Source organism: Dipteris shenzhenensis, chromosome 19 (genome assembly GCF_047967505.1).
Source record: "Dipteris shenzhenensis isolate YYH24624 ecotype China chromosome 19, Dip_SZ_1.0, whole genome shotgun sequence".
Lineage (NCBI taxonomy): Eukaryota > Viridiplantae > Streptophyta > Polypodiopsida > Gleicheniales > Dipteridaceae > Dipteris > Dipteris shenzhenensis.
Window position 1 is genome coordinate 34,354,907 of NC_141614.1, and position 144,179 is coordinate 34,499,085.

General features: G+C 42.1%; 1 protein-coding gene across 2 annotated transcripts; it reads right to left on the reverse strand.

The window, feature by feature from the left end:
* Nucleotides 1-43,486: 43,486 nt before the first annotated feature.
* LOC147890381 (transcription termination factor MTERF2, chloroplastic-like) lies at nt 43,487-96,139 on the reverse strand. Of its 2 annotated transcripts, XM_087390628.1 has the most exons (7): nt 95,427-96,139; nt 75,760-76,165; nt 45,419-45,461; nt 45,246-45,325; nt 45,035-45,142; nt 44,587-44,861; nt 43,487-44,283 (listed from the first exon to the last, which is right to left on the reverse strand). In XM_087390628.1, exons 1-7 carry the CDS (start codon nt 96,059-96,061, stop codon nt 44,082-44,084), a joined length of 1,749 nt encoding a protein of 582 aa, XP_087246754.1. In that variant the 5' UTR covers nt 96,062-96,139; the 3' UTR covers nt 43,487-44,081. The 2 variants fall into 2 exon arrangements, with proteins under 2 accessions (XP_087246754.1, XP_087246755.1); XM_087390629.1 differs by having other exon boundaries at nt 45,246-45,461.
* Between the last annotated feature and the right edge of the window lie 48,040 nt (nt 96,140-144,179).

Sequence of the window (144,179 nt, forward strand, 5' to 3'; positions counted from 1 at the left end):
TCTAGAGCTCGTTAACATGGACCTTTGTGGAAAGATGTGTTGAGATATCGAGCTCCACTCGCGATATGCCAGGGTGACCGTTGTGTATTTATGTCACCGACTTGTTAGCTGCAGATGCGGGGTTGGTACACCGCCCACGAATAATAGCTGGATGACAGCTATCCTTATCTACTCTAGTTTGTGGCTCAGTTAGTATGCCACCTTAGTTAGTTGAGTTTGGTTTGAGACCCACATATAAGGTTCTTCTATTTTCTTTGTACAAGAGTTCTTTTGGCTTTCACAACTAAGAAGAGGAAAACTGTTTTCAGCCTCCACCTTTGTGTGTATTCCCCCATTGTGATTGTGAGAAAGCCTCAAGTGAGACTCCTTCCCTCTCTCCGACTATCTTCACATGGTATCAGAGCCTTGTTCGTGGTAAGGAGCTCAAGAAAGCAAACCAAGTTCGCAGTGTCCTGGTAAGAGGACAAGTGTTGCTTTCCTTTTTCGAGTTTGGGAGCAAATCTCTGTAGGTAGCACAGCCGGAAGTGCAAGAGTGCACTGTCTCAGATTGAGACGCCCTTCACGGTGTGGTGAGAGGGCATTATATGCTGGGGGGAGGGGCGAAGCCCTCAGTGACTTTTTTTTTCTGATTCGAGGTCATTTCGGGGCCCGTTTTGGAGGCGGAAGTTCTCCGCAGGCACTCACAAAAAGGCCCTGTTTTTGCTGTGCGACCACTGTTCTGCAGGTCGGTGAAAAGTTACCGCAGAAATTGCATCGTATGCCTGTGCGCAGAGACATTGGGAGTTGCAGATTCATGCTTGTTGCCTGTTGATGCAAAATCATCACTAGGAAGTGACTGTGTGGTGAAATACCACTTTCGTCAGTTTTGCAGATCTGCCCGTGTGAGGCAAAAGCTGTGTTTTTTGCAGTGACAGAATATTTTGCAGTGTTCTGTAATGGCATCTGATTCTCTTTCACAGATTGTCACTGAAAAGCTTGACAAGAACAACTTCCAGGCATGGAAGTTTAGAATGACGAATTTCTTGATGGGAAAAGGCTATTGGGAGTTCATTACAGGAAATGAAGAAGAACCTGTTCTTCCTAATGTTCCCAATCAACAGGAAATGCAGGCATTCAAAGGATGACATGAGAGAGCCAGGAAAGTTATGTACTGGCTGTCTATCAAGATTTCAGACTCCATGATTGTGCATATTCAGGATGCAAGTACGCCAAAGGTGGCATGGGATACGTTGGCTAAAATGTACAGCACAAATACACAGGCCAGGAAAATGCAGCTCAAGCAGGAGCTGCACAATGTGCAGAGAGAAAATATGAGCATCAATGACTACCACATGAAGGTGAAGAAAATTGCAGATGCACTTGCTTCCATTGGGTCGCCAGTGGATGATGATGATTTAGTTTCTGTGACCTTGAATGGTCTAGGAAAGGATTATGCACAGTTCCGGACATCTATTGCCGTCTGTGAAAAATTTCCTGATTTTGAGGAGTTGATTGCTCTTCTAATTTCTGAAGAGCAGAGAAATGGTGGTGCATCTTCTTCAGCAGGAACTTCAAAAGAAACTGTCTTCTACTCAAATGCTGGCAGAGGTAGAGGCAGAGGTAGAGGAGGCCGAGCTACAGGCCGTGGTAAAAATCAGAATATGTAGCAAATGCAAGAAAACCAGTCCTATGCAGGAGGACGTGGTAACTCTAGAGGCAGGGGGAGCCAAAGAGGCCGTGGTGGATGGCAGAGAGGCCAAAATGCAAACAGCAATGTTGAATGCTACTACTGTGGTAAAATGGGGCATATGGCTAAAGACTGCTACAAAAAGCAGAATGACATTATGAATGGAAAATTGCAGCAAGGCAATTATGCATCCTCTAGTAGACAGGGTGATGACAGAAATGAGCATTTGTTTATGGTGCAGCATATGACAAATCTAGTGTCTACCCAAGAAACCACCCCCGAGTCGAGTACTACAATGGCTTTAGCTAAATCATCTACCCTTTGATTTTCTTTTCTGTTTATATGAACAAACTTGCAGAAATCAAATTGACTACATAGTGCCATAGCCTTTTGATTAAGCTCCTTCAAATGAGGACTTCTTGTCTTGTAATGCCCTTGCATTTGCTTTATAATAAGCTGAGAATCTCCTCTTACTTCCAATTCTTTAACTTGACTTTGAAGACAACCCTCCAGACCAAGAATCAAAGCATTATACTTAGCTGCATTGTTAGTTGTGATACCTAGAAGCTCTTGTCCTCTTGCCCATACTTCTTGACCTTTAGAATTCATCAAGACCGTCCCCCTGGCTCCTTGTTGGCGTGAAGGACTAAAAGCCCCATCAAAATACAAAACAAAAGCTATTGGTGGTATATCTATTTCATCTTTAACATTCTCATTACATTTCTTTTCTTCTCCTAGATCCTCCCATCCTGTGAGAAAATCTACCATAGTGGACCTAATGGTATTTTCAGTGACAAAAGAGAAAGAGAACTCTTGAAGCTTTGACAACCATTTTGCAAATCTCCCCCTAGGATTAGGCTTGTGAACTAGATATTGCTAATACAGACTGAGAGGTAAGGAAGAAAAATGGTCAAGGTAATAAATAGGGCAAAAATTCTTGACTGAAAACACCAAAGAGAGAGCTTGTTGCTCCATTTCTTCATACCTTGTTTCCACATCTGTAAGTTGTCAGCTGGCATAATAGATGGGTTGCATTCTACCTGCCTCTCCTTTTTGTAGCAAAACAGCACCAACTGAATGGAAAGATGCACTTGGATTTACATAAAAGTCTTGAGACCAATCAGGGGGCTTCAACATTGGGCCCTTACTCATGGCCTCCTTAAGTTGCTGGAAAGACTCTTGTTGCTCCACACCCCATTGAAAAGAAACTCCTTTTCTTATCAACAAGTTCATGGGATGCACCATCTCTGTGAAATCATCACAAAAGCGTTGATAATACTTGCTCTTTCCTAGAATTCTGCGAACACCAGTGACACTCTTAGGACTTGGCAATGCCATGATTGCTTGGACCTTGTCAGGATCCATTTGCAGGCCTTCTTCACACATAATATGCCCCAACAAGACTACTTTTGTTTGAGCCAAATGACACTTGCTAGGATTTAGACACCCTTTTGCTTCATCAATCCTAGCTAAGGCCATCTTTAACTTCTCCATGTGATCTATGCACCGAGAATAAATGCAAAAATCATCCAAAGACACCCTTATGAAATTTCCCAAGTAAGGCTCAAGGACTTGACTCATGAACCTTTGAAATGTAGCTGGTGCATTGGTCAACCCAAAAGGCATCACCCTATAAGCAAAAACTCCCCAAGGTGTGACAAATGATGTTTTCTTTTGATCTTCCTCCTGAATACGAATTTGAAAGTACCCAGAATACCCATCACATATAGAATACATCTCATGCCCTGCTACTTGGTCTAGTATTTCATCTTGAAATGGCAAAGGAAAATGATCCCTCTTAGTGCATGCATTCGAAGGACAAAAGTCTACACAAACTCGCCACTTATTTCCTTTCTTTGGTGTGACAACTATAGGAGATATCCATTCTGAATCATCAACAGGAATGATGAATCCTGCCTCAAGTAGTTGTGTTACCTCTTTCTTTAGTGCCTCAGCTTGGATCACCCCCAATCGCCTTAAGCGCTGCACAACTAGCTTGCTTTTTGGCTTCAACTCAATCTTGTGCTCCACAAGAGAGATTGGTTGAACCTGTGAATAGCTTGTTGAAAAGAGACATGGAAAATACTCTAACATATCCAAGTACTAGAGCTTCTCACTACCTGATAGAGAATCACCAAGAAGCTCTTCATTGCATTGGCGTCGTTTAGTGTGCTCCACATCCCCCACATGAAGTGTCTCTACAAGATCTTCTTGTACCACCACCTTGTTCCTTCCTGACTCATCCCGATCAGCACCAAGACAAAGACCAAAGGCCACTCCTTCCACCTCACCCTCTGGGTTGGACTCCTCGGAGCTACACCCTGTCTCTTCTTCTTCATTGGTTAAGTCAGAGCTCTAATTCTCTGATGTGAAGACTCCTCCTTGACGACTTCCTTTTTGCAGCTTTTGATGTTGTAGTGCACCTTCTTATCATTTCCCTGCAAAATCAATTCTCCAGTATCCCACTTTTGAACAGCCTTCACCTTGCATAGCCAAGGCCTTCCCAAAATGAATGGATAGGCACGTGCGTCTGGCTTGGTAGGGATCACCTGAAAAGTAGTCAGCACAGAAATTCCACATACATCCACTTCTAGATTCTTCACAACTCCCAAGGTCTTAACCCTAGTGTTGTCAGCCAATTTGATGCGATAAGGAGAGGTAGTACTAGAGTATTTAAATCAGCATCTATCATGGTCTTTTCACTCATGACATTAATCGATGCACCTCCATCAATGTAGACATTAGAAATCACTTGAATATCTATATCTACGTTTTGAACAATAGGAATGGCACTTTTCTTCTTTTTCTTCTTTGACATTCTTGTGCTTGCTAGCTTTTCCCATTCCTTCAGTAGTTTTGGAGACAAAGTAAGTAATTGACCAAAGGTGATATGAGCTTCCTTTTCTTTAAGGTCGGACAACAAGTCATAGCTTCCCATTCCTTGTCCTAAAGGAAAGTCTGACTAGCTAATTCTCCTTCTAAATGTCTTCTTTTTCTTACTACGGTGTTCCTCATCTACTTCTTCCTTGCTTTCTTCTTCTGCTTTTGCTTTACTACGCCCCTATTTAGCCATCATTACCTCTCTTTCCTTATCCCCTGAAGAAGCTTCTAACAAGGATACTTGTTTTTCTTCTTTCTTTCTCAATCTAGGACACTCGGGGTGATAGTGACCTTTTTCATTACATTCATAGCAAGTGACCCCACTCTTATCTCGAGGCCTATCTTCACTCTTTGGTGCTCTAGGTTGTCGTGCATTAACCAAGCAATTTCAAATCAGCAAACTCTGCCATCAATTGGGAGATATTATGATCTAACTCAGAGGACTTTGGTACCTGAGGAGTGCCCATTACCTCCACCTTAGAAGTTGAAGCTGTTGAAGACACAAAAGAGGATTCGATTTTTAGAGAAGCTTCTTTCTTGGTTGCAATGCGAAGTGCCTCCATGTATGTTGTTGGATCTTTACTCATTACTTTTGAGTGAAGACAAGGCTCCAAAGCCATAACAAATTTGCTCATCTTTAAGTGCTCCACCATTGCTGAGAGACTTTGAGGGGCTGATGATGCAGATGCCACAACTTGCAAAGCTGCCCTTTCATACTTTGTCCATAAAGTTTCATATCGGATTGCCAACGCAGAGACCATCTAACCCTCTCCTTGATAGAACCGGTCCAACTACAACATCAAAGCATTTGGCGACTCCACTGTCCCAAATTTATGCTTCATTTGAAGTAGTAGGAACCACCCAAAGCTTCTGTCTCCATCTTGTGAAGATAGTCGGAGAGAGGGAAGGAGTCTCACTTGAGGCTTTCTCACAATCACAAAGGGGGAATACACACAAAGGTGGAGGCTGAAAACAGTTTTCCTCTTCTTAGTTGTGAAAGCCAAAAGAACTCTTGTACAAAGAAAATAGAAGAACCCTATATGTGGGTCTCAAACCAAACTCAACTAACTAAGGTGGCATACTAACTGAGCCACAAACTAGAGTAGATAAGGATAGCTGTCATCCAGCTATTATTCGTGGGCGGTGTACCAACCACATCTCCAGCTAACAAGTCGGTGACATAAATACACAACGGTCACCCTGGCATATCGTGAGTGGAGCTCGATATCTCAACACTCCCCCTCGAGCTCAATCCCAATTCCTGCACCACCAAGCAGGTCTCTGAACTTGCGCAGCTTCTCTGCGCCCAATGCTTTCGTGAATATGTCAGCTACCTGATCCTCTGTGCTGACATAAACTAGATCAATAAGACCTAGTAAAACCTTCTCCTGCACATAGTGATAATGCACCTCAATGTGCTTTGTTCTAGCATGAAAGACTGGGTTCTTTGCCAAGTGTATGCTGCTCATGTTGTCACAATAAATGACAACTGTAGACTGATGCATATCATAGAGTAGCTTATGCAACCAAGCTACCTCACATGCAGCCATTGCTGCACCCCTGTACTCAGCCTCTGTGCTCGACAAGGCAACTGTAGGCTGTTTCTTGCTGCTCCAAGTGACTGCAGCACTCCCAAAAGAGAACACATATCCACTGGTAGATCGTCTATCAGAAATACTACCAACCCAATTAGCATCAGTGTATCCATGCAACTGTATCGGAACCCCAGCCTCATAAAATAGTCCATACTGCAATGTGGACTTCACATACCTGAGTATGCGTCTAGCCGCATCCAAATGCGGTTTCCTTGGAGCCTGCATAAACTGACTTACCAACCCAATAGCATAGCTCAAATCTGGCCTGGTAATAGTCATGTAAATCAAACTTCCTACTATGCGTCTGTACATAGTAGGGTCTTCCAGAAGCTCATCTGCATCTGCGCTCAGCTTCACATTCTGCTCCAAAGGAACTGAAATAGGCTTACAGCCTGTCATCCCATATTTGGACAGCATGTCCAATCCATACTGCCTCTGCAAGAGCTGTATCCCACTTGGTGATCTAATCACCTCAATGCCCAAGAAATAACGCAGCTCTCCCAAATCCTTCATCTCAAACTTCTGCTTCAATAGCATTTTCACATGAAGGATATCTTCATCACTATCACCTGTGATGATCAAATCATCAACATAAATGACAAGCAGCATAATCGCTTTCTCTGTTTTTCTCACATAGAGTGAGAAATCTTCCTTGGAAATCTGAAAGCCAATAGTGACAAGATACTGTCCAATCTTGTCAAACCATGCTCTAGGTGCTTGCTTCAAGCCATACAAGGCTTTCTTCAACCTACAAACAAACTCAGGATGAATAGCATGAACATAACCTGTTGGCTGCTCCATAAAGACCTCTTCTTGCAAATCACCATGCAAGAAGGCATTCTTTAGATCCATCTGATGTAAAGACCATCCCTTTCATGCAGCCATAGCAATGACTGCTCTTACGGTTGCCATCCTTGCAACCGGGCTGAAAGTTTCTTCATAATCAATGCCATATGTCTGTGCATACCCCTTGACAACTAATCTTGCCTTGTATCTATTCACAGAACCATCTGCATTGTGCTTGATCTTATAAACCCACTTACAGCCAATTGCATTCTTGCCTTTAGGCAAAGGCACCAATTCCCATGTAGCATTAGCATCCAAGGCATCCATTTCTTCATCCATGGCTTTCTCCCATTTTTCATTTGCCATGGCTTGCTCAAAAGAAGTGGGTTCTGGTTCCTGTATCACTTTGACCATATAGGCATAGTGAATGGCTGTAAATCCATCATATTTCAGCCTATCCACAGGATACCTAACCCTGGTAGACCTGCGCAAAATAGGCTCACTTCCAGGTGCTCTCAAAACATCCCTGGTCTTCCTTACTCCAGGTGTAATAACAGAAGGAATACCCAACTCATCATCAATGCTCTGCTCTGAGCCACTGGATTCACCATCCACATAAGAGTGACCTGCATTCACATCAAACATGGGCTGATCTACCTTCTCTTTTCCTTTTCGTGATACCTGCATACCACTCTCTGCATTGCTTTGAGGAGATTCTCCTGATCTCAATCTGCCTGTCCATGGTGAAGTATGTGAACCACTGCTAGAGGACACTCCAGGTCCACTGATGTTTTGTGATTGCTGCTGTGAATTCTATGCAGCATTACCATTTTGTGCATCTACATCAATCATCACATTGACTGGTTTATACCAGCTACTCATCTCATAAAAAACAACATCTCTGCTCACTGTGAACTTACGTGTAGAAGGGTTATAGCATCTATACCCTTTCTGCTGCAGAGAATAACCAATAAAGACGCACTTCTTAGCTTTTGGATCCAACTTGGACCTCAACTCATCTGGCACATGGACATAGGCAATGCAACCAAAAATTTTCAAATGAGAAATATCTGGTTTCCTACCAGTATACTTCTCCTCTGGCGTCATGCCATGTATTGCTGCAGTGGGAGTCCTGTTCATTATATAAACTGCTGTAGCAACTGCTTCAGCCCAATAATAATCTGGTAGATCTTTTTCATTTAGCATAGCCCGAGATACCTCTCCAATATGCCTGTTTTTCCTTTCTGCAATTCCATTTTGCTGTGGGGTATGACTGCATGAATATTGCTGCTTTATACCATGCTCCTGCAAGAACCTTGCAAACTCATTTGAGAGGTACTCTCCCCCTCCATTTGACCTTAGGCATTTTATTTGCAGGCCTGTTTCTTTTTCAACCATAGCTTTAAAAGCTTTGAAATGCCCAAACACTTCACTTTTCTTTTTCATAAAATACACCCAAAGTTTTCTGCTGAAGTCATCAATAAATGTGACAAAATAGTGACAGCCTCCAATAGATGCAGCTTTAGTAGTCCACACATCAGAGTGGATTAATTCCAATGGCTTTTTACTCTCTTGAACATACTTAGGAAATGGTTTCCTTGCCTGTTTCCCAAATTGACAGGCTTCACAAACCTTGTGCATTTCTACAACCTTGAATTTAGGCAATCCTGCAACAATATTTTGGGCTTGCATTGATTTAAGTCGCTGTATATTAACATGACCAATGCGTTTGTGCCAGATATCAATATCTGCAACTACACCGGTCCCATGTGCAAACATTGCTGCACTCAATTCAAGCATGTCCGCATCCAACGTAAACATCCTGCCCTTCTTCTTTCCTTTTGCTATCAAGCGTCCATTATTTTTCATATCCTCAACAAAGCATCCATGAGGATTAAATCTGACCTGCAAGCCCTGCTCAACCATCTGACCAACAGAAACTAGGTTCTTGGTGATGTTCGGGACATGAAATACATCAGACAAGTATTTCTTTTTCCCATCCTGCATAGACAAAGGAATTTTGCCAATCTACACAATAGGATGTGCAGTATCATCACCAGTCTCCACAAATCCTGGTTTTTCCATTTCCCTTGCATCCTGCATCCATTCAGCATGACCTGTCATGTGGTTTGACGCACCTGAGTCAACATACCACACATCATTGCTTTCTTCTGCACTTGTCACAGGAGCCTGAGGGGGAGTGTTGAGATATCGAGCTCCACTCGTGATATGCCAGGGTGACCATTGTGCATTTATGCCACCGACTTGTTAGCTGCAGATGCGGTTGGTACACCGCCCATGAATAATAGCTGGATGACAGGTATCCTTATGTACTCTAGTTTGTGGCTCAGTTAGTATGCCACCTTAGTTAGCTGAGTTTGGTTTGAGACCCACATATAGGGTTCTTCTATTTCTTTGTACTAGAGTTCTTTTGGCTTTCACAACTAAGAAGAGGAAAACTGTTTTCAGCCTCCACCTTTGTGTGTATTCCCCCATTGTGTATATGAGAAAGCCACAAGTGAGACTCCTTCCTTCTCTCCCACTATATTCACACCTCTCAATCCCATACAATATCTTAAAAAATAGAAATAAGTGAGAGCCGCTAGGCTATCACTTGATACTCAAACTCTTATCAAGCATAGAGAAAAACAATACCAATGCCAAAATAAAAATTATCAATTTTTGGCGTCACATCTTCCCCCCCTAGCAGATCCTCTCTAGTGATAGAGAGGGTCTGCTGGCCCTCAAGGTGGTCAAGCATAGAAGAATTTAAGGCGATACTCATTGGTGCGTCTGGGTACCACCATGCCATCAACATCCTCAAGGTGATAGATTCCATTGATGAACTTCTTCTTGACTCGATATGGTCCATCCCATTGGCCGATAAACTTTTTTTTTAGCCGCTTGTTGAGACGGCTATCAAATCTCATGACCAAATCTCCTTCTGCAATATCTTTCTTCTTGTGTAATTCGGTGTCAAAATGGGCCTTGTGCCTTTTTTAAGAAGCTTCCAAGTTTGGTAAGGCCTGTAATCTGCATTCATCCAAGGCTTCTAGTTGTGCCAAGCATTGAGCATAGGCATCCTCCTGTCCTTTTTTTCTTGCAACAGTAGTGCAAAGACTATGTATCTCCAATTCAATAGGCAAAATGCCTTCTATTCCATACACTAGTTGGAATGGTGTAAACCCAATAGCTAGCTTGTGTGTGGTTCTGTAAGCCCATAAAACTTATGCCAAGTGCCTATGCCAATGCCTTTTCTTGGTGTCTACAAGCTTTCCCATTGAATTGCACATCAATCCATTTGTTTTCTCAGCCAAGCCATTACATTGGGGATAGTATGGTGTGGACATGCTATGATTTATCTTTAGCTTATGCACCACATCTTCAATTAGTTCATTTCTAAAAGAGGTTTCTCCATCAGTGAGAATTTCCAAAGGACAACCAAAGCATGAACAAATTTGATCAAAGAGAAATTTTGCAACTGTGCTTGCCTTGCTATTGACTGTGGCCTTGGCCTCTGCCCACCGATTCGCATAATCTGTGGCCACCAATAAATAATGCTTGCCCTGAGATGAGCGAGGGAGTGGTCCCACAAAGTCCAACCCCCACCTCTCAAATGGTCCATATGTTGGAATAGGCTTCAAGGGCCCAGGAATCAATTGTCGCCTTCCAAACTTTTGGCATACTTTACAAGTTCGACACCATTCATATACATCCTTATGGAGGCGTGGCCAAAAGTAACTTGCATTAAGAATTCTCCTAGCTGTGCTTGCTGAAGCAAAACGACCAGAGCATTCATGACACATTTCTAGGATTCTCCTAGTCTCCATAGGATGGACCACCTGACAGAGCACCTTATCTTTTCCAAATTTATAAAGAATGTCATAAAAAATAGTATAGGGACAAGCCTTCCTTACCAATCTCTGCTTCTATTGTGGAGTTAACCCTCGAGGAAACATGCCTTCTTCCATATTGCTGAACATCTTGTAGTTCTGGCCATCCAGTGTCTACCAAAGAAACCACATCCCGGTCTTGTACTATAATGGCTTGAAAGCTAACTCATCTACCCTTTGATTTTCTTTTATATGAACAAACTTGCAAAAATCAAACTGACCACATAGTGCCATAGCCTTTTGATTAAGCTCCTTCAAATGAGGACTTCTTGTCTTGTAATGCCCTTGCATTTGCTTTATAATAAGCTAAGAATGTCCTCTTACTTCCAATTCTTTAACTTGACTTTGAAGACAACCCTCCCAACCAAGAATCAAAGCATTATACTCAGCTGCATTGTTAGTTGTGATACTTGGAAGCTCTTGTCCTCTTGCCCACACCTCTTGACCTTCAGAATTCATCAAGACTATCCCCCTGGCTCCTTGTTGGCATGACGGACTAAAAGCCCCATCAAAATACAAGACAAAAGATGTTGGTGGTGTCTCCCTTTCATCATTAATGTCCTCCTTATATTTCTTTTCTTCTCTTAGATCCTACCGTCCTGTGAGAAAATCTGCCATAGTAGACCTAGGGGTATTTTCAGTGACAAAAGAGAAAGAGAACTCTTGAAGCTCTGACAACCATTTTGCAAATCTCCCCCCAGGATGAGGCTTGTGAACTAGATATGCTAATATAGACTGAGAGGTAAGGAAGAAAAATGGCTGAGGTAATAAATAGGAGCAAAATTTTCTGACTAAAAGCACCAAAGAGAGGGCTTGCTGCTCCATTTCTTCATACCTTGTTTCCACCTCTGTAAGGTGTCAACTGGCATAATAGATGGGTTGCATTCTACCTCCCTCTCCTTTTTGTAGCAATACAGCACCAACTGAATGCAAAGATACACTTGGATTTACATAAAATCTTGAGACCAATCAGGGGGCTTCAATATTGGGCCCTTACTCATGGCCTCCTTAAGTTGCTGAAAAGACTCTTGTTGCTCCACACCCCATTGGAAAGAAACTCCTTTTCTTATCAACAAGTTCATGGGATGCACTATCTCTGTGAAATCATCACAAAAGCGTTGATAATACTTACTCTTTCCTAGAATTCTGCGAACACCAATGACGCTCTCAGGACTTGGCAATGCCATGATTGCTTGAACCTTGTCAGGATCCATTTGCAGGCCCTTCCTTAGACACGATATGCATCAACAAGGCTACTTTTGTTTGAGCCAAATGACACTTGCTAGGATTTAGACACCCTTTTGCTTCATCAATCCTGGCTAAGGCCATCTTTAACTTCTCCATGTGATCTATGCGCCGAGAATAAATGCAAAAATCATCCAAAAACACCCTTATGAACTTTCCCAAGTAAGGCTTTAGCACTTGACTCATGAACCTTTGAAATGTAGCTGGTGCATTGGTCAACCCAAAAGGCATCACTCTGTAAGCAAAAACTCCCCAAGGTATGACAAATGATGTTTCCTTTTGATCTTCCTCCCGAATACGAATTTGAAAGTACCCAAAATGTGAAGATAGTGGGAGAGAAGGAAGGAGTCTCACTTGCGGCTTTCTCACATACACAATGGGGGAATACACACAAAGGTGGAGGCTGAAAACAGTTTTCCTCTTCTTAGTTGTGAAAGCCAAAAGAACTCTAGTACAAAGAAATAGAAGAACCCTCTATGTGGGTCTCAAACCAAACTCAACTAACTAAGGGGGCATACTAACTGAGCGACAAACTAGAGTATATAAGGATAGCTATCATCCAGCTATTATTCATGGGCGGTGTACCAATCGCATCTGCAGCTAACAAGTCGGTGACATAAATGCACGACGGTCACCTTGGCATATCACGAGTGGAGCTCGATATCTCAACACTCCCCCTCGAGCTCAATCCCAATTCCTGCACAGCAGGTCTCTGCACTTGTGCAGCTTCTCTGCGCCCAATGCCTTCATGAATATGTTAGCTACCTGATCCTTTGTGCTGACATAAACTAGATCAATAAGACCTAGTAAAACCTTCTCCCACACATAGTGATAATGCACCTCAATGTGCTTTGTCCTAGCATGATAGACTGGGTTATTTGCCAAGTGTATACTGCTCATGTTGTCACAATAAATGACAACTGGCCCATTTGTAGACTGATACATATCATAAAGTAGCTTATGCAACCAAGCTACCTCACATGCAGCCATTGATGCACCCCTGTACTCAGCCTCTGTGCTTGACAAGGCAACTGTAGGCTGTTTCTTGCTGCTCCAAGTGACTGCAGCACTCCCAAAAGAGAAAACATATCCACTAGTAGATCGTCTATCAGAAATACTACCAGCCCAATCAGCATCAATGTATCCATGCAACTGTATCTGACCCCCAGTCTCATAAAATAGTCCATACTGCAATGTGGACTTCACATACCCGAGTATGGATTTAGCCGCATCCAAATGCGGTTTCCTTGGAGCTTGCATAAACTGACTTACCAATCCAACAGCATAGCTCAAATTTGGCCTGGTAATAGTCTTATAAATCAAACTTCCTACTATGTGTTTGTACATAGTAGGGTCTTCCAGAAGCTCACTTGCATCTACGCTCAACTTCACATTCTGCTCCAAAGGAACTGAAATAGGCTTACAGCTTGTCATCCCATATTTTGACAGCATGTCCAATCCATACTGCCTCTGCAAGAGCCGTATCCCAATTGGTGATCTAATCACCTCAATGCCCAAGAAATAACGCAACTCTCCCAAATCCTTCATCTCAAACTTCTACTTCAATAGCATTTTCACATGAAGGATATCTTCATCACTATCACCAGTGATGATCAAATCATCAACATAAATGACAAGTAGCATAATACCTTTCTTTGTTTTTCTCACATAAAGTGAGAAATCTGCCTTGGAAATCTGAAAGCCAATAGTGACAAGATACTGTCCTATCTTGTCAGACCATGCTCTAGGTGCTTGCTTCAAGCCATACAAGGCTTTCTTCAACCTGCAAACAACAACATGAACATAACCTGGTGGCTACTCCATAAAGACCTCTTCTTGCAAATCACCATGCAAGAAGGCATTCTTTACATCCATCTGTATAAAGACCATCCCTTTGATGCAGCCATAGCAATGACTGCTCTTACGGTTGCCATCCTTGCAACCGGACTGAATGTTTCTTCCTAATCAATGCCATATGTCTGTGCATACCCCTTTACAACTAATCTTGCCTTGTATCTGTTCACAGAACCATCTACATTGTGCTTCACCTTATAAACCCACTTACAGCCAATTGCATTCTTGCCTTTAGGCAAAGGCACCAATTCCCATGTAGCATTTGCTTCCAAGGCATCCATGGCTTTCTCCCATTTTTCTTTTCCCATGGCTTGCTCAAAAGAAGTGGGTTCTGGTTCCTGTATCACTTTGACCATATAGGCATAGTGAATGGCTATAAATCCATCATATTTTAGCCTATCCACAGGATACCTAGCTCTGGTAGACCTGCGCAAAATAGGCTCACTTCTAGGTGCTCTCAAAATAACCCTGGTCTTCCTTACTCCAGGTGTAACAAACAAAGGAATACCCAACTCATCATCAATGCTTTGTTCTGAGCCACTGGATTCACCATCCACATAAGAGTGACCTGCATTCACATGAAACATGGGCTGATCTACCTTCTCTTTTCCTTTTCGTGATACCTACATACTACTATCTGTATTGCTTTGAGGAGATTCTCTTGATCTCAATCTGCCTATCCATGGCGAAGTATGTGAACCACTGCTAGAGGACACTCCAGGTCCACTAATATTTTGTGATTGCTGCTGTGAATTCTGTGCAGCATTACCACTTTGTGCATCTACATCATTAATCACATTTATTGGTTTATACCAGCTGCTCATCTCATAAAAAACAACATCTCTGCTCACTGTAAACTTACGAGTAGAAGGGTTATAGCATCTATACTCTTTCTGCTGCAGAGAATAACCAATAAAGATGCACTTTTCAGCTTTTGGATCCAACTTGGAACTCAACTCATCTGGCTTTCTCACATACACAATGGGGGAATACACATAAAGGTGGAGGCTGAAAACAGTTTTCCTCTTCTTAGTTGTGAAAGCCAAAAGACCTCTAGTACAAAGAAATAGAAGAACCCTATATGTGGGTCTCAAACCAAACTCAGCTAACTAAGGTGGCATACTAACTGAGCCACAAACTAGAGTACATAAGGATAGCTGTCATCTAGCTATTATTCATGGGCGGTGTACCAACCGCATCTATAGCTAACAAGTCAGTGACATAAATGCACAACGGTCACCTTGGCATATCACGAGTGGAGCTCGATATCTCAACAAGAGGATGAGTGGAATGGATCATTGTAAATACCATAGGTATGAATTATAAATACCTTGGTATGGGGTGAGAGTTATTTGTGTATGGGATATTATGGGGTTTTTAGAAAATAGGAAGAGTGTCATATAAAGAGGTGGGCTCATGTCCATGTGTTCCAATAATATAAGAGAGGCCACATCCAAGCATGTGGAAGGCATGTGGAGGAGTGTGGAATCAAGAGAAATCCTTCTAGAATTCCTATGTGGAATAAGGAGGAATTGGACATATGGAAAAGAGAGGGTCCCTATGGGCTCCATGTAGGGAGACTCTTGACTTTCTCAATATTTTAAGAGTCTTGAGAATCTTTTGATGGGGCACATGGCAAGAGTAGCCAAAAAGGACATGGATGGTGACATACGAGCTTATGTGATTGATGGGGAAAGGAATCTACAAGTAGCAATTGTAAATGGGTGAAGGAGGGTGACAAAATCTCTATAAAAGGAGCCCTCCTCTCCCTTGTTCATCATCTCTTCCACCATTGGGCCTCATGTTACTTTAGCTATAGTCTCCTCAAGCCTCTTCCATGAGCCTTCTCTCCCTCTTGTAGATATTGTCTTATGTAGAGTCTTGAGTCCATCTCTCTCTAGTTTATTCTCTCCCTATGAGTAGTCTTGGAGCTTCCGCTCCCTCTTGTATGTATGAAACCTCTTCTTCTCCCTTGTGTTTGTAGTATTTTGAGTGTATTTGAGTAGAGTCTTACTCTCATGGCAATGAAAGTTGCTTCTTATCATTTTCCTTGAGTCTCCATTCCTATGTTCTTTTCTCTCTCTATTCAAGTCTCTAAAGTAGTTCTTGTTCTACCGCTCACTGTGCACACATGGTCCATCCGTTTCCCGAGCCACCATGCAAGCCATTCTTTTCCTGAGCCACCATGTAAGCTTCTTCCTCTCTTTTTGGTGAATTCTAGGGATATTGGATCTTTGATAATTATGGAGCCTTGAGGGAGGAATTTTCTTAGGCGAAATCTACATGGGCAGATGACAGTTAATATAGCAGTTAGACCCCCTGTCAGTATTTGGCCTATAACTTTCTCCTCGGTGGTCCGATTTGAATGAAACTTGTATCAGCTCGAAGCTCTCTTTAATTGTATCCCTCCCATGTAATTATTTTTTGCATTGGGTCTAGGACAAGAAGTTATGAGTCTCTGTGTATGACTATTTATTTCTATGGCAGTTTTTACCCCCTTTCATTAAACTGTCCATATCTCTTCAACCAGTTATTTGTTTTCAATGAAACTTATATCAGTATGAAGATCCTTCAAGGCACGTCCCTGTATGTACTTTAATCTCTAATATCAGTTTTTTGGTGGAAGTTATAGACCTCTGTGTTTTCTAGCAGTTTGTAGAATGATTTTGAGCCATTTCTAGAGGCTTCTATGAAGGAGGTGCCATGTTTCCCCGGAATTTACCCATCTAGCCAAATCAGCCCCTTCAAGTCCTAGATATATATCAGTTCATTTCATGTTGAGCCTAAAGATCTTCTTCCAACAACGCATCGCTCTTCTCTTTGGTGCCAACCAGCTTGGTGAGATAATGGCCTCTGTGAATCCTTTTCTTCTCTCGATGCTGGACTACAACGTCACTTGGGATGTTACCATATTCATTCTCCTCTAAGGGAAGCAAGGAGAAAGATATGTTGTGGTTTTCTTTGCATGAAAATATTTTCTTCATCTCTCTTTCCAAGTGATAAGGGTCTCTATTATTAAGATTGGGAAGAGTAGGAAGCTAAGAGGTGCGTGAAGTTTCATTACCCCCAACTTCATGTCACAATACTATCAATAGTTCAATCATGATTATCTACTCAAGATTAGAAACATTCAAGATGAACTAATGGAAATCGGTGATATAATCAAGGATGAAGAGATGGCACAGGTGATTCTCAAGGGAGTAAAGAAATACTACGAGCACTTTGTTACGTCTGTTACCTCTATTTTGAGGGAAATTTTTCCTTCACTTGAAGACCTGACATCCCTTCTACTTCAAGAAGAAGAAAGTTCATTGGAAGACACACCCAGCTCAAGCAAACAAGAATCAGCACTTATAGTCTATAGAGGAAGAGGAAGATCCAACTTTAGAGGCAAAAATGGAAAAGGAAGAGGATACTACCACAACAAAACAATCCAAGTAATCTACATGAAGAATCAAACTTATGGCAACCACAATATCAAAGAGGAAGAGGAAACCATAGAGGATTAAGAGGAAGAAGCTATGGACAAAGAAGACTAGGGTATGCAACTACTATGGCATTCCAAGCTTGTGGGAAAGACAATGCAAGAAGAAGCTAGCAACATTTTTTCTTTCATCTTACTTATGGCCCCCATTGAATCATTGATCTTTGGATTGTTGTTCCTAGCATTACTCAGCATCCCAAATCTAGTACACTTGTCTGAATTTGTTTGTTGGTGAACCTATGAGCATGCCAACTTACCATTGATGTGACTTTTTATGTTTCCCTTTTTTTCATAAACTTCTTGTTTTGATAAAATAATTTCCTTGTTTTGATCAACTACTCATGTCTCCACCATGATCAACTAGTTGTTTCCATTCACCTTCCCTTTGATGTATACATTTGGTATAGATTGTACTTCAACATTCCCTTTGTTGGTGCCAATTTTGAAGGAGAGCTTGCATTGTTTTTGCCTCATATTTTTCATTGGGATCATAATCTTTTGTTTGAAGGATGCTATTGGCACACACACTTTGTAACCATACATTGCCTCAAAAGTCAACATTCTAATGGTTGCATGATATGTGCTATTATATGCAGACTCCACCATGTGAAACCATTCATCCCACATATATTGAGTTTCAAAACAAAGTTTCTCAAGTATGTCTCAAGCCACTTGTTGACCATCTCTGTTTGCCCATCAGTTTTGGGATGATAGGCCATCCTAGGAAAATGTGGATTCATAATAGAAAATGGGATACTAAACATAAATCAATTACTTGTAACTAAAAATGTAGAAATTAGAAGTTGTTTCAATTAAAAGGATGTTGTGGTTACAAAATAGTTCTAAGTTATTTCATGACAAACTGAAAAAGTTAAAACTAGAATTTGTTTCATTACAAGGTTGTAGTGGCACCATCACCAACCATAAAATTGATGACAAATTGAAAAGTTGAAACTAGAAGGTTTTTCATTACAAGGTCGATACCATCACCAACCGTAAAATTGATGAGAACTGAAAAGTTGAAACTAGAAGTTGTTTTGTTACAAGGCCATAGAGGCACCATCACCAACTATAAAATTCTCTGGGTTAAGGGTAGTAGGATGTGGGACAGGTTGTCAAGGTACTTTGATGAGTCACTTGTACTCTACTTGCATTCCCAGAATTGTATATAAAGCTTCAGATAGCTCATAATGACACAACTTGCATTGATTATCTAGCATCATAGATTGTACTAGGCATGATAAATGCAACTAGTGTGTACATGGTAAAGTGTAGCACCCACTCCTTGAATCAAATGATTTGGTGCATATTGGATAAATATTCTTCTCATTATATTCACACAGCTTGATGTATTCACATGGCTTGATGTATGTAGGATGACAAATGAACTGACTAATATGACTCTCTCACTTGCTTTCAAGCTTCTCACTCATACTATTAATCTTCTCATGTAAGTGGCATATCTCCCTTATTTGTGTCTTCTTATTTATGAAGAGAGCTCTTCTTTGGTTTCATGAGCCTCTAGTCCTGCTCCTTGTACTACAAGCTTGAGGTCATCATGAGTGAATGTTACTATCTCTTGTCAGATATTTGTTAATAATTTTGTGGCTTATTTGGAGCTAAAGTCCATCATAGGACATTTTGCATGATGGAGAGGATGCCCATGTACTTCTAAATATATCTTCTCAGTATTAGATCTAATGGCCTCATTCATGTATTTAACTACCTTCCATCTACCCTTTTTCTTACCCCCCTCTATGATAGGCCATATTTCATGCACCATATGAGTAGATATCTGCTTATCTATTTATTTCCATTATATTGCTACTAGATTCTACCATTGAGAGGAGTGTGCATCTATTCTAGAGGCCTCCTTTTTCCCCATTCCAACAATAAGGGAATTCATACATTCATATACCTTTCACACTCTCTCCTTGTACTCATTTTTTGCCACTTAATCATCCTAATTTGAACCCCTTATTAATGCTTAGCACTATGGAGTTCTAGGGGATGGTTGTTGGGGTGCCTTGAAACCTTCTTGTTCAGCCATGGTCTTGGTAATCTAAAATGAAAACAAATGAGATATGGAAGCTCAACACTATATTAACAATTGAAAAAAAGACACTTTGCAAGTTCAAATATTTTGTAACTTCAAAACCATAATGGAATAAATACAAACCCACAATAGAATAAATATAGACCCACAATCGAAACACATGAGATATCGAAGATAAGCACTATATTAACAATTTAAAAAAAGACATTTTGCAAAATACAAATATTTTGTAAATACAAATGCACAATGGAGTAAATACAAACCCACAATGGAGACACATGAGATATGGAACCCCAACACTAGATTAACAATTGAAAATTTAACACTTTACAAAAGATATTAGATATCAACTATTATCTACATTGGTATCAAAAGAATTGTGGCATCATTTCAATAGTGCAGGCTACAAAACAACATGTGTTTGAGTGTTTAATTTTCTGAGCCGCCCATTCATATTAGCTAATCTGAATCTATTATTTTTCTTCACAAGCATATAGTTTTTCACAATCCATAAAAACTTTTGCACTTTCTCACTCCACATGGATTGCTCACTGTAGTCCTCTTGAAAGTAGTGTGTCTTTTACTCCTTGTAGAAAGTAATTATCTCTTTGATCAAATATGCCATGGCATGTACATCTAATTCTTTGTTGTAGGCATTAGGATTCTTGGGCTCTATAATTTCCTCAACATCTGGCTTCAACTTTCCTTATCCAAAATGTAGCATTGTCCATGTCTAAAGTATGCCTATTAATGAAATTAACAGACTCTTGGGTTTTACTTATGCAAAGCATCAAACCCCAATCAATGATTCCCACCCATGGATAGTGATTGTTATTGAAATTAAACATCAAGTTGTATGGATATAGATCTCAACGTATTATGTGTGCTTCATGTATAGTAGCTAATTTATCTACCAATGCATGTATGATGTTGAGAGTAGCTTCCACAAATTCCTTCAATCTTGTAAGCTCCATGTCACCAAGCATTGGATCTTGGCCCCTTTGGGTGACTTATCTGGGGCCGCTCTGGGTGCACTTAAGGGTCAGCGTAGCCCAATATCTAAAAAGAGCCCTTCATGTGTATGTGTGTGTGTGAGGGAGGCAGAGAGTGACAAAGAGAGGGGGGGGGGGAGAGAGAGAAAAGTAGGGCTAAGGCCTACCTTGGAAGCTACAGTATCACACCCTCCGTCTACCAGTCCCAACTCCTACAACTAGTAGTTCAGGCCCATTTGCCAAAAATGATGAATCGTATGAAATAGCTTTTGTCAATGTGTGTTTTCCACTCAATCATTATCTGTCTCAAGATTTAGAACGATTTTAACTTAATCAATCATCACATGAGAAACATGAACACTCTATGTGTGTGTGTGTGTGCGTGCGTGTGCGTGTGTGTGTGTGTGTGTGTATTTAGATTAAACAGTCCCATCAATAATTAAGGCATACAAATTAATTCCATCAATTGGATACAAAAATAAGGGGAACAACTAGAGTTTGCAAAAGTTGCCACCAAAATTAAGAAATTTTAATAATATTGAGTTTGACAAACACAATATTTAAAAAATATGTCTAATCCTCAAGCAATCTAGGTTTTGAGGTGAGGGTAAACTTACCTGCCACCATCCAAACAAACTGGTGTTAGAACAACATAGTTACATTTGGGTAGAAATGTAATGCATGCTTTCCCCAACTTGTTATCGCTTTATCTAGGAATATAGACAACCATATGGATTCTTAGATAATTAACAAAACTTTCAAGTCACAAGTGGAGTAAGGAGCGAATGAGAGCATGGGTTGAGAAGGGATTAGTGGAGGTATATGAGGATTAGTGTGCTTGGTGTGTGGGGTGGTTAAAAAAAAGTGTAAAGGGGGCATTTCACGTCGTGTACATGAAATAATAACTCATCATTGGGAAAGTATACATGTGTGTGTGTCCCACCCCCAACCTAGAGGGTAAGACCACATGGTGGGGGAAGTAAGCCCACCATGTGGAACTTACTCCCCACGTACTGATAATAAGTGAATAAAAGTGGGTCTATATGATAAGTTTGAAAATGAGAAAATGATGCCAATAGTAAATGGGTAAATCACTTCTACAAAATAGAGACAATTTTAAGTAAAAGATAAGGTAGATCACAAAATGACTAGGGATTCTCCATACTAAATAAATATCCATTGGATGTGAATCAATTGAATGGCACTAGACCACCAACCAAAGGCTAGTAGACAATCGTATGAATTCTTAGATAATTTAAAAAATGTTTAAGTCACAAGTGGAGTAAGGAGAGAATCAAAGCATGGTTTGAGAAGGGGTTAGTGGAGGTATGGGAGGATTAGTGTGCTTGGTGTGTGTGGTGGTTAAAAAAAGAGTGTAAAGGGTACATTTCACGGGGTGTACATAAAAGAATAAATCATCGTTGGGAAAGTATACATGTGTGTGGGGGGGGGGGGACCCCAACCAAGAGGGTAAGGCCACATGGTGGGGAGTAAGCCCACCCTATGGAACTTACTTCCCACCTATTGATGACAATAAGTGAATAAAAGTGGGTCTATATGATAAGTATCAAAATGAAAAAATGATGCCATAGTATATGCATAAATCACTTCTGCAAAATAGATACAAAAATTAGTAAAAAATAAGGTGGATCACAAAATTACTAGGGATTATCCATACTAAAGAATTATCCAATGGATGTGAATTAATTGTATGGCACTAGCCCGACCAAAGGCTAGTAGAGAAATCAAATTGTGTGTTTAGATTAAGAAGTCCCATCAATAATTGAGCCATACATATTAATTCCATCAATTGGATAAAAAGTAAAAAGAAGGGGAACAACTAGAGTTTGCAAAAGTTTCCACCAAAATGAAGAATTTTTAATAATATTGAATTTGACAAACAAAACATTTAAAAAATATGTCAAATTGTTAGGCAATCCAGGTTCCGAGGTCAGCAGGGACCACTTACCCTACCATGATCCAAACAAACTAGGTGTTAGACATTTGGGTAGACAGGTAATGCATGTTTTCCCGCTTGTTATCGCTTTACCTAGGAATATAGACAACCATATGGATTCTTAAATAATTTAAAAAATGTTTGAGTCAGAAGATGAGTATGGAGTGAATGAGAGCATGGGTTGAGAAGAGATTAGTGGAGGTATGGGAAGATTACTGTGCTTGGTGTGTGGAATGGTCACCTCCCCATCTGTAAGCCCTCATATGAGGAGAGGGGAGACCTAGGGCAGAAGATGCCCAGAGAAGAGAGAGGGAGGGCGTTGCCACATGGGCAGCACCTCACAGCCAATAGAGGAGGACCCCTGAAGGAACAGTACGGAATAGCAATGTCTCTAAGTACTAGTGATGATGCATGGTTGTACAAGACTGTGCAAATCCTTAGAGGCATGATGACATCAGCAGGGTGTGCCGACTGGTACGGCTATAGTATGGTTGCATTGGTGGGGGTCTATGGGCAAGTATGAAGCCTGTAAGAGTGTCTCTAGCAACAACAAAATGGCAGCCTAGTAGTAGCCCAAAAGGGCCTCGTTATGGCCCTTATATAGAATTTGAAGAAAAGCTCCAACCAAGTCAGTTTTACAGACTGGAGGGGCTAGACTAGTCGGCTCAAACAGACCATCCAGTCGGCCCATTTAAGGCTGGCTGGTCGGTTGGTTCAAGGGGGCCTTGAGCCCTATCAAAGGAGAGGCCCTAGGCCTCATTTCATATCCAGCAGAGAAGCTTTGGGAGGAGCAAAAAGGAGTAGCACATCCACCATCCTTGGGCCTCTACATTGGAAGGGAAGGAGAGAGGTGTTGCTGTAGACCTAGCTCCAGGAAGAGGCTGAACCTAGACTGTCTTCTAGGGCAAAAGGTTACTAAGATCAACATGACTTGGAGCAGCCCTCAGGACAGTAGAGAGGAGTAGCAAAGGGGGAGCCTTAGGCCTACATTCAACAGGACAAGGTGACCTAGGAGAAGCTACAGACTAAGCTAGAGTGGCAGCCCACCTAGGCTGGCTTCCGGACAGCAAGGTGGAAGGGATCTAGACAGAGAATCTACATATGCTTGAGGTGGAGCACACGGGCTCAGAGATCTAGAAGTGCCAGGCTTGTAGTAGAAGGACCTTTTGGTATTGTATCCTGTCCTAGTTTCTGGATGGATGGAAATATAAAGTGTTGCTTCTATATTTGTCTCTGAGCATTGTCTATTTACTGGCTTGCACATCTATGCACATAAGTTAAGAAGTTTGTGATTCCACACCCCACATCACATTGTGAGCTCCTGGGCAGTACTATCAGTCTTCCACTGTGCGTACCCTCTGTTGGGTCATTTCTAACATGGTATCAGAGCCCAAGTAGGAGGCTGATAGGAGTGGGAGCCTAAAGGCAGGGACCTTGTTGAAGGATGACCCTGATTCAGATGCTCTTGGGAATCTACTTCCACAAGTGGAGGATTGTGCCCTTGCGAGAAGAAGGGTGACTCAGGTTCAGTTAAGTGCATTTAAATTTTGTGGTCCAGGTTATCTGGAGATGTACTTTTGTTGAAGACCTTGCCAAAGGAAGGACGGGTTGAAATAGACCCTCAAAACATGGTGCCTGGAAGACTCCAGGTTGTTCACTCATTATGAGGGGGACAACTGGAAGATCGTAGAGGCTGGGTTACTCCAGTTCAAAGGCAGGAGTGTGATTGAAGGAGGTGGTGCCAGGAGGTGCTACCATAGATGGACCTGTGTACCAGGATGGTGTGTGGAAGCATAACTAGACCTGGTGGAGCAAGAGCCACTTGATGAAAAGCCATGAAAATATTTTGACATCAAAAAGTTCCAAAGGACTATGACCAAAGAGTTACTAGAGCATCTTCATCAACGTGTTGGCATTGGGCTTGGATGTGTCGGTGAGAGAGAGTGTTGGAATGGTCACCTCCCCATCTGTAAGCCCCCATATGAGGAGAGTGTGAGGGAGGGAGACCTACGGCAGTAGATGCCCAGAGAAGAGAGAGGAAGGGGGCTACCACATGGGTAGCACCTCATAGCCAATAGAGGAGGATCCTTGAAGGAACAGTACGGGACAGCAGTGTCTCTAAGTATGGGTGATGATGCATGGCTGTACAAGACTGTGCAAGGTGCGTCGGCTACAGTGGTAGGGGTCTATGGGTAAGTCAGAAGCCTATAAGAGCATCTCTAGCAGTAGTAACAAAAGGGCAGCCTAGCAGCAGTCCAAAAGGGCCTGCTGGCTAGGGCCCTTATATAGGGTCTAAAGAAAAGCCCCAACCAGGTCAATTTTACAGACTGGGGGGGCAAACTAGTCAACCCAAACAAACCAGCCAGTCGGTCCATTTAGGGCTGCTTGGTCGGTTGGTTCAAGGGGGCCTTGAGCCCTATAAAAGGAGAGGCCCTAGGCCTCATTTCATATTCAGTAGAGAAGCTTTGGGAGGAGCAAAAAGGAGCATCACATCCACCATCCTTGGGCCTCTACATAGGAATTGAAGGAGAGAGGTGTTGTTGTAGACTTAGCTCTAGAAAGAGGCTATCTTCTAGGGCAAAAGGTTGCTGAGATCAACATCACTTGGAGAAGCCCTCAAGACAGCAGATAGGAGCAACAAAGGGGGAGCCTTAGGCCTACATTCAAAAGGACAAGGTGACCTAGGAGAAGCTGCAAACTAAGCTAGAGTGGCAGCCCACCTAGGCTGGCCTCCGGACAGTAGGTGGAAGGGATCTAGACAGAGAGTCTACATATGCTCGAGGTGGAGCATGCGGGCTCAGAGATCTAGAAGTGCCAAGCTTGTAGTAGAAGGACCTTTTGGTATTGTATCCTGTCCTAGTTTCTCGACGAATGGAAGTATAAAGTGTTGCTTCTATATTTGTCTCTGAGCATTGTCTATTTACTAGCTTGCACATCTATGCACATAAGAAGTTTGTGATTCCACACCCCACATCACAGTGTGTGAGCTCCAGGGCAATACTATCAGTCTTCCGCTGTGCGTACCCTCTGTTGGGTCATTTCTAACAGTGGGGTGGTTAAAAAAAGAGTGTAAAGGGGACATTTCATGGGGTGTGCATAAAAGAATAATTCATCATTGGGAAAGTATACATGTGTGTGTTTGTGTGTGTGTGCGCACGCGCACATAAATAAATAACTGTGTGTGTGTGTGTGTGATACATTTACTAATGAAACTATTGTTTGTGTGTGTTTCGGGATGGGGGGGGACTTACCATTTTCCGAGCTAAAACCCCCGAACTTGTGAGCTTTTGGAAGTTTCAAAGCTAAATAAGTTGGCTTTATCATGGTTTTTACATAATAGTTTCACAATATACTTTTAAGAAATAGGTAGGAGTTTTAAAAAAATCAAAAGTGGAACCAACACAAAAGGCATTGTAACTTGCAAACCATACCTTGGAACGAGGAGATGTGAAAATAAAAAATGTGTATTTGTTCATGCTTATCCAAATGATGGATTCAAATTTGAAATTTGAGAAGCCCCAATACTATTTCTCTAGCGAAATAGGGATGGGAGCTAACACAAAAAGCAACATAACTTGCAAAGTGCATCTCAGAGTGAGAAGGTGTTTTTTTTTTTTAATACTAGAATTTTTATGCTCTATCTAATGACAAATTCAAATTTGAAATTTGAGAGGTTCCAATCATTATTTTTCTGGCGAAATAAAGGGGGGAGCTCACACTTAAGGTATCATAACTTGCAAACCGTACATCGAAATGAGGAGATGTAAAAATAAAAAATGCTCAAGTTTTCATGCTCTATCTAATGGTGATTAAAAATTGGAATTTAAAATTCCAAAAGCACTATTTACTGACAAAATATGGAGGAGAGATGAGAAAAAAGGGATTATAACTTGCAAACTAGTCTTATGTTGGGCTAATTGGAGCTACACATGTGCATTTGTACATTTTCATGGTTGTATGAGAATGAAAGTAAGTAAATCATTTTGTGAAATCTACAAAAATATGTGCACATCTATGTTTTCATTTTGTTCTCTTTTCCTTGTTTTTTAGGACCCTTCATTGACTCTTTAGAGTCCCATATTACACATATCTCCCTTATGAAAATAATCTCTAGGTTTCTCAAATTTGAGGAAGTGGAAGGCTCCTCAAATTTAAATACTACAATAGTGTAGGAGGATCTTAAATATATTTTAAAAAAATTATATTATCCATGTTTGGACGTGGCATTTCTTTGAGAAATACGTGCTTCAGTAGAGGTTCCTATAAATGGTAGCTCGAAGAATTTAGCTCGAGGGTTTTAGATCAGTAATCTTGCATGCCCATGTGTGTGTCTGTGTGTGTGTGTGAGAGCGGTGAGAGCTCGTTGCCCGTCAGCGTCCAGTGCCCTCCAGCCATCGTACGGCAGTTTCCGTACAGATCCCAGCGCCGCTTCAGCTGCTCCGTACAGGCGTGCCTTTGCTGCTGCTCTTCTGCACCTTTCGTACAGCCCCCTTGGTGTGTGTGTATAGTCCACGGTATCTTTATGCGATTTCAGCCAGGTGTACGTGTTTCGGTATTTCATCCTTGCCAAGTACCCTCCGCAGATTCGTCCGTACATTGTACGGTCGTCGTACGGTGTCCGTACGACCGTACGATTACGTACCTGCCCTATATTTCCGTACAGTTAGCCTCCCCCCCGTGCAGCCTGTGCATACTTCAACACAGCTCACCATAGTCCGTACAGCCCAGCACCTCTTGTCGTATAAGCTTTTGGGGTTTTTTTGCTTCGTTGTCTTCCCAAACAGCCCTGTTTTTTTTTCACCAAAATCTTACCTTTCCCTCTACTTTTCTCCTCACTAGCTATATTCTCCTCCCCCTCCCTTGTGGGCTTCCTGTGGATACTCCTGTGGCTTTCACTACCCCTTTACAGATATTTCATTCCCAAGCTCCCCCTCATACAAAGTTATGGCAGAATACTCATATGAAAAAACGTTTCAAAAGGAGCGCTCGGCTCCCTGCAAGAAGCAAAAGCAGGTTGAGGGTCAGCATGACCCGGTGCATGACACTCTTGAGGCTCAACTAGTATATGATGTCATGCATGAAGGATTTGCAGATACGAGAAAAGAATGGAAAGACTCGGTTCCCTCAGTTGGCATCATGGTTGAGGTTGATGAAATTGTGGATCGAGTCAGAGAATATGCTAAGAATGCAGTCATATTATTTTTTCCAGGCCGGATGCCACCTGTTGCACAGATAGGCAACTGGCTGACACGCACATTGGCTGGCTCTTTTGTTCGTAAAGTCCATTATGCAACCAGGGGCTTTTTTTAGGTTATCATGGTGGATGAGATCCACAGACAAATGCTTTTGGAACACTCGCCTCTCTTTTTTGGGCAGCAAATGGTGCATGTATTGCCATGGTCTCCCACACGGGACTTTCAGGCTTTAATCCGACACAGATGCCCGGTTTGGGTTGAAGTTGATGACTTCCCACAATGTATGGCCTCACTTTTGCCTAAAATTGCAGCATCTTTAGGTAAAGTGGTCTGCCCACCGCGGCCAAATGGCAACTCAAACAGATTTTGCATTCTTTGGGACACTGATAATCCCACACCGGACTCTTATTCAGTCACGGTGAATAATGTGAACATGGGCAGTGCTTTTTATAAACTCAAATGGGGTTTATTTGCAGGGGCCTGTTTTGAATGCAAAAAGTTTGGACACATGGCTTCGCAGTGTCCACTGAACCCACATAAAATGCCTCATGTCACTTTGCCAGTCCACAGGCCCACTAAAGATGCTCCTACTCCAGTTGCCAACAAAAACAAAAGCAATAGACAGCATTCTGGGAGTCAGGATAAAGGCAAAGATTCAGTAGCTACCAATGCAAATCTCACTTCACATTCACCTCCTGCTACTCAATCCTTGTCCAAAGGAAAGCAACCTTCAACTGATGGCTGGCAGAGCCCAAGAAAGGTTATTTCTGCTCGAAGAATTCCACCCCCTCGCACTTGGAATGGTGCCTCTTCTAGCGGAAACACCCCAGAGATCAATACAGGAATTGGGATTACATGGGCTGCAGTAATAGCCAGCAGAACACTCTTCCCTGAAGAAGAGGTTGCTGCTTTGCTGTCTACTTCTCAGGCGACTACTTCTTCTCAGGGGCGAGGCCTCAAACCTGAGATAGAAATGCAAGGCTGACCTCATGCATTTTGCTGCTGTACATAGTTGTTGCATTACTATAAATATCTATATATATGACTGCTCACATCACCTGTTTTACACTCAATGTCCAGGGCATGTGTGACAGTAGGAAATGGAAATCTGTGTGGTTGTACATCAACAGATTTCAACCTGGCATAGTGGCATTACAAGAGCACAACCAACATATTTATGCAGGCAAGACAGGACACTACTGTGGGTATGACATTTTCTATGCTGGGGAGCACTCTTTCTCAGGGGTTGTCTTTCTGATCAAACATGAGCTTCAACCAGTCATTGCATTAAATGACAACAAAGGCAGATGGCTTGTTCTCCAATGCATTATTAGAGGAGAGGTGTTTGAATTTGCTTCAATTTATGCACCTCAGTCATCTCGAGACAGAACTGTAATTTGGCATTCTATGCAACAATACCCATGGAGATCTCATGCCTACATATGTGGGGATTTCAATAATGCTCCACAACAGGGAGACAACACTTCCAGCCACGATCATATGTTCTCCTGAAAGGCACGCCTGGTCTCAACTACTCTTGCATTTGGATCTAGTTGACCTTTGGAAGGAATTGCAGCCTTTGTCACCGGGCTACACTTTTCAACATAATGCTCTTTCCGCTTATAAGGCACGACTGGATCGCTGGTATAGTGTTGCTCCCCAACAAAATGGGGATTTCGCATGCAAAATGTGGATTGACTATGCCTTTGTGCATTCAGACCATGCACCACTATGGCTGCGGTTATCTTTTCATAAGATGCCAGATGATAGATTGCCACAAAGGCGACATTTAATCATCAACAACAGTTATTTGCAACATGCTGAATTTAAGGCAATGGTCACTGAAGCAGCTCATTGTCTCTCATCAAGCAGCCATCTTCATGTTGATGATGCTTGGGCTTCTTTTATTTCTAAAATGCAAATGCTGGATTAGAGTTTATGACAAGTCTTACATGAAGACTCTGAGGGAAACCATTGCTCAGGCCAAGTCTACTTGTCAAGACCTCACTAAACTCAGTCATCATCGTTCGTTGTCCATGCATGAGCAAACCACATTATGTCAGGCAAGACTTTGTCTTAAACTAAATGATCACAGGAAACTGGCAAAATGGGAGACTAGAGCAAGACAAAGAGCCTTCACAGATAAAGGTTGCTCTTCCAAAGAATTTTTCAAGAGTTTGCATCAGAGGAGAATCAAAACAGAAATTTGCAGAGTGCTTATGCCTGATGGATCATGGACTACTTCACGGTCACAGCTTGCCTCTGTTTGTGTGCATCACTTCTCTCAGCAATTTGGCTCTGCAGCTCCTCCCTCGCAACAGGTTTTGCTTGCACGAAATTTACTGTTGAAAAATGTTTCTCCAATCATTTCCCATACTCAAGCTTTGGAATTGGAGGAACCCTTTACTGAGAGGGAACTGTCAGATGCCATCAAATCATGTGGCAGATGGAAATCCCCTGGATGGGATGGTTTGAAAGTCGAGTTTTTTCTAGCATACTAGCCTATTTTGAAGCATCCATTACTATCTATGGTGAATGCTGCATGGCAACATCAGAAAATACCAAACACATGGAAGAGAGGTCTTGTTAAACTCCTTCCTAAAAAACAAATTTGTGACTTTGGCAGACTGGAGACCTATCACTCTTATGCCTGTAATATACAAAGTCACTACCAAAATGATTGTTGCTCGGCTAAAGGGGTTTTTACATGATGGGTTGCATCCTGCGCAATATGGCTTTGTCCCGCGTAGGCATATCACCGATAACATTGCTAATGCCTACATTGGAATTGAATATGCCAAATACACACAGCAGGATGTTCTGTTATTGCAAGTTGATATTGCCAAAGATTTTGATACAGTTCATTGGGATTTCATTTCATCGACTATGCAGGCTTTGGGTTTTGGCACAAAAATGCAGCAACTTATCAATTGGCTATATCAAGATAGTGAAGCTGCCTGCATACTTTCAGGAGATATTTCTCCATCCTGGACTCTTGCTTGCTCTGTCAGACAAGGATGCCCACTGAGTGCTTTACTTTTTGCCATAGCCACTCATCCACTGCTTCAATATCTGGATCACCTCTTGGACACTGACCAGCTGCACGGTTTGGAGATCCATGGCAGTCGCAGCATGATTGCTCAAGCATATGCCGATGATTCTTTCTTTACTCCAAAAAATACTCGGGCTGATCTGTCCATGATTATGCATGCTCTTTCTACATATGGATTGGCTGCTGGCCTTCGAGTAAATTTTCAAAAATCAAAATTGTTGCCTTTACATCCACAGGACTGGCACAACCTTTTGTGGCCTGGGGAAATTGTCCCTGCTTCTCAATTCATTCAACATCTTGGTTATCCTTTAGGATGGGGACTCACCCGTTCACAACAAACTGATTGGGTGCTAGTAAAGTTGAGGGAAAAACTTGAATATTGGAAGCCTGCAACTTGGCCATTACATGTTCATCTGCGCATTACACAATCCATTTTGATAGCATACATACAATTTTATCTGCCTCTCACTATGTTTACTAAGGCAGATTTGGTTTCATTTATGTCAGCTATCATGGAAATTTTCTGGCGTTCAAAACATGGCAAGAAAAGTCTCAGATTACTCTCCATGCATCGTCTCTGTTCTCCAAAGATGCACGGGGGTCTGAACATTCTCAATATTCAAATGCATTTACTTGCTCACAGGGGGAAAATGATGATGCAATTTCTACAAGGAGATCAGCCTTGGGCTTTTATGATTCGCTCTCTCTTATTACATCTTCATACATCTGCTTTTGGGAATTGGCAGCCTACTCAGTGGGAATTTTTATTTGGCTCTATCCAAGGCAAGATCAGAGGATGCCCTTTTGTTTCTTCTCTGCTTCTTGATTGGAAACACATTTTATCCCACTTGGAATGGAAAGGCAGGGACTCTCTCTTGGGCAACTCTTTGAGGGTAGAGAATCGCTTCCACCCACGTTTAGCCATACAAGAACCTCGACGTTCTTATTTTCTCTCCTTCAAAGGCATTTCATCTGTGGCGGATGTACTTCACAATGATGGCACAATTCTATCTTTTTCTTTGGCTACTCGCAAATATGGCTTGGGAGCTCATTATCGTCCTTTATGGCATAAAATTTCAGCAATGCTCCAACCGTACTTGCCGGTACCTCATTTAGAAATACAGCATCGGCTTGAGGATTGGATTTTACGTTCTCCTTCCTCATATGTCCGTCCTTTGAAGCTTTCACATATCACAGTGTCATCATTGTATAGAGTGTTATTACCTCCACCTTGGATTTCCAACAGAGCAAATACTGTTTGGCATATGGATCGTCCAATGAAGTGGTGGAGAAAAAGGCTGCGTCTCCTTTGGCATTACAAAGTCCCTCTTCGACAACAGCTTTTTCTATGGCGAGTTCTCCTTGGCATTTTTCCATCTAGACAGTTACTCGCACACAAACATATTGCTTCAGCTATTTGCCACAGATGCTCGCACTCTACTGAATCAGTGCTCCACATCTTTAGGTCCTGTCCAAATACTTCTGATTTCATTGCTCTCATCAGACAGAGGCTTCGACAGCGATTTCCTACTGTTACTTTTGGCAGATTTTTCTGGTTGTTTGGATTTCATCCCCAGAGACAGGGTTTTGATTTATTTTTTATATGGGTGCGATATTGGACCCTATGGACTTTATGGATGGATAGAAATCATAGAGTCTTTGGTGATCCACTATTTTCATCCTTTCTTTTTTTCAAACGATCTCTGCAACAATCATTCTACGATTGTTTTCAGACTCGCTTGATTGATCAGGATGTGTATACAGCCTATACTGAGATCTTTTCTTGAGTAGTAGCTACTTCGTTTTTTGAAGCAGCTATGAATGTAATTATTATATAGAAATAAAAGCTTTCTTCTCACTAAAAAAAAAAAGTGTGTGTGTGTGAGTGAGTGAGAGAGAGAAAGAGGGAGAGAGAGAGAGAGAGAGAGGGAGAGAGAGAGAGAGAGAGAGAGAGAGAGAGAGAGATTAACGTCTATGGGAGGCCTCATGGACCTATGAGACAAAAGACAATCTAGAGATAAAATCATAAAAGCCGTTGTGGGCTGAAGCAAACTGCTCGCTAAGGCCCTTGTTGAGCACTAAAGTGCTAAAAATTAATAACAACAATTTATGGTATCAGGTGCTTAGAGCTAATGCTTTGAGTACATGTCGAGGCTCCATGTATCCAGGCTCCATGGTGGCTCTTTGGTGAGATGCAAATATCTCTCGAATATGTGGTCCTCGAGCTGTCCCATGCGGTGGGGGGAGGGAGGGGCATGGTCTCCTCAATCTCTGTATCTGGTGGGCTACATCAAGGGTAATGCCTCATCTATGATGATCTCCTCTAAGGACATCCAAGATGGGCTAGACCTTGATTGTGTGTGCCTTGGCAATCTTTGTGTCACCTGTGATCTATGTGTCCGTCCAATATTGGGTGGTGATGGCTCTCACTCCTACTGACCCATAGTGCCCTCACCACATCTAGGTCATCCTCCTCAACATCATCTAAAGGGTGGGTTCAAAATTTTTGGTTGCGTAAAGGTCTAAATGTTATTAGCATTCGTTTCCTCAGGAATGGATGTATTGTCTTCTTGTTTGAGAAGCTAGAGATGGCTTCAGAGGTAGTACAAAAGGGTACATGGATAATTAGAAGCCAACCCTTGTATGTTCAAATGTGGGATCCTCTTTTAATCCTCATTTTCCACTGCCCTCCAAAGCCCCAATTTAGGTAGAATTCCTTGATCTGCCTCTTTCCGTCTTCCCGCAAGTAGAGGCCCTCTATGCCCCACTAGGTCAGTTCTTGGGTCTGGAAATGGAAAAATTCATAAGCCTAAGAGGTAATCCTCAAGCCTATGTCTTGATGGATCTAGCGATAGAGCCACCTAACGTCATTCTCATGCTCAATGGCAATGGAGTAGAAATTATTCAAAAAGTCTTCTACAAGAATATTCCCAACTCCTGCTTTCTATGTGGCTTAGGCAGACACTTCATCAAAGATTGTTCGTCCAAGAACAACCGTAGAAAAGAAAGTACTATATTCGGGAATTTGGGAACTTTCAAATAGTTTGGGAGTTTCCTATATGGTTAATATTTGGCCACATGGTCAAATCTAAACCCATTACTTGACAGTGGAATCCATCCTAAACAACATATTAGGAAATCCTCCCAAGTCCAACTTTCAAATAAGGGTTCAAGTTTTGGCCACATGGTCAAATCTTAAATGGGGTTAGGACATGCCAGCAAAAGATTTCAATTACCAGTGCAGCTTTGTAGGCATTCCACGACCTACATCAGTTGGCCACTAGAGGTCCTGTCATGAAAATAGCATCTTGGGATGATCCACTATTTCTGGTCATCACTGATGTAAGCAATGTAGCCATCGGGGCAGTTTTATAGTAAAAAGAAAGATCCATGGCATACCACAGCAGAAAGCTAAACCATGCTGAAAAGAATTCTTGGTTTATGATAGAGAATTACTCAGCATAATCTAGGCATTGAAGTATTATGGATGGACCTTCACTGTCAAGACAGACCATCAAGCGTTAAGTGGCTTCAGACAATACCTAGCTCCTAGTGGAGCAATCGGAAATCCCGATGGAGTCAAATCTTTCAGTAATTTGGAGGCATGATTGAGTATTTCCCTGGAAAGATTAACCCATCGCTGATGCTCTAAGCAAGAAAGCCTCCATTCAGACTATAGGAAAGGCCACTGTACTAGAGATTTTAAGGGAAAGACCTTGACTCTATGAAACACAATACATCAACTCACTATAGTTTGGCACTTAATATCAGTTTGCCTTGACTCTTGCTCTCGGCCATTATTCAATCTAAGATGGATGGTTATATTGCAATCATGGACTTTGTGTGCTCAAAGAATAGTGGCAAGCTCTACTCCATGATGCCCTCACAGGTGGCCATAGAGTCATCAATAGTACATTGGAGAAAATAGACCCGTATTTTTACTAGCCCAAAATGTGAAAGGATGTATATAGCTAAGTGCAAAGATGCCAAAATTTGCCAGAACGTAAAAGTGTCCCATCAAAAGGCGGTACAATTGAGTCAACCCTTAATGATCCCAGAAGGTCTTTTATGGTCTCTATGGCAAAAGGGATGTCAAGTCAACCTTTGTCAATGGTGATTTAGATGAGGAGGTATATAAGGGTCAACCACTTGTCTTTGTTTAAAGGGGAAAGAACAAATGTGGCAAGCTCCACAAGCCACATTACGATTTAAGGAAGCACCTTGGTTGTGGTACATGAAGATAGATGCCTTCCTTCAAAGTTTTGATATGAAAAGGCCGGAGTCAAGCCCTAATCTCTTTATGCTACAAAACATATGATGCCCTTCACGCTTGTCATTCTCTATGTGGATCATCTTATTACAAAACATCGGATAACTTCATGCTTGTCATTCTTTATGCAGAGCATCTTATTACAAGCAATGATCAAAAACTCATAGAGCAACTCAAAATAGCGCTACACGAAGAGTTGAAATGACAAATTTGAGGCAACTAAATTACATTTTGGATGTAAAAGTAAAGCAATGGCATTTTTATAAGTCAAACAAAGTATGCTAAGCTTAGGCTTGCTGAAAAATCTTCACATGCAAGACACCAAACTAATTTCAATTCCCATTGAAATAGGATCAAAATTTGACACTAATGTGGATGAGCCAGATGAGGATGCCACATTGTATTATCATCAATAGGCCTACAACTCTTATGTTGATCAATAAATGACAGATTTAAAAGTCAACCATTGGCAAAAAACCAAAAGATCCTATTGTAACAATGATTAGGACAGAAAATAAAGTTCATTGCAAGCTACATGTTTTCCCTCACATTGGTGAGCAAGATGTAGAGTACAATTTCTCTTTCTTCAACTAAGGCCAGGTATATGCAACAATATATTAAGAGGCTTGGTTTCAAAGATTAGTTGTTGATCTTAAGATGATTCAATTCTTATTGGTTGTGACAACAAATCTTGCATTGCTTTGGCCAAGAAATATGTCACTATAAATCTCTCTCTCTCTCTCTCTCTCTCTCTCTCTCTCTCTCTCTCTCTCTCTCTCTCTGTATGTATGTGCGTGCGTGCGTGTGTGCGTGCGTGTGTGTGTGTGTGTGTATGTATATATATATATATATATATATATATATATATATGTATATGTATGTATATGTATATGTGTATGCATATATATATGTATATGTATATGTATATGTGTATGTATATGTATATGTATATGTATATGTATATGTGTATATATATATATATATATATATATATGTATGTATGTATATGTATATGTGTATATATATATATATATATATATATATATATATATATATATATGTATGTATGTATGTATGTATGTATGTATGTATGTATGTATGTATGTATGTATGTATATGTGTGTGTGTGTATATATATATATATATATATGAAATGTAAATATATTAAATTCTATTTATATTTATGTAAGTAGATTTATATAATATAAATAATTTAATCTTTTTTAATTTACTATTTTGTGCTTCTTGATGGCAACCTTGGCTCACAAAACCCTCTTGGACCAACCGTGTGCTATGTTTCCAAAATCCAGCTCCAGCTACCAACTATCGTATCACTATAAGACTATAGTATGTATTGTGAATAGATAAATCAATAAATAACACCCACACACCGACACCCCCCCCCCCCCCCACACACACACACTCTTTTTATTTTGTAAAAGATACATTTCATTTAGAAAAATGTACAGGATTTCAGATCCTCACCAGACAGTATTTCATCCTTCCACCAGGACACGAATAGAATACAAAATGCAAAATCGGTGTTGTTTGCGGCGCAAGCACAGAAGCGTCCGACTCATGGAGCCCCCCCCCCCAACATGTGGTGTAGCAGACCAAGAAAGGGAAGGCCCTGTCAGAGAGAGGAACCTATGTGGGTGCCGTCCAAGGAGGCGGCAGAAGCTTGTTTAAACCCTTAGGGATCCCAAAGCAATCAGCATGGGAACAACTCTCACCAAGAGCCAAAAAGATCTAGGATCTTGCCACCCACACCTCAACATGGGAACAACTCTCACCAAGAGCCAAAAAGATCTTCTAGGATCCTGCCACCAACACCTCAGTAGAAGCAGCAGTCAAAGATCCTGAAAAGGCTCGAGCATATAGTGGCACTTTCAAAAGTAAGCTCCCAACAATAAAGGTACATAATGTTATTCTAAACGAAACCACTAAGTGGCTCTCCTCTTGTGCGGTGGTGGGATGATGTTCCTCAAAGGCTAGGTTAAAAAGTTTTGGTCGCGTAAAGGTCTAAATGTTACTAGCATTCGTTTCCTCAGGAATGGATATATTGTCTTCTTGTTTGAGAAGATAGAGATGGCTTCAGAGGTAGTACAGAAGGGTACATGGATGATTAGAAGCCAACCCTTGTCTGTTCAGATGTGGGATCCTTCTTTTAATCTTGATTTGCCACTACCCTCCAAAGCCCCAATTTGGGTAGGATTCCCTAATTTGCCTCTTTCCCTCTTCTTGCAAGTAGAGGCCCTCTGTGCCCCACTAGGTCAGTTCTTGGGTCAAGAAACGGAAAGATTCATAAGCCCGAGAGGTAACCCTCAAGACTGTGTCTTGATGGATCTAGCGCAACAGAGCCACCTAACACCATTCGCGTGCTCAATGGCGATGGAGCGGAAATTATTCAAAAAGTCTTCTACAAGAATATTCCCAACTCCTGCTTTGTGTGTGGCCTACAGACACTTCATCAAAGATTGTCCATCCATGAATAACCATAGAAAAGAAAGTCCTGTGGAGGAACCAATCCCCCCCCCCAAGAATGTGCAGCTGCAGCAGAACCCAAAACCAAGGCTCACGAAAAGGAGAACATCCAGTGGAGGGAAGTTAGAAAAGAAAATGAAGTAGACACGAGTGCGACCCCTGAGGAAAAGTTGATAGAAAGCTCAGAGGAAGAAGAGATCATAGAGAATACTCAGAATTTTGAAGCTCAATTAGAATGAGCGAAACACACTGCCTTGGGGAAGGATGACCCTCCATTCACCTTGGTGAAAGGGAGAAAGACTATCCAGGCTAAAAAACAAAGTCTACAATCATAACCCTCGAGTGAGAAATCCAAAGACCCAAGCTCCATAGAGAGAGAAAAGAGAAGGATGTCGAGAGGCTTTACTCTTTCTCCTCAATTTAACTTCAAGAAGAAAAAAAATAAAAGTTTTACCCAATGATGTAGAAACAAGAAAAGTTCTCTTTCCTAAGTGTAAATGTACAAGGAATGTCAAATAGTAATCTGCAAAAGATGGATCCATGCTAGAGGTCTCAACCCTGACTTCTTAGCTCTTTAGGAAGTCAAAACTGGGGGGCCTAAGTTAAGATGGCAACTAAACCAGATTGATGACAAAAGATTGTGGTTCTATACTGAACACGAAGAGGATAGAGGGGGGACAGTTTTGGGCATTGCCAAGCACTTGTCTCAAGCCGTAGGAGGGGTCCTATCCACCTTTGGTCAAAGTCGAATAGGGGTTGGCTTCATTCACCCCAACCTAGTGTGCCAGATCTTCTCAATCTATGCCCCTACCTCTGTTAGAGATAGAGCACTCCTATGGGATGGCAAGATTCTACAAGACAACACTATCCTCTTGGGGGGCTTCAACATGGTCGAAAGCAAAAGAGATAGATGGAATGGTTTAGGTAATGTCCTAAGAGGGAGCAATATGACACATTGAAACAACCTAAAGGACCAAGCCTTTTTTATTGATGCATCAGAAGATACTTCTTTCACCTGGTCAAACAGCCAGTTAGAACAAAACCTCAAAAAACCTCGTCCGGGCAGAGCGTACTTCTCTAGAAGAATCTTAGATGACGCTCTCTGCCATAAGGCCAGCACTCTTATGTCCCTCCCCTTCTTTGATCACAAACCAGTTTTAATCTACCTCGAAAAGAGTGAAGGGAGGAGCTTTCGATCTTGGTTCAAGGTGAACCCTTTTTTCTTCCAACTACCATATGTGCAAACTAATATTGTAATAATTTGTCCAAAGTCCTTCAATGGAACTACCAGTACGTTGGATAAATGGGTGAGAGCTACAAAGCGTAAAAGTTGCTTCTTGAAGGCTATCAAGTGAAGATCAGACAAAGCTAGACTCGGGAGGCGGCAAGTACTAGAAGATCAGATAAAGGGTCTTGAGGATGATAATTCACCTCAGGGACAGACACAACTAAGGAACGCAAGAAACAACATGAAAGCTAAGGCAGAGATCGAAGCAAGACAGGCCATAATCTACACAAGAGAGTGGTGGGCAGGTAAAAGCGACAGAGCCAATGATGAAATGTTCAAAAGTCTCCAAAAGAAGCACGCTAAGGAATCGTTAAATGCCCTCCATAAAGATGGGAGGATGGTGCAAGATCCAAACGCGATTATGTTATTAGTCTTGTCCCACTTCCAAAATATACTTGGAGAGGCTGAGGTACTTTCAACGAAAAAACTTAGAGCTAGAGCACTGCCGACATACTAGAATCAAGCAGGTCTCCCCCTTTGATTGTCAGTACCTAGACAAAGACCTCACACTAGAAGAATTAAAAGGAGCAGTTGATGCGATGGCGAAAGGTATGACACCAAGGGAGGATGGGCTCCTAGTGGAATTTTACCAAGTTTTTTGGGACACAGTGGGCCCCTGCTTAATGAATCTTTGGCAAGAATCAAAAGAAAAAGGATTCTTGGATCCAAGAATCAACACATGGATGATCAAGCTAATTTCGAAAGGAGGCCCTAATGCTGAACACTAGCTATAAGATTTTTTCCAAAGCATTGGCCATCAGAGTAAGGATCAAGATGCAGAAGTGGATAAGAGAAGAGCAGAAAGGCTTTATTCAAGGGCAGCATATCCTCGAGGCAATCCTCACTCTCTTGGAAGGTCTTGAACTAGAGGAGGAAACCCAACAAGATATTTTCTTCCTCAAAGTTGACTTTGACAAAGCTTACGAAAGGAATGGGGCTTTATCCTATCCTCTTTATAGGACATGGGAGTAGGTCCCAACTTCATCTCGTCCATAGATGCCCTCCTCTCACAAGCCAGAAGAAAGATAGAGATTAATGGTAAGGCTTCACCTTAGGTCCATCAAACAAGGATGCCCTCTAGCACCCTTGCTTTTCGCGATAGCAACGGATGCCCTTGGTTGGCTTATTCAAGATAAGGTGGACAACGGAACATTGAAAGGTATCCAGGTTGAAGAAGGAAGACAGAACATCTGTCAACAATTTGCAGGCTGACCCCCGCACAACGATGAGCAATCAATGGCTGACATTTTGGATTGCTTAAAAGTCTTTTGTCTAGCCTCAGGCTCCAAAATCTATCACGAAAAAAATAGCTATATATGATACCATGAATCCACCTCCCCAGTTCCTAATAGACAAAGGATGCAAAGTCATAGGAGGAAAAGAGGTCTTCTAATTACTAGGTATTCCCATGGGCTTCAGATGCTCATTAAATGATCGATGGGACTGGGTAATCGGCAGAATCAAGGATAAAATCAATAAGTGGCTAGGCCTGCAACCAACTCTCGCAAGGAGAAAGCTTGTCCTAAATCCTATATCTATTTATCGATTCTTTACTTTATTTCCTGTTGGGCACCAACTAAAAAGAGTGGGGGAAAAATTAACAGCTATTTTCGGTCTTTCCTGTGGGGGGGGGGGGGGGGACACAAACCACCACAAAATGGCCAAAGTAAAATGGCAAGTCTGCACGATGCCCAAAGAGACAAGAGGGCTAGGTATTGTGGATATCGAGAAGTCTGCGGCAAGATTCATGAACCAATGGATAACCAAAGCCTTTCTAGATCCCGACTCAACTTGGGCTACTTTAATCCATTGCAACATAAAAAAAGTCAAGCTCAAAAGATGCAGACACTGGAAGCAGATTCCATTTGAGGTTGCACTTCGGGGCAAAGAACCACCTGTCGCTAAAGGATCGGAACTTTGGAAGGGAATGTGGCAAGCCTGGGAATCAACGCGCCCATATATCACCTGGAAGGGCTTCTCAAGAAAGACGGGTACCTTATGTAGCCAAGACCTAATCTGGTTCGATCTAATATGGCCGAACTCACAGGGGAGTGACGAAGACCTGAAAGGAGCTCTTTGTCTTAACAAAAAGAGCATAAGAGTGTGGGGGAATCTCTTGAACCGAGAGCAAAGAAAGTGGTTGGACGATGAAATATCGATAGCCAACTATCGAATCAACAGGTTTGATTTGAGACTGATACATGAGAGAACTAGTATGGTCGAGAGAGAACCTCCCATGGATGGGAGGCCGTCTCAAGCCATCCCTAAAGGAGTTCATATGGGCAACTCAAACTCAGATGACTCCTATCCCCATCCGGATAGAAGGACAAGAAGACGTAATAATCCTCCTCAACTTGATATGGCACAGGAGAGACTCGACCAGAACCTGGAAGAAGAGATTCGAAAAGATGTGGGATAAGAACATCTTAGAGAAATAGTTTGTTAATCTTGCACAAAGGAGTTTGGACAGCCAGTCGAGCGCGGAGGATAGGTCACAGTGACGGAATATGCAAGAGATGTAGGTGTGCACAAGAGGACATTCCACACCTCTTCCTTAACTATAGACTTTCCAAAACTCTGTGGTCTTCAGCAAAGTTACAACATGCCAAGCTCCCGTTCAACTTTGCCTACCTACGCAGCACACCTAGCAGAGCTCTCCCCAACTGGAATGCTATTTGTGCTTCTGTGCTATGGTCAATTTGGTTTACTCGATGCACAAAAGTTTTTAACGATAACATTATTGATACTACTGATTTTTTTCTAAATCTATATATGCAACTAGGAGCGAAGTGATAATCTGCAGAGAATTCTCCAACCCCAGACTCAGCTACAAGTGTACGTCCAGAAAGAGGACAACTTGGCAAAAGAGAACACGCATCCTGGCACAACTCCATAATCTTGCACAGAGAGGCAAAAGAAAGGGAGGAAATGCGATACCAAGAGCAGAGCAATTAGGCATCCCAGGGAACGCAACCTCTCGCCCCCACTCAGGATGTTGTCCCCGCCTCTATCAGTTCCACTGCTGCAATTATACCTGTTACTCTTCCTCCTTTACCTGACGAGAGCACCGCGGTGCGATGTGTGCCACCCACTCAAGTTCAGAAGTTTGCTAACCCCAAAGAACCGCAGAGAACCTCACCATGCCCATCTATCTTCAAGAGACCTATCTCACGTGCTGACCCTACGAGCACCTCTGTTAAAGTGCGCAGCGAGAATATGTGAAGAGAACGATTCCTCCAGTCCCTGCAACGACCACACAGAGAACTCTCAGGGAAGGCTCAAAAGCAGAGACACTCATGTCCCTACATGCATATCCTAAGTACTGTTGTTATCACAATGGTTATGTCGTCCCGAAGGAAGAGACGAACTGACGTACCTATCACTTGGCCCAGCTCAGCACAACTTCTTTTGATAGATGAAATCCCCTACTTCTCACAGTACTACTTCCCCCCAAGAGAACTTTTGATGTAAAAAACGATTGTTTCTATTTTTCACATGATAATATAAATCCGCATTTTATTTTTTATTTTAAAAAAGAATAGTACGACCATGGTACGACGACCAAAGGCCCATTAGCGGCGCGCTTGTGCACACACATGTATGTATAAACCTTATAAGTATCCATGAATAGTCATAACTTCTTGCACGCACGTTACATATTATAGTCTTATAATGGTACGATAGTTGGTAGTTGGAGTCAGATTTTAGAAATGTAGCACATTGTTGGCCCAAGATGGTTTTGTGAGCCAAGATTGAAGCAAAAGTTGGGAGAGGGAGACACAACGCATCGACAAAAGCAAAAAGCCAATAAATGAATAAATAACCGTATGTAAGTATATATATACATAAACCTCATAAGTATCCGATGTAAATACATTAGATTATAGAGTTATAACTTAGATGCACATTACATAATATATAGTCTTAAGTCTTATGGTGATATGATCGCTGGTAGCTGGAGCTGGAGCCAAATTCTAGGAGCATAGCACACTATTGGCCCATGATCGTTTTGTGAGCCAAGGCTGAAGCAAAGTTGGCAGACACAGCGCATTAACAAAAGCACATAGGATAAAAGTAGACACCCATGACATTAGACTCGCAAAATAGGTATTGTATGGACGTACAAAATTTTTAGTTTTATGAGAAACTTAACATACCTAAAGAGTACTAGAGAGTACCTAGCATATCTAATGTACCTAACCATTAGGGATGTGACCTAAACACAAGATAGATGGTATAGTAGAGCTATATATGTCTTTACTGAGTTAAAACAATCAATCCATCAAGTTGCAAGATAACTTGTCAAACCAGCCTTTATGCGGCCTTAAAACACACCTAATGCATTATCCATATCAGGAATACTTCAAAGAGATAGAAATATGACACATATCCTTAATGTCTTGAAGAGAAATAGTGAAGGAACAAATGTTGTTGTTCCTTCAACAAATGCTGAAGAATATGTACGGAAATGAAGATGTACATAACCAAAAGACCACTAGGTAAAAAAATTTAACTACTTAGACTGAATGGCCTGTTATATTCTGGTGGGCTGATGCAGGATTGGGGGCCTCAAACTTCTTACTAGGCCCTCGAACTTCTTACTACAAAAATGTGGATCGAATACTTACACTCCATCTTATTTAGATCCAATAATTTTCTCAAACTTTATTTGACAACATTGACTATGAAACTCCCACAAGGCCTCCGTGAGAGCTTGTATCTCTTCAAATATATGCATCCCAAAGGTTGAGATTTAAGAAAACTTGACCCATCTGCCTTCCCCCGTCATCGCTTTATTTTTTTTCATCATATCAGAAAGAAAATGAGGAACTTATCACGAGATGTAAATTTGTGGTTAATCAATCACAGAACAAAATGAGATTTTACAAGGGGAAACCCCCAGCCCAAATAAAATAAATACAAAAACAACAGAGCACGACATTCATTCAAGGTCGTCCTAATTGTTCCCCATATACATCTTAGAGAACATTGCATTGTTCCGTTGTTACCCCATATACATTGAAGACCCATTTTTCCTGAACTTGAAGGAGCTGCTCCTGTGCCTAGGCCTTCACCATCTCTCTGTTCAAGAAGGCACTGGAGATTTCGTAACAGCTGCCTCCATTTTGGGCTCTATATCTGTAGTGATGTTTCTCCAGTAACGTCATCAAAGGACTCTTTCTGCATATCCTGAACAGCACAATGAAAGGACGTTGCAGCACGAGATCTTCACAAATCTTCCCATTTGCAAGGTACACATAAATGACGAGGCACATAAACTTGAGCATTTTTGTGTGCGCTTCTGAAATCATAACGTGAAACGCATATTACAATTGCTCCAGTATAAGGCTCTCCTTGTTTCATTGAAAACCTGACGCATCCATTCATTCATTCTCCAGTGCAATCTCTGAATGGCAAGTCTCCTGACTCTTACAATTCTCAGTTGTGTCACAATCATGTTCCAATCTGCTGAGAAACTCCTCATCACTACAAGCCAACATTGCCTTTAGATCAAACTGAAGCCCTTTTTCAGCAAGCATCTTATGTCTCGGAGCAATCCTTGATTCTAGAGAATAGCTGAATAACCTATCCAGACATACAAGAATCAGTTATGCGATATCCATCTTGGTTTATGCCAAACAATCACTTTCTTTTTCACCCACAAAAAAACACAACAAACTTTGAACGAACTAGTGAATTTTTTTATGCGGAACAATCAATTTGTTTTTTTTCCACAAAACTTTGAACTAACTATGAAATTTTTTAAATTGGACCGACCTTTAATTACCACATCTCCAAGTTAAGAAATCAAACAAATTTGATCTGTTTTGAAATGAAAAGTTCTGTGCATATACAGAACGACAAAGATACTCCTGATAGACTTGTTACCTTGGAAACTTAACGACTTCTTTCAATGGCCTTGCCATGACGTAGATCGTGTACTTGAATTTTGGTTTTAATATTGACAGACTATACTTAAGAAGCATTGGAAAATCAGAAACCATTGCACCTATTTCCTGTTTCTGAATGCCATGAAAAAGAAAAAATTTCACAACAATCTCAAGTCTGTTAGGCAAGCTGCGTGCAATAAGATCAGGTTGCATTGAGAGAACTTTTCCCACTTTCTCTGCTGGCACCCCTGCCATTTCCAAAAGGAATTTTACCTGAAGATTTAAACAGTGAACAAAACATATTTTATTAGTGACATATTTTATTAGTGCACAGATCCTTAGATGAAAGCACAAAAGATGGAGCTCTATTAGCCAAAAACAAGCCGTAGTTAAAATAACACAAACTTGCACCTCCCTCAATAAATTGAACTGGGAAACTTTCTTACCAGGGGTCGAATTTTCAAGTCGAGGCTGTAGCTCAACAACGGGGGAAACTTGACAATAAGACTGCCAACAGCCTCCTCTTGCACACCCACAGCGCGCAAAAAACGTATCTGAACATTAAGACAGTATTCAAACTTTAGTGATATCTGCGAGTATGGCATAGCATAATTCTAGAAAAAAACAAGCTTAACAGTCTAAGCAAACAAAAAATACCTTTGGTGCGATGTTATCAACCAAATTGAGGCAAAACACAGATGGTTGGACACAAAGGATTCGCCTCAAACCATATCCATCTACTCCAAGATAATATAGTAATCTGATCAGAGGCTTCCAATCATCCTCAATACTGCAAGCAATTAACTGAGGTTTGCTTGCTATCACCTTACCCAAAGTCTTATCATCCAAACCAAAGCCCTTCAAGTAGTCCAACTGCAATTATTGCCATAAAATGACATGATAAAAAAGATTAGCAATTTTAATGTTAGTATAAAATCTAACATTAAATATGAAAAAGAAAAAGAACTGAAACTGACATTTCTAGCTTGTTCCTGAGCTCCCTGCCCACCAAACCACCTCAGCTGTGCCCCTCTCCCTCTTCCTATCTTTCCTTCCTCCATACTGCCCTCCCTCCCCCACCCCTGCCTCCCTCTTTCCACCCCCTGTTCCACCTTTTGCTCACGTTTTTTGCAGCCATTCATCCCCATCTGGTCAACCTGGTATCTTGCCCACCATGCCCTGTTTCACCAGCCTATGTAGAAAATTCAACCAATCACATCCCAGAACAGTGTCAATGAGACCCATGTCCAATGCAAAGATATGCATGAGACCCATGTCCAATGCAAAGATATGCGGAAGTGTAACCATGAAACTGGTGCATCTTCGTAACACAATCATGTGTTACCCATTGGCAACCTCGACTCTCGACCCATGCTCAAACTCCATGGCTGCAAAACTTTACTTTTTGCAAGCTCTTAATGTTTGTAAACTGAGGATATTGTCCATCAACATATGAAACAATTCTGCCGTAAATGTTACCTCTCAAACTAAGTGTCTCGGCACTTTCAGAGTCCATCAATTCAACAAGGGATATTGAATAGAGCTCTAACTAGGCATCCAAATAATGATCCTCATCCACTAGAGTTTTAACCTTTGCACCATTCCGTGCACAGGGAAAGAAAAGTGGCGACCATCAAGCCTTTAAACTGTTCCACATGGTAGGCCTAGGCTGATTTCATTGTGCAATGGAAGAAATGACAGTTTCTTGCCGGCTATGAACAAGAGCTCTTAATGGTCCTGTATAGCAGTAATTACAACCAATTTTTGATGGAATTACTGGGAAGAAAATCCACATGTCCTATTAAAGATCCTTGTCTTTGGAAACTTACATGGATGTACTCTATGATGTTCCTAACCAGCCCATGCCCATCTTATAGAACACTCTTTACCATAGCTTGCTTAAACGATATACCTTCATAAGACTAGAATATATTCGATCTTACAAATTAAAATTTTGTATAAAACAAGCAAAACAACAAAGGAAAGAAGGGAGTTTGTAAGTGACTTTAGACAAAATTATGAGAAAGGGAAAAATAAAAAAGAACCATAACTTAAAAAGCCAAGCTACGCTTATGTTCTCATCAGTACCCAAGCATAAGCTGCCATCTGGGTTTCAGAAGATTCCAAAATCTCATGGGTAAACCCAATGCTTACTAAGATTTGAAATCGCAACCAAACAACAAAAAATCTCCAGCATCTCTTTTCTCCTCAGCCTGATCATTCGATGCAAGTGAATGCAGCCAGGTCTCAATTTCTTGTGCATGTTCAGCCTATACTGTCTCGGGAACAGGCTCATGCATTGGAGCAGCCCTTTATGCTTCATGAACTGGATGATGCTTTGAGTCATTTACGTAAAGGCAGCTCTCCTGGCTGGGATGGATTGACTGTTGAATTTTTCCGTGCATTTTGGGGTGATCTCAAAAACACTCTTCTTCTTATGATCAATCATGCTTGGGCAGTACAATCTCTTCCTCCTTCTTGGAAACATGGCCTTGTCAAATTGATCCCCAAAAAAAGGTTGTGTGAGACAATGGCTGATTGGCGGCCCATATCTCTTATGCCAGTCATTTACAAACTCATTGCCAAAATGATTGTCCTTAGGGTTCGATTTATTTTGCAAGTAGCACTTCATCCCAGGCAGTATGGGTTTGTTCCTATGGGTTTGTTCCCAGAAGGCAGATTACTGACAATATTTCCAATGCTTTGCTTGCAATTGAGTATGCCAAATATTCCAAACAAGATGTTCTCATTCTGCAGGTGGACATTGCAAAAGCATTTGATACTATCCATTGGGATTTTATTTCTCAGACCATGCATAAGTTGGGATTTGGTCCTCGGCTGGTCCATATTATTTACTGGCTCTATTCCCATGCCACTGCGCAGTGTTTGCTTGGCGATGGGTTGTCAAGAACCTGGACTATGACCCGCTCAGTGAGACAGGGTTGCCCTCTTAGTTCGCTATTGTATGCTATTGCTACTCATCCATTATTGTTGCATATGGACCATCTTGCAGCCACAGGGCACCTTCATGGATTGCAAATTCCAGGAGCACAGCCATTTCTTGCACAGGCATATGCTGATGATTCATATTTTATGCCCAGGAATTCTCAAAGTGACCTCTCTCATTTGATGCAGACTCTGAATGATTTTGGCATAGCTGCTGGACTGCATATTAACTTTCAGAAGTCAAATCTTCTAGCATTGAAAGAAGCTGATTGACATGCACTTCTCTGGCCAGGCCACATTATTTCATCCCATACCATTGTGAGGCATTTAGGGTATCCCATTGGCTGGAATATTACCCCTCAACAACAGCTTAAATGGGTGCTTCAAAAGATTAATAAGAAGCTGGAATATTGGCATTTGTCCACTTGGCCTCTACATGTTCGACTTTGGATAGTGCAGTCTATCATTATGGCATATGTGCAATTTTACTTGCCTCTTCTTCCATGGTCTATCAGGCACTTGGCTTCTTATATGTCCCAGGCTATGGAGATATTTTGGAAAAGCAAATCTCACAAAAAGGCTTTGCGATTACTTCCCATGCAGTCTGTTTGTTCTCCTAAGACTCATGGGGGACTGAATATACTCAATCTTCAATTTCATATGTTAGCAAGAAAGAGCACTATGATTGCAGATTTTTTCCAGCAACAACAGCCATAGGCTATTATGTTAGCAGCTATGTGTGGAAACATGACGTCCCATTCATATGGGCATTGGATTACAGATCACTGGGAAGCAGTCATGACCACTTTTCAAGGGAAAATTCCTAGTTGTCCTGTTTCTACTGCTTTTATTCATGATTGGAAGAGAATTCTTTCTTATGCTAAATGGTCAGGTGCTTCTTCCCATCATGGTAATTCTCTTCGCTTGGAAAGCATCCATTGGAGCAAGGTGTTTGAATCGCCTCTTGCTTTACAGGCACCTATTAAAGCATATAATATTATGAAATTGGGCATAAGAATTGTTGGAGATGTTGTGGATCAACATGGTTATGTGCTTTCATTTCCACAAGCTTGCAGGACATTCCCCTTGGGTCTGCATCATAGACCCATTTGGAGAACACTTACAATTATGTTGCAGCCATTTGTTCCTGTTCCTCCACTGTTTATAAGGACAGACTACTGGACTAGAATCTGGTTTCCTCATCTCCTGCTACCTGTTCACTTTCAATGCATAATCTCACTTCCTCGATGGTCTACAGGTTCCTTCTTCCACCGCCATGGATTGATAAGCATGCCAACACTCTTTGGAATTTGGATAGGCCTTTATCTTGGTGGCAATCACAACTCAAGAAAATTTGGAAAGCCAAATTGCCATTGAAACAGAGGCTTTTCCTTTGGAGATCTATAGTGGGAGCTTTTTCTATTGGGGTGAAATTGGCAGCACGTCGTATTGCTTCCTCTTCATGCCCTCGTTGCTCTCATCCCCGCGAGACAGTTCCCCACTTGTTATGGTCCTGCCTGCACTCTCGAGTATTGCTCACTCATGTCTCTCATTTGCTGCGGCTTCGATTTCCCTCTATCAGATTCAGGAAACTATTTTGGATATTTAGATGCTTCTCATCTCAGATGTCTCCTTTCCTCCTTTTCTTTCACTGGGCTCGTTTCTGGCTACTATGGACCATTTGAATTTTGGACACAGAGATTGCATTCTAGGATGGGACAACAGTTTCCTCAGGCATATGCCTTCTTCAGAATGTCCCTCAAGCAATCTTTATATGATAGTTATGCTGCAAAGGACTTGGATGCTACTAGTCTTGAAGTGTTTTCTGACTATTTTTGAGTTCTTCCATTAGGCTCCTTTTGGAGTCTAATGCCATGTACATTGATTTCATGTTAATAATATAGCTACTGGTTTCACCAAAAAAAAAAAAGTGTGTGTGTGTGCACATACTCCGAATCTTGATTATACTACCGTCTTGTCATATAATGACATCTTCTGATGCTTATAGCTGATTGTCCCTTTTTTCCGGATTGTTCCTTGTAATATAATGACAATTGGAAGTGTGACATTACACACACACACATGCACATATATATATGTATACACACACATACATATGTGTGTGTATGTATATGTACACACACACACCTTTTTTCAGTGAAATCCATACAATTATATTAACAAAAGTTGTCTCCAAGAAGGAGAGAAATTGGATCTTTAGAGAACTTGTATATATGCCAGGTACTAAGAGTAATCCAACTCGCCCACATGCAAACAGTCATAAAAGTATTTCTTGAGGGACGTAGCACACACACACACATATATGTACATGTACATGTACTTACTCATGCATAAATGCATACATACATACATACGTGTGTGTGTGTGTGTGTGTGTGTGTGTGCAAAAAGCTGGCAAGGCTTGTAGTGAGCAAGCTGCCTCAGAGCTACCAGGCTTTATCAAGAAACGAACAATGGGTCAAATGAGCAGCCCAATTACTTTTGAGGAGCTTCGGGCCGGGATTCTTGAGAAAGAGCTTTCGAATGAAGATGTACGATGGCGCACACCCTGACAAGGTTCTCAATGCCCAGCAAAGAGCAAGAGCAAAGGAAATAAGGAAACTCCAAAAAAGGAGGATGACCTAAGGAGAAGACCAACAGCAGCAGTAATGTCGTCATCCCTGAATTGTTTATCATCATTGAGGAGATACCCTTGATAGCCAATCAGAACTAGAAGACATCTGGTATGTTGAGAGTGGTCACCTATCTCCCTCTCTCTCTCACACACACTGAAATACCTCTCGCTCTTGAAAGACAGCAATTACTCTTTGATTCACTACGAACCTCCTTCGTAAAAGACAGCAAGCACACTTTCCTTTTTGCTCTCCCTCTCTCTCTCTCTCAACAGAGACACTAGGGCCCAGGACAACATGTCGGGCTGGACCCCCCCGAAGGTATTTTATTACTTGAAGAGAATCTGTTACAAAAGTTCAGCGTAGAGCTGTCTGATACACCCTCTAATCCAAAACGTGAATCCTTCATTACAAGAGCTTCAAGCTCATTTCAAATTGGCAACATGCCACATGTCTAAAATTTAGACTAAGTCCTATTACATGCCACTAAGGGCCATTCTGGAGTCTTCAAAGCACTTGGTCACACGAACCGCCTCCTAGATGCTTATTAGGCTCCCGTAACGCTTAGGAAAAATAACTCTTCCTAGTACCTGCAACAATTAATTAAAGCGCACCACCATGGCACCCATTAATTGTTAGCGCTTTGCATGCAAATAATACACTGTGGACTAATTCTAGTCACGGTGGGCGTCCCCACTGAATACATGTGCACACCTAAACAAATATAAAAATATATATTTTTTCTTTGGTTGACCGGAGTCAACACTCTTGATTATAATCAAGGAGCTTTGACCAAGGGTCGAGGCGCCTTAATTATAGCCAAGTCTCTCCAACCGAAGTTGGCACATCTTGGTTAACCGGGGTTAACCCTCTTGGTAATAAACCAAGTCTCCCCGACCGAAGTCAGGTTTACTTGACTAGAGTCAAGTATCTTTGACCGTAGTCAATCCTTTGACCATTAAAAGAACTCTTTGACCATAATTAACACATAAAAAACTCTTTAATTATGATCAAATAAATGGTCAACTATACTTTGACTTAGGATATTTACATTGTGGTGACACACACCATGTTTCTAACATGCTATCAGAGCAAGTCAGCCCTACCACATCATCATCATCTCCAGCCCTAACCCTAATCTGCCTATGCAGTCTCCTCCTCTCAGCCGCCTTATTTCCGCCTCCTTTCTGCCATCTCTTTGCAGCCATTAGTTACTGTTTTCGCCTCCTCTATAGCCAGCCACTTCTTTGTCCCTTGCTGCCTCCATTGTTGCCTTCATTCGAGTGCTCTAGGCACCCTTAGCCCTCTCCCTATCGGCAGCTCCTGCAAGGTGCACCTGCATGTGTGAAGGTTTAGCAGCCTCATAGCTAGCTGGTCGGCGTCCAATATTTCGAGGCCTTTGAAGGCTTTTTCAAGCTATTCTGAGGCTGCTACTGTATAACCACTCTCAATAGAGACATTTTCGAGCAGTTCCCTTGCCTTCAGCACATTTACTTCTGCTGTTTTCTGCATCAGAGACCTGCTACAGCGTTCGGAGCTGTTCTAGGGAGCCGTCTTTCATTTCAGAGACCTGCTTTTGCAATTCGGAGTGCCTTGGTGAGCCGCTTTGAGGAGTTCAGACCTGCTGTAGCGCTTAGTTCTGCATTTCGGGGCTATACTTCCTGTTTCTTGATTTGGGTTCACGTTTGGAGCTTCACTAGGCATCTATATCTTCTCTTTTACACACAAGGAGTTTGCTATGTGCCCAGACCAGCCCATTCCTTTGCTGTTTCTTCATCTCAGCTTGCTGCCCGCCTTCACGAAGGTTTTTGACTTTGTTGTCTTCTAGTTCCTTGCTCGTGGAGAAGTTCAAGGTGTTAGAAACGTGGTGGAGAGGGACAAAAAGGGGGTTAGGGTGTGAAAGAAATGAAATATAATGAAAGGCTATCTTATTCATAATCATGAGAAGTACAAACCTTATAGGCTACACACTCACACACTTGCACCAAGTGCATATGGGATAAGTCCCATAGTGACACGTGGCACTCACACATGACTCACACACATGAACTAGTACTAGAACTCCTAGTACTTCACACCAACACATCACATCAACAAACCCTTTGGTATGATATCTCCAACACCCCCCTTCAGAGCAAAGAGTGTGAGACCCAACACGCAAAGAATAGACCAATCCCCCCTCCACCGCAATACTACAAAGAGCAAGTCCAACTATCCAACACCTCCCGTGTGCTCAGTCAGCTTGCGACCGGCAAGGGAAAACCATCACTCGTCACCCCCCTTACATTGAACTCGGTGGTCAATCCCATCAAACCAAAGTAAAAGACAATGCATTCACTTTTGGGGGACAACCAAGGCAGAGTACCTCTTCTTGACTCCAAATACATTCAGTTTAGAGGGACAACTCAAGGTTGAGAAGCTTTATTTGACTCAACACAAAAACACATAGAGCTAAGCATCATCTACCACCTCAGAGAGGGATGAAGCTTCTTGATCAGGTCCAGTAGCTATAGCATAAATATTCTTGAGCTTGTCAAGGTTCTCCTTGGCTGAAGTATTGAGGTCAAGTTGAAGAAGCAATTTGTTAACCAACCTCACACCAATAACTGCCAGTGCTTTGTCATGCTACTCATCCCTAGCTGAAAGTGGTGCTGATGAGTCTTCACCACGAGTACGAGGCTCCATAGTGTCAAACTAAGGTAGCAAAAGTAGCAAGCTGAAATAGATAACTAGCCAATAAAGGAGCTTGTCTAGGGCTCTGAAATGAATCAACAGCTTCAGAAAGGCGTGAATAAAGGTGTCCAGTTGCTGGTGGATGACCTCGGAGGATCCAAAATACAAGCCCTAATGGAAAAGCAGCAAGAAAACTCTTCGAAACAGAGAACTGAGTGAACCCAAGTCAAATAACACCAAGTAGATACCCTGAAGTGCAAGAATGAACCAATAGAAGAGCACTTGTGGGCGTCGTGAGGACTGCTCTAGGTGCTGTAGCAGGTCCAAAATCCTCAAAAAGGTAGCACTAATGGTCAAACTCTGCTGTAACAGCCTGCAAACACTACAAACGGAAATGGAACAGCTCCAAATTTGCTTGTGTGCAAGGCTCTCTTGGAAAACGTGTCAACCAGCAGACTATGGAGAGGCTAAACGGGCAGAAGAAGCTTCAAAACAGAGCGCAATCAGAGAAGCAAAGAGGGCGGCTGTGCGAAAACCCTAAACAGGTAGAAGGCAGCTGAAAAGAGACGGAAATGAGGCTGACCTGAGGCAGAAACAAGCAGAGTTGAGGCGGCTGCAAAAAGGAAGAGGTTGAGCAAAATTAGGGTTAGGTCATAGATGATGTGGCAGGACGCTATGGTAGGTTAACCTGCTCTGATACCATGTTAGAAACATGGTGGAGAGAGGGAGAGAGAAGGTTAGGGTGTGAGGACATGAAACATAAATGAAGACATAGGGTGCTTCATAATCGTGAGTAGTACAAACCTTATAGGCTATACACTCACACACTTGCACCAAGTGCATATGGGATAAGTCCCATAGTGACATGTGACACTCACACATGATTCACTACTTCACACCAACACATCACATCAACACACTCTTTGGCTATGATATCTCCAACACAAGGGGAAAGGTATTCCCACATGGCAAACCAAGATGCAGTTGCTCCTTATGGTGAAGGAGTTTGGGATGTTGCTGAGGACGACAAAGTTGAGTTACTTGATCAACAACAATGCACGCTTGGAAGCAGCAAAATGCAAAACCCATTGCCCTCATTGGTCTTTGCTTGGCTGACTCTCTCATCCATCATGTGTACTTCAAGTCAACAGCTAAAGAGATTTGGGATCGCCTTGAGATGTTATTTGATAATAAAATCACCAACTCCAAAGTCTTTCTGCAACAAGTCTGCTCCTAATCAACAGAGACTTGTGAGGGGCTGCACAAGGACAAGAGGAAGTCAATCCATTTTAGAATTCAGCCGAGTATTGTATTGCCAAGTATAACTAGAGCCCTTATATAGGTATGGCCCAAGGCAGTACAAAGCAGTATTGCTTATGGGATTACCTCCTAGGATGCCACGTGGCAACTTATGGTATCCCCTTAAAAAAAGAAGAAAACACTTACAAGCCAATAAAGGCCTTTCTACTAACTTTTAGCCTAAGTAAAAAGTAACCCTCTGTTACAATCCTTCCTCCTCAAATAGAAATTTGTCCTCAAATTTGAAAAGGCTGTAACTTGGACATACAATGCTCCTTGTAAACCTGAACAGCTCAATTCTGGTCATATCAGCTGAACAATGAAGTTTCTCAATTAAATACCTCCCTGTAGGCATGCTGATCTGTAAATGGATCATATAATATTCCCAAGAAATCAAGCAATCGGGTGGAAGAGCTATGCTGTCCAATATAACAGATCTGATCATATAATCCAGTGAGAGACATGCTGATCTGAGAAAGGATAGTGAATGCTGGCTGCAGCATGTCCATATATGCTATATAGCAAGAGAAAATTAAATCTACTCATAAAGACTCAATTTTGCCCATAGAATTCAGCTAAGCAATTGAGGGTACTGCTCCACAATTGTAGATGGCTGCCAAGAAGACTCCTCATCAAGTAGACCTCTCCATTTGATAAGATATTCCATGTAGGACTTGTTCCTCAACACATGATCTCTAAATCCAAGGATCTTCTCAGGTATATACTCAATTTGGCCCTCTTCATCCATAGGAGGTAGCTCTTCCATAACTTGCTCCTTAGGCCCCAAATACTTCTCGAGCAGTGATACATGGAATACTTTGTGTATTCTAGAGGATGGTGGGAGCTCCAACTCATAAGCCACTTCCCCAACTTTCCTCAAAACCTTGTAAGGTCCATAATACCTATGAGCAAGTTTAACATTGGTATTACCTTTCAAAGAAGCATACCTAGACTTCTGTAATCTGAGAAATACATAATTCCCTTCTTCAAAATGAAGATCTCTCCTATGCTCATCACCATAATCCTTCATCCTTGCTTGGGCCCTTACCATATTATCTTTACATTGCTGTAATAGAGCAGTCATGTGAGCCAAATCATCCTTGGCTTGCTGGCTTGTCAATGCTTGATCAATAATGGTTGATGGGACATGAGCTTTACACCCAAACATGGCTTCAAAAGGGCTTATACCAATTGAAGTATGCTTGGTGGTATTATAACAAAATTCAGCTAGATGCAACCATTGATCCCACCATGCTTGGGTCTCAAAGAAAAAATGCCTTAGATACTCTTCCAACCAGCGGTTATCCCTCTCTGTTTGCCCATTAGTTTGAGGGTGATCTGCTGTACTTGGGGTAAGAAGTGTTCCCATAGAACTGAAAAGCTCTTGCCAAAAATGCCCCATGAACTTAGCATCACGATCACTCACAATCTCCTGAGGAAGTCCATGTAATTTAAACACATTCTCCATGAATTGCTTAGCCACCTTGGAAGCTGTAAATTGGGTCTTAGTAGAAATGAAGTGGGCAGCTTTAGTAAGTCTATCAACAACCACAAAGATGCTGTTCCAACCCATAGAGGTCACTGGTAGACCTGTAATAAAGTCCATGCTGATATGTGTCCATTTACCTTGAGGTATAGGTAGAGGTTGTAGTAGACCAGCTGGCCTCAAATTCAACTCCCTGTTTTGTTGACAGGGCTTACAGCTTTGAACATAAGCAAGAACATCCTTCAAAAACCCTTCCAGTAAAAACTCTGTTTTACCTTATCATACGTCTTGTTGAGGCCTATATGCCCAGCCATAGGAGATGAGTGAAATTCCTGCAAGATTAGCAGCTTATATGAGGAATTTTCAGTAAGAAATATTCTATCATTATACCACAAGAGCCCATTGTGCAACTTGAAATTGGGATATTGCTGACAGTTAGGATCTGGCAAGTCTTGGAACATAGCAACTGCTTGAGGATCATTGAGATACTCTTCTTGAATGCCATGGATCCAATCTTTATAAACCTCAGTAATAGATGATAAGGTACAAGCCTATATCCTGGAAAGAGAATCTGCCACAATATTTTCTTTGCCCGTCTTGTAATCTATGTCAAAGTCATAGTTTTGCACAATGGATAGCCATCTCCTTTGCTTGGGTGATAGAGAAGAATGAGATAGAAAATATCTAAGAGTCTTATGATCGGTCTTGACCTCGAAATGGCTGTCATAAATGTAGTGGTGCCACTTTTTTATTGCATGAAGTATTGCCAACATCTCTTGGTCATAAATGTGGAAACTTGACTCCTTGTCATCCAATTTCCGACTTTCAAAGGCAATAACTCCATGACTCTGCTTTAGGACGGCTCCAATGCCCCTTCCACTAGCATCAGCCTCAATTATAAAAGGTTGAGAGAAATCAGGACATACCAAGATAGGCGCTGAAGTTAAGGCCTCCCTTAATGCTTCAAAGCTCTTATTGGCACTGTCAGACCATTGAAAAGCATTCTTTTTTAGAAGATCAGTGAGAGGAGCTGCCAATTTGGCAAAATGCCTTATAAACCTTCTATAAAATGATGCTAGACCAAGGAACCCTCTCAGCTGGGTAATATTCTGAGGTATAGGCCTATCCTTTACACACTTTACCTTGCTGGGATCCACCTTAATGCCACTACTGCTGACAATATGGCCCAAATATTCCACTTCTTCAGCCATGCCTGGAAAGTTGCAGGTGCATTGGTTAGACCAAATGCCATCACTTTGAATTGATAAAGCCCACGTTCTATCCTGAAGGCAGTTTTATGTTCATCTCCCTACTTCATCCTTATTTGATGATAGTCTGACCTTAAGTCAATCTTTGTGAAGTACTTTGCCCCTCTAAGCTCATCCAGTAGATCATCAATTCTAGGGATAATAAACCTATTCTTAACTGTCATTTTGTTCAAATCCATGTAATCAATACACATTCTAAATGAGCCATCCTTCTTCTTAACCAATAACACAGGAGAGGCAAAAGGTGACTGACTGTGTGTAATAAATTCCTTGTCAAGGAGTTCCTTTATTTTCCTTGCCACCTCTTCCCTTTCAGCTCTACAAAGTCTGCATGGAGCTTTGTCGATTGGCTTAGATCTTGGCTCCAACACAATTGCATGATCCACATCTCTCATGGGAGGGAGATGGTTGGGAAGATCAGCAAATACATCAGAGTATTGCTGTAATAGGGACTGCATGTCTTTATCCTCCACCAACAACCCATCACCCTCTTGAGACTTGATCAACTAAATAGCATAGACTCCACAAACACTTTTGAGGTCTCTAGCCATTCTTCTTGCAGAAAGTAAGGACAATTTAGGAGATTGGTGACCCATCAAAGTGATGTGCTTAGCTTCATGCATAAACTTCATATACAGTCTGTTAAGGTCCATAGAGAATTCTCCCAAGATTCTCAACCATTCACAACCAAGGACAATGTCAATAGGTCCCATTTCCAAGACAAATAGATCTCCATGAAAAGTAAAGTCTTGAGAAAGTTGCACTTGAGCTGCCTGACAATATTGCTTACTGTGGGAATGCTGACCATTAGCCACCTCAACTTTGATCCCATGATCCAAAGTGGATGGGCATCCTCACTGTTTGAAGTGTCTTTGCATTAATGAAGTTATGAGTGCTCCCACTGTCAACCAAAATGTGGACTGGTCTGTTATTGATTGTTCCTTTTAACCTAAGGGTTTGAGAGCCCTTGCAGCCCATAAAAACATCAAGAGATATGCTGTACACAACTGATTGTGTATCCCAATACACTTCATCATCATCAACAGCATCATTTCCATCAGAATTTCTGATCTCATCCTCATAACCTTCAACAACTTCAATGTTCCATTGTCTAGATCTATTTGAGCACCTTGGTAAACTATCATCCATAAGCATGGTGTCAAACATGGATAACCCACCTGGATCAAAGGGAAAGGTGGTTCCCTTTTTGGAACTATGATCCTCATCATCATCAAGGCCTTCATTCACAAAGTCCTGATATTCATGAAATTCATATTCTGCTGCAGAAGTATTAGGAGATAAGTCCTCATCAATCTCTAGAATCAAGCTCAACTTTGCTCCTGTTTTTGCTTTGCACACATTCCTATGTTTAGGGGTCCACTTCTCACCAAAAAGATAGCACAAATTCTTCTTCTTCCTGTCATCAATAATTGCTTGAGATAACTGCTTAACCAACTTGTTTCTTTTATCACTCAGATCATCCTTTGGAGTGGGTTTAAAGGACGACTTTACATCTGTAGCCTTGTAAGCCTTAGGTTGTCCCATGCCACTGCCATACACTATGGGGAACCTAGAAATAGAAGAAGTTGTAGTAGGTGCAAGAAGTTTGCTTTCATCATTGGAAACCCCTTACCATAGGTTTAGTTCCACAGTGACCAATACCCAAAGTCTTCTCCTTCCCATTATATTTGGGTTCATAAAGCTCTGCCAACTGCATGGCCTCTTTAAGAGAATTGGGCTTTTGAGCTGGAACATCTGAAGCAATACTAGGGTGCAGACCATGGATGAACTTGAGCATTCTAACTCTTTCATCAATACCATGAACAAACAGAGCCGATTTCCAAAACTGTTTGATATAAATTTTCACTGATCCTTGCTAAGTAAGATCATACCACTTACACATATATTGATCCCTAGTAAAAGGAGATATAAAAGTTTTAAGCATTTCAGCCTTGAATTCATCCCAAGCATTAAAAGTTATCCCTTCTTACTATAGATGCCTCCACCAAGAGCGGGCATAATCTTCCAGATGAAGAACAGCAAATTTGATTTTATCTTGATCACCCTTTGGATATAGAAGGAATTAGTCATCCATCTTGCTGAGCAATTCCTCCAATTCCTCAAGAGAGGTAGAATCACCTTTGAACTTAGGAAGTATGATCTTGTCTTTCATATCTTTGTCTTGATGAACAGGTCCTTTTGGTTCAATAGATTTAATTGTTTGTATATATTGTTGGAATGCCATTGCTGCCCTAAGGTCTGCTAGTAGCAACTTATATTCATGGAATTTTTGACACAACTCTTCAGCTACTGAGCTGTTATTATTAGGAGTCTTACCATGTGCTGAATCCTTATCCATATGAGCTGTAACTCCACTAGAGTGATAGGTCCTTCGGGCAGAAGTCATAAAACCAACCGGTTCAGTTACATGTATAGGATGATCATCATCATCATCTGAACCTGAGTCTCTATCAATTTGGGGATCCACAGGTCTCTTCCCATCATAAATTTGGCTTCTCTTGAACTGGTCCAACCTTTTATTAAAAGTGGCAGGCATGTTCTGCATCCTTTGGTCAATCCTCTGATTATTGGTCTTAATCTCATTAGTTAGCTCCTTGAATATCTGTAGCATTGGGTCCATACAACTCTTTATGATCTGCTCTTGGTTAAGGGATGTTTGTACTTGAGGAGTTGCTGCCAAATCCCCTTGAATATTGCCAACATGAGGATCATTGGATTCAGAAACTACAGTCTGATCATCAATTGCTTCCTTCTCTGAGATGGAATCAAGGATACCCATTGTCTGCTTACTAGCTTGACCCGTAGACCTCTTTACAGGCATCTTTAATGACTCGAATCAAGAGTAAATGCACTGTCTTAATCCCTAATCAAGAATAGCTCAATTTCCAAGGAGTAGCAGACTGTTGTAATCCTTTTGCACACTATGTAAACCAATCTGTATAGAGACCTATGTAGGACTAAGCTATAGACAGAAGCGCCGTTCGACAATATACTACTGTACCAAATTGCCAGTGAGCAGTCAGGTCACTGTCCACGTCGCTAAACTCCAGTGTAATCCTTCTTCATTTGACACGAAGCTTTGTGGAGTGGTTCAAGCATTTAGAATGACACCTCAGCAACAGCCACGAATAATTTTGAAGAGATATGTAGATAGATCGTTTACTAGGCAGCGTACACATCAATTCCAAACAAGAAAATCGAGGAAGATCCCACACAACAGACCTGTATCTTGCTGGGACTAGGTGTGGGAGTTCCAAAAGTAGAGGCGACTCCTTGGAGGAAGGCAAATCAAAAACCGGAATTGTCAGCTCCTAGATCGTCGCAAATCTTCTTAGCCAGCAGTCGAATTCCTTCATAACTCCTCCATCGAAGCTTGGATCTCCACCAAACTTTGAGGGCACACATTGGAGCTTAGTGCGATCAGTTCAAGTCATATCTGACTTAATTTGGCGCAGTGAAGTATCAGATCGTTTATTTCTTCACATTCTTGCGCCAGAGAGAAAAAACCCTCAACCCTACATCCTTTTAGGAATCTCACACATAGAAATGATCAGGGAAGCAAGGGCTTTCCACTGATGTAAGAAGCCCAAAATTCTGAGCACTTCAAAAATCAGGATTTCTCAGAGCTGGCAGCTCACAACAGAGAGCACTTCTGGCGCTGAAATTTTGCAGAGAGGTAGGCCCTAGGCTCAAGAGTAGATGCTCCAAATTTCAAAGTGATTGGACAAAGAATTTCCCACAAATTCCCACGAGAAGTGCTCTGATACCAATGCAACAAGAGTGCTCCTAACTAAGAGTAAACTCTACTAAGTTTAGTAGAATTTGCAGGAGAGTTAAGTAGTGTAGTACCTTATGTTTAGGAAAAAGGGTAGGAGAGGAAGATCATGGGCTGGATCTTCAACAGAGACTTGTGAGGGGCTGCACAAGAACAGGAGGAAGTCAATCCTTTTTAGAATTCAGCTGAGTATTGAACTCTTGCTGTATATTATATTTCAGTAATGAAGTACAAATCATGAATGTATTGCCAAGTACAACTAGAGCGCTTATATAGGTATGGCCCAGGGCAATACAAAGCAGTATTGCTTATGGGATTACCTCCTAGGATGCCACGTGGCAACTTATGGTATCCCCTAAAAAAAAGAAGAAAACACTTCCAAGCCAAGTTTTAGCCTAAGTATGAAGCTCAAGTATGATTTGAAAATGGAAGAGAGGAATGAGTTGAGTGATCATCTAGCAAAATTTCAATCTCTTGTTCAACAACTTTCAAGTTTCAAAAGCACACCTAATGATGAAGATAAGATGGCTGTCCTTATGAAGAGTATGCATAGGATATCCCGCTTTGAGAAAACTCTTGAAGTTCTACGCCTTGCCACTACCACATTTGATGATATGGTGGATCTACTCATTGAGAAGGACCGTCGTAATAAGGAAGCCACTCTTGCCTCTCCTGGTGATCAAGCATTTGCTTCCACAAGAAAATGGAAAACCAACAAGAATATTATTTGCAGGTTTTGCAAGACGAAAGGACATATTGAGGCTCATTGCTTCAAGAAGAAGAACAGGAACAAGAGAAACACCATGCCCATCTCCTTGTTGAAGAACAGGCCGAACCTGAAGAGCCCCCTAAGAAGATACATGCAGCCACAGCTGAGGTTCACGGCCTCTCTCTTGAGGACCCATATGACACGGATTGGGGTTTCTAGGCCCTATATGCTATGTGTTTTTGTGTTGAGTCAATAAAGGTTCTCAGCCTTCAGTTGTTTCTCTAAAATGAGATGTATTTGGACTCAATAAGAGGTACTCTGCCCTAGGTTGTCCCCCAAAAATGAATGTATTGTCTTTTACTTTGGTATGATGGTATTGACCACCCAGTTCAGAGTAAGGGGGGGTGACACATGATGGTTTGATCTTGCCGGTTGCAAGCTGACTAAGAAGTCACTATCACACGGGAGGTGTTGTATAGTTGGACTTGCTCTTTGTAGTATTGCGGTGGAGGGGGGATCGATCTACTTCTTGAGTGTTGGGTCTCACACTCTTTGCTCTGAATGGTGGTGTTGGAGATATCATAGCCAAAGAGTGTGTGAGATGTGTCGTGTGATATGTTGTACTAGGAGATCTAGTAGTGGGTTGATATGTGAGTGCCACGTGTCACCATTGGACTTATCCCATATGCACTTGGTGCTAGTATGTGAGTGAGCAGCCTATAAAGGCTTGTACTTTACTTGTCATTTCATACTTGATGAATGAATATGAGCCTTTCTACTATGTCTTCATTTGAGTATCATTTCCTTCCTCGCTAGCTTATCTCCCTCTCTCTCACAAACACCATGTTTCTAGCAATCCTCTCAGAGAAAGTAATGCAAAAATCCAAGTTCCATCATCTCGAACTCTTTCAAGAGCCCACATGTATCTTTGATCTTCTCCTCATGATCATAACATTAGCATACAAAATAAGCATGACTCTTATCTCTTTCCCATAAGAGGTATGAGTTGGCATCTAAAGGAATTCTGAATAATCCAATCCATTTGTAAGTAGTCATCAATGCCTACTTTTGAACAATACAATCCATCTAAAATACTCATCAAGAAGTGTGTGTTGAGGTTGCTGCAGCGCGTATCGTGCCTTCCAGAGTTTGTACGCCTTGTTCCTTGGAAGATAGAACCTTGGAGGCTACTCCATGTAAACTTCCTCTCAAGGTCCCCATTTCAAAAGGCTGATCTCATGTCCATCTAACACATTGGCCATCTATGATGTGCATCAATCACAACAACCATTTCAATGGTAGTCATTCTTGCCATTGGAGGAAAAGTGTCATGACAGACAAATACTTCTGCTTGAGTGTATCCTTTGGCTCCTAGTCTAGCCTTGCAATTGTCTAGTGAGCCATTGGACTTGTACTTCCATTTGAAGACCCATTTCGTTCCTATGAAGGCCTGGCTACTATGTCTCAGGTATGATTTTGGAGTATAGATTCCATTTCAACCTTATGGTTTTCTCCAAGATTGGATCTCCCTCAATTTCATTGAATGTCCTCAGCTCTTAAATGTATATATGGGCAAAGTCTACCAAGTTAGCATAGTCTCCTTGATACTATGTGAAATCATGGTCATACTCTAATGCATTAGACTCCTCCTTAGTCTCCATGTGCCATTGGAGAAGTCCCATATGTCTGTTGAAGATGCTCTTGAAAATGTGGTATGCTCAACCTCTACTTCCTCAACTTCCACTCTATCCACTGAGTAAATAGTCTGGAGGCATCCATACGTCTCCACAATGGACACTTTGAACCAGTGTTTTTGTGAGTATTGGGGAGAGAGAGAGCAAGAGAGAGTGAGCTGAGAGCTGAAAGCTTGAAAGCTTAGTTGCAATAGAAGAGTGTGAGAGTACAACTGAAAGAGTGAGAGATAAGGTTTTGTCCTAGTGACAAAACCTTAGTAGTCACTAACCATAGTTAGTGAACTAACTGCGGTTAGGGGGAAAAACCTCTTAAAGAGAGAAAAGTGCCCCTAACTAGCTTATTAAATTACATTGGTCACTGCTGAATTATATCTATAATTCTAACACCCCCCTGCAGTGCCAATGTCATGTACAAGGCTGATCAATCACCAAACGGATATAAGTTTAGGGCACTGCGAAATGCCTCAAACTTTTCACGTGGTAGTGCTTTGGTGAAAATATCTGCAATGTTGTCATGTGTGGACACAAAGATCATACTGATCTCTCCTGCATGCAACTTCTCTCTGACGTAGTGATAGTGAACCTCAATGTGCTTCGTGCGAGCATGAAACACTGGATTCTTTGCCACTGCAATGGCACTTTGACTATCAGTGAGAATTGGAGAAGGACCCTCCAAAGACAGATGAAGATCAGCAAATAGACGTCGCAGCCAGACACGTTCAACTGTTGCTGTGAAAGCTGCCCTGTACTCAACTTCACATGATGAGGTAGCCACTGTAGATTGTTTCTTGCTCAGCCAGGAAATGCAAGATTTACCCAAAAAGAAACAATTGCCACTAGTGGACTGCCTAGTGTCATAATCACCAGCCCAATCTGAATCACTGTAGGCATGCATCTGCAAGTCACCCCCCCTAGGAAATAACAAGCCAAAAGACTTCGTGCCCTGCAAATAACAGAAGATGCGCTTAACTGCCTGCCAATGCATAGTTTTTGGGCTGTGCATATACCTGCTCACCTGAGATACTGCAAACTGAATATCAGGTCTAGTGTTGTAGAGATATATGAGGCATCCAACAGCCTGACTGTAAGATGTGGCATCAACTGATTCTCTTGCATCATGCATTGTGAGTTTCAGCCCTGGCTCCATGGGAGTGGCTATGGGCTTACAATCATGCATGTTAAATCTGTCCAAGAGTTTCTGCACATACTTGGACTGAGACATAACAGTGCCACGTCTCTCTTGAGAGAACTGGATCCCCAAATAAAAGTGAAGCAGCCCCAAATCTGACATGTCAAAGGTGGTCTGCAAATCAGCTTTGAAATCTGCAATATTATCTTAATTGGACCCGACATAAAGAAGGATGACTAAAATTTCCCCCCCATCCATCTTGATGTAGAGGGTGCTCTCAGTAGGGCTATTGTGTAGCCCCTTGCTGGTCAAAAAGGCATGAATCTTGGCATACCATGCACGAGGGGCCTGTTTCAGCCCATACAAAGCTTTGTTTAGCTTGCATACTTGAAGTGCATTTGCTGTAATTTCAAAGCCTGGAGGTTGTTTGACATAAACCTCTTCCAGCAAGTCTCCATTTAAGAAGGCTGTTTTTATGTCCAACTGATGAACATTCCACTCAAAATGTGCAGCCATTGCAATAACAGATCGGATGGTGGTCATCCGGGATGTAGGAGCAAAAGTCTCCTCATAATCTATGTCCTTTTTCTAAGCATAGCCTTTAGCAACCAACCTTGCCTTGTATCTGTCAATGGAGCCATCTGGCTTCCGTTTCACCTTGAAAACCCATCGTGTGCCAATGGCATGTTTACCTGGTGGCAAGTCTACAACATCCCAAGTCTGATTTTTCTTAATGGACTACAACTCATCGTGCATGGCATTCATCCAATGCACATTGTCCTTTGCTTCTTCGAATGTTGCAGGCTCCTCCTCATCGAGAAGAGTACCTGCATATGCTGATTCCACTGAATTAGCACCTTCCATGTGCCTTGCTGCACTGCGAGTCCTGCCAGGTAATGGAGCATCAATCTTACTTTCCCTGAGAGTCTGTAACAGCCAGTTTGGGACTGTTTTTGCTGCATGTATGTCTGCAATTTCTTGCTGAACCACCTGTTCCACTGCCTGTGGAGGTGGCAAGACATCTTGTGGCTGAACTCGAGCATCGGGAGGTGGCTGTAAATTCTCATTTGCATCAAAAATATCAGCAGGGGAACCCAAAGCAATGGGTAGTAACCCCTCAAAAACATCCTCTGAAGAAGAAGGCATATGAAATTCAGCTTGAGTGTGAGCTGAATTTTTTGCAAATATCACATCTCTACTGACAATGAATGATCTTGCGTGTAGCAAGATTGTAGAGATGGTACCCCTTGCTTTCTGCACTGTACCCAACAAATATGCACTTAATTGCCTTATCTGACAACTTATGCCAAAATTCAACTGGCACATGAGCATATGCAAGGCATCCAAAGACTCGGAAATGATCTACTGAAGGCTTTCTCCCATTCCAGACCTCATAGGGAGTTTTTGTTTTCAAAGCCTTAGTGGGAGCCCGATTTAAGATGTAGTTAGCACACATCAGACCTTCAAGCCAGAATTTATGAGGCATGTGTTTGCTTTTCAACATACATCTATCCATCTCCATAAGAGTTCTATTTTTCCTCTCAGCTTTGCCATTTTGCTGAGGGGTCAGCCTCACTGTGAGCTGATGCACAATACCCTTGCCTTTCAGAAAAGCATCAAAATCTGCAGACAAGTATTCCCCACCTCTATCTGTGCGCAATGTCTGTATCTTGAGTCCAGTTTCATTTTCAACCATAGCTAAAAAGTGTTTAAACACCATGAACACTTCTGATTTGCACTTCAGCCCAAAGACCCAAGTGAAATTGGAGTAATCATCAATAAAAGTAACGAAGTAGAGATGACCACCCAATGATGGAGTCCTCATGGGACCACAGACATCACTGTGTATAAGCTGTAATTTGCATACAGCTTTAACTGAACCATCCTTTTTTAAGGGAAATCTATGCATCTTGCCTAAAATGCACCCTTCACAGGCATGTGGAGGAGGTATCTCAAAAGGTGGCAATGCATCAACCATAGAGTGCTTCTGAAGTGTCATCAAGCTGTTGTAATGCATGTGGCCATATCAGGCATGCCATAATTCTGCATTCTGCATGGCACCAGTAGGGGTAGAAACTGCAAGAGCATGGGCTGCTCTTTTCTCAAAAAGATCAAGCTGAAAAAGCCCACGCAGCAGAGTACCAAATAATCTCAAGGCATAATCATTTTCCTTGTCTCCGACAGCACGTTTGTCATCCTCAAAGATGACCTGAAATCCAGCCCTGTTAAGAGCGGACACTGAAAGGAGATTCTTGGTGATACCAGGCACATATAAGACATCTGAAAGTCTAAAAACTGAGCCATCAATGGCAGTGAGCTCAACTTCTCCTGTGCCACGTACTGAATATGACGAGTTATTGGCACAAGTGACTTTCTTACCAACGGGAGGTGGATGCAAGGAAGTAAAGAGACACTTCCTAGAGGTGATATGCTTGGATGCACCGCTGTCAAAATACCAAGTGTTCAGTGTTTCATTGACACTGAAAGCAGATGCATCCGTAGAAGAGTCATAACTGCAAGTTAAAAAGGCATATGTATCATCATTACAAGTGGCTGTACTATCCCGAGCATCTGGAGCAGCCAGCCTAGAATCTGAAATGCAAGATAAAAAGGCATAATCCTGTCCAACAAAGTTGGCTGCAGCATCCCCACTGTCAGATGCATGAGGAGCTGAATCTGAAACAGCCATACCGGAGCTGTTTTTCTTCTCTTTTGCAAGCCTTTTCCTACATTCTGCAATGTGATGACCTGGCTTTTAGCAGTAATGACAAAAACCCTTCTTCTTGGGCTTACTTGCATCATTTTTAGCCTTTTGTGAAGGCTGTCCTGACGCACTGGAAGGCTCATTTATTGATGTCTTTAGAAAGAGAATTCAGAGTGGTGGTAATCATCTCTGAATCACGAATAATCTCATCTATGTTCAATAATTGCTCTCTGAGATCCTGTAGCTTTGTGAGGTGGACTGACATGGAGTCGCCCTCTTCCATATGTGTATTACTTAACTCTCTTTTCAAGAAAGATACCCTTGGCATCATTCCGGGCTGCATACATGCTTTCTAAGATATGCCACACTGCCTTCGAGGTCTTACACGACCGGATATGCGGAATGATAAATCTTTTCACTGAAAGAGAGATGCATGACAAAGCTAAGGCATCCCGTGAATCCCATCTCTTCTGCTCTCGAGTAGTGGCTATAGCTGCACCAACAACTTGTTCTGCAGCTGCACCCTGTGCACGACCTCTTCCACCTCCTTGCTGGGGAGGGGTATTAGGTGCCATACCTGCTGGTCGGATCTCACCCCCATTCACATAATCCCATAAATTGTGAGAAATCAGAATATTGCGTACCATAAAACTCCAGAGGGAGTAGTTGGTACCATCCAACTTGTCTTCCTGTGAAAGACCACCGAACTGGAAATCATTCTGATTTTGCTGGGCCATATCTGAGAAAGAGATTTTAGCATATACAAGACTGAATTCCCTTACTGGGAATGAAATGCACAACTCCCAAAAAACACCATCAAGCACTGGCTGTAAATGCAACTCAGATTTCTGCACTTGCACTGTCAGAAATCTGTCCAAGCATCAAAAAACTCTCCAGAATCTGCCAAAAGTCCTGCAAAACACTTCAAGAAAGGCAGTATGAACTAAAATCTCCAAAATTGCTCTCCCAACACAAAAGCCCCAAAATAGGCCCGAAATTGCAACCAGAAAGGGGCAAATTAATCAAACGCCCAAATGTTGCAAGAATTGCGCTCTGTCTGCAAAAGCCCCAAATTTCACTGCAAAAGTGCAATGTAATCACAAAATCCCCAAATTTCTTTAAGAAATTGTACTGCAAAACTGAAAGCCCCAAATTTCGAGCTTGAAATTACAACCAGAAAGGGACAAAAGCACAGAAAGCCCCAAATTTTGTAATTTCAGCAGAAAGCCCCAAATTTTTGCGCCAAACCTCTGAATCTGCCTGCAATGTCTGCTTCAGAAGCAACTATGAACCCGAAAATACCCAAATAACTGCAAATGTCTGCACAAGTACCACCAGATCTGCAAATGTTGCAGAAGTACTGCAAGAATGCCTACCAAGGATCACCGATAGATGAAGGAAACCCTGTACGGATCTGCAGGTACAGATCTACATGTACGGATTTCTGCAACTGGACTGTACGGTCGTACAGAAATACACGTGCGGTACGGACGCGCAGATCTGGATGTATGGTGAAGTACAGATGTACGGTGCATAGACGTATGACGACCTGTACGGAAGCAGGTACGACAATGTACGGAATATGACGCAGGAGTGCCGTACGACGTGTACCAACGGCTGGTCGACCGTACGATCTACGGACACCCACTGTACGGGCAGGTAGCGAACAGGACACAGACCTGTACGGACACCTACAACGCAAGAGTTGTACGGAACAACAGCTACCCATCGTGCTTCGGGAAATGGGCATACGGCAGTACGGACGAACTGCCAGCAAAAGGTACAAACTAGCAGTGCGGACACCCACTGTACGGACAGGTAGAAATTCTGTACAGTCGTACAAACTGTACGGACAAGCAAGTACGTGGGCTTGAGCTTTGGATTGCTTCGAGCTGTACGGGCACCAAGAGCTCGGGCTGGAGGGAAGAGCTCGGGCTGGAGGGAAGAGCTCAACAAGGCTCTGATACCAAATGTGAGTATTGGGGAGAGAGTGAGCTGAGAGCTGAAAGCTTGAAAGCTTAGTTGCAATAAAAGAGTGTGAGAGTACAACTGAAAGAGTGAGAGATAAGGTTTTGTCCTAGTGACAAAACCTTAGTAGTCACTAACCATAGTTAGTGAACTAACTGCGGTTAGGGGGAAAAACCTCTTACAGAGGGAAAAGTGCCCCTAACTAGCTTATTAAATTACATTGGTCGCTGCTGAATTATATCTATAATTCTAACAGTTTTCGTGTCCATCCCACAAGAAGCTCTTGGTATGACTTTCATATTTTGGCACTCAACATGCAACCACCTTTCTTTTATTATCAAGGATCATGACAGCAGCCTGAGGATTACTCTACCTTCATTCTATTCTTGGTAATAGCATGAACACAAAGAAGTTTCTTGCAGAGTTTAGGAATTATCAGCACATGCATAAGTATCTTAGTCTCACCTTTTTCTTGATGAAAGTAACACTACCTATTCCCTCCACTAGACATTTTTGAGTTGTCACCAATAGTGGAACTACAGATGTTGGATCCACCGATCTAAGTGAACTATACCAATCCCTCTTGTTGGTCATGTGTTGAGTGGCACATTTTCAATGGCTTAGACAGGGCAAGAGCTATAGACACCAGGACATCTACTTCAAGAGATTGTTTTATGCTAGCAGGTCGCTATGTCTCATGGTTGAGCTGTACCACTCCCTCTTGTTGTTCATGTGTTGGGTGGCACATTCTCAATGGCTTAGGCAGCGCAATAGCTATAGACACCAGGACATCTACTTCAAGAGATTGTTTTACGCTAGCAGGTCGCTATGTCTCATGGTTGAGCAAGAAGTAACTCATAGTTGCACTCTCTTTGAGAGACAGAGAATACTAAACTACTTGCATGCGACATGCAAAGAATGGTTCGAATGGATCCAAGATGGAGTGGGTCCAAGCAAGATGATTTGACCATCCTACACTGCGACAACCAAAGTTGCATAGCCATTGCAAAGAGCCTAGCATATCATACTTGGACAAGGCATATTGAAATGCAATACCTATGAGAAAAGAAGATCACCAAAGAGATTAATATTCTATACTGTTTTGACAAGGAGAACACTTCAGATATCTTTACAAAAGTTCTCAATGATGAGACTCATGAGTACATGTTGAAGCTTCTCAACATCCAGCCAAAGCATCCAGCCAAAGCAATAGTCCTGAGTGTACAGGAACACTCAGCCGCGAGACTCAAGGGTTGATGTTGAAGCTTCTCAGCATTGGACCAAAGCAATAGTCTTGAGTGTGGGCATTGCCTTGGGACCTAGGAGGTCATTGCTCCACCCTCTATTACCCATCACTATAGTTTAGTTGCTCACCTATAATTCCCTCATATGGGACAAGAAATAAGCATGATAGATTAGGTTGAATATGGCAGCATTCAGCAGCCATCCATCATCGAGATGGGAGGGTCTGCATGTTGAGGACAGCACATGGATATCCATGACATCTCCAAGCATCCATGCGGATGCAAGCGGTGCACAGCCACCTGAGATAATGACATGGAAAGCTAGCTACTTGGACAGCATTGCAACATGCTCATGTGGCTCACAGTCCATGTGGAGCTGTATGGATGCTAATGTCGCATCACAGCGACCTGTTGGAAATCAAGGACACGTCACTAGAAAGAAGCAGTGCCATTAACATGAAAGACAAGAAGAGCCTATGATGATTGGGGTCATCGTTCTGATGACCACAAGCCTATCCTTCATAGACACTAGGTTAGCAATAGCTTGGACACTGGTACAGCAAGATCTCACCTGACCAAGGCACTCTCGTTGCCCCATCACAACATCACGCTACTTCATGACATGCACGCAGGCACCCCACCAATATGAGAAGAGGGTGACAGCAGCAGACTCGACACACATTCTCAAGGCACCAAGGCGCCTAGTGGGATCCAAATCTTCAGCCATATTGATAGAATGGTAACCTCCCCAAATGTGAGCCCCCATATGAGGAGGAAAGGGGGAAGGGTGACATACAACATGAGCAGGCCGGGTAGTCATGGCACTTTATGAGAGGGTGTCACAACAGCTATAGAATAGATGGAGGAGAATAGGAGCATGATTGGGGTAAAACAGGGTTGTCAATTGTCACCAACTTTGTTTGGCCTCTAGCTTGCAGAAATCTACAAAGCAGAACTAAAACCTATGTCTCTGTGCTCTGGCCTCTTCAATGAGGCCTCAAAGTATGAGGATATGATATAGAGTCGTACAATCAATGACACCTCAGAGTATGAGGATATGAGGAGATGATCTCGAGTCATATGATCAAAATGGAAGCCCACCTATCTAGCAGCTTTGAGTCCCTAGCGCTCTGAAAACTGGCTAACATGTGTATCGAGAACCGAGGCATAGATTTTAGACATGGCATCCCCTATCATGATGGCCCTACAGTTTTTCTCCCATGGGATCCCCTGTCTTGTGAATAGGGGTGATGGTGTTAAGGGTCCAAGTGTGTTAAGGGGTGATGGTGTTAAAAGTCCAAGTGTGGTAAAACCGGTACAAACTGCTTCATTAATTAGCTTTGCCAAGATCCAGCAGGACAAGGTGCTTAGTCTATATGTAATAGGCAATGTAGAATACTATGGAGGTGCTCTGGTAGCAGGGCTCAGACTAGAGGGACACAATGAGGCTGCTGGATGATGATGATGAAGCTATAGCTGATGTTGACGTTGCAGCTGCTGGTGAGGCTGCAACAGATGCTGAAGCTACATTTGCACAAAGGTACTATGGGGGTAAAGGTTAATGTGATGGGATCTGCTGGGAGAGCTGTGTAAAACAAAGGGGGCAGAAAGGGCTCTGCAAAGCAGGGGGCGGAGGGGCTATGCGGAGCACGGGGCCGGGAGAGCTGTGCACAGCAGCAGTCTGAGGGATAGTGTGAAGTAGGGGGTGGGATAGCTTGTGCGGAGAAGGGGACAGGGTGTTGGAAAATACGATCCATTGTCCCACCTCTAAGTCCCCTCATGAGGAGAGCACAAGGACATGATACAAATGTAGGGATGGGGGGTTTGAGGGTCTACTATGTGTCTTCAAATTTTGGATGCCAAATGGGGGCAGATCTAGGTGGAGGGAAACATCCACAGGTCAGCCATGTGGACTGCCACACAGTCCAGGAATAGGGCTAGCAAATGGAGCCCTGAAAGAGCACATACCTGTACAGATGTTGCAGCACCAAGTAGGAAGGTGTACCAGCAGGTGTAGAGGCCAGAACCTGTACAGGTACAGAAGGCACAGCACGCACAGAGGCAAGAACATGATGTCTGGTGCAACAGCAGGTACATGCTGTATGGCAGCAGTTGCAGGTCCTGCTCAAGCATTCACAATGGTCATGGATCTGTCACAGATAGGCGTGACTGCTGTGCAGAGCTGAGCAGGTGTTAAAGATGGACACATTGCTGACTGCAACAGGGCAGGAGCAGCAAGCAAGAAAGGGTACAGCAGGCTGTGCACAAACAAGGGTCAGGGAGGACTGCTGGTCAATCAAAAAAATAATAATTTCCAAAAGAGGGCCTTATACGCGCCTAGCTTGGTCAGATCAGCAAAAAGTGGGTCAGCCTAATCTGTGGCTGGTCGGCTGGTTTTGCAGACTGGGTCGACCAGTCTAGAGGGCCTGGAGCCCTCTATAATGGGCCTCATTGTGGAGGCTAACAGGTAGTTCAGATCGGAAGCATCCCTCACCCATTCAGGAGCAATACATGGTGCATATATACAGCCAGTAGGAAAAAATGGGTTTGCTAGACAGTACTGTCTACGAAACTGGCACAACAAAGGGTCACTCAAGCTCACAGAGGAGCATGCAGCCTGAGGAGTGCAAGGACAGAAGTAGGAGCTGTATTTGTGCAGACCATAGAGCATCCAGGGTAGTGGACTGCTGCGTGTTTTGGGATCTCTGGTGAAGCTTTCTGTAAAGAGTGTTTGGCTCAATTTTGTGCAATGCATTCTGAGACATTTTGGACTGTACTACTGTTGTCTCTCTCTTGAATTTAATGCTTGTGAGTTCTCTCCTGTGGACACAGAAAGTTTACATTTAGAATTAAAGCATTCCCTTCTCCTCGCAACAGGTTCTTCCATTGCACACACCTTATCCCTTTTCTAATTCCACTGCGTGGAGAAACTAGCCCAGGGACTACATTTTCTAGCACGGGGAGGCAGCAATACGCAAGGGGAGGGAGTAGCAATGTCCAAAGGGGGTAGCAATGTGCAGGTGGGGGGGCATTGCTGTGCCCCCCTGCGCATTGTTGCTCCATCCCCCTGAGCATTACTTGCATCCCCTCCCCCCCTCCTCTACCTACCTTTTCTTTCCCCATTTCTGGATTTGCAGAAAAGCAGGGCATGAAGGACAACATGCCCTTCTCCCACTGTGAAGCTGGGAAACAAATAGCAGCAACACAGGAAGAGTGAAAATGGGAAAACATGGCAAAAGAGACAAAGGAGGTGGAAAGACAAAAAAATCAGCAAACCAAACAATAAAGGACAGCTGGACACAATTGCCAACATCGCCGACGCATAGTGGACTACAGACTGATAGTAATATTATGCACAAGCCTGCAGCCTCGGTAGTAACTGCAGCCTCAGCATCAATATAGACTCATCAGCAGCAGCAGCAGCCTCAGCATCAGCATCAGCATCAGCATCAGCATCAGCATTAGCAGCAGCACCGATGTGCCCCTCTAGTCTGAGCCTTCGTACCAGAGTGCCCCCTTTTGCCCTACAATATTCTACCTTCTTGTCGCCTCTCCCCCTCAACCAACCCTTCATTTCCAGCTATTACCAGGCCCACCTCAGCCCCCTCTCAGATATCTCCCCCTCCCTCCCATCCCTTTGACATTTCCACCCCCCTATCCCATATCCCTCACCCAACCTCCCTTTATGATCTCCCTACCCACCGCTAGGCTTCCATCCTCCCACACCCAGCCCTGTGATCCCCTACTCTACACGTAGCAGCCGCAGAACTTTTCAGCCCGACAGATGTCTTGGAGTATATCCAGAGGTTCACCTCCTTCATGCGCGAAAGGCTGAGCACGATAGGTAATATCTATAGCCTCATTCAAGATGCCTGTCATCACCTTCCATAACTTCCTTGCCACCATGTGACCACTATATTGCGACAGACCACATGATGGAGCTGGTGTGCTGTTCGAAAAAAAGAATATACCTGACCTTCTGACAAAGGCACTTTCTCGGGAGGAGCTGGAGTATCCTTCTTTAGCATGTGGGTTTAGGCCCACAGCCAGGCAATGAGAGGGGGTGTGCAAATATTATGTTAAGAGCAGCGCCAGCTTGTGAGCTCCATCACCGGACATTAGTCCTGCCGAGGGATGTTCTTTTGAGGTGTTATTATGGTAGACCAGCAATGGAGATGAGGATAGCTGGTAAAAGGTCTTGCTTGCCCGCAGTTTGGAGTCTCTTTTGAAAAAGAGAGTCATCAAGTTACTCGAGCATGATGTGGTCATCATAAATATTAGGGTCAAACACAATGATCCTAACTCTGGAAACCCCTTCCAATTTGATCGCCTCTCTATAGAAGAGGGTAAATCAGGTATGGGGGGGATCTCTATGACCAGCCCAAAAGAAGCTCCAATTGTGCCTATGAGCCAATGGTAAACATGAGGCAGACCTAGGAATCTTATGAAAAGTGAAGTCACCTACTTGTCCTCCTCTACATGGTCAAAGCCTAAAGGGAAGGTATTGAAAAAAATATTCATGGAACCAAGGCCCGAGGGGCTAGCTGCACATGCTCGTGGATCCAAGAGAGTTGAAAGGCACCTGAAAGGAACCTCGTCCTAGTAATCAAACAAAGGTCAGGAGGTAAGGCAGCAACCATCCAATTCCTAGCCTGTGATCTGGAAGGGTGGAACCCATGAATGCATGCAAAGAGGATGGTGGAGCTCTCGAACTCCACATCCTTTTGAAGCTGCAACCACTCGCCTTTAGAGAAAATACACGTTCTCGCAACTGGTGGAGGTGGTCGAAGATTGACTGAATGGGTGCTCATTTGTCAATCAAGGGTGGAGGGCCAATTCGAACAATGTAAGATCCATCCATCGCTAAGAGTGATGAAGGTGGGGGCTGAGGGAGGGGAAGGGCTGAGATGAGAGGTGCTGAGGGGAGAGGAGGGAAGGGGAGAGGAAAGGCAGCAGAAGTGGGAGGGCTGGGAAGGAAGTGGGTGAGGGGAGGAGTGGAGAGGTAGGCAGCAAGTGCAGGTAGGAGGGGAAGAGGGAGAGGAGAGGGGGTAGGGCCAAGCTGCAGGGGTGGAGTGACAGGCAGCAGGGATGCAGTGGGGGGAGAGGGCAGCAGGTGGGTGAGGGCAGTGGGGGAAGAGAGGCAGGGAGAGGGAGCTGAGAGGCAGGGGAAGTTGCCACGGCAGCAGGGAGGTAGGGGGTGCGACAGGGAGCCTCCTGCATTCCCAGTATTTTATTCCCTTGAATTAAGTTGTTAAAAGAGTGTTGTGATGCAGACCTGCATATCCACAACCTTTTATTACATCAAACCCTTACCAGAACTATTATTACTATCTTTCAGAGGCTAACATAGAAAGAGAGAGGATCGATTTTGAAGATTTATAGAAGTAAAAATAAAAAGAGTGAAGTACCTTGGAGATTGTGATTCCTAACATCCTAGCAAAGTATTCAAAATGCATGTCACGTTTCAATCTTATTAAGTTTGAAGGATACGGCTAGAGGTCGTTCACCTTTAAATATTACACAAAAGGATATCGAATAATACTGACACCACGATGATCCTTTCCAGTTTCTGCTTGAGGTTTCAGTTAAACTTGAAAAAGAGCTGGGCTTCCAATTGCCATACCTTTCCCTGCATTTCATCCAATGAAAAATGGCCAAGGCTAGCTGGAAAATTGTAGACCATTTTTCCAAAATCATCTGGCGCAATGCCTAAATGACAAAATAAAGAAACCCTTTCCTGAAGCTCTTCCTTTTTACATGCCAGAACTTTTGGAGATCTCCTCACAATCCACCCAATCCATTCTTTCTTGACACCATAATTCTCCAAAATTCTCACGCTGTCATCGAGTTCCTCCAATGTCCTTTCAAGAATCTGTGGTTCTCTTGTCAAAGCAGCCGCAAGATCCTTTCCTGCAACATTAATGCTTTTAAGCCACCGAATCTTTGGCTGTAACACTCCTTCATAATCTTCCACCCAAAAAACCAGTTTTCCAATTTTTGGAGCAGTGAACGAATGGTGTTTCAACCATCTGCAAATCTCAGAAGAATATATGGTAAATGTTACATTATATGGCCACAAGGGAGAATCACTATTCATTTCTCTGCCTTCCTATAGACTATTAAGACACGTGCATTAAGACATAATCCCGAAGTTTTAATACTGATCAGGTAGGTGCTTTACTACTGTGGCAGTAAATCCAGACATGGATCTACTTTGACATAACTTGTACCAAGTTTTTTTTAAAATCAGGAAAATATTAAGCCTTTGTGCATCCTTAATAGCCTGAAACAAAAAATCTCAAATCTGAGAGTCCACCGTAGATAAATGGCTTTGGAACCCTAATGTAAAAACAGGTTCAGATATGCCATAATTCATCTGGATGACAGATACAAACACATGCAGTCACCTTTGTCAACATCTCTCTTCTTTAGAAATTGATGGATTTCCTTCAACACTTTTCCTGCAAATCTGGGACAGGGGTACTTTGATAGAGCTAGAGTTCACCACATTGCAACTTAATCTTACATAGTGCTAAACCATGGGTTGGCAGAGAGGTTGGGACGCTTCTATGTTGGAGATTGGCCTATGTAGAGAGGAGGAGCCACACGCACGTTGTGTGGACACGGCAATCCCAAACTGCTTTCCCATTGTTCTGCATCTCAAGCAGCCTCGAATCTGTCAATAGAGATTGCCCTATAAAAGAAGAGGATCCAAGGTGATCTTTATCATAGGAGGATGTGGAGGACACCCTTACTCAGGATGGATGGCCCGATCGGCAACAAAGGCCATTCAAAGAAGCAACACAGCGCAGTATAGCACTCAGTTGTCGGCAGTCCCTCCAAGACAGAGAGAGAGAGATAGAGAGCAGTATGACAAGACCTTCCCTTTATTGAGAGGCTTAGGAAGCAGTAGCCAGATTCACCATCTAGCTAATCAGCTAAAGTGCGCCAGGCTAGAACTGCAGGCTGTGGAGGCTAGGCACACAGAGGACTCATACCATTCTGCAAGGGCTAGGTGAGTGCAGCAGGGTGAAAAGCTCTATTACACCACTAGGCATATAGTAGCAAGGACGTAACTCTAGCACTTGAGGGATGAGGCACACCAGATGTATACATATCCTGATAAGATTTTGAGGATGCCCAACTCCTTTTACAGCCAATTTTTCTGAGCCAAGGAGTCCACCCCCAAGTAGTGCATGCTCGAGAGAGCAGTTTGGCCCACGTTCTCTTGGTAGACACAACTCATGATAAGCTGATGGGAGACTCCTTTCATAGATACTAAGATACTTGAGGCCTTAAGACCTTCCGGTGCACAAGTGTCCAAATGAAGATGGGCTCTCCCTATTGTCTTCCGGCAATCTGTGAACTGATAGGTACTCGCCTCCACATTGCATTTCAAAAGAGAGAAGTACATAGACTCGTGGACCGTTTTCAAGAAGAGAGGCTAGCATGGGACATCCAAATTAATGAGCTGAGATGGAGCAAAAACATCGCGATAAGGACCTTCTTGAGCTAAGACAGAAGTAGCAGATCTCAACCGAGACAATGATGCATGGACCACATAGGTAGCTGACCTGGACAAATGTCCTTATTATGTGCCTCATGGCACACGTCTTGTCAAAAGGGCATACCCTTTCACAATGCCCCATCCATCCAAACATCCATAAGTCTAAGGTTTAGGAAAGGAACACACCACAGATCATGACATCCCCTCCTAATCAACAAAAAACCCTGATGGAAAAGATGGAACCACTAAAGTATGCATTGGAGTCAATCAAGACATCATTGAATGAGAAACTCAATGATGAGTTGATGCCATGTCTCTCATTATCAGTGGTCCAAAAGGCACTCATGAATAATTACATAGTCATCTTCAAGGTCTAGAACAAAGTCAACTAGAGCTATAACACCTTCATCACTTGGAACATATGCTTTTAATCACAAAATGTGAAATACAAGACGAATTTTGGCATCCCATCTCTCTAACCCTGAATAGGGGCAGCAAGTGTAACTGTTACAGCTGGCCTCCCATAAGCCTACTGCCTATCATGGGGATTACCTCAAATTGGCTTACTAGGAATAATGACTGCACCTTTTGGATGGGCACTTTCACCTCTAACAAAACCCCATAGATTCTTTTCAAATGGCAAAGTACAGCAATATGGCTATACAAAGAGCATGGTATCTGTAGTACGGCCAAAATGTATGACCTAGTGCGGTGAGCTCTATACTGCATTTACAGCAAGTACAATACAGGCTGAGTGCGAGTACCTGAACGGATGTCACACCTGTCGGTAAGGCCTGTATAGACATCCACATGGCTAACGAAGCCATATGATGTGCGACTATACAAAAGGTATGATGAATAGACGTCCGTGCAACTGTACGAAAGGTCACGAGCTGATGCTTCAAACGAACAAAAGAAGTAAAACAACATGGCAGTTCACAGGCTAGGCTTTTCGTTCCTGATGTCGAGCAAGTGATTTGTACAAATGGCTGCGAGCTGATGCTGCATGTGGCTAGAACAGGTTTGTTCATGGTTTCTTGACACCATACAAGTGGTTGAACCCTAAACCAAAAGCCACTCCAACTCTTACCTTATCGCGCATTGGGTTGGATTACATCTTCACCCGTCATGCGTCGATTTCCTTGAGAGGAACAGAGATCTGATATCAAATGTAAGAACTGGAGATGGAGTGGAGAGCAAAAACATGGAGCAAATCCTAAGCTCAACCACTAACTACAATAAGGGGGGAAAACCTTAGAAGGAAAAACAAGCCGTAACTCTCCTACTTGGCCACTGCTTTTTTATTACCATCTTTCCAACACGTGGCCCCTACTGCTATTGCCACCTTTAGACTACCAACTCGTATTATGTTGAACTGTTGACCAACAGGAAGTCCTTACCTATAAAAGACCCTCTGCTTGCACACTCTCCTATGCTTCCAAGACCTGCACCATCACTATCCACCTGAGAGCCCCCATATGAGGATCTACGTCTTCAGCTTTTTGCATATACAAGCCCAAGCAAATATCTCACTGTCTTTTTGGCTAGTTTCCAATGTGACTCCCTAGGTTCTTGCATAAACTCGTATAAAGCCTATTGTTCTAGGCCTAAATTATGGGAGCATTTTTTATTGCACAAGTATCCACCAAAGAATTCCAAGTCTTTGGTGACTTAATGATTCTCAATCTGTGAGACTATATGTTGCTTTTAACAAACAAATTGATCAAGGCAAGAGTCTTTATGGCCCTTTTTTCATAACCTTGATCTCCTTCTCACCTCACAGTTTGGACTTTTGTCCCACAAATCAAATGCAAGAAGACAATTTTTGACCACACGCTTCCATGTATGGTAATTGAAAGCTCCTTCCAAATTTGTTGGCATCACTTATAGTTTGAAACTCAACTACAAGACATGTCGAAAATAATGGAAAACATCGTTTCTAAGCGTTTCCTAATTTCTAGCGTCTCCAAAACGTTGAAACGTCTGCAAACAAAAATCACAGTAAGCGCTGGTGTGGACCATCTTGTTGTCACATTGGACAATGGCAATGGATTGGTTGGTGGAATTCTGATGGGTTGCATGGTTAGGCTAGGTTCCGACGGAGCGGCAGCCAAACCCTCCTTTTGGGAGGACTGCAGCTACTGCGTGATGTTCAGACGGGGTGGGGGCAGACATGTCCTTGGTCATTTACTTTTGACTTCTTTAATGTAGTCAGAAATTCATTGGCCATTGCAACTCGCTAAACTTTGTAACTGGTTACTTCTATCTTAACCTATCTTGATTCATGCTTGGGCACAAGGGAGTATTGGACAACCTCTCCTTCCGTCGGACATGTCCTAGCTCAAATCATCTTGCACCAATCAACATCCCTTTTGCATGGATTGTCGTCCACGAATCGCTCTAATAAGTTGCCGTCCATGAAAGCTGTGTGACCTACATGCACACGTATATTGCCTATGGACTTCATCGTTGTGTGGATCGGCAAGTTTCAAGGCTACATGTTAGAATTGCAGGCGATATGACTACAGACGTTCGACTAGTGTCCTACCTACTTCGACTGTTGCTGCTGAAGCGATGCAGTTTTACGTTCTAGTGCATACATGCACTTTCCATTTCATTCAATGATTGTGCAAGAATTTGTTCAATGATTGTATTGGCTTTTTCACTATGCAGGTGCCAGCTCATCGCAATGCATCTCTCTTCGAAATGCAAAGTACTCTCTTTCGTAAGGCTTCATATCATGTTCGTTTCTCGTAAGTTACACAGTAAACAACAAACAAGAGTGTATGGATAGAGAATAGAACGTTGGATGTGGCCCCCGAATAGAGAAGAGTGCCCCAGATTGGTATTGTGCTCACTCTTGTTCAAGCATACAGCACATGCAACATGTGTACAAAGAGAATGTGAGAGAGGTGAGTGAATGTGGACAAGAAGACACACAATGAGACATGAAGAGGCTCACAACTCTTCATAACACCCCATTTTCTCAATTGGGATACCAATTAAATGCCTAAGGTTCCCCCCTTAAGGTCTTGGACCTCATGTGCACTCTAATGTGTCTACCCCCACCTAGGTGCATAATGCATGATGACTCTTTATATTCACTAATAAATTAAGTCTTACATGTCCAAATTTGGTGCCATCTAAAGCAATGGTTTCAGATCGGCGAACCTTAGATGATCCACTTGTTAGAAAATACCCAACAGAGGGTACACGGGGTACACAAAGCGGAAATAATGCCCAGGAGCTCACACTGTGTGCGGTGTGGGTCTGGAATCACAAACTTCTTTACTTATGTGCATTCAATAGGTGTGCAGACTCATCAATAGACAATGAACCAAACTAGATAGAGAAACCACCAAATAATATATTTCTGTCCACAACTATGGACACAATACAAGAGTGATAGATCCAGAGTCCCACCAATGGTGTGGTCCTCTGATCTTACCACAAAGTCCTTCTCCTATCTGCTGGCTAACTCTAGACTAGAGTCCGCGTGCTCCACCTCGAGCGTGAGTAGACTTTCCGTCTAGAATGATCTTCTCCACCTTGCTGTCTGGAAACCAGTCTAGGTGGGCAGCTTCCTGTTAGCTAAGTCTGCAGCACAAGGTACTTCTTTCTCCTCCTGACTGTAGGCCCAAAGATAGCCCTGCTGCTGCTCCTTCTGCTGGTGGAATTGCTGCTCCAGATGATGTCAAAATAAGGCCTGAATGCCTTCTTTATATAGGCCCAAGAGCCTGGCCAGCCAACCGACCCAACAGCCCTAGAAAGGGCCGACTGCTGGTCGGTTCAGCCCCCTGCCCCTGGCCGACCAAAACTGACCCACAGCTCCCTAGATGTTCTATCATAATGATGGCGTTTATGGGACTGTGGGCTGCCCTTTTGGGGCACTCATTACAAGGGCCCTTGGCCCACCTTTCAAGGGCAGATGCCCTATAAATACAGGGTCCAGCCCCCCCCAAAACCTACTGCAAACAGTGCGCCTCCTGTCCTAGATCCATCGCAATCTGTCCCAGACTGTCTTTCCTCTGCTCCGGGCTTGTTTCCAGCTCTAGGACTCCTGCCTGAGCTCCGTATGTGACCCTGAAACCAGCCGTACAGCAGGCATCTGTAATCCGTACAGATCTGCCATCCTTCCGTACTTTCCTGGCCCTCTGTCCTGCCCATAACAGTTCTAGATGTGCTGCCCACATGCCAGCCATGATGCTGTCTATGTGGCAGCCCCTTTCTCTCTTTTTCTGTTGGGTACTGCCCTAGTTCTCCCTCCCCCATGCTCTCCTCATATGAGGGCTTACAGATGGGGAGGTGATCTTTCCAACACCCCCTCTCACCGACACATCTCAGCCCAATGCCAACACGTCGATGAAGATGCTCCAGTAACTCCCTGGTCGTAGTCCTCTGGAACCTTTCGGTGTCAAAATCTTTTCCTGGCTTTTCATCCAGTGGCTCCTGCTCCACCAGGTCCAGTTCCGCTTCCGCACACCATCCTGGTACACAGGTCCATCTCTGGTAGCACCTCCCGGTACCACCTCCTTTAGTCACATTCCCGCCTCTGAACTCGAGCAATCCAGCCGTCACGATCTTCCAGTCGTCCCCCTCATAATAAGTGAACAACCTGGAGTCTTCCAGGCACCATGCTCTGAGGGTCTGTTTCAACCCGTCCTTCCTTTGGCAAGGTCTGCAACCAATGAATATTTCCAGATAACCTGGACCATGAACTCTCGCTGAGTTCTCAAGCAGGTACTCTTCTGGCTTCAGTACTCTTTGTCCACCACCTTCTAGCAATCTGCGTCCGAGATTTGAAGAAGCACCAACTCTTCCCCTTCTGCCTTCGAAGAAGGCCAATTCCTTCCAATCTCTTATCACCTGAGACAAATGAAGAGCAGAATCTCTCCACAGCATGCTATAAAGACTCAAATGCAGAGTATCATATACATACTAGACTGTTGTACTGCCTGAATGTTCGCTCTAAAAGCAAACCCTGTACCTCAATGAGGCACCCGCCAAGATCCTATGTAATCCTGTACTGTCCCCTTCTGAAGTCCAGCATTCATCTGACCATGAGACCCCAGGGCTTTCCACCCTCGTGTCAGTATCAACAGCTACACACCTGGAAGGTACCAAGTGCTCCATACTGTCCTTCACCTTCACAAAGGCATCTGACTCCTCGTCGACCCACATCTCTATGTCAGACATCCTTACTGTGACTTCTGGATCAACATACCTGACCCTCAATGAGGCACCCGCCAAGATCCTGTGTAATCTTGTACTGTCCCCTTCTGAAGTCCAGCATTCATCTGACCATGAGACCCCAGGGCTTTCCACCCTCGTGTCAGTATCAACAGCTACACACCTGGAAGGTACCAAGCGCTCCATACTGTCCTTCACCTTCACAAAGGCATCTGACTCCTCGTCGACCCACATCTCTATGTCAGACATCCTTACTGTGACTTCTGGATCAACATACCTGACCTTGGTAACACTCCGTGATGTCACCAGGAACAATTCTTCGATTACCACATTAGCTTTGGCCTTTCCCTCTGAATCTGAGTCAGACTCCTGTTTATTTTTCAGATCCGCCTTTTTCTTTCTGCAGTCCTTTGCAAAATGTCCGTGCGTATCACAATAGAAACACTTCTTCTTGTGCTTCCTCTTCGAAGTCCCCTCGTCGTCAGAGTCATCTTTATTGGACTTGCCACTGTTAGGCTTGCCCTTTCCCTTACCTGCGGAATCCTTTACCAGCATCGCCTTGTCGTCTTTGTCCTCGTTGTAGAGCTTCTCCCGAGCTTCCTCCTGTAGCAGTAATGGACACAACTCCTCAAATGTTAGAGGTTTGGTCCTCTGTCCTGCTGTCACAGCCGTAACAAAGCTCTTGAAACTCCAAGGCAATCTCCTCAGTACCATCAAGGCCAGATGGCATGAGTCTGTCTTCTGACCAATTGCTGCAAGCTGATCCCGCACCACCTTGACCTTCGTCAAATGGCTATGTACCGTATCGCCTTCTTCCATATCAAGATTGTAGAGTTGATGCTGAAGAAGCACGATCTGGGAGGTATTATCTGTCTCGTACAGATCCTTCAGGGTGGCCCACGCCTCTACTGACGTCTCGGCCAGTTGGATATGCGGAAGAACAGAGTCCGCCGTAGTCCCTATGATTATTGCCAGGGCATGGGCATCTCTTTCTTCCCAAGCTTCAAGCTCCTCTCTGTCTACTGCCATGAGTACCTTCCCTTTACTGTCCACCAAGTCTTCCGGCTTCGACTCCTCTCCCGTGGTCAGCTTCCACAACTTCCGAGCCACTAAATGACTCCGGATCTTCACTTTCCAGATCGGGTAATTAGTCCCGTCCAGGTTCCCAGACTCTCCAAAGTTAGGGATAGTGAAAGAGAGAAAACTGGAGGAGGAGGAAGGGAAAGCAGGGGCTGAAGAGGCTGTAGATGGCGACATCTCTGCTGTATATACCACACAGCAAAGTCAACCAAACTCAAATTCAGTAAACCAGAACTCTGAACGCACCTGATTGAACCTGAGTCACCCTCCTTCTCGCAAGGGCACAATCCTCCAGTCGTGGAAGTCGATTCCCTAGAGCTTCTGAATCAGGGTCGTCCTTCAGCAAGGTCCCTGCCTTCAGGCTCCCACACCTGTGAGCCTCCTACTTGGGCTCTGATACCATGTTAGAAAATACCCAACAGAGGGTACACGCAGCGGAAATAATGCCCAGGAGCTCACACAGTGTGCGGTGTGGGTGTGGAATCACAAACTTCTTTACTTATGTGCATTCAATAGGTGTGCAGACTCATCAATAGACAATGAACCAAGCTAGATAGAGAAACCACCAAATAATATATTTCCGTCCACAACTATGGACACAATACAAGAGTGACAGATCTAGAGTCCCACCAATGGTGTGGTCCTCTGATCTTACCACAAAGTCCTCCTCCTATCTGCTGGCTAACTCTAGACTAGAGTCCGCGTGCTCCACCTCGAGCGTGAGTAGACTTTCCGTCTAGAATGATCTTCTCCACCTTGCTGTCTGGAAACCAGTCTAGGTGGGCAGCATCCTGTTAGCTAAGTCTGCAGGACAATGTACTTCTTTCTCCTCCTAACTGTAGGCCCAAAGATAGCCCTGCTGCTGCTCCTTCTGCTGGTGGAATTGCTGCTCCAGATGATGTCAAAATAAGGCCTGAATGCCTTCTTTATATAGGCCCAAGAGCCTGGCCAGCCAACCGACCCAGCAGCCCTAGAAAGGGCCGACTGCTGGTCGGTTCAGCCCCCTGCCCCTGGCCGACCAAAACCGACCCACAGCTCCCTATTTATGGGACTGTAGGCTGCCCTTTTGGGGCACTCATTACAAGGGCCCTTGGCCCACCTTTCAAGGGCAGATTCCCTATAAATACAGGGTCCAGCCCCCCCCAAAACCTACTGCAAACAGTGCGCCTCCTGTCCTAGATCCATCGCAATCTGTCCCAGACTGTCTTTCCTCTGCTCCAGGCTTGTTTCCAGCTCTAGGACTCCTGCCTGAGCTCCGTATGTGACCCTGAAACCAGCCGTACAGCAGGCATCTGTAATCCGTACAGATCTGCCATCCTTCCGTACTTTCCTGGCCCTCTGTCCTGCCCATAACAGTTCTAGATGTGCTGCCCACATGCCAGCCATGATGCTGTCTATGTGGTTGCCCCTTTCTCTCTTTTTCTGTTGGGTACTGCCCTAGGTCTCCCTCCCCCATGCTCTCCTCATATGGGGGCTTACAGATGGGGAGGTGACCTTTCCAACACCACTGCCTTAAAATCTGGACCAATGTCCATCATAAATACAAACATATGTCGCACCATCAAATTGGCACATAATGTAATATTGTTCTAATGTCTATTAATTAACCAATAGTCATTTTTCCTTGTCACGACACTCTTTTCCTCTCAAGAGCGTCCTCTATTAGAGTACCGTTTTGCTACCTCTACTCTCTACAGTATTCTTCTTCTCTCTTCCCTTTCATTTCCTCCCACTCCATGAATGATGGCACCAATGACGTCAAAGGACAGTGCTTCTATATGTCTTTACTTGGCCAGCATTAGACCGTTTTCTCAAATTCTTGCATCTTACGAAGCCACGTGGATCATTCTAGATCATTAGATCGCTCTATTATTAGGTTCACTGATTTTTTTAACTTCTAAGAGCTTTTTAGCGCGCTCTCCAATTGCACTATAAAAGTCCCACATCTGTTCAGCGCTCCATCTTCACCTTCTCTTTTGATCAAACCTCCGGCTTCAAGGTTTCAAGTCCATCTTTTAAGATTCAAATTTTCAAGGTTCCCTTCTCTACATGAATTGAGGTAAGCTGATTTAGATCTGGTTGTTGCAACCAATTCGAGATTACAATCCTTGTTTTTTTGTTAGATGCTGTATATGTTGCGTTGGACACTCAGTGTCAACACTCACGACAGTTCAAGCTTTCTCTCCCATCAATCCAATCTGCTGATCTCTATTTCGCTCGACTTCAATTTGTGTTCTATTCACTCCTCTTGTTCAGTCGCTTGGGTGCTTGCGCCCCTAGGCAGGCCCAAATGACCCCCCTGGGGGCTCATAGGCAGACATTGTCCTTTATTCCCTATTTTTCTACACCCCTCTCAAAGTCTGCTTGCAGCCCTACACCCGCACACCATAGCAAGTTCTCCAATTGCTCCCTAGGCAACATCTTTGTTAGCAAGTCTGCAATATTTATTTAATGGAACAACATACTAAGTCCACACACATTCCTATGACTTCTTCCTCGCGAACTGGCAGTCCATCTCTGTGTTTCATGTGGTCATGGAACATGGGATTGTGGGCGATGGCAATGCAACTCTCATGATTGTGATGTGTCACTATACATTCATCCTGCTGCCGCCCCATATCTACTAGTAGCTACCTTAACTAGAAAAGAATGGCTTTCACACGCAGGCTCTCCCGTAAGGTTGCAACAAGCAAAAATAATTCATTTTCAAGGCATCCTTCTCCAGTAGATCCTTCTATATCCTGAGCTAGGTTTCCCTCTCCTTTGAAAAGATCACCCACTGTCAAGGACAGGCTGGATGGACCTCACCTTGCTTGGAGTGCATCTGGGACAGCATCCGGTCCTTCTAAAGGGCGCTTCTATGCCTCAGTGAAAACCGGTCTAGCAAAAGGGACAATGTGTGAAAGCCAGACCACTCCACAAGAAACCCTCACGATATGCTGGTAGAGAGTCTACGATAGAAGCTCTTTTAGAAGTCAGGAAGCCATCTTCAACCAAAAGGACTCCGCTAATACTAGGTTCTGATGATGTTGGTAACGTAACAAACAGTCTGCTAGCAAGCAGGATACTCAGTGCAAGTCCTTGCTCTATTCTAAGAATTCAAAAGCTTTGAGACTATCGACTCAGGATACTGACTTTGTGTATCTATCATTGCGTGGGAGATCCCCAATTACAAACAGTAATAATGTAATAAAAAAGGAGAAATATCCGTGGATGAGGACTTGTAATAACACCTAGGACTTTGCAAAAATCGCCGATGGGAATGCTGACCTATCTATGAATTTGGATAACCTGTCTTTTCGTCAATCTGAGCATGCTCTCACTAAGCTACACTTGTTTTTGGTCCCAGAAGCATCCCTTCTCGTTGCTAAAATGCACAACAATGCTTGGGCTTGCTTCCGTAGGGACATGATGCTCAATTTGTCTCCCTGAGCTCCATTCGCAAACAGAGTAGTACATCACAATCATTATCAAGTAAACTACGAGAATTTGAGTAAAAGCGAGAATTTTGTTATGCATGATTTGATCTTTCCCATCCTTATGCACGCTTTCTAATGAGCACCTTGTTCTTATTTGCATCTATGTTGCTTTAGCACTCCACGCCAAACCTACTATTCTTTTTTCATTTTCTACGTTTTACTGGAGCTCGTGGATTCGAAACAAACACCATACTTTGGATGAATATATTCTTCAAAAGGTACACATAATAGAACCTTTTACCTAGATGTTTAGAAAAAATAATATTTGAACATTATAAGATTGTATTTACCATGTCGATTTTCATGCACAATCTTACAAGGCATGCAATCTTTTCACTTAGTGGCAATATTGATCTTTACAATCTGTACACATCATGACTAACCCATGTGATTAATGTCTAATCTCACTACAACTTCCACTCTTCTACAACCATATTTTTGGCAAGGAACTTGATCCATGCTCCTCATGTCTAATCTCAATATGACTCCTATACATGTTTACATCCCAGCTGGCCAAGCATTCTAGTTATGTGCCAAGAAAAGTAATCTTTGCTCAATGCACCTGCCTGCACAAGCTCTCTTCTACTCTCTCCCTTGACAATGCAATCTGTCAAAAGGCACTCAACTGCATTGCAGCAGTGAGCAAGTCTCACTCAACTACAGCCAAGAGATCACGTTGGAGCGCACCCATAGATAGCCGCCAGTGCTCTATCCCTGATCTTATACCACCGTAGCCTCGCCAACCTCTAGATCCACTATGACCTCTCTTCCATAGCTCCAGTATCTATTGTATCGGGCCAAACTTGGCATAGGACTTGATGTGACATGATGCTGTAGATGATGTTGTTGGTATGACTGTCATGCTGATACTTTCTAGGACTATGTAGCATTTAGCATCTAGCATGGGTGATGATGCTCGTTTTAGTAGCTCCACCCTTTCAGCTTATTGTATCAGGTTTCTTATAGTCTCATAGACCCATTGGTCTTCCGAAGACTTTAATAAACTTTCTTTCTTTCTTTCTCTACTCACAATACCATGCACTCAAGCACAAGTGGAGTTGTGGAGCGAGTGTGAGACTTTGAGGAAGGAATATAAAGGGCCTCTAAAAAGGGAAACAATGAATGAATATTTGTTTGCCCCAACAGGGCTGAATTCATCTAGAAGAACAAGTATTGTATGGACAAAATAACCCTCACTGCAAAAGGAAAGAGAGAATATTTTATAGAGGGAGTAGGTGTCCACGACGAGAGAGGGAATAGCCTATAGAGCTGGAACTGAGGGCTGCTATGAGGTAGTCCCTATATCTTGCTATGTAGGACTGAACTAGCCTATTCAAGGGCAGGGCGAGACTACTAGACTGTTGCACTATCCTGCCCCTGATCCTGCCTATGGAACTGAAACATAGTGGGAAACTTGTGAGGCTCCCTCTTATGTTGATCTTTGATCTCCTCTATAACCACTGAGGTTGTCTTCACCAGAGTCAAGGCTGTAGAGGAGCCACTTGACGTGGCTCCTTCTAACTGGAACTTCTTGAAGTGCAGGCAGTCCTGCTTCTTGTGGCTCTGCACATGACAATGGAAGCACCGGTCCTCTTTGGCAAAGGTCGCTCAGGTCGTTGCATCCAAGTAACGACCATAACCATTGTCCATCATCTAGTTATTCTTTAGTTGCCCATTGGCAGACTTCTTTCCACCATCTCCTGGTGTGGAGTCCTGGGACTTTTTACTGTTGGCCTGCTTGGATACTCTTGTGCATGGGCTCGAAATCCTGAGCAAGCTCATATGCAATTTCATAATCCTATGGCTTGAAACAAAACACATACCACTAGATGTCTATACGTAGTCCATGGAGAAACTTGCTCAGCTTCTGACTTTCCTCCTGCTGCAATTGTATGGACACCTAAGTAAACTTATTGGCGTAATGATTCACCGTCTCTATGTCCCCCCTTGCGCATCTCAAAGAACTGACTCTGCAATCTGTACAAGTACTAAGGTGGCAGGAACAGTGTTCTAAAAATCTTTCACGAACTTCATCCACCCATAGTGAGGTGTCACCTCGTCTACATCATAGTGGTCCTTATGCCACTTGTGCCACCAGGTGATCACCTCGCCTATGAGGTGCATCGATGCAAGAATACATCTACCATTGTCATTCGCAGGCACAACTAAAAATCATCTTTCAAACTGGTTGAGCCATCAAATCAACACTAAAAATTCAGTCTTACATCATACCGAAGAAAATTGTGCTCTCCGAGAGAAGAAGCTTTGACAGGTTGCTGAACTCTCACCCTGTGGGTGGAGTAGAGAAATGAGAAAATGCCAGTCCTATTCTTCCTTCTCATCCCAAGCGTTGTGCTTCTAAGCTCCTGAGATTCTCGACCCTTGGTCTCTTTTATCTCCTTGGCTTCCTGGGCCTTGCGCTCTCTGCGTTCCTTGGCTTCCTGAGCCTTGCGATCTCTAAGTTTATTGGCTTCCTGAGCCTCACAATCACGGTCTTCCTTTGCCTCCCAAGCTACTCTCTCGCGCTCTCTAGCGGCCTGCTCACAATCATCCCACATCTCCTAGAGCTGAAACATGCAAGCAAAGAGACTCTCTGACTGTTGTTGCTGCTCTGCATCATGGTCTGCATTAAGGCCGTCATAGCCAAAACTGTCATTGGGGCCTCTATGGCCAGGGTGGGATTCTATGGCAGCCAGGTGGGATCCTTCCTCCCCACCGGTTCTAGATGTGCTACTAGTACTCATGGTGTCCTTTCCAGATCTTGTCCGTACCATAAACAGTGAGATGTCCCTAAACTGCACCTCCCCTATCTAATGAAAGAAATTCTGAAAGCTCTGATACTAGTGTAGCAAGGAGAAAACCTCACTCACTCACTCTCTACTCAAACACAAGTGGAACTGTTGAGTGAGTGTGAGACTTTGAGAGAGTAATAAAGGGACTCCGAAGAGGGAGACAATAAATGAATATCTGTCTGCCCAATAGGGCTGAATACAACTGAAAGAACAAGTAATGTATGGAGGGAATAACCCTCACTGCAAAAGAGAAGAGAGAGTACTCTATACAGGGAATAACACTCACTGGAGCTGGAACTGAGGGCTGCTATGAGGCAGTACCTATCTGCTACTGTACCAGACTGAACCAGGCTGATAGAAACTGTGAAGGGGCAAAGAGACTACTGGACTGCTGCACCTATCCTACCCCTGATCCTGGCCTGTGGAACTGCTACTGGCTGAAGAGCTAGAAGTTCTGAAGGTGGATGAAATGATGAGCCAAGGGGCTGCCCTTATATAGGCCACTTGGGTCCTAGATCTGGACAGACCAGGGCTGATCACGTGCTAACTAGCAGCGACTACTGGGTTGGTTGCAGCCAACCACTGACAGTCTGACACATGTGGCTACTACCGTGGCAATGTCGTACCTGCTGACGTGGCATTGGACTGGTGACATGGCGCTCACTCCACACATGTTGATGTGGTGCTGCTTGCACACCTGCTAGCGTGACTGTCCTAAGCAGCTAATGACAGGCTTCCTGCGTGGCAATCCATGTAGCAATCAGCATGCCACAGGCTGAGGATGCCCACGAGACATGCACGTGCATAAATTTCATTTGCAATCCTAAGTGATATTGGTAGCTTCAAGTCATTGGTACAATGGGCAGCCAGGTAACAAGAGAAGAAGGCGTTTACCAAATCCGTCATAGTAAGGTGTTTTTCACCCTCTACAAGATGCCGCCAAGATCTTGAGCCTCTTTGGAGGCATCTTGTAGAAAGAGGTAGCTTTGCCAAAGGAGGCAACAAGAACTGGTCGTGCTCTTTTTGTGGCTTGTCATGGGAAGATCGTGAATCTTCTAGCAAGAAAGACAAGGGTGCTACTGGTGCCAGTTTGAATGCAAGCCCGAAGACATTATCGCAATCGACCATGCCAACTGTGTTCAACAATGCTTCAAGCGCGGAGGTTGATGATTTTGAAGGCGATATAAATCTCAGAGCTACGAAAAGCTCCATACCTCTCTTTTAACAAGAGAGCAAGAGTGTTAGGGAGCCTATACATGGTTGAGTCTACTTGGCCATACTATGGATGCTCGATAGATTCTGATGGCTAGACATACATTGCAAGGAGACCTCTTCTCAACGTTGTGGTTTGCAATGCACAAGGAATTCTATTCAAGCAATCCATAGATATCAATGGAGACACAAAAACTGAAGAATACATTGCAGTTGCATTAAAATAGAGTACCAGGAACATGTAGTTCAAGTTTTTACTGATAATGCCTCAGACTACAAGCTAGTTGGTCAATCTTGTGGAGCAAGAGTTCAAACATATCTTTTAGAGCCTGTGTGCTGCCCATTGTTTGAACTTGTTGCTGAAGGGCCTTTCTGCCCTAGCATGGATGGAGCTAGCAATCTATCATGGCACGGAGGTGCAGCAATTCATCTGCAAACATAAGGCGCCAAGGGCCATACTATCAAACTTTTTGAAATTGAAGTTGCTGAAGCCAGGTGAGTACTAGATTCACTTCAAACTTCATCATGCTCCACCGCTTGGTAAAGGTAAAAGCTTCCTTGAAGCAGATGGTCATCAGCCAAATTTGGGATGATTGGAGAGATAACAAAGATGAAGCCCTGCGGATTCAAAACACCATACTGTGAACCTCATTTTGGGATGAAGTGGAGAAGTATGTGATGAAGCCTTAAGGATGAAGAAGAAACCTTGATGATGACGTGGAGAAGTATGTGGTGATGGAGAGGTTGCAATGATGAAGCCGCCTTGATGATGACATGGAGAAGTATGTGGTGATGGAGAGGTCAAAATGATGAAGCCTTTCGGATTCAAAACACAATATTGTCAGCCTCATTTTGGAGAGGTCAATGATGATGTTGTCATGGCAAGAGGAATGATTATTTAGTTCATTAATAGTCATTAGAACCTTATTATGGTTAGGAGCCAATTTGATGGTGCGGTTATATGTTTGTATTTATGATCGATCAAGCGGTGTAAATAATACCGCTAAACTATGTAACATTGGCCAATGATTAGTGATAAAGATGTGCAGACACGTGTCTAGGTCCTAGGGGCAATAGGAAAGGGAAGGGTGCATTAGAGTACATTAAATGTAGGTGCAAGAGTCATAGACTAAGGGTAGGTCTAAATGGGAATATGGAACTTGAGTGATCTCAAGGGACATTAATGAAGGGCTACTCCCCTTCATTGTGATCATTCGTAGCATTCTCTCCACCACATTGCATTCATCCGCCTTCTCTCTCCCACCTTGCATGTAGGTCGAAATAGAAACAAGTACTCTCACGAGGGCGCTCTTCCCCATTGGAGGGCCGATCGGCATTCAAATTCTGCATGCATTGCACAAATTTGCATTCTCGAGAAGTTTGGTTTTCACAGACTTCTGGAGAATTCAAAACAACTTACTGTCAACCTCGTTTTGGGATGAAATGGAGAAGTATGTGAGAATGTGTTGGCCTATCATGTCCATGTCACCTTTGGCGGACAAAGATGATGCATGTCTTGTGTGATCTATGAAAATATTGAATGCTAGAGAATACAAAAGAGGTCCTAGCCGGACAAAGCAACAGAAACAGAAAGTATGAAAAAATAAGAGAAATTGCAGGAGTCATATGCTTCATTCTCTTCTCCATGCAAGACCCTTTCTTCTAAATCCAAAATGGTCCTATAAGAATCCACAACAAGACGCTGAAGTGAGGAGAGGTTGGAGGCAGACTTTGGATAGAGGGGGAAAGGATGTTGCAGAGAGGACATTGATGAAGGATCAATTGTCAGCTTGGTCAAGTTGGTGCCTTTGGTGAGTTCTCTGGTCCTTTAGATAGAGAGTGCCTTTGTCCGGTTGCTTGGTGGGAGAACTATAGTTCAGATACCCCTCACTTGCAAAAGTTGGCGATCAGGCCACTCTACAAATATCAAGTTCCTCTGCAGCAAATTGGAATTAGTCCACTTATGGGTCCATCAATTCACTGAAATGCAATCGGCTTGCTCATAAAAGGGCTAAGAATCTTGTATAGGTGCACAGCAGTCATAGGCTTCTTTCTAGGAGTGATCAATCATATAAGTCTGGCCCTTCTCTGCAGTGGGATATTCATGAGGGTGAAGAGCACGACAGTGCAGTTTCCATGTAATCTTAAGTTTCAGTAATGTTGAAATGCCTATGTGCATTGTGCACATTTTATTTAAATGCTGGAATTAATGGAACATGTCATCTAGTTTGTGTCTTGCTGTAATCTCTGCACCTGAAGTGAATGTGTGCATATGTTGCTGTAATTGCTGCAGAATTCTCAAGTTATATGTGTTCTCAAGTTTTCTTTACTAAGCCTACCCCGCCATTTCCTATTATTTCAGGTGGCTTTTCGGAACATTTCAAGTCTGAGACGTTTCGTGAGACTTAGGTTTGATATGCCACAAATGACATATATGATCTATAATTGATCATCTGCAATTAACTGCCCACACAGAGTGTGTTAAACATTCTCACACAGTAGGAGCAACCTTACACTGCGATTGAATGCATTCAATGCAAAATAGCAAAGGCCCAAAAAAGGAATAGTAACTTTTGCAATTTACTACAAATTTCCATATCTGCACTGTCAGGGGATCCCCAAATAATCACCCCCCTCACTGATCTGACCTCACACACCTCTGGAAAATGTGCCCAAATGCAACCATAAACTGCATTTTATTGTCAATACCGGCTGTAAGACAGGTCCAGCCTGTAGATACTGCAATACATAGCAATACTTGCTGTTCTCTGCCTGGCACAAAACCCAAGGCAACCAAATTTGGGAATGATTATCTGCAGTATCAAACCTGCAAATGCATCAAAAACAGCCCCAACCGTAATTTCTAGGTAAAATTTGTGAATTCCTACAATTTCTTTGCAAAATCTGCAAACCCACAATTCTCTACAACTGACGCAAATGCAAAATTGTCTGCAAAAAATTGCAAAGTTGACAGCCTAAATTGCTCAAAATGCAAAACCGTCAGGCACACAGTCCCAATCCATACAGTCGTCAAGTAGAAAAACCAAAATCTGCAGATTGTTATTCCATGAAATTCAACACATTTTCATCATTAATTAATTACACACCAGCTGTTTCAGATTACGTGTGTGACAAATAGCCTGTTACAAGAGCTTATGTGACTACCAAAACTGAACTCCACACGTGTGAAATGACTACCAAAATTGCTTATAAGTTGCCAGATTGGAACAGCAGGAAGCACGGGAATGAGAAAACAGTCAGCTTGTACCAATAAAGTCTCACAATTGGAGAGGGACAACATGCAAAACGTGTAAGAAGTACTTACTGAAGAAGACTCTACAAACACATGTAATTACAAAACTAGGTTTCTACACCTTATTATAGCACTGCCATGTGCTAAGCCAAAAAGTTTTATGGGCCTATTGTAATATAAGCTTCCCTAGTTGAGCTTAATTGATGTCAGAATTTAAAAGCAACCACTGGTTGGTTTAGAAATGACATCAAAGAGGACAATATGAGTTTTGTGGAGGATTGCCAACCTGATGGCCAACTTCACTGCCAGCTGGCCAACTGCCGACGTGTTATGCCCATAAAAGGCGTCTACTGCTGGGCTCTGCCCAGCTCCATTGTCCATCCATTGGGCCCTCTTGTCCAGCACATATGCCCATCTATAGGGCTTATGTGCAGCCCCTTCACATGGAATCATATGCTTTGCAAGGCGGGTCATGCGACAACCAAACATGGGCTGCACATGTTTGAGCGCCGTCCACATGGTCACTCCCCATGCAGCCTCATTTTGGGGCTTATCTACTATGAGGAGTTGACCCTACTTTCCCAACAAGTATAGAGTCCCCCCAAGGGAATGCATAAGTAAAGCGAGAAGCAATTACAAAAGCACGGCACCATGCCCGTGCGCGTGCACGTGGGCTTGTGGTGCGTGGGTGTGTGGAAGGCAAAAAAGGAAGAACAAAGGAAGGTTCGCTTTGGAATCTATGAGAACACAAGTAGCTACTAAGTTTCGAGGGCTTACTTTATCGCTTTCGCCACTCCAGACTGTTCTATATATACTCTCGCTCGAAAGGAGAAAGATGCGTTCACATGCTCGCGTTTTTTCTTCAAAGCTGCTGCTTCAATCATTACATGGTCGATAAACTCTGGCATGCTCGAGACAACATTCTTAGAATATGTCGGGCCCAATTTTGAGGCCCGTAGTGCCTCTATTAGAAGTTCCTTTACAACTTCTCTCCTTTCTTTTAGCAACTTTCTCAAAGCTAGCTCTTTCTCGCTGAGGTGCAGGTTCTTTTGTCCAATGATATTTTCCAGAGCCTCATGAGCACTGCTAGATTTGTGTGCTTCTTTGTAGAGAGTCGCGACACTCGAGGATGAGCTACTTGTACTCTCACCTTCTGCGAAGGAGTCGGTTGATAATTCTTCATGACGAGTACCTGCCAAGGCACTACGCTGACAAAGAACACTCAAAATCGAGATTGTGGGGTAGCCAGCAAAGTCCTGATGCTTGTTGGAAGTTTGAGTACGAGGCTTGTGAGCGAAGGGAAGGCTGAAGAGACTAGAATTCAATGTTGGAAAAGGCAAAGGGAACGAAGAGCTGGGAGGAGAGTGGTGAATGCAGCAAAATCTTGTAGAGGCAATGGTTGAGCAATCCATTTATGCTGCTAAAGCGTTCTCGTTTGCATAGAGGCACAATTCTCTGTCTGTTTCAGCTCATCGCTGCTGTTAGAAAGAACGTTTGCACGACTCGTCCTGCTGATTGAGCTCACGGAGTAGGGAATCGGCTTCCCGGGAGCCCATTCTCGGGAGAGCCACCCGGCAACCACCGGTTACGTCGGTTTTTCACTCGGATCGGCTTCTCAAGAGCCCATTCCCAGTTGCATAGGGATTCGGCTTCCTGGGATCCCATTCCCGAGAGACCGATAGCTAGTTGCCTCAATTTTTGCCCGGGATCGACGACCTGGTCGAATTCCCAGCCTGGGAGCGGACCACGTGGCAAGCCATGGTCGGGTGGCAGAACTGACCCACTGCGAGTGGGTAACCAGGTTAGCGTGGTATATTGTTATAATTTAGCTAACCCGGTTTGGTATTTTCTTATAATTTGGCTAGTCCAAGGGTGGCCAACCCATTATGGATATTAACGGGCCTTGATCTAACGGTTCAAATCATGTTGGGTGGTTACACACCCCACGTTGTACCTAGTGTCTTGGGCAATGGAGTTTGTGGAGGGGCTTATAGAACAAGCTGGGCAGGCAAGCAACGAGGTGAATTTGGCACGGAGCATTAAACCATTGCAATCTGCGACCCCTGCATTGGCTGAGTGTCTTGGGCGATGGAGTTTGCGGAGGGGCTTACATACTAAGCTGGGCAGACAAGCAACAAGGTGAATTTGGCGTGGAGCATTAAACCATTGCAATCTGCCACCCCTGCATTGGCTGAACAAAGCTATGGATGGAGTTGGGTAGGGCCCACTTCAAAAAGAAAAGAGAACCCAAGGGAGCATTGATTGCTTCCCCTAAATGGAACAAGTTTGCAACTCAATGTGTATGCACAGCTCTCCCACCCAAGCCCAATCTCCATCACTGATTAGTCATTTCGATTTGAAGCGGGCATCATGCAACTCGGTGTGTAACCAGCCTAAGGAAAAGTGTTGATCTGTACACTTCTAGGTTTCTCTTAGGTGGGTTTCACACCCATCCACCCTCCTGGAATTAGAGTCTATCCCGGGCACGATATGAAAATCAAGCAACCTCACTATGTTGCCCAAGAGGGTGTCCATCATGCTCAGGTCAATTGGGAGATTCAAACCCAGGTGCCTCAGGTTGCAGTCTGATGGCTTAACAACACACCCAGATATGTACTTAACTTTGAAACATGAGAGTCCGCCTCTTGTAAAACAAACCATGGACAGACGTCCCATTTGATCTCTTGCAGAGGATGACATCATCTTTTGGGGTGCTGGCTTTCCAGAGGCAGTCGTGAAATTGCCCTTACTAGAAACATAACACTTATCTACAAACACGAACAACGCCCGACACCCAGCATCTTCACTTTCAACCTTGACAAGGCATCTACATAATTATTAGACCCTTCATCGATATAAGTGATGAGAATCCTCATGATCTTGAAAGAAGGCAATTAGTGGAATATCTATGTGTGTGTTATACACCCAGCTTCATGAACACACATACAACTTGCTCAAAACTTTTTGTATCAATCCCTCTCGAAGCGCCCGGTTAGGCATTGGAGAATGTGGGGATACTTTAATGCTGGTTCTTGAGCAAGTTACTACGGCTACATACATCCTTTCAAGATCGCATCTTGCTCAAGTAAGCACACTCACCTAAGCACGTCCTGGTTCTATGCGCACTCTTGAACTTGTTGCTTCCATCTCCGGTCTTCTCTCGACTAAATTTCTAGGTCGCAATTACAAAGCATGGTGGATGGATTTTCGAGGAGAAAGCACATGGAGGTAGGCTAGTAAATTCTTGGATTCACTGGTAGTGAATAGTTAGTATTGAATAGTTAGTATGGAGGGGCACAACATTGTGTCACATCCTTGCAACTCATTGTTTGAGCCAATTGCATAGTGTCCCACAATAGACCATGATTCTACTTGCACAGTCTCTCACAAATCATAAAACTATCTCCGGTAGCACATAAATCGGTGCACTAGATTGAACCATTGTTCGTTGTTTAGCTAAACCATGTCTATCCACAACTTGTGCGCACCAATTCCTGAACTGCAACTTACCCTCTCGCTATCTTTTATGCTTTGGTCATTCTTACAAGCTACATTTGATTCTACAAATGTCTCTATGAGAAAACTTTCATGAAGTTTGTGGTAGGAAATTACGAGGCTGAGCATCATGTATCAATGGAGAATGTCTCAATTCTTTGAAGAGAAGATACTCAGAGGAACTCACGAAAAACATCTTCTGCAGCTATAGTGCATGAGGTCAAATGCTTGTTGGTGCAAAAGATGGGGTCATGCACATCCTAGATCGTAGTCTGAAACTTACATAGAGCTTCCAAGCTCACTCTAGCAGTGTCCACCACATTGAACAACTCAAGGTAAGATCCAATCGGTGATGGCATTACCTCTAGATCCCCAAATATTTGTGAATAGGTGAAAGGAATAAGCACGAGGAGGGAACAACATTATGCTACTTCATAATTTGTCACTCTTGATATGGCATCAAACGATGTCACATACATACACACATATATATTCTCTCTCTCTCTCTCTCTCTCTCTCTCTATATATATATATATAGAGAGAGAGAGAGAGAGAGAATATATATGTGTGTATGTATGTATGTATGTATTATGTGTGTGTGTGTGTAAGGCTTGGTGTTTAGGCATCTTCTACACTTTTTTTGCTGTGAGACGTATTTGTTGGATGTATAGATCGCCACTCTGGCTATTAGTCCCCCATTTTGGAGGGACCTTAGGCAGTGTGCTGGGCCCTATGGAAATAGGCTTGATTGCTAGTTTCCTTTCTTGTATTCACCACCATCAACAGCTCCTATGGAGGCTGACCTATATGGTGTCTTTTTCAAGCATTAATAGAAGGTTCTTTTTTCTGGAACAAAAATGTGCTATGTGATTTCTTGTACTTAAATCAAACCAACAAATGTTTTTATCATGATTATATTTCTCACGTTGATTATCTATGGTAGCATGATTTGAAATAAGAACTTGCATTAAACTTGTTGTCTTCAAATTCCACTTTTTGTCATTGAATAAGTGGTTGGGTTGTCTTTGATTGTGATGTTAATATTGACTTTGGTCTTGATTTTGGTTTTGATTTTTCCATTAAAATTGATTTCTAACTTTATTATATTATCTATTAGGAAGATTTCTTTGTTTATTCCTAAACTCGTGTCTTTAATGACCTTAAATACCACATAATCACAATTTTTTCATTTTTGGATACTTCTTTGAGAACTTCTTTTGTTGTAATTATTTTGCATTTAGGATTCTATGTCCCCCTTTCATGATGTTGATGACCTAAAATTTAATGATGTCCAAAAGAATGTTTACTAAGAGTATGAGAATAATTGCCTCCAGCTTGATTACTTTTCCATTACTTTTTTCTCTATTATATTCATCTTTGTCTTTGCCTCTTTAATTTTTCCTTCCCTTGGAAAAAAGGCAAGTTCATGATTTTTAAAGGACTATTGTTGTGTCTTTTTATCAATGTCTCTTGCATGAGCATGAAAGACTTGATTTCAAAAATTAATGATGCCCACCATAGCTGCCATAGATTACATAATCCTTCTTTACATTGCAAAGTGTGATCTAGATTGTGATCTTTCAATTTGGACTTCTAAACCAATATGTGTTAGTTGATTGAAATATTTTTTAAGTGCATAATGATCTTGAAATGAGTTTTTAATTTGATCTCAATTTTATTCATTTTCTTGTCTTTGATCTATAATTGTCAATGTTGATGTTGAGTTCTCGTCGGTTTTCTTAGTAGATCCAGTTGTTTTTATTTTTCAATTACATTTTCATATAATTTCTTTTCATATTGTTATCATGCAATATGCTATACTAGCCTAGTGAAAGGAGAATATCAGGAAACGATGGCCTCATGGATGGTACAAAAAAATGTAAATTTCATGCAAGATAATTATTGCTGAAGATGACACCTTTTCACCATGGATGTTTTCATCGAAGCTATACTTTTATATTAATATAAAATCTTGGCAAAAGTTTATCAAGCTAAATTTTTTAGTTTCACCAAATTGACTAAACATAGTATAACTTTATATATTTTTTTTAAATTTCTAGGTAAAATATGAATATCCAGGTGAAACTTTAAAATTTTTTCCATAAAAGTCTCAAATCTTGGCGAATGTTTCCAAATTGTATTTTTATTAGAGCATATAAACTTTTAATGCCAATATAAAAGCTTCTCTTCTTAACAAAACTAACATGAAAAAATCATCCATGCTTTTCACCTTCTTTTTTGTGGGCACCTTCTAAGATTTTTGGATGGAAGGGTTGGGAAATTTAGGCTTTAGTAGAGGCTCGAGCCCCTTAAAAAACACCCAAGGCACTGTTTAGTGGAATTTCACCTTGGTGCACACTAGGAGCTAGGGCATTCAAAAGTATGGTTTGAATAGATTCTCATATCTCCCCCATGATTGTGTGATCACAGATGCATTCTTATTTAGTATTTGCCAGAGCATTGAGAGGAAGCAATCTTGAATGACTTGCAATAGCATCAAATGTTCTCTCTATCTCTCTTATTAACATTTCCTTTACTTCCATTTTATTTATGCATAAGTTAGAGTTCATGATGTCACTCTCTAATGTTGTTGTCTCTGTGCCAACATGGACTTAGGTAGTATAGAATGTGTGTGAAGAGTAGCGGCAAAACTCCGCTTGTACTTGCATAAGGCTAGGAATTAATCCCTCTTAGAAATCCAACTTGCAAGTTCTGCATATGATTCCTACATGCAACTCCTTCATGCAAGTCCTACATGCAACTCCTACATGCAACTTCTACATGCAACTCCTACATGCAACTCCTACATGCAATTCCTACATGCATGTTCTACATGCGAGTTCTACATGCAACTCCTACATGCAAGTTCTGCATGTAGAGAGAGAATGTCTTACAATTCCTACATGCAAGTTCTACATGTAGAAAGAGAATGTCTTACAATTCCTACATGCATAGAGAGAAGCTCTCTAACTTGTATAAATACCCCATAATGGAATGAAGCCCACACTCTTTGGGGCATTGTATTGAGTTCTACTTTGGTATTCCAAGCAATTGTCTCAAGTGTCCATGCTTCCTTGCACTCCATGTCCAAAAGCATGTCCTAACCTTGCAACTCCTCCTCCCCTCTCCTCCAACCTTGCAACCCATCCTCTCCCTCTCCTTCCCTCTCCCACTCCTATGCTCCCCCTAAACCCTTAGTTCCTCAATCCTTAACCTCCATGATCTACGAGGGAGACGAGTTCTCCACCATGTACTCTACCCTGAACCTTGGATCCTCCTAACCCTGGAACCTCTTCTAAACTCTGGAACCTCCTTCTAAACCTTGGAACCTCCTTCTAACCCTTAAACTCCTCCTAAACCCTGCAACCTCCAATGAAGGTGAAAGCCTTCATTACCTCAACCATGATGATACACATTCCTTTTACACAATCTGAAGACTTTTTTGGTTGCATTCCAGTGAGACTGTTTTGGATTTGCCATAAATTGTGCAAGTGAGCTTACTACATAACAAATATCTGGCCGTGTGATAGTCAGATATATCCGATGAGCTGCCTGTAGTACCTGTCATTGACTATAGGCTTTTCTTAATCTTTTGTAAGTTTCAAACTCTATTCCATGGGAGTGGCTGCAATCTTGCAATCTGCCATATGAAACTTCTTCTAGAGACTGTCAACATATTTGAGCTAACTCATAAAGCCAACTTACTAATCTTCACAATTGTCGTCAACCTTCTGCAAAGATGCAACACACTCAGGCTAATGGCTCCCATCCCACGAGGACACCTCTCCAACTACAGTAGCAACCTCCAACTGCTCCATAACTCCCTACTCCAATGCATGCAAGATGCCGCTCAATAGCAAAAACGAACTCCAGACGGCGGGTCTACAACCAGTGGCTTCGCCTCTCCAATCGGACCAAGCTCCATAGCTTCTACAACCTCCCACCACCACAAGAGATAATACTACGACTCCACCATCATATAACTCTTTGCACCAGATGCGACCAACGGGTTCTAAACACACAAATGCATGTGCCATATTGTGACCGCTCCAAAACAGTGCCGACTCCCAAGCCTCCTTCAACACAACTACAAATACACCACCAATGCCAACCATAATGTAGGCTCTCTGCAATTCATCCACAAACGACAATACACGCACCTCCAGTCTTCAGCAAGGATTGGAGAAGTAGCCCTACCACATGCAATGATAGCTCCATTAGCGCTAAACCTTCTACAAGAAAGAGGATGATGGCAGCAATGTCTAGCAACTCCACGACTCGGGCCTATATCTCCTTCTCTATGTAAGGATCAACCTCTACTTCCCATTGCTTCAGTAGCTTCCACAGGCAGCCCACGCTCAGCATAGCAAATGCGAATGCCAAGGATCATTGCAGAGGGCATTGCTTGCAAAGTGTTGAAGGATGGCTTTGTCGCCCTATATTCATTAGCATTATGGTAGAAGGTCGATGTTGGAGATGTCATGGGCTTGTTTTGCATGGGAGAGCAGAGAACCCTGCTGTGGGTGCTGGAGCTTAAGGGTCGTCATAGTTAGGAGCTGCCTTCTTCAGTTGTAGAGGTGCTTGGTGGAGTAGAAGGAGCTTTGCTATTGTCATGAGCTCGTTTGATCACAGGGCATACCCACAGTATTCCTGGCCAACATGCTGAAGATCATTGCTACAAGAATGGCCTCATTCAAAGAGAAGTTGTATGTAGGATCCAGAGAGAGTAGGATCTCTAAGTCCTCTCTCAATCCACAAGTAGAACAATAGATAGAGATCTATCTCTCTCTTTCTCTCCTAAACTCAATGAATCTCTCTCACAAAGGACTCTCACAAACTCAAAAGAAATGAACTCTCAACCCTCACAACTAAAATCTTTCTCTCTTTCTCTTGAAGAAAAAGAACAATAGATACCTCTCTCTTACAAGATGAATAATCACTCAATCGCTCAAATAACTCTCAAGAAAATGAATGGACGGAAATTCCTCTCAAATGGACATAATTTTTTTCTCTATCACTCAATGGAAACCTTTCATCACCGGAATGAAAGAATAATCACTCACTCTCAATCTCTCAATCAATCTCAATCTCTCTCGTACGGATCACAATGCCTCAGCGGAAGGCAAGATAGCTCTGATACCATGACAAAATATGAAGAGGGGAGAGGAGAAGAGTGGAGATGAGGAGAGAGGGCATAGCTAGAGAGCACACCACAAATGACTAACTGTACACTAGATTTAGTTGAAAATGTAGAATATATGCAAACCCATTTAAGGTTAGGGTTAGGGCATGTAACCCTTTCCTTTATAGCACTCTATATGTGTTACTGCTATGCACATGTAATCACATGATGTTGAGCATGGTCTCTCAGCAAGTAAAGGGAATCTTTATGCACAGGCCTTGTGTAATTTTGCATGATGAAAATGTGTTATAAGGAGACTACACACCATATCAATAACACCCATAAAGGAATATGGTCACTTTTAGCCGTTACCTAAGATTGAGTTGAATGATGAGATACAAGTTCCACTAATTTTTCTATGTTTGTGATCGTGATAGAAATGCTTCTTGTACGCAACTTTTTCGATTTGATTCACTAAAGCCTTTTCATGCAAGGAGATAAGCTTTTTCCAATAGTTTAAGGGCACACACATTGTCTCATCATCCTCATGATTCAATGTTGCCCCAAGAAGATGAAAATGCTCTAATGTAAAATTGAGAGCCAAAAGAGCAATAGATTAGAAGAATTGAAGAGGAGCATTAACATTATGAGGATGACATAATGTAAGACATTATAAGAAGCTAAAACAGGGCCTTTTTCTGAGTGCCTGCGAAGAACTTCCGCCTTCTAAACGGGCTCCGAAACGGCCTCAAATCAGAAAAATAAAGTCACCTAGGGCTTTGCCCTGTCCCGCAGCATATACTGTGCTCTCGCCACACCGCGAAGGGCCTCTCAATCTAAAACAGTGCACTCCTGCACTTCTGGCTGTGCTACCTGCAGAGATTTGCTCCCAAACTCGAAATAGGAAAGCAACACTGGTCCTCTTACCAGGACACCACAAACTTGGCTTGCTTTCTTGAGCTCCTTACCACGAACAAGGCTCTGATACCATGTAAAGAATAAGGGAGAGAGATAGGAGACTCAAGTTCAGCTTTCTTCACAACACACAAAAGAGAGAGGACACAAGGTTGGAGGGTGAAGCCTTTCTTCACTTTTGCACACAACAACAATACAATAGAAGAGGGAAATACCCTATATGTCAGACCCTAGAATACGTGGTTCATATGTGAACCCAAACCAAAAACATACGTGGTAGTCTAACTACACCACGAGTACAACTAACATAGGCGGTGACATAAATGATAGTCATCCAGGAGATATATCGGGGATAGAGCTTGATATCTCAACACTCTGTAGAGATCATATGGAATTGTGTCAATGTCTGTGGAGAATGCCACCAGTGGAGAATGGCAGTGGTGCTAATCTCATACCATGACCTGAAAACATGCACAAGGAATCCTATACTCACATGTGCATTCTTCTATGGAGTGATCACTGTCTCTATTGTGTAGAGATCATATGGAATTGTGTCAATCTCTGAGATCATCATCACTCACATGTGGATTGGAATTGGACACCACTCTCCTATGATCACTGGAATACCCCTCCTAGAATAGTAGGGTAGACATTTGTACAAGTGGAGAATGGCAGTGGTGCCAATCTCTTGTTAGGCCCTAATAAATGCCATTGAGAAGCCTAAACTCATATGTGCATTCTTCCATGTAGTGATCACTGTCTCCGCTGTGTAGAGATCATATGGAATTGTGTCAATCTCTTATTAGGCCTTGGAATGTCAATCTATAGGTTTAGTTTGTCTAGACAACCACTAGTGGAGAATGGCAGTGATGCCAAACTCATGGTGGCACCTACATAATGATACTGAGATCATCAGACTCACATGTGGATTGGAATTGGACACCACTCTTCTATGATCATTGGAATACCCCTCCTAGAATAGTAGGGTAAACATTTGTACAAGAGAATGGTAGTGGTGTCAATCTCTTATTAGGCCCTAAGAAATGGCATTGAGAAGCCTAAACTCACATGTGCATTCTTCTATGTAGTGGTCACTGTCTCCGCTGTGTAGAGATCATATGGAATTGTGTTAATCTCTATGGAGAATGCCAACAGTGGAGAATGGTACTGGTGCCAATCTCATACCATGACCTGCAAACATGCACAAGGAATCCTAAACTCACATGTGCATTCTTCTATGTAGAGATCACTATCTCTGCTGTGTAAAGATCATATGGAATTGTGTCAATCTCTGAGTTCATCAAACTCACATGTGGATTGGAATCGGACACCACTCTCCTATGATCACTGGAATACCCCTCCTAGTATAGTAGGGTAAACATTTGTATAAGTGAAGAATGGCAGTGGTGCCAATCTCTTATTAGGCCCTAAGAAATGTCATTGAGAAGCCTAAACTCACATGTGCAGAGATCATATGGAATTGTGCCAATCTCTATGGAGAATGCCACCGATGGAGAATGGCTGTGGTGCCAATCTCATACCATGACCTGAAAACATGCACAAGGAATCCTAAACTCACATGTGCATTGGCACTTTTGCCATTATCCTACTGCCATTCTCCGCTAGTGGTAATGTGCATTCTTCTATGTAGTGATCACTCTCTCCGCTATGTAGAGATCATATGGATTTGTGCCAATCTCTGTGGAGAATGCCACCAGTGGAGAATGGCAGTGGTGCCTATCTCATACCATGACCTGAAAACATGCACAAGGAATCCTAAACTCACATGTGCATTGGCACTTTTGCCATTATCCTACTGCCATTCTCTGCTAGTGGTAATGTGCATCCTTCAATGTAGTCGAATGTCAATCTATAGGTTCAGTTTGTCTAGATTACCACTAGCGGAGAATGGCAGTGATGCCAATCTCATGCTTGCAACTACACTATGACACTGAGATCATCAAACTCACATGTGGAATGGAATAGGACACCACTCTCCTATGATCACTAGAATACCCCTCCTAGAATAGTAGGGTAAACATTTGTACAAGTGGAGAATGGCAGTGGTGCCAGTCTCTTATTAGGCCCTAAGAAATGGCATTGAGAAGCCTAAATTCACATGTGCAGAGATCACATGGAATTGTGTCAATCTATGTGGAGAATGCCACCAGTGGAGAATGGCAGTGGTGCCAATCTCACATGTGCATTGGCACTTTTGCCATTATCCTACTGCCATTCTCCGCTAGTGGTAATGTGCATTCTTCTATGTAGTGGAATGTCAATCTATAGGTTTAGTTTGTCTAGACAACCACTAGTGGAAAATGGCAGTGATGCCAAACTCATGGTGGGACCTACATAGTGACACTGAGATCATCAGACTCACATGTGGGTTGGAATCGGACACCACTCTCTTATGATGATTGGAATACCCCTCCTAGAATAGTAGGGTAAACATTTGTGCAAGTGGAGAATGGCAGTGGTGCCAATCTCTTATTAGGGCCTAAGAAATGGCATTGAGAAGCCTAAAATCACATGTGCATCCTTCTATGTAGTCATCACTGTCTCCGCTATGTAGAGATCATATGGAATTGTGTCAATCTCTTTGGAGAATGCCACCAGTTGAGAATGGCAGTGGTGCCAATCTCATACCATGACCTGAAAACATGCACAAGGAATCCTAAACTCACATGTGCATTGACACTTTTGCCATTATCCTACTGCAGCCAATAAAATTAGTGGAATGTCAATCTATAGGTTCAGTCTGTCTAGACTACTACTAGTGGAGAATGGCAATGGTGCCAATCTCATGCTTGCAACTACATGATGACACTGAGATCATCAAACTCACATGTGGAATGGAATAGGACACCACTCTCCTATGATCACTGGAATACCCCTCCTAGAATAGTAGGCTAAACATTTGTACAAGTGGAGAATGTCAATGGTGCCAATCTCTTATTAGGCCCTAAGAAATGGCATTGAGAAGCCTAAACTCACATGTGCAGAGATCATATGGAATTGTGTCAATCTCTGTGGAGAATGCCACCAGTGGAGAATGGCAGTGGTGCCAATCTCATACCATGACCTGAAAACAAGCACAAGGAATCCTAAACTCACATGTGCATTCTTCTATGGAGTGATCACTGTCTCCGCTATGTAGAGATCATATGGAATTGTGTCAATCGTTGAGATCATCATCACTCACATGTGGAATGGAATCGGACACCACTCTCCTATGATCATTGGAATACCCCTCCTAGAATAGTAGGGTGAACATTTGTACAAGTGGAGAATGGCAGTGGTGCCAATCTCTTATTAGGCCCTAAGAAATGGCATTGACAAGCCTAAACTCACATGTGCATTCTTCTATGTAGTGATCCTTGTCTCTGCTGTGTAGAGATCATATGGAATTGTGTCAATCTCTTATTAGGCCTTGGAATGTCAATCTATAGGTTTAGTTTGTCTAGACAACCACTAGTGGAGAATGGCAGTGATGCCAAACTCATGGTGGCACCTACATAATGATACTGAGATCATCAAACTCATATGTGGATTGGAATCGGACACCACTCGCCTATGATCATTGGAATACGCCTCCTAGAATAGTAGGGTAAACATTTGTACAAGAGAATGGTAGTGGTGCCAATCTCTTATTAGGCCCTAAGAAATGGCATTGAGAAGCCTAAACTCACATGTGCATTCTTCTATGTAGTGGTCACTGTCTCCGCTGTGTAGAGATCATATGGAATTGTGTTAATCTCTGTGGAGAATGCCAACAGTGGAGAATGGTAGTGGTGCCAATCTCATACCATGACCTGAAAACAAGCACAAGGAATCATAAACTCATGTGGATTGGCAGTTTTGCCATTATAGAATGGCACCAGTGGAGAATGGCAGTGGTGCACAAGGAATCCTAAACTCACATGTGCATTCTTTTATGTAGTGATCACTGTCTCCGTTGTGTAGAGATCATATGGAATTGTGTCAATCTCTGAGATAGTCAAACTCACATGTGGATTGGAATCGGACACCACTCTCCTATGATCACTGGAATACCCCTCCTAGAATAGTAGGGTAAACATTTGTACAAGTGAAGAATGGCAGTGGTGCCAATCTCTTATTAGGCCCTAAGAAATGTCATTGAGAAGCCTAAACTCCCATGTGCAGCGATCATATGGAATTGTGCCAATCTCTGTGGAGAATGCCACCAGTGGAGAATGGTAGTGGTGCCAATCTCATATCATGACCTGAAAACATGCACAAGGAATCCTAAACTCACATGTACATTGGCACTTTTGCCATTATCCTACTGCCATTCTCCGCTAGTGGTTGAGAGTTTCTTTGGAATCATGATTTATTTTAGGGATTTCAATGGTGTATCAACAAGTTGTTATGTTTCCATCCTAAAGTGTACTTTTTACTTTGCAATTAGTAATCAACATGACATGTAAAGTTATCGTTTTACAATAATGATAGTTAGTCCAAAAATTGAAAGTGCACAATAAATGATTGTCATTGCCACCTAAATTACATCAAATGCTTGTCATTGCCCATTGATTTTCCATCAACTACATATCTTGCATTCATTCTCCTCAACTACATATCTTACTAAGTTAAAGAGCCTGTGCGTTTTCATTGCAATACTCATGGTTATTAATTACACTCTACATTTTTTAAACGGTGTTTTGGAGATTTTCAAATGAGAATGCTCACAACAAAAGCGAGTCTCAATATCAATGGAAATTCCAGAATTATGAAGGTGTTTTTGAACATCACTATGGCTCACGAGATGAATCTAACTCAAATGGGTTTCAAAGTTTATTATTTTTTTGATGATAACGTAGTTTAGACACTGATATTCTATTTATTATTTGAGAATGTAGTTGATATTTCACACTTCATGAATGGCTATCTAGTCTATTTTCACATATTTCTCCTATTTTTTCATTGAGGGGAGCTACAATTTCTTCCAAAACTACCATTCTGGGAATTGGGTTTTTCCCGAATTATCTAATACGGTCTTATTTTGTCTCACAAAGCCCTTCAAGGTATTCATGAAGAGCTCGAGAAATAACAACCATCGTGCATGTATAGTACCGCATATAGCAATCTCATCCACCAAATGCACTATAAGATGTAGTTGGCTTGTGAGAATAGAACGTGGAAATGTCTCCTCCACTAAACAAACCACCTCCACTGATATAACTCGAGCATTCTCAAGCATGGTGGTATCTATTTACTTCGAGCTCACATACCTAGAAATGAAAAAGTACACCATATTAGTAATATGAACACCTTGCATGGAGCATTGATACGCATCATATTTTGTATCATGTAAAGTACCTCACAAGCTCGCCCATCTTGCAAATACAATCCTTCACATCCTTCAATGCACTACAAGAAATGCTAGTAGGTAGTATGAACTGAACCCACGAGGAGGTGGTTGATTAGTTGCTTATAATTATTCACTCACAAATTTGAAAGGAAAAAGATATTATGCACATAAAATATTGACTTGGAGCATCTTGTGCCAATCATGAGATTTCAAGCCATATAATTGCTCTACACCTCTTTTCTTGCTCTTTGTAAAGGCTCCCTTCAAACACCTCATGCATCTAGTGGGAGTACGAATTGTAGTAATAGCGCGCTTCACCACCGCCATCTCTAGCTTTGATAACCTCCATGGTGCACGAGGTAAAAAAACATGCCCATTTGGTCTCTCTTGTGGCCAAGCGTCACGCATCCTCCCTGTGGTACGTAGATCCTCCCTTATGCCTATGAAATCTCGTGTCCCATTCAAATGCTCCCAAATGGTAGATGCCACATTCTTGAAGATATGCATGGGATCAAGCAGGTGATTGATCTTGAGGTGGGACCAATATGGTAAACGATAAAAGATGGAGTATCTAAACAAAAGCTGGTGTTAGTGGGCAATCTTTATTTCCAGCCAATATAGCACACAATAGTTACAAACCCTTACCGGCTCATGCCAAGTGGTGGAGGAGTCATGGAACCATCCCAGATTCTCATCCAATCTCCCACGGTGAGTGATTGTGGGAAAACTTCGTTCCAAGGAGCAACATATCTAGGATGATCAGGTGGGAGAAATCGATGGTGATTCTCATAGATGACCTTATTCAATGCGTCTGCCCATGAGGCAACTAGCGAAGGACCACAAACAGGACATGCATGGTAACCTGATGTAGTGAGACCTAAACAATAGACGTAATTAAGAGTTGAAGGTGGGTTTAGGGTGCCACATCCTTTGCTTATTCATAATTAGAAGTGCAACGCTTACCTGAACACTCACCATAGCCTGGGGAGTCATGCATCATCCACATCAAGACTGCTTTTTGCAGTTGAAGTCTCATGACAAGGGAGGCTTGCTCACATCATGCTCCAAATAAACATCACGATTTTTGACTTTATGTTTCCCTAGGATTAGAAGGGACAATATAACATGTCCTTTCTTAATAGCCATAGAGGTTGGAAGATTATAATTCACCAATATCACTAGCCATACGCTGTAAAAGGTGCTTTTGAGACCAAATGGGTTCACACCGTCCATACCCAATCCAAGTCTCAAGCTCCTAAGTTCTTCCTTGAAGCTTGGCCATGTGTCTTCAATATGCTTCCACGCAGGAGAGTCTGCGAGAGTTCTCCACTTGCCATCACTTGATCGATGGGAGGAATGCCATGACATGAGCTCTGCAATGGATTTGCACTTGAACATATGTTGGGTGCGAGGGATTATGGGAAAATGTCGCAAAACCTTACGAGGCATGTCCAAATTTTTGAGATCTGCTCTATATCTTGCCTCTCCACAAGTAGGGCACTCTCTTGCATCCTTATGTAGTCCATGAAACAAAACGAAATCATTAACGCATGCATGGATGCGCTTATAATCTAATCCTCCAAGAGAGGTCACATGTTGCCTTGCCATATCTCTTGAGGTTGGTAATTTATTCTCCCTTGGAAGCATTTTACACAATAGCCTACACGTGAAGACCATAAATGAGGAAAAGCATTCGAGTAATTGACCCACTAGCATAATTCACCATGTTTGCAAAATAGACTTTAAAGCTTACTTGAGTAATGCATTCAAACTTGCATTGCTCCATCCATAGATGGTTTGCAAGTTTAGTAACTCAAGGGAGACACGTAGAATAGAGAAAGTGCACCCCTCAAACAGTGGAGTCAATGCTGCAGTAAAAAGATCGTCCTGCTCCATGCTATCATCCCTCCTTTTGGATTAATGGACATATAAATCCTGCACCATATCATCAAACACCTCCTCTTCCATGGCTTCATGAGGTAATGGTGGAGGGCTACTATCACTATCACTCCATGCATCCGTAATGGTCCCTCCTGAATATCCCACCTCATATCGCCAACGCTTCGCCTCCTCACAGCAAGCATAGGGCAACATATGTGGGTGTGGCACTGCATCCTGTGGCACTGCATCCTGTATCAAATTAAAATGGGATCATAACTCAAATATATGAACACCCATAGTATCTCAATCAACCTTAACTCTTTAACACTTACCATGTTTATGGTCACATCCCATTCTCTATACTTTGAGATGTGATTGAGTGTAATCCTGCTTGCACGATACATGTTTCCTCGACATCGATCACACATACATTTGACTTTTTGCTCCAACCACATTTCACGATGGTGGATATGGAGGGATTCATCCTCACTGGAGCTACTTGTTGAAGATGAAGACATCCTACAAACAAACAACCCAAAAAAATTTGCTTTTCTTTAAATATTTAATTTTAAAACTCTGAGGCGCGTCTAAAGACATGTCTAAAACTGCATCTATCTGTTCTATGGTGTGCGTCTATAGGCGCGTCTAAAACCGCATCTGCTCTATGTATGTAGACGTGCAATTACACGCGTATTTAAATGCGCTATTAAACGTGCTTATAGATGTGGTTTTCAAATCTGCTTTTAGCGCACTCGCTTTGCTTTTCTTCACATTACTTATACTTCACGTGGCTTGCTTGCTTTGCTATTAACAGATCCATAGTTTGGACGCTTAAGAGGAAGGCACTTACACTTACTTCCAAGCTTACACTTAAGAGGAAGGCACCCACGCTTACTTCCAGGCTTACAGGAGAAGAGGGTGAACAAGGAAGAGAAGCAACTTTGAAGAAGGAGAAGAAGCTTCCATACCTCTATCCAAGGTAAGTCTCTTTACAGTTGATCTTTTTTGGAAGTTGCTCTCTTTGGATTTGTCCTTTGTTGTATCCAAGAAACGAATGATTTTGATATCAGTGTTACGTTTTTGTGTCGGGTGCATGTTCTTTTCTACTTTTTAGAAAAGTCCATCTGTCGGAGCATGTCTATAGATGCGTCTCAGAGCGTGTCTAAAACTGTGTCTACAGGTGCATCTAGCCTGTTTACAGACACAGATAGCCGCGTCTATAGATGCACTATTATACGCCAAAATAGACGCGCTTCTCAGACGCATCTATAGATGTGATCCGACAGTAATATTTTCTGATAGTAATCTTTTCTTCCGTTCCCCTTTCTTCTCAGCTCATCACTAATCGTCTTTTTTTCTTTTTTCCAGTTCATCATGTGGCCATGATGCTCTTTGGGCTCACCTGATCTCCGGGAGTCTATTTTTAGGGACTTACATAACCTTTTAGGGCACCCTCCTAGTCTTGTGGAGTTATACGAGTATATGACAGGTACTCTAAACACCCCCCAGGATTGGCAGTATAGACTCCGAACCACCCCACACCAGCTGAGATTACCCCAGTGGAGTTAGCACAGCCCAGTCGGCTACATAGTCGAGGCCCTTCTCCCATGCTGTCTTATGCCCCTTCCTCCATGCCATCTTATGCCCCTTCCCCCAAGCCATCTTATGCCCCTTCCCCCATGCCTTCAGGAGGTCCTTCTGTCTCGCAGAGCTATCGGCATACTCAAGGGAGGTCAACCACCAAGCTTGCCAGGCTCAAGGGAGGTCAACCACCAAGTGGCCTGCCCCACACCACTCACAAGCATGAGTGGAAGAAAGCAATGAAGTCAGCAAGGGAGGACCCCAGTCTGCAGCACGTGGAGGCACGAAGGATCCAGAAGGAGCAATATGGAAATGTGCATTTTGGAGAAGGGGGTGTTGAATCATGGGAGGCCCAATTTATAAGTATCGATCTCAAATTATATTGCTTATGTAGTTTATTAGGAGGTTGTTTCTTTGTACTAACCCTTCTGCAAATTGTCTCATCTTGCAGCTTGAGATCGTGGGTGGATACCCTGCTCCTATCGAGACAGCCTACCATCACCACCATCGCAGAGTAGATACATGGAAGCACTTCTATCATGACGGGTTGATTACTGAGGAGCAGTATATCCAGGCTACTAAAGCGGCCCCCGAGGTATTGAAAGTAATTAAATAATGTCAATATTATAAGTAAAGATTTGATTTTTCATACATTGATATATGTTGTCCCTTGTTTATAGGTCCCTGCACAAGAAGACGAGGAAGGAGGCGAAGAAGCGAGTGCAGAAGGGAGCATGGAAGGAAGCGAGGATGTGGAGAACATAGATTAGTCATAGAAGTAGTGCTAGCTACTCTTTTTTGTACTTGAAGCCACTGGCTTCGCTTCATGCCTCTTATACATACACTCCTCTTATTTTTTGTACTTGACGCCACATGACGTGGCTTAGCTTCATCGTGCTATATGTACATACAAGCACTTTTCGAGCTTTCAATTTTATTGCGTTTTGGAGTTGTAATGTTTTATTTGGAATTGTAATTAAAATGTGGTTGGCTCTAAGAATTGAATTACACAATGTGAAAATGGGATTCTTGTAACTATATAGCATACACAACATACACAACATTCTGTAAATTAAAAAAATATATTATGTAGTACGTCTATCAGTGCATCTATAAATGTGTCTATATACGCATCTGTCTATTCAGGAAGCATCTATTTGTGCATCTATAAAAGCGTCTATAAGACCGTTTATAAATGCGTATATACATGCGTTTAACGATGCGTCTGTCTGTTTTTTAAATTTTTTAGTAGAGCATCTATTTAGGCATCTAGATGCACATCTATACATGCGTCTATCTACTATATAGACGCGCTGTTAGATGCGGGTCTCTAGACATGCAAATAGGATGTGCACACTTTTCGAGCAAAAACCTACGAGCGGAAAAGTCCGAGCGATAATTTCTGACACCAACCATGCTTGTATATTTCTCAAAGGAATATACAATTCTTTCTTAATTTCTCATTTATGGAACCATATACTTACTTATTTTTCATTATAACCCTCATTTTAGAGAACATCATCTATATATGAACAAATAGTGAACACTTTAGAAACTCCTATAAGTACGTCCCTACCATACTCTCTTTTGAGGATTATGGTAATTAAATCAATTTAAAAGAGTTTCCCTAATCTTTAGCAATCCCATATTTGAAGCTCTCATATAACAATGTATACCATATTCCTTAGATGAGTAGGAAAAAGATATTAGAAACCTCATACTTGAGGCCATTATAATCGATCATAAATTCTAATACATTATCAAATATGGGAAGGCAAGGAACAAATTTTCAAAATATTCCCAATTCTCCAAATCTAAGTACTTTTAAGGAAATGTGGTCTCTATTGAACTCCTTCCTACCATAATATGAATTAGGGAGAAGTTGTAACTCTCATATACATCTTGAAAATTTTACTTTTTATCTTTTATAACTATCAAAAGTATAATTTTAAGGCCACCATTGCATAGATCATGAATTTTTGAACATTTTTCCTTTTTACAGCTCCTCAATCTGAGATAAGGAGCAAAAGTTATGACCCCTTTTGCGTAGGCTCTCCAAGCGTATTCCGCCGGCGGAATAGGGTATGGGGGCAAGCTCTTCAAACCATATTCCTCTAGAAAAATACACTTAGAGGGTCTATTAAAAAAGTATTATATTATTTTCTTAGGTCATCCTGAGGAACTATAAAGAGGATATTTGCTCAAAATTTCATGATCCAACCAATGGTGAAAGAAAAAGAAAGGATTTTTGAAAGTGATAAAATAAGTCAACACTTGGACATTATATATGTATATTATATAAAGGTATATTTATATCTATATCTATTTATTAGTATTTCATATTTACCTACATATTCCTTGAAATAATTTGGATTTTTTTGCTCCCCAAAAATGACTTGAGCCTATATATTTTGACCCCTCCTACCTTTTGTCCACTCGTCGCTCGGGGGTTTTTGCTCGGAAAATGGAAACCCCCCAAATAGACGTGCCCGTAAGTTTTTTTTAAAGTTCAATAAATGCATCTATGGGCACTTTGTCTTATTGTGGGAGGGGGGATTTTGCAGGACAGAGGCCTATCCAACTTGTTGTGAGCACATCTTGATAAGAGAAACACATAAGATTGCAGCATCATTGCTAGCCTAGGGAGAATGGAACCATGGATGACTATTGTGGCATAATCCAAGATATTATTAAGCTTGACTTTCGATGTTTCTTTGTGTATGTTTTGGATGTGAAGTAATATAAGGACGTGGTGGAAAGAGGCCCTAATGCAACAATCAAACACCATGCAAGTGGCGTTTGTAACTATTGACTCCACGAAGTTTTGGCAAAGCAAGAAGGACACACTAGTACTACTCCAACAATGTGGACAGGCACTGTACACATTAAAAAAAAAGCTCACTTATTTATATTTGATACCTTCAATGCAAGGAAAATAACATGTTTGTATTTGTGTTTGAATAGGTTGTCTATCAACCAATGGTGGGTAATAAAATGTGGTGGCACATCATACCTATTACACCACGTTCCAGAGTGATGTATAGTACATTTACTAATATGAAGTGTATGGAGGATGATCATGGCCATGGAGGTGATGATGATCATGATACAAGAGAGAAGAGGATCATGAGATAGGAGATACAAATATTTAGGCCATTACACATGAGGACAAGCTTGCCATTGTTGATATTGATTTCGATTCAAGCACAGAGCACAAGTAGTAGTGGGTTGAATGTATTTGTAGATCTCCACATTGGTTTGGATATTGAAGTAGATAGTTTGTCAAGGGTTGATCTCATTCATATGAGATCAAACCATAGCCCATCATTGTATCGTCCAAATTTTTTACATATTGGTAAAACTATGTTATATATTGTCTCATTCTCCTCACCTCACTTAATTTTTGTATATGTGCATTTGGCAAAAAGCATATTATCGTGTGTGACACGTGCATAGCATTGATATTTTTATTAAATTAGGTGCTTTGGTAATCATGGGCAATGTTTGGCAAGCAGTGATGCACATTTACCAACCTGCACTACCATTTCAAACTTTGTTATGCATTTATAAACCCGTCTAAATGTGTGTCTATTATACAGTGTAGACATGCTATTAAATGCATATATTACTACTTTGATAAACGTGTTAATAACTGCACTAATAGATGTGTTTGTTTTTTCATTAAGTTTATCAGTGCTTATAGAGGTGCTTGCTATTTTGTGCCTGTATCAAGTGTGTCTATGGATGCATTGTGTTGTTGTGATTGCTATGAAACCTGACTCCTATGGATACTAGTGACAAAGAGAATGCCATCACGAAGTATATTCGTATAGTAATAGGGACCAAAGGCATACATATTGCCTAATTTTACCATCTTATCTTTCTGTCAAAATAATGTTGTGTACTACTCGGCTTATGAATGAAATGCTATCTTTTTGAAATGGAGTTGTTTGAAATTTCCCCCCTAAAATAATGATGTGTTGCAAGAAACTGCATTGCAAAATTCATGTTAGCGTGAGAGATATGAATTTTTAATAGTCGTGAAGCAAATAGTGAATATACTTTCCTATAAGAGAGAACACAACTTGTGCCAAGGGAAAGTGACTCTTTTAGTCTAGCAACCATATACAAGCTAATCTTTAAGAGAGGAGGCATAGTGCACTCTTTAGAAACTATACATTGCATGGTCTAGACATCAACTTACACAAAATAAGGCTATGATAACATGCTTGCCATTGCATCTCCTTATGTAGTTGATGCTTTATTTGCAATATGGGCTATTATTTGGTGTTCTCTTGCAATGAAGTAATTTGAACCTTGCATCCTCTAAGAGTTTAGGCCATAAGCTTATTGTAAAATTTTTGTGAGATTTGGATACCAAGAAAGTAGAGCGAAGACCCTTCCATTGAGTTTCACCTTGCCAGAGCGTGATTCTATTCATAACTAAAGTTTGCTGATTGTTAGTGAGTGAAAACTCTCTCTGTATTGAAAGGGAAAGGGGATAACTCTTTTGGGTTGATGCCTTTGGGAGAGGAAGACATAAGATTTCACACTAGACTCCCCCGCCCACCACTGAGTGCTCACAGAGGACAAGATCTGGGAAATGACTATGATGAAGACTTGGTATCAGCAGACAAAACTAACGGCTTAACTCAACAGGATCATCGATCCCATCCAAAATGGTCTTCTGATGTGACCTTTGAAGACACATTTCCCGAACTCCCTAGAGAAAGAACACTTGCAGCTAACCTTCGCCAGTCGAGCCTGAAAAGGGGCTCAAGGACCCCTAGACAAGACAAAATTTCTCCCACTTGGAGTGAAAAGCCACTACCTCAGGAAAAGAATGGACACACATCGTCAGACTTCAGAGTTGGGAGGGGTGGAACAACAGAGGAGGCCAAAGAAGGACTTGCTACCTCTGCCTTAGCCCCCAAGCCACAAGAAATTAGAGACCCCAAGAGCAGTTTAAGGCCCTTCAATTGTAGCGAAGGAGGTGAAAGAGGAACTTTTGGAACCCCTCTAAGAGCCAAAACCCACTGAAGCAGGAGCGACAGATCCCAAGGAGGAGAAGAAGAAGGAAACAAGGCTCAAACAAGGAGGCCCTTCACTACGAGAAGGAAAAGGATGAATCACATAGTCTAGAAGAAAGCACCAAACCAGCTGAAGGAGAAGAGGCTACTTGTGGTGAGGGCTAAGAATCTCCAAGAGGTAAGTAGATTGCTACCTTCATTAATGAAGACTTGCTTTCTGACTCCATTGAATGGCCTAGTACCCACACATTAATTGGTTTCCTCCCAGGGCCTAGACCTCCACTAGCCTTCATTGAGAATTGGGTGAGAACAAACTGGGTTAGACAAGGCATTAGTGTTACCAATGTTAGATTTTTAAGGAAGGGGTTCTTTGTCTTCCTCTTTGAGTCTCCCAACAGAACTTTAACCTTGATCTCCTTAGATCCGCTATTACTCCTGTGTGGGTAGAGCTCCCAGATCTATCCCTCTCTCTCTGTGCAACCAACTAGCTTCCTTGTGCAGTGGTCTGGGTGAGGTAGTTGGAGTTGAGAAGGAAAACTTCATCAATCTTAGAGCTAACCCACAAGTGTGTATTAAGATGTATATTGCTGAGGACCTTCCCAACACATTGATAATGGTCAACAGGAATGGAAGTGTGTACAAGGAAAACCCCTTCTCTATAAAAATTTTCCAAACTCTCGTTTCCTGTGTGGCCTCTCTAGTCATGTAGTTAAGAACTGCCCACAAAGGAGGACCAAAGCTAACCCCAAGGATCTTGCACCTACTAGTGGTAAACAAGCTGAAAAATGGATCCCCAAGCTAGTTTCTACTGAAAAATCCCTTCTCTAGAAGATAAACCCTGTCAAACCCTTGCTCCCCAGGATAAAGGCAAAGGGATGATTGATGACACCATAGTTCTAAACAATGCTTTTGACACCCTGGCAGAGAGTGAAACTAAGGAGTGGACTAAAAAAAATCAAAACATGGACATTGACTCTGAGATAGAACCAGGTTGGTCAAAAGATTTTGAGGAGGATATAAACAGAGAGGATGAAATGGCCTCTTCAAAAATCAGTGAGGAAGACCTAGGAGGTGATTTTGAGGAGGATATAAACAGAGAGGATGAGATGGCCTCTTCAACAGATATGGGGTTTGAAAAGGATACTGTTGACCAAGGTAAGGCTTTTACCTAGGTACAAAGCAAGAGAAAACTCTCTCAAGGAAAAAATGTCTCCCCTCAGATAAACAGCCCCAATCCCAGGGCTAGAAAGGGAACTAAGAAGAATGTCAAGTAAACCAATAGCCATCCTCTCAATCAAAGTCAGAGGGCTTACTGACCCTAGAAGAGGAGAAGAGTTAGCTTATTGTGGTTGAGAACTAATGCTCTTTCTCCTACTTTCCTTACTCTACGAAGTTAAAGTTTTTGGACCCTCTTTGGAGAAGACATTGACTATTATTAACAAGAGAAGGACATGGTTCTTCACTGACCATGAGGAGGGCAAGGGTGGGGTAGCAATTGGAGTACTCTTTAACTATGCTCAGGGTATTTTGGATGTGGAATTGGATACTCAAAGTAGATGGATTATGGTTAAATACATGATACATGGGCAGACATTCACAGTGGTGTCACTTTATGCTTCTAACAAGTCACAGGAAAGAATGGTTAGCTTGGAGTCACTCCTGTAACTGGACACGAAATAAATGCTTTGTTGCTAGTGAATTTAACGGAAAGTTGCAATGACAAATGGATGGGTAAAGGGACAGTCATCAAAGGCAGAGAACATACTTTTTGGGAGGACTTGAAAGAAGAGCTAAGTCTAGTGGACATGGGGATGGACACCTTCACCTAGTCAAATAGTCAAGTGGGGGACAACAAAAGAGAGGCTAGACTTGGTAGGATATATGTCTCACAAGATCTAATTAGCCAAACCAGCTCTTGTCAGAGACTCAGGTCTTCTCCTCTTTCTTTCTTTCAGATCACAAGCCAATCCTACTCAAGTGTAACTTTGGCCTGGGCCAAAAAACCACTTCATGGTTTAAGGCTAATCCCAATTTTTTTAACTTAAGGAGTGTTCAAGAAGGTGTTAAAGCTATTTGGCTCAAGGCTTTCACTGATTCTCCCTCTACCCGTGAATCCTAGTGCACTATAGTTCACCATACCCAAAAGTTCCACATAAAAGCTAGAAAGGATAGAGCTAAAATTAGGGCCAAGAGGATGGACATCATTCAGAGCATGATTACTACCCTAGAGGCCCTAGCTAGATAGGGGGACCCTCAGGCACAGGCTGACTTGGTGCTCAAAAGAAATGAGTTTAGGATTCACGAGCAGATTCTTCTAAATGACTCTAAAGCAAAGCTGACAGACCAACCAAGGAGTACTTCAAAAGTAGTAGAAGGAAAAGGTCCAATGAAGAGGTACCCCTTCTTAGAAAAGCTGACAACTCTTTGGCCCTTTCTAATGAGGAGAACATTGACCTCATTTAGCTTTACTTTCAGAGTTTACTGTCGTCCACCAGTCAAGTAGACAATGAAGTGACTAAAGCTAGGGAACTTTGCAAGGAAGCTACCTGGAGAAACCTCTAACTATAGATGAAAATTTTGAAGCTGTCAAGGTGATGGTTGATGGTAAAACACCAGGAGAGGATGGACTACCAATTGAATTCTACAAAAAATTATAGTCCACTGTTGGCTCATATCTCCTTCTCTTATGGCAAGAAAGTGTTGAAAGTGGGTGCCTGCCTACTCACATCAATGGTGGTGTTATCAAACTTATTCCTAAGGAAGGAGATAATAAGTCTAAGCTAAGGAACTGGAGACCTCTCACTATGCTCAATTGTAGCTATAAAATCTTTGCTAAAGCTTTGGCTCTGAGGATTAAAAATAGAATGGCCAAGTGGATCCTACCAGAGCCTCTACCAGAGCAGAAAGGCTTCATAAAGGGCAGACATTTACTTGAAGCTATCATCAACATTTGGGAGGGATGTGAGTATGCCAAAGAAACAAAATACAACATATACTTCTTGAAGGTTGTCTTTGACAAGGCATATGATAGACTTGAATGGGATTTCATCATCCAAGATTTGGCTGATATGGGTCTTGGCCCCCTTTTCATTTCTTTTATCAAACTCCTCCTCACTAATGCTACACCAAAGATATGTATTAATGGGATCATGAGCCAACCCTTTGAGCTAAAAAGATCTATAAGACAGGGGTGCCCTATTGCCCCTTTACTCTTTGCAATTGCTGCAAACTCCTTGGGGTGGCTTCTTCATCAACAAAGCCAAAAGACAAGTTGATAGGTATTGAGCTACCCTCAAGCAAGCACCTTATCTGTCAGCAGTTTGCTAATGATACAAAATTAACCCTCGAGAATGATTCACAATATATTAAGGTGGCGATGGAGTATTTAGAGATATTTTGCAAAGCCTCTGGGTCCAAAATCAACCACTCTAAAACTAGATATGAAACCCTCAAAGGGGATGAACAACAAGTGTTGGAAGGGGTGGGATGCCAGAGGATCAAGCATGGCTTAGTCTTCAGGCTTCTGGGTATCCCCATGGAGTTTGATATTTCCCTCAAGCAAAGGTGGGATTGGTTCATGAACAGATTCCAAAACAAGATGGAGAAATGAAGAGGGTTTTAGGCTAGACTGGCAAGAAGAAGAACTATTCTTAACCATTGCATTTACCCTATTGTTATCTTCTACCTCACAGCTTGGTCCCCCTCTAAAGCTGGAATTAACAGATTCGTAAAAACTTGCAGATCTTTTCTGTGGTAAGGTAAGATACCCAAAGTCAGGTGGGACTTCTATATTAAACCCAAGCAGGAGGGTGTATTAGGAGTTATTGACATAAAACAGGCTGCTTTGAAACTCTCCTCAACTTGGATTTTAAAGGCAATCCTAAACCCTATTGAAGATTGGGCTCAACTTCGGCTTAGGAATGTCAGCTCCCTAAGACCCCTCAAAGTCCTCAAGTGGAAAAACTATCGCATGCTATCAGCTACTTGTAACCCACAACCCTGCAAACCTAAAGGCATCTAGCTTTGGGTCTCTCTTTGGACAGCTTTTGAAGGGATCAAAAGCCAAATTTTCTTTTCAGGTAAAGGAGCTTTTATGACCTTGGACTCAATTTGGATTTCTATTATTTTCAAAGAAGCTGTGCTTTCTGATGAAGAGATAGCTAAGGCAACTCTTCTCTTTAAAAAGGGTTTGGAAAGCTAGGGGCAGTTGTGGAATGGGGGGCAGCTATGGAACAAATCTGAACTAAGGTGGAAAACTTGGGTAGAGATTAGGAGAGAGTTCAGCCTAAACAACAAAAGCCAATCACTTGTTCTGAGTAGATAACAACTTTGGAGTGGTAGCCAATAGTGGAAGTGGGGTCTTTCCTAGTTTATAGTAGAGAGTTCAACTGGGTGGAGAGCACCTCTTTCTTCCCTATACCCACACCAAGCAGGGACATGGGTGATCTCTGTAGGGTTCTTAATGACAGGTGGAAACTTTATGACTCTAAAGAGAAATGGAAATTCAGGTTCTGTGCCATTTGGTCTCCTTCAATTCCAAACAAAATATCTGCCCTGATGTGGCTCATATTGCATAAAGCTATGTGGACCAATGTCAAAGGACTCAGGATTGGGAAGGGTAATGGTAAATGTATAAATTGGCCCTCTATACAGTGAAGATATCTTCCATCTCTTTGTGGCTTGTCCTGTGGCCAGAAAGGAATAGTCCACAACTGGAGATAGCGGAGCCATTGAATTGGAAGGCCATCTTACTTGGAGACTTTGCAAGGACAAAACACCCTCTCTCTCTCTCTCTCTCTCTCTCTCTCTCTCCCTCTCCCTCTAGGCACACCAAAGAGTATACAAAAGAAAGCGATATGGAGGGTTTGGAATTTCCCTCGAATTTTCCAACCTTCCAAATCACTTTCTTTTGTACAAGTGTTACTTTGCCCTCTCTCCCTCTCCCTCTCACCGTACACCTGCTGCCTCCCTCCCTCCCTTCTTCCCTCCCTCCCTCTGTGTGTGTGTGTGTGTGTGTATGTGCACACGTGCTCACCAAAGAATCTACAAAAGAAAGTGATGGAGGGTTGTAAATTTTCCAACCCTCCATGTCATTTCTTTTGTACACCTATTCATTTCTTATCTCTCCTCCCTCTCCCTCTCCCTCTCCCTCTCCCTCTCCCTCCCTCGTTTTTGTTATTGTCTTAGAACATGAGAAACTTGTACAAAAGAATTCTCTCTCTCTCTCTCTCTCTCTCTCTTTGCCCATGAGTAAACTTTGTTTGCAAAAGAATGCAATTTGAGGGTCTAGGATTTTCCCAAACCTCCAAATCATGATCTTTTGTACAGGTTTTTAATAATCTAAAATAATCATGAAGGAGAGGGAGAGTTAGAGGGGGAGGAGGAGGGAGAGGGGTAGGGGGAGGGGGAGGGAGAGGGAGAGGGAGAGTGAGAGGGAGGGTGAGAGAGTGTAGACAAGAAAGCGATATGGAGGGTTATGAAATTTCCAACCCTCCATATTGCTTTCTTTTGTACATACTCTAATGTGCACATACACACACAAGGCGAGAGAGAGAGAGAGAGAGAGAGGAAATTTTCTCATCTCCCTCAACCTAGTCACATATCTGCCTTTCTCTTCATACACGAATGTGGCTGATTTCCCTACAAATGTATAATTAGGTAGTATCATTCTATGATTTTGATATGAGTATATAGTGCAAACTAAATAGTACATACAATAGGCATGAGAGAGAGAGAGAGAGGGGTGAAGCAGAGGATGGAGATGGAGACGGAGACAGAGAGGGAAAGGGATAGGTAGAGGGAGAGGGAGAGGGGAGAGAGAGATAGAGAGGGATAGAGATATGGAGAGGGAGAGGGAGAGGGAGAGAGGTGAATTAGAGGGAGTGGGACAAGGGGATAGACAGGGAGAAGGAGAGGGGGAGGGAGAGGGGGATGGGGAGAGGGAGGGGGAGAGGGACAAAGCACAAAGTAATAGGTGTACCAAAGAAGACAATGTGGAGGGTTGGGAAATTTCCAACCCTCCATATCACTTTCTTTTGTACACTCTATAGTGCGCATGCACACACACACACACACACATAGCAAGAGCAAGAGTGGGGGGGAATCATAGGGGGAGAGAGAGAGAGAGAGAGAGAGAGAGAGGGGGGGGTGGTGGGTATTAAATTACATGGCGCAGCAGAACAAAAATTGAACAAAGAATAGAGAGTACACAGCAAACTGGAGATGAATAAAATTTTCCTTCAATACTGATGTAGTACAGATGATGGCTCCATCCACCCGTGCACTCCCATAGTGGAGCTCAGATGGTGATCTAGATAGATACTAGGTGAAGAGCTACTAGCTGGAAGATCTCTACTACTGGAATATCTAATCTGGTACAATGGACTAGGAAGGTCGCCTCTTTATAGCTATGAGGGCGGTAGTCAGATCAACGTAGTCAATGGAACTGACCAGTCAACCTAGTCGGTAGTTGGAGCTGAGTAGTCAACCTAGTCGGTAAAACTAACTAGTCGTCCATAGAATATTCAAGGAATATTCCCTATACCATCGCCTCGAGGGATCTTGTCCTCGAATCCCCACCAAGAATCCCAGCAAGAGTAAGGGGCTCCCACACAATCAAGACAATGTGCCTCATTGTGCTACCAGCTTACCTACCCTGCCTAGCCCATAGGCTAGACTCACATAGATCACCTTTCTACCATCAACGGTCTCATTGATAGACCTCATCTGACATGCAAGTCAAGATCCATCCAGTGTCCCGAGCTCATACATAGCTTCTCCTCATATGGGGGCCTTACAACTTGAGCACCTTGGAACACTAGTGATTACCAGGAGGGTGGGGCATTGAGCATATCTAACAGGGGGGAGGAGGGGGGGGGGAGAGAGAGAGAGAGAGAGAGAGAGAGAGAGAGATAGGGAGAGTAGGTTGTGAGGAGAGTCTATGATGCGATTGCAGATGCCAGTCCATGTTACAAATGGACTGCAGGGTTGAAGTCCACTTGTTTTCACAAAGCCAGTGCGATAGTAGGAACTTTGGAGGACTTATGCTCTCTTTAATGGTGCAATAGACAAGGGATGGAACTATGCTTCCAAAAAGACTTATGTGTTATCTAATACTATAAACAAATTCCTTAGTATTGTTACACCCTCTCTCTCTCTCTGTCTCTCTCTCTCTCAAGCCTCCCCCTAGTCATGAGACAAATAAAAGAGAGTAAAAACCACACAAGAATAAACTCTCTCTCTCTCTCTCTCTCTCTCTCTAGCATTTTTTGTACACTTGTGTAGACAATTACAAAAAAAATTGTTCAAAAGAATGCGATTTGGAGGGTTGCAAACTAGCCAACCCTCCAAATCGTAGTCTTTTGTACACTACTATGTTCTCACCCTCAAGCATTCTCTCTCTCTCTCTCTCTCTCTCTCTCTCTCTCTCTCTCTCTCTCTCTCTCACTCTCTCACACACACACACACACACACACATAGAGACTTTGAGTCTTCCATCGACTTGTAAGCATTAGGAAAAAAGGGAGCTCTTTTTGGGGCCCTGAGAGAAATCCAAGATCTGTTCTTTTTTAGTGAGTCCGAAATATGGGAAATTAATAAAATACTCCATAAAATATTCATAAATACTATAAACATGTCAGAGGATGCTAGAAGATGAAAGAATAAAGCTATTCTTCTACATTCACTCCCATATCTCATGAACGTTATTATTCAATGCTCCTACAAGCCACGTCTTTCTCCCTATCATTTTCTAGCCATCTCCACGATCGTTAAGCTTCTCCATCAGAACACCATAACTAATCTCGCCATATGCTTGTTTCTCAAAGTTTACCACCATCAAGAGTCTTTGCCTTATGAAAGAGTAATGAAATCGTGAAGAAATGGAAAAACACTGCACTCAAAATGGCAACACCAAACTACAACTCTATAGAACAAGCCAACAAGAGACAGAAACACCATCTTCATATTGATTTAGCTGAAGAATATGCACCTCTTCCAAAACGACAACATGTCAACACCATGCAAAGAGAAAACATGAGGAGAGAAGGTTTACAACATAGTGTGATGGGAAGATTTATCCAAAATGTCTTAGCTGAAGTTCTACACCACCATTCTCAAATCCGACAACATTGCTAAAATTTGTGGGCAATGGAACAAAAGTTATGCATGGATATATCACGGCTCAATATCAAGTTGCGCACATGTATAAGTCTTTATATGAGCAAGAGGCAAACACAAAAATATAGCAGATAGCTGAAAGCACTAGATTGAAAGAGTAGTTACATAATGAAATTGAAGAACATATACAAAGACGAGGGACAAGTTACGTAAGGCAAGATCGAAAGTGACCCCTTTGGGAGATATGCTTACAAGAAGAAAACTTTGCAACCTTACAGAATTGAAAGCAGGAAGTGGAGGGTGCAAGAGTTGAGTACAAGTAGCAAGGTGAGATTGTTTAAAGCGTTTGCTATTTGCAATGTGGCTATGTAAATCTTTCTATGTTAACTCTTATTTACACATCTATTTTATAGGAAATTTTTGGAGCTCTAAAAGGAAAATGTTGATCCAAACACTCTTTCCCGTAAAACAAATGAAAGGTCTATTTTCAATGACTATTACGAAAGGGATGATCGAGGAAAAGAAGTTTAAAACCATCAAACAGAAATGTTGTGCAAAAGTTTGTGGAAAGCAATAAAGTTGATGTAAACTTAACTTAAGAGGCTCTCGATGAGAGTGGAATAGTAGGCAAGGTTATTCTTCTATTTTCAAAGTAGTGTCATCAACTTTTAAAGATCAAAGGATCAAACATGTGCTTCTTCCACATCTTGCAAAAGTTTGGAATTTAAGAGCTTTATTCAACAAACAAGTAGATGGTTTTATTAGTCATTGGTTGCATATTGAGGATGTGTTTGAAGGTAGTAAGGAGACCACTGTGTATAATCCTTGGAATAATGTTTTTGTTGATCTTGAACAATTACAAAAAAGAATGGTTGAATTCTATGGAATCACATTTGAAGAGTGTAAGGGACGGCTTATATTTGTTGTAAAGTGGGATGAATGTGAAATTGTGAAAGAGAAAAAGATTGAAAGAGTGACCATCACACTTATGAATAGGAGACTTGATACGTCAATCACTAAAGAAAACTCAAAGCATTTCAATGTACAATCAGAGAAGCACATTTGGTGGTTGGGAGCATTTAAAGTAAGCGTGCACTTTCATTTTTCAAATATATTATTGTTTGATTTCATTTATTAGATCTAGATGCTTCAATATAGTTTCTTCTTAATGGCATGTAAAGATAGAGGACCACCAAACCTTGTTTTGGGTGTTTCACCATACCAAAATATCAAAAGTCATAAAAAACTAGGTTCAAGGAGGGCAACTTCATGTTGAAGGCAAGGGTGCTTTCCAAGTTCATTGGCATATGGTAAGGGACCTCAAGACCCTCAAATGTATGTTCAACATAAGCAAAGGAGGTAATTCAAAATCTCCATGCCTTTACTACCAAAAGGAGCCAGCCCATGTCATGAATCCTAAATGGTGGAGAAAAGCTCCTAATAGGGACAAGATTGATCCTAAATTCACAGTAGTTCTTGATATTACATGCTTTATGTAGAATCATCGAAAAGTTGGTATTTTTGTATATTGGATTCTCTTGGAAGTTGCGACTAGAAAAAAATGGGAAAAAAGAAATTATTGCATTAGAGAGTATTATCAGACATGGGTCTCCATGGAGGAGATGTTCATATCATAACACATATCAAGAAGTCCTCAAATGGAAAGGATGTTCCTATCACACCATCAATTGGTGGAGTCAAGCAAGAACATTTTTATCAAAACCACAAAGAGAAGTGAAACCTGGTAGATGATCAAGATATGTTTCCAGGGTGAGAAACGGCCTTTGGAAGCATGTGCATAATGCAGTTAAAGATGATATGGCAGATGGTGTTGCTTGAAATGTTAAAGAAGAGGTATGGAAATGCCTAGACAAGCTTTTCCAGCTTTGTGACAAAGAGACATGGACCAAGAGCGATCATCGTGTGTTAGAAGAGGAGCTAAAAACTTTTGGAAAATCAATGAAACAAGCATGGACAAGCTGCAATATAACACACTACATCGTAACACTACTTCACATAGGTCCTATTTTGATGCTTAAGCACTGACGTTTAGTGCACATAGAGCACCAATCATTCGGTAAGCAAAGTGGAATTAGTCAAGTGTTGCTATATAGCGAGTTTAGGCAAGTGTTGCTATATAGCGACTTTAGGCAAGTGTCACTGTATAGTCATGTTTATACAGAATCGCTATATAGAGACACTTACTAGACTTGTAAATGGTCGTGATATACTGACACTCAGATAGTTTCCTATAGCAATGTTTTATAGAGAGTGTTTTTTCCCACACCAACCTTTAAAGATAGGTTTTCCCAATGACAAAAATTTTTTCCTTTTCATACATGTTTGATCCATTGAGAGAATAAAAGTACAAGAGCATGTACATCAAGTTTGAAGCTCATATATTCATATCCAAGCTTGAGATGAAAAAAATCAATGAAGAGCATTTACATCAACGGCTTCAAGTCTAATGTGCCAAACAAGTCTATCTCTAACTCTATACCAAGTTGATCTCCTATATCATCATTGTACTTTGGCATCGTACGTTCACCTAAGACTTGATCATCTTCTTCAATAAAGAGTGGTGATTCTTGATGATCATCATCTTCTTCCTCAATATTGTGATCTCCATCTTTCTCCCGTATGATGTCATTATGTGCATCTTCCTCTTAGCTCATATTGTGATCTTCATCTTCTTCGCTAGATCCATCTAGATCAATTGGATATGGCATTGGTAGTGACATCTCCATATCCACATGTCTATCTTCAAAATTTTGCTTAGTGGTGTAACTTGGATCATGTACCACCATCTTGGATCAGAACAATCCAGATGTAAAACCACCTATATTGAAGATGGGTTCCAAATGCCATCAATTATATATATGAAATTATGCTTAAGTACATGTATCAATAGATCTTTAAAAATGAAAGCTTCAATTAATTAGATCATTAGTATGCACCTGCTCACAATGCTCGGGAAGAGCAAAAGTATCATTTTCATCGGTCCAAAGTTTGATGGAGTCTATTAAATTGCTACTATCTTTCCTTACTATCGCATGGGGACCATTGTCAATAGTTCTAAGCCATTTTACATCAAGAATGAAAATACTAAATCGTCTGAAATTGATTTCATAGATTTCGTGTATGGTCCCACAATAATCCAACTGCCAGAAGAGAAGATTGGTATCCGAAGCACTTGCTCAACTATCTTGTGTGAAGTTAGCCATGAATCCATAATCATACGTGACTCTCTTTGAATCGATGAATTCCACACAAAAATGTCATCCACATGACCATAATGAAATGTACTTTTTGTACTGCAAAAGAGCATCATTAAAACAATGAGGATGCATATATTTTATAGCCTATATTGCCACAAATAATTACTTAATTACGTCAAGAGGTAAGACACTTACATGCATCATACATCCAGATGATAACTCTCCTTATGCTCATTTATTGTCTCTCTGTTGTGTTCGGCTTTACGTAGAGCCAATTGTAGCCAATCAAGTGACATGTGAGGGAGGAGAAGGGTGAGATCCCATGATATGGTTGTGATCGCCTTCAAATTACTCTGAATCTCTTCCTTGCAACTATTCTTTCTGCTTTGGCTGCTTCATACCTCTCAATCCACTTCTGCATCTCCTTGCTATTGAGGATAAAAAACTTATTGAATTTCTCCATTTGCTCTTCACTCATCTTTCTTTCAATCCCTTTTCCTTGGGGAACCTCAACAACGATGTGATCATCATCCTTGTTATGCCAAGCCTGCAGTGTATCAAGATCCGTGGATGCAAGAAACTCCGTGATATATACTAATGACTCTTGCACAAGCCATCCCTTTGCCATGCTTGCTTCCAGTCTTGCTCTTTGCCTTACAAATCCCTTCAAAGTTTTCATAAACCACTCGAGAAAAAACATCCACTAACTATGAATGGTACCTGCAATAGCCACCTCATCAACTATGTGCACAAGCAAGTTCACTTGAGTTGTCATAATGCTCGAGGGAAAGCGCTTCTCAAGCAAGCATATGGATTCGATGGAGTCCACCCCAACCTTCTCGATGCTTGATATGGAGATCTCTTTTTGAGATATCCACCTATTTGACATGCCCATGTAAGATATATTCATAATCAGTCTATGGATTATTCAGCTTAAATTGAAGAAAATGCAATCATTGCGATTTGATAGTAAGCATACCTCACAATACCACTGATCTTGAATATAGCATTTCTAACATCTTCTTGTAAGCACCCTTTCACTATAATTGGGAGGATCAACTATCAAAACAGTAAAGAAGTCATGTCAATAATATAACATAATAATAATTACACTAACGCATCATGATTATTGGTACACTAATCCTATAGCTTAGAATACCTGTAAGGCCTTGTGCCAATCATGGGATTTAAGCCCACTAAGCTTATTGTCCTTTGAAAATGCTCCTTTCAAGCAACGCATGTACCTTGTGGGTGTTCGAAAAGAGGCAATGTCTGCCTTGATCACTCTGCCTCCTCTCTCTTGGAGAGGATCCATGTTGCTTTCGGGAGGACAACTTTTCCCAAATCATGCACTTGGGGCCACAAACGAGACATCCTATTCATAGCATGCAAGTCTTCTCGCACTCCTCTCGAGTCTTTGGAACCAACCAAGTGTGCCCAAACAGTAGTCCCCACATTCTTGAAGATATGCATGGGATCCAAGAGATGATTGATTTGTAAGTGACTCCAATAAGGAAGCTCATGAAAGATGGATAGCCTCTTCATACCATGAGGAGGTTCCTCTCTATTCACCCTCCAGGACTAAATCCAGTCACTTTCCTTCAAATATGGTGGTGGTGCATCAAGCTGACCTCCATGCGCGAGATGGTCTAGTGGAAGGTATCGAGCATGACCTTCATAAACATTTTTCCTCATATGTTTGGAGTTTGTAACAAGTCATGCACACGTGCATGAATGTGTTAGTATAATACATGCACATGAAAGAGAGCCATAAAAGCATAACCCTATATTATACATGTAAAGACACAACCACGTACCTGCACACTCTCCATTTTTGGATAGTCATGCATGGTCCACATCAAGATACCCCTAACCAAAATATCATTGGTATGTCTAGGAGCTCTGGAAATATCAAAGACCTGCACTCCTCACCATAAGATCTAGACTATCAAAGGTGCCATGTATACGTCCATATTTTTTGCCTTGTACTTCCCTGGCACAAGTAGTGCAAGCATGAGGTGTCCCTTCTTTATTGTTAGCCATGGTGGGATATTGTAATTCACCAAGACTATCGTCCATGTCGACCAAGATGTCGAGCATAACCCAAAAGGGTTCACGCCATCCATGGCAAGATGTACGTTGTCTGGCTCCCTCACAAAGTTTGACCAGTGATTGTCTATGTGCTTCCAAGCTACACAATCTGTGGGAATCCTCAATGTGCCATTAGTGCACCGATGAGATGCATGCCAAGTCATCATCTCCACTATGGATTTGCATGAGAACATGTGTCGTATTCTTGCAATGATGGGAAAGTGTCTCAAGACCTTTACAGGTATCTGATCACCCTACAAGTCATCTCTATATTGTTGTTCCCCACACTCCAGACAACTAGCCAAATCTCCATGCTGATGGCAAAAGAGAATACAACCATTACAGCAAGCATGGATGGTATCATAATCCATATCCACCATTGTTAGCATCTTCTTCGCTTCATCTCTTAACACAAGCATGGTATTTGGTGCACGCAACATCTTCTAGAGCAACCTATCACAATTCAAATGTGCATAGGCTTCGAATAATTATGATTCTCAAACACATACATGATGATTCTCAAAACAAACAATGTCCAAATAATGAGTCAAAATAATGTGGGAGCTAACCTCATTAAGGCTGAGACACTTGTATCCGACCACCCATACTTTGCTTGCAGATTCAAGATTGAGAGACAAGCCCGTAGTTTAGACATCCTAGCACCCTCGTACAAATGTGTTGATTGCAACTTTTGCATATTGACCTCAAACTCAGACATCACACGTACATGTGATGTAGTGCCCCTAAAAATAGAATCCATCATGTCCACCATATCCTCGTCATCATCTGGCACATCCAACAGACTATAACCTTGCTCAAACTGTGAAGGTATATGTGCACCCTCCTCATCCTGTCTCAAGATTTTGTGTAAATATAAGATCTTGTCTCAAGGTTTTGTGTCATGTACGTATGCAATATTAATCTCACAAACTCAATTGAGCATTGACTTACTGATGATCCATCACCACATGCAACACTAACAGTGGGTACTAGTTTAGGCTCCTCCCCATAAATCTGCAAGTAGCACATGACAATAATTTATCTTACGCAAATAATTGTCCTTTCATATTTATCCTTTATGCGTTGATGTCATTTCATAATTTTCACAAGTGATTAATTGCCTTTTCATAATTTCATGAGTTTGAATTTCATAATTGTCTTAAGTAATTAATTGTCTTTCTACCTCTTACCCGCTCTTGTTTTTTGTTTTTTGTCTTTGTGTTTGTGTCTATGTTTGTCCAATCCCCCCAAATTAGACATGGGATCATGTCGCACATCTGATGAGTACAAAAACCCTTGTAGGAGGAGACATCATGATCTCTACTCTCTAGAGGACTTTGATTCCACTCCTCGGCGACACCTTAGGGGCCTACCCCTGTGACTACTCCTAGCCCTGTGATACCTTAGAGGCCTACTCCTGTGACTCCTCTCAGACCTAGCACTGCGACTACCCCTTGGGGAACTCCTTTGCTAGCAGCCCATGGCTTTGTCAGGAGTATCGATGAGTTTGTCGCACAGATGATCGATGCGGATGTAGCGAGATTCTTCTCTCTACTATCCTCAAGGACCTCAGCAAATCCCTCTCCTACACTGACGGCTGGACCTACTGTCCAGCCGTCCCCTCTAGCCCCTTCGACTAAGGGGTCATCACCTGGGCATGCCCATCGTAAGGGAAGGAAGAGTAGGAAGGGTTGCTTATGTTGTGCTGACTCGAGATATGTAGACGAGTCAGCACAGTCACATTCCTACAAGTCTCCACTTGGTCATGAGACCCAATACTAGTCAGGTCCCTTACCCTCTCCTACTCGCACTGCTACTCGTTGCTCCGTAAGCGATCGCAGTAACACCACTTTTCGAAAGGGTAATTTTGTAACAAACAATGTTGTATATCTTCAGCATGTATATGCTTCTATCGCTTGGCTTGTTTGAGCTATTTTGTATCACCCCTTTCATAAGGGAAAATTTGCAACAAACAACATTCTTTTGTAATTACTAAAAAAAAAACATTAGTGGGGCAAAACAGGGCTTGTTGTGGCCCTGTTTAGCCCCACTAATGTTTTTTTAAAGCTTTTGTTAATTGTCGCTATATAGCGACATTTACCAATGTCACTATATAGCAACACTTATATAGTGACTGCTCTTTTTCGATGCTAATAGTGATGTAAATATCGACCTTTGAGCCTGTAAAAAAAAAAAAGTGTAAAAAAGATTGGTATTTCCTTCAAAAAATGGCCTATGCCTTGTAGTGTAAGTTGAATTAATTTGTTTTGTATGCATAGTTTGTATTTTCAAACATGGTTTACAAAATTTTGACTTAACATTTTCTATGATTGCAGCATACTTTATCCAACCACCTTCCATATTTTGTTAAAAATTATGGATGCCCTGCAATATGGTCCACACAAGGAATGGAAAAGTCTCATTACATAGCAAGAAATGCTTTTCTTTTACATACATAGCATTTTGGAGGAGCACATAAGGCAAATAGTCTCAAAGAAGTATTTCAGTGGTTTTTTAGAGATATACTTTAAATCTAGAAAAAAGTTTCATTGTCTTAAGTTAAACTTGTCTTTAATATGGCACAAAAGAAAAGAAAAAGATAGATCCTTGATAATTCAATAGCTACATAGAAACATGCAGAGTGGAGGCAGTCAAAGGTCTTTGTGAATCACCCATGGATTTATAGAGTTGGAAACCTTGTGGAGATTTATAACAATGAAGCAGAGACTTTGTAATATTTTCCTAAAAAATTCAATACAAATTCTGAGCTGACTTTCTTTTCTTGTAGGACTTTGTGTCCTTTGTAGCTTTTGACAATACAATATACTTGAGTTTCTTCTATATGTTTAGCCTTAGAATCTAAAAGAATCGGCTCGCTAAACCTAATCAAATGATGCTTTCCATAACCATCTAATTGGCTTAGGGGGTGCACTACTTAGAAACCCTATGTATCATGTGCGTTCAAGGGGTATTTAGAAAACTCCTCTACTAAAATTTGCCCCACAATAAAAGCACCCCTCTTTACTTATAAAATAAGTGATTTTTTTCTAAAGTTGATTAAAAAAACCCCCTGTTATTGTAAACCTGTTAAAATTTTCTAAAAAGTTAAATTAAAATACCCCTCCTTTTGAATGCATGTGGTACACTAAAATATTATAAGGTGAATGCCCTGAGCTAATTGGTGGGCAGGAGATGTGGATAGCAGGAGATCAGTGATAGGTTACTGTTTCTCACTTGGATCTAGAGCTGTGTCATGGGTCAGCAAGAAGCAACCCACAGTTGCTCTTTCTTCTACCGAGGCTGAGTACAAATCAGCATGCTTTGCTTCTTGCGAGGCAGTGTGGTTGAGGAGGATTTTAGGGGATATGGGTGCAGTGCAGAACAAGCCTATGCAATTATCATGTGACAATCAGAGTTGCATGGCGATTGCAAAGAACCCTGTGTTCCATGCTCGCACAAAACACATTGAGATTCAATATCACTTTGTACGCGAGCTCATCATGGATGGAGAGGTCGACTTGGTGTACTGTCCGACTACAGAGAATGCTGCGGACATCTTCACGAAGGCTCTTGGAAGAGAAAGCGTAAGCAGTGTATGTCAAAAAGTACCCTGCCCTTAAGCACTATTTGCCAGTGCCATATCCAAAAATGTCCAAAGTAGATAATTTCTCAACTGATATAGCTTTGTCATTCCGTCAATTTACCTAGTACCCACCAAGAAACTTTGACAAACATTTAAAAAAGTAGACAGCTGCCTCTCCGTTGTTACTTAATTGCCTGTGGTATATCAGAATCTTGTCATACGACATCTTGTTCATGTACTGTGCAAGGGAAGACAACTGTCCAAGTCCCCTTTCTAGGATCCCATAGGACCTTCTTTGAAAACTATCATCTTCAATATAGAGCTACAGTATCAAAAAAGAAGCAATGAGAAATATATACAAGTCATGATAAAAAAGATCTAGCAGAGAAAATAGTGAGATGGTATTAAAAAAGAAGCAATGAGAAATATATACAAGTCATGATAAAAAAGATCTAGTAGAGAAAATAGTGAGAAAGCGTACCTTCATATTCTCATCATTCTCCAAAATTTAGTGGTCCAAATATCAGTGCTTCTTTCCATGCTACTTTGTGTTTTCCTTTGCTCCTTCACCTTTGGCTGAATATCCTTCTCCTCCTCCAACTTTTGCATTTTGATCTTGTTAAAGGTCTCCTCATCTACATTTTTCTTAAAGCACATTGAGAGCACCTCCTTGGGATCATATGTATTTTCTAGTACCATTAATAATCGTCTTCAATTCCAACATCCTTATCTATGCTACATATTTGAGCAATTAAGGCCAACGCATAATCTTCTCTGAGGTCAAAGATGACATGTATATCTAAGAGCAGATAATACTCTCCACCTTTAATAGTGAAGGGAGGAAGGATAGGTATAGCTAGACTACATTCCTCAAAATCCAATCCTTCAGTAAACATAGCTCCATTTACTATTTGTGACTTTAAGAGGACTTTAAGGATACAAGATCCAAGGCTACAGCCTCCTTGCTCTCTTCCTCAAGATTAATATCCTTCTCATCTAGTTATTGTGCCTCTTCTATATTTTTTTCTTTGTCTTCAATATCAGCTTGTTCGCCATATCTTCCATGGCCTCTTCTGGCATGTCTTCCATACCTTCATGTCAAAGATTTAAAAACATAGCAAAAGCAAGGCTTACCTCCAATAACCTGCATCCTTCACTATAAATATTACAAACTACATTGTATTTCTTTGGAAAGCTATCAAACCTCGTATTAATGGGAATCTGAATCTTTTTGTCTGTAATCAAATCCTTGGCATGGACATACGACTTCCCAGATATGGTTACTTTTTGTTTCTCTGAAATTTTTTGAAATTCTACTAACTTATGTGCTAAAAAATATTTGTGGCTCTCCAAAATTGTAGTATGATCGAGCTCTTTATTCCACATGTCATAAAGCAAATGGTAAGCCTACTGAGCACCACACTTCTCAAGGAAATAAAAAAGTAACACACTTGCTAGCTTGATTTTATCATTTCTCTCCTTCTTGCTTGAACTTCCCTCTCCCTAAAAAGGGAAAGATTATCCCTACAACCTCCTTTTCATTGATATAATTGGTGATTGTTCTAGTAGCCAGCCCTTGCAATTTCAATAAGTTATACAAAACCAACTTATAAAAATCAAATTACTGTCTCTCTCCCACAATCTAAATGAAGCACCTTTCAATATAGTTATACAATCCAAGTTATAAAAGTTAATTTACTATCTCTCTTCATAATCTAAATGAAGCACCAACAATGAAATTATGATTTCCATATCAACGAGAGGAAAGGTTAAGTTCAATGCATATCACATAAGATATAATAAAACACTATATTAGGAAATTTGGGAGTTTTAAGATAGTTTGGGAATCCCCAGTCTGGTAAGATTTGGCCACATGTCAAATTTGAGCCCATTACTTGAAAATAGAATCCATCCTAAAAGCCATATTACAGAATCCTTCTAAGTCCCATTTTCAAATAAGGGTTCAAATTTTGGCTGAGTTCAAATCAAGTAGCCATGTCTGTAACATATCCTCCTCAAATGACTTTTCGCTCATGGGTCCATATAAAAGGGATCTAAGATAGAATTTTAGTTTGATAAGTGTGGTAAAAAGGAAATGGAAAAGATAAAGTGGAGGCAAAAATGAAAGGAAAAAATAAGAAAGACAAGCAGAGTCAAGCAAGAGTGGCAAAAAGAGCTCTAAAAAGTAGCACTTTTGACTGTATTTGAAACAAGTAAAAGAGAATGTATTTCTAATTATTGCTTCCCATTAATAATTGACAATTGAAAAGCATGTAGCCATTGTACTTTGTTTATGCTTTTCATAAAATTAACTTCTATAAATATTTTAATGGACTATACATTATAACACTATATTGGAGAATTTGGGAATCTCCCAAGTCCCACTTTCAAGTAAGGGGTTAAGGTTTGACCAGGCATGGGCATGCCCATAAGGCTTTTATATCTATATTTATATAGTTAAGGTCCATGTATGAGATTAATTTACCATTTGAGTCTTCTAAAATCTCCAAGACTTAATAATGGTGTTAATAAAGACCTTTTAGAGTTTTGGAGCTCTAAAATTGCCAAGAATTAATAATGGTGTCAATAAACACCTCTCAAAGTTCCAAAAAGCAACATTGGTGTAATCTCAAAGAACTTTATAAACACCTTGCAATAGTTACAAAGGTTTTTTAAGATGTGTTTGCATGGAGTGAAGCACACATCTTCAAATGGCGCATCTTGATGGAGGGCAAAAGAGAGGGAAAGAAGGAAAAGGGAAGGAAAGGGGGAAAGACATGGAATGGAGAGGGAAAGAGAGGAAAAGAGAGGGGGAAGCCTCAAGAAAGGAAAGAAGGTAAGGGAAGAGCGAGGGAAGGGGAGAGAGAGAGAGAGAGAAGTAGAAGTAGAATTTATTATCATCTTGGGGGGGCCAACAATGACCCATGGGGGAGAGAGAGAGAGAGAGAGAGAGAAAGAAAGAAAGAAATTTTATTAAAGGTCCACGGAAGGCCATACATGGCCTATGGGACACAAAATCATCCGAAAGGAAAATACATCATCAACGATTCGCCAACTAGGTGGCCTCATCGTAATACAGCTAAGATGCCAAAAATGGCTACAAAAATCCTAGATACAAAATGAAATGAAATAGAGTACCAAAAATGCTTAGATACAAAATGTAAAATATGAAATATGAGGAACATCGTCTTCCCTAAGGGGTCTGTGATCCAAAGAAATGATGGAAGTCATGGCCATCGACCATGCCTCCTACCATGAGTGTGAAGATCTGGGCAAGTGTCAAGTGGGCTGCTGGTGGTGCCAAGTCTCCATGGAGTAATCTCCTCCGAAATTTGCCATCATCCTCTGTCGTCTAGAAATAAAGCGACGGGTACGGCCTCTGTGTAAGATCATCCTGCGGTGCTGCTCATATGTACATCCTCGGGGTGGAACCATCGGTGCTCTCTAGCAAGATGGGCTATCTCTGTGCTCATGGTCCTGCGCCTCGAAAGAGAGAGAGAGAGAGAGAGAGAGAGAGAGAGAGAGAGTAGAGGAGGAGAGGAAAGGGGAGGGGAGGGGAGAGGGAGAGGGAAGGGAGGCTAGGGTACCTTTCTCACTACTGCAGCAGCACCAAAAAAAAAAAAAAAAGTCATAAGGCCTTGCATTGCCGCGGGGAAGGAAAGAAGAGAAGGGGAAGAGTGCGCGCATGCATGCGCGTGAGAGATAGAGAGAGAGAGAGAGAGAGAGAGAGAGAGAGAGAGAGAGAGAGAGAGAGAGAGAGAGAGAGAGAGAGAGAGAGAGAGGACTCTCTCTACCGTTCCCCCCCTCCTTTTTCCCTTCCGCCCCTCCTCCCCTTCTCCCCCTTCCCTCCCCCCTTCTCCCCCTTCCTGCCCCCCCCCTCTCTCTCTCTCTCTCTCCTTTCCCTTCCCCCCCTCGTTTTTTTCCCCCCCTGTTCCCCCTTTTCTTTTCCCCTCTCCCCCTCTCCCCTTTCCTCACCTCCATTCCATTAATTTCATTTTTCCCCCTACCCTACCCAAGATAAATTTTTTAGGGAGAATATTTTCCCAAAGATGAATTTAGGAGCTTCTCTAAACTAGTGTGGCTAATATTTCAATCTTGAAATTTGATAAATTTGCCCATTCTCATATGAGGTCCAAATTTGGCCCTCCAAGTACTCAAATCGATTGGCAAAAGCCATCTAAAGTCATCTATAGGGTTAAAATTTTCAAATTCCAGCTAATTTAAAACCTGTGAATGAAGTTCAATTATATTTAAAAACCAATTGAAACCTTAAAAATGTAGCATGGATAATATTTATAACTTTACCCCATACCTTAAATCCTAAACCTTGATCCCTATAGCCTAAACCCAAATTCCTATACTGTAAACACTATTTCCTATAACTTAAGCCCTAAAACCTAAACCCTAAATCATATACCCTAAATCCTAAACCCTATACCCTATATCCTAAACCTTAAGCCAAAAAATAGCATTTGAGGTGTGTTGTTCGATCGTGTACATAACCGATGGGCATGATACTTTGCACATGCATCAATCAAATCTATGTTAAAACACATGCAAAGTATTATGTCCATCAGATATGCTTTCAATGGTCAAAGTCCCCATAAATCTCGTTTTTCACCAAGTGTTATGCACAACCGTCAAAAAATAGTATTTGAGGTGTGTCATTTGAGCGTGCACATAACCTATGGGCATGATACTCTCCACACATGTGAATCCAACCTATGTTCATGCACATACAAATTATCATACCCATCATATATGTTTTGGATGGTCAAAGTTGCCACAAACCCCATTTTCCATCAAGTGTTATGCACAACCATCAAAAAATAGTATTGAGGTGTGTTATTCATATGCGCACATACCCAATGGGCATGATAATCTTAAATTATGTCAATACAACCTATGTTAAGGACTGTACAATGTATAGATTGCCCATCAGATATGATATGGATGGTTAAACTTGCCACAAACCTCATTTTTCACCAAGTGTTATGCACAACCGCCAAAAAATATGCTTTGAGGTATGTTATTTGAACATGTACATACCTGATGGGCATGATACTTTACACATGTATAAATATAATATATTTTGGGCTATCTGCAAAGTATCATGTCCATAAAATATGCTCTAGATGGTTAAAGTCACCACAAACCCCGTTTTTCACCAAGTTTTATGCACAACCGCAAAAAAAAAGTATCTAAGGTGTGTCATTCGAATGCGCTCATACCCAATGGTCACGATACTTTGCACACATGTCAATAAAACTTATTTTGATGTGTATGCAAAGTATCATGCCCATCGAATATGCCTTGGATGGTCAAATGTGCCACAAACACTTTTTTTCACGAAGTGTTATGTAGAACCACCAAGAAATAGTAACCTGATGTGTATTATTAGAATGTGCTCATAAAACAAAGGGTACGATGCTTTGAAAAAGTGTGAATCAAACATATTTTGAGGTGCATGCAAAATATCTTGCCCATTGGATATGCATTGGTGGATGGTCAAATGCACCAGAAATCCTGTTTTTCATCAAGTTATGCACAACTACCAAAGAATAGTATTTGAGGTGTGTTATTCATATACGTTCATACCCAATGGACACAATACTTTGCATGTGCATCAATACAATCTACTTTGAGTTGTGTGCAAAGTATCATGCCCATTGGATATGCTTTGGATGGTGAAACTCGTCACAAACCTCCTTTTGCATCAAGTGTTATGCACAACTACAAAAAAATAGAGTTTAAGGTGTGTTATTCAAATGCGCACATACTAAATGGACATGATACTTTTCATTCATTTCAATCCAACCTATTTTAAGGTCTTTGCAAAGTATTGTGCCCATCAAATATGCTTTGGATGGTCAAACGTGCCACAAATTATCGTTCCCATTGTATATGCTTTGGATAGTAGTCAAAGTTGCCACAAATCCCGTTTTTCATTAAGTATTATGCACAACTGCCAAAAAATAGTATTTGAGGTGTGTTATTCAAACACGCACATATCAAATTTGAGTCAATCTAATAGATGTTGAGGATTGTGCAATGTATCATGCCCATCAAATATGCTTTGGATGGTCAAACGTGCCACAAACCTCATTTTTCACCAAGTATTATGCACAACCGCCAAAAACACGTGTGTGATTCAAATGCGCACATACTCAATGGGCACGATACTTTTCATGTGCATTGATACAACCTATGTTGATCTGTATGCAAAGTATTGTGCACATCAGATATGCTCTGGATGGTCAAAGTTGCCACAAACCCCGTTTTTCACCATGTGTTATGCACAAGAGTGAAAAAATAGTATTTGAGGTGTGTCATTCGAATTCCCTCATATCTGACATGCACTATACTTTTTATACACATCAATATAATATATGTTGATGCACATGCAAAATATCGTTCCCATCGGATATGCTTTCGATGGTCAAACATGCCACAAACTCTATTTTTCACCAAGTGTTATGTACAAGTGCCAAAAAATAGTATCTGAGGTGTAATATTTGAATGCTCTCATACCCGATGGGCAAGATGCCTTGCACACATGTTAATATAACCTAATTATAGATGCATGAAAAATATCGTGTCCATCATATATGCTTTGGATTGTAAAATGCACCACAAACTCCATTTTTCACCAAGTGTTAAGCACAACTTCCAAAGAATAGTATCTGAGGTGTGTTATTCAAATGCACTCATACCCAATGGGCATGATACTTTGCACACATGTCAATACAACCTATGTTGAGGTGGGTGCAAAGTATTGTTCCCATCGGATATGCTTTGGATAGTCAAAGTCGGCACAAATCCACTTTTTCATTAAGTATTATGCACAACCGCCAAAAAATAATATTTGACTAGGTGTGTTATTTAAATGTGCACATATCGGATGGTCACGATACCTTTCACTCATGTCAATTTAATGTTTTTTTATTCATGTGCCAAGTCTCATCATCGGATATGCTTTGGATAGTCAAACTCGCTATAAATCACATTTTTCACTAAGTGTCATGTACAACTGCCAAAAAACATGCTGTGGGTGTGTTATTCAAATGTGCACACACCTGATGGGCATGATACTTTGCACGTGTGTAAATCCAACCTATGTTGATCTGTGTGCAAAGTATTATGCCCATCAGATATGCTCTGGATGGTTGAAGTCGCCAAAAACCCTATTTTTCACCAAGTGTTATGCACAACCGCCATAAAATGTATCTGAGGTGTGTCATTCGAATGCACTCATACCCAATGGGAATGATACTTTGCACACACATCAATACAATCTATGTTGAGTCGCGTGTAAAATATCATGCGCATCATATTTTCTTTGGATGGTCAAACATGCCACAAACTCCGTTTTTCACCAATATCATGCACAACCGCCAAAAAATAGTATCTGAGGTGTATTATTCGAATTCTCTCATACCCAATGGGCACGATGCTTTGCACACATGTTAATATAATCTAATTAGAGGTGCATGAAAAATATCATGTCCATCGAATATGCTTTGTATGGTCAAATGTGCCACAAACCCCATTTTTCATCAAGTGTTATGCACGATTGCCAAAGAATAGTATTTGAGGTGTGTATTCAAATGCAGTCATACTCCATGGGCACGATACTTTACACACATGTCAATCCAATCTATGTTGAGATGCATGCAAAGTATCGCATCCCATCAAATATGCTTTGGATGGTCAAAACCTAGTTTTTCATAAAGTATTATGCACACCCACCAAAAAATAGTATTTGAGGTGTGTTATTCAAGTGTACACATGGGTAGGATATCTTGAAATCGTGTTAATTTCACCTTTTTAGAGTCTTGTGCCAACTATCATGCCCATCGGATATGCTTTGGATGGTCAAACTCGCCACAAACCCTATTTTTCCCTAAGTGTCGTGCACAACTGCCACTAAAAAACACGATCTAAGGTGTGTTATTCAAGCGCGTGTTGAGATATCAAGCTCTACCCCCGATATATCTCCTGGATGACTATCATTTATGTCACCGCCTATGTTAGTTGTACGCGTGGTGTAGTTAGACTACCACGTATGTTTTTGGTTTGGGTTCACATATGAACCACGTATTCTAGGGTTTGACATATAGGGTATTTCCCTCTTCTATTGTATTATTGTTGTGTGCAAAAGTGAAGAAAGGCTTCACCCTCCAACCTTGTGTCCTCTCTCTTTTGTGTGTTGTGAAGAAAGCTGAACTTGAGTCTCCTATCTCTCTCCCTTATTCTTTACATGGTATCAGAGCCTTGTTCGTGGTAAGGAGCTCAAGAAAGCAAGCCAAGTTTGTGGTGTCCTGGTAAGAGGACCAGTGTTGCTTTCCTATTTTGAGTTTGGGAGCAAATCTCTGCAGGTACCACAGCCAGAAGTGCAAGAGTGCACTGTTTCAGATTGAGAGGCCCTTCGCGGTGTGGCGAGAGCGCAGTATATGTTGCGGGTGTGGGCGAGGCCCTCGGTGACTTTATTTTTTGGATTTGAGGCCGTTTCGGGGCCCGTTTTGAAGGCGCAAGTTCTTCGCAGGCACTCAAAAAAAGGCCCTGTTTTTCGCTGTGCAACCACTGCACGGCTAGTCGGTGGAAAAGTGCCACAGAAATTGCATCGTATGCCTGTGTGCAAAGATATTGAGAGTTGCAGATTCATGCCTGTTGCCTGTTGATGCAAAATCGTCACTAGGAAGTGACTGTGTGGTGAAATACCACTTTCGTCAGTGTTGCAGATCTACCCCTGTGAGGTTTTTTGCAGAAGTTTTGCTATTTGCCCTTGTGAGGCATTTGCTGTGTTTACAGGTTGCTGTTGCAATTCGTGATTTATAAAATGTCTGAGAATCTGTCTACCATTGTCAGTGAGAAGCTTGACAAGAACAACTTCCAAGCATGGAAGTTCAGGATGACAAACTTCCTTATGGGAAAGGGAGTTTGGGATTACATCAGTGGTGAAACTGCAGAACCAGTTTTGGGTGCTGCTCCCACTCCTGCTGAATTGAAGGCCTTTAAAGAATGGCATGAAAAAGCCAGAAAATGCTTGTATTGGCTGTCTGTTAGCATTTCAGATTCTATGATTGTGCATATACAGGATGTAGAGACACCTAAGGAGGCATGGGATACATTGGTGAAGCTGTATAGCACAAATACCAAAG

Excerpts from the sequence above, each read along its gene's own strand:
- LOC147890381 (XM_087390629.1), bottom strand. The coding sequence starts at position 96,061 with ATGGATTGCTCAACCATTGCCTCTACAAGATTTTGCTGCATTCACCAC. Across the intron at positions 76,166-95,426 it reads GGAGTGGCGAAAGCGATAAA|ATGGTTGAAACACCATTCGT; the intron begins GTAAGCCCTCGA and ends TGAGATTTGCAG. Across the intron at positions 44,284-44,586 it reads GAAGTCGTTAAGTTTCCAAG|GTTATTCAGCTATTCTCTAG; the intron begins GTAACAAGTCTA and ends ATGTCTGGATAG.